This window comes from Rhineura floridana, chromosome 3, assembly GCF_030035675.1.
Source record: "Rhineura floridana isolate rRhiFlo1 chromosome 3, rRhiFlo1.hap2, whole genome shotgun sequence".
Classification (NCBI taxonomy): domain Eukaryota; kingdom Metazoa; phylum Chordata; class Lepidosauria; order Squamata; family Rhineuridae; genus Rhineura; species Rhineura floridana.
In genome coordinates, this window is record NC_084482.1 from 176,082,408 (window position 1) to 176,193,791 (window position 111,384).

General features: G+C 41.9%; 3 protein-coding genes across 8 annotated transcripts; 2 read left to right on the plus strand and 1 right to left on the minus strand.

The window, feature by feature from the left end:
• The first annotated feature begins 20,292 nt into the window (after window positions 1–20,292).
• LMOD3 (leiomodin 3) lies at window positions 20,293–39,322 on the plus strand. The gene is made up of 3 exons (XM_061618653.1): window positions 20,293–20,813; window positions 29,163–30,503; window positions 36,404–39,322. The coding sequence occupies exons 1-3, from the start codon at window positions 20,520–20,522 to the stop codon at window positions 36,428–36,430; spliced, it is 1,662 nt and encodes a 553-aa protein (XP_061474637.1). The 5' UTR covers window positions 20,293–20,519; the 3' UTR covers window positions 36,431–39,322.
• A 2,448-nt stretch (window positions 39,323–41,770) lies between these two features.
• On the minus strand, window positions 41,771–68,889 carry ARL6IP5 (ADP ribosylation factor like GTPase 6 interacting protein 5). The gene is made up of 3 exons (XM_061618661.1): window positions 68,602–68,889; window positions 45,835–46,052; window positions 41,771–43,239 (listed from the first exon to the last, which is right to left on the minus strand). The coding sequence occupies exons 1-3, from the start codon at window positions 68,775–68,777 to the stop codon at window positions 43,067–43,069; spliced, it is 567 nt and encodes a 188-aa protein (XP_061474645.1). The 5' UTR covers window positions 68,778–68,889; the 3' UTR covers window positions 41,771–43,066.
• Window positions 68,890–74,279: 5,390 nt separating this feature from the next.
• On the plus strand, window positions 74,280–101,734 carry UBA3 (ubiquitin like modifier activating enzyme 3). Of its 6 annotated transcripts, none has more exons than XR_009761534.1 (19): window positions 74,280–74,429; window positions 74,569–74,631; window positions 77,768–77,888; window positions 79,163–79,243; window positions 82,071–82,153; window positions 84,678–84,758; window positions 86,199–86,242; window positions 86,457–86,521; window positions 92,865–93,020; window positions 93,102–93,204; window positions 93,531–93,644; window positions 93,877–93,930; window positions 94,754–94,790; window positions 94,863–94,944; window positions 96,007–96,107; window positions 96,248–96,311; window positions 96,396–96,450; window positions 96,981–97,074; window positions 100,561–100,609. XR_009761534.1 is itself a non-coding variant. In XM_061618666.1 (19 exons), the coding sequence occupies exons 4-19, from the start codon at window positions 77,769–77,771 to the stop codon at window positions 100,647–100,649; spliced, it is 1,329 nt and encodes a 442-aa protein (XP_061474650.1). In that variant the 5' UTR covers window positions 74,468–74,486; window positions 74,569–74,631; window positions 74,909–74,967; window position 77,768; the 3' UTR covers window positions 100,650–101,734. The 6 variants fall into 6 exon arrangements, 5 of the variants coding, with proteins under 5 accessions (XP_061474647.1, XP_061474651.1, XP_061474648.1 ...); XM_061618666.1 differs by lacking the exons at window positions 74,280–74,429; window positions 96,981–97,074 and adding exons at window positions 74,468–74,486; window positions 74,909–74,967 and having other exon boundaries at window positions 100,561–101,734; XM_061618663.1 differs by lacking the exon at window positions 96,981–97,074 and having other exon boundaries at window positions 74,282–74,429; window positions 100,561–101,734.
• Window positions 101,735–111,384: the final 9,650 nt, after the last annotated feature.

Consider the following 111,384-nt stretch of genomic DNA (forward strand, 5'->3'; position numbering starts at 1 on the left):
CCAGAAATTCCTTCAGGACCTCCCTCTCAGTCTCTGTAAGAGAGTAAATTCTCCCCGATGGAATGCTGGCTCCTGGCACGAGATCAATCGCACAGTCGTAAGGGCGGTGGGGGGGTAAAGTCTCTGCCTCTTTTTCATCAAATACATCTTTGAATTCCTCATACTTCAAACGAAGGATCACTTGCTCGATTTCTTGCACTGCCCCCGCTAAGGTGTTCTTGATTCCTTCGGGTTGACAGTTCTCCTGACAATACTGAGAGGTGAACCACACCACTGCCTCCTTCCAACTTATTTTGGGTTTGTGCTTGGCTAGCCAGGGCATTCCCAGAATCACCTCAAAGTTCGAGAGATCTGACACGTATAGCGAAATGAACTCTTCATGCCCAGGAATTTGAAGTTTCAATTCTTCCGTGGCTTGTGTCACCCCTCCTGACTTCAGGGGTCTCCCATCGATGGTCTCCACAGATAGGGGAGCGTCCAGCTTCCACCTAGCAATTCCATAACGCTTGGCTAACTTTGCATCAATAAAATTTGTGGAGGCCCCACTGTCAATTAATGCAGTAGAATTAAACACCACTCCTTGGGAAGTTGTAATCCGAACAGGTAGGACCAACACTCCTTTGGAGGGAGGTTGGATCATTGGAGGGCCTTTATACAACGCTGCCCCCAGTCCACCGGCCTGCACGTGGACTGGGTGTTTTAGTTTCCCGACGGCTCTGCTTTCCCCCCTTTCAGTCCACAATCTCTGGCCACATGGCCCGGTTTCGAACAATAGAAGCATAAGCGTTCTCGGCGTCGTCTCACTTTTTCTTCTTCTGACAGTCTTGGCCTAGCCCCTCCCTGTCCCTCGGTTGCATTACCTGCCGTTCCTGGAGTGGAAAGGGCCTTGCTGTGGGATGCCGAGGCTGAATATCTTGGGACCTCCTGTTTCTTTTCTAGGCGCCTTCCTTCCAGCCGGTGATCGATCTGTAGGCACAGACGGATTAGCCCTGGCAGGTCAATGGGGGGGGGTCCTGGCCAGCTCATCTAGGATCTCAGCATTTAGTCCACTCCGGTACATAAACATCAAGGCTGCATCATTATAACCAGTTTCCTGGGACAAAATTTTAAAAGCATTAATGTACTCGGAAACAGTTCCTTTTGCTTGTTTCAGCGCGCCTAGCTGCCGCGCTACTGTTTCAGCTCGTTGCGGGTCTTGAAACATCTCGGTCATTTCTTGTATAAATCCTCTGTATCTTCCTAGGAGGGCATCCTTTCTCACCAGATACGGAGTCACCCATTTTGCAGCTTCTCCCTCCAGGAGGCTGATCACAAAAGCCACTTTAGCCCCATCACCCGGAAATTCTGCATTCCTGACATCCAAGTATAACTCACATTGAGCCACGAAAGTTGCCAACTGATCACTCTGTCCCGCATACTTTGGGGGTAATTCAATGGGAACCTTCACCACAGCGGCTGGAGGGGCTGTCCGCATCCGATCGACCATGGCTTTCAAGGCCTGATTATCTGTTTTCAGCGCCTTGACTGCTGCCAGCAAGGTTTGAACATCCGTCTGCAAATCAGCCACATTAGTCCTCAAAAGTCTCACTTCTTCCGTCTCAGAAGTGGGATTCGTTCCCCCCGCCGCTCCCTTTGACATCTTGTCACGGTCAAGTGGAGAGAGCGTTGAGGGTGATTTAGGTGGCTCTGTCAAGCTGTCAGGCCCTTCAAGGTCTCCGTTGCTAGGCAACGCTATCTCTGGAATTTCCTCTCCCTCTCCAGTCCACTCTAACGAACTGTCCCCCTCCCTTTCCTCCTCAGTGTCTGAATCCTCAGACCCCCAAACTGGCATCCTGACAGTTTTATTAAGAGAAGAAACAAGGGAAAATATTGCAGTATACAGTTATAATTTAACAATGAGCAGTTTTCTAACTATTATCCATTCATTCAGGAACACTGCAGAGACTAAAGAAAAGAGACTAAATGTATGCACATTTTCACATCAAACTCACCCACACAGAAAGAAAAGAAAGAAACCCAGGAGTTGTGTGTACCTTTCCTGGAGAGTTGCTGGGAGTCTAAGGCTGAGAGAGAGACTTTCATATCTAGCCCAATGAGCCAAAGCTTCCCCCCTTGTGTAACCAGCGCTAGGTTTGAAAGATCTCACCCAAATCCTTAGCTCTGCAGCTCTGCAATTGTCCCGAAGATGCTAGGGAGTGTTGATAAGAAAAGCACCTGTTGGAGCCCTCCATAAGAGGAACTGCTGAGGCTGTCTCCCAAGAATCTTTGCAGTTTTTTTCCAAACTCTGGTTCACTGAGGTGAATCAAAGATTAAAAATCCCCAATATTTGATTCCTTACACCATTCTTTTTCAGGAATGTTCAGCTACAAATTGCGGTCCATTGTCACTCAACAGATGTTCAGGAACACGTGTTCTTGCAAAGAGGTCTTGTAATACTTCTATGGTATGCATGGCCATTGTTGAAGTCATTGGAAACACTTCTAGCCACTTGGAACATGCATCCACCACAACAAAAAAGGTTGTGCCTAGAAATGGTCCTGCAAAGTCTATGTGAATTCTCTGCCAGGGCAAAGCAGGCCATTCCCATGGGTGAAGTGGGGCTATTTTTGGCATCCTTTGGGCATGCTGACAACCTGAACAATTAATTGCAAGCTGTTCGATTTGTTGGTCTATTCTTGGCCACCAAACAAAACTACGGGCTAATAACATCATCTTTTCTACTCCTATATGTTCAATATGTAGCTCCTCCAACACTCGAGCTCTTAGCTTGGATAGAATGATGATCCTTAGTCCCCACAGAATACAACTACTGTCAAGTGTAAGTTTCTCACGGCAGTGATAGAACTCCATGAACGGAGACTTCGGCTGCTCATTACAACCATTTTAGGTTGCTGTGTAGACTTGTGACAGTGTAGGGCCTCTCCTAGTTTTCTTTGTATCATCTCTGCTGTGATGGGAAGACTCTCAATCTCCGTGAGAGAAAACATGTCAAAAGAATCTCCATCTGATACATATTTCTCAGATTTTTCATTCTCTAGAGGCGTGGCACAGAGTGGTAAGCGGCAGTAACACAGTCGAAGCTCTGCTCATGGCCCAGAAACAATGCCCATCACTGTATAAGGGCAGCTGCTGTCAGCGGAATCCCTTTTTGTGGATTGAAGATGGACAGTAGTGGCAGGTGGTCAGTGATGAGGGGAAACTCTCACCCATATAGGTACTGATGGAAATGTTTCAGCCCCCAAACCAAACTCAGTGCTTCCCTGTCTATCTGTGCGTAATTTTTCTCTGCAGCTGTGAGCAGTGGCGTACCAAAGGATGGGCGGTGGGAGCGGTCTGCCCCGGGTGCAGGCAATAAGGGGGTGCATTTTATATCCCTCCTCTCTTGCTGTTGCCTGAGCTGAGCAGGGAGGAGTTTGTGCCGCTACTTACTAGCTCCGCTCTGCACGTACACCACTTCCAGTCAGTCAGCCTAAGAGGGGAGGGGGCTGACAGGTGAGTTGGTGGGCTGGCTGGCGCGTGCCTGCTCTGACACGGGCAGGGCAACAAAAGTGAAAGGGAGTCGGGGACACTTCAGCAAAGGCGGGGTGGGGTGGGATACCATGCGCAGTTAGGGACTCTCTTCCCTTCCCTTCAGTTTCTTACAGAGGAGGGCTTGGTGAGCACTGCCGCATGGCCCTTATTTTGAAGGGAAGTTTCTCTGTCTTAGAGAGGTAGGCAGACTTCAGGCAGGATGGACCTGCTTTGTTTCTTACTAGAACCTCGAGGTCCTCCAGCCAGAACTAGTTGAAAAATGTTGTTAGTGGGGGGGAAATTACATGGAGCAGACTATTGTTCAGCACATGCCCAACTCAAGAATTTGTTTTCATTGCCAGAAATGAACTTAAAGCATACCTGATTTCCCCCTCAAGCTTTCCTGACAGAGTAATCTAATTGAAAATAAAAAAGAATGTCAGTTGTTGCTTTTGTTAAACCTTTGGAAGTAAGGAACTCTTGCTGATCAACTGCAAAGCAGCCAAAGATCTACTAATGTATGGAGATCTACCTTCTGCCCAGCCCTTTTTAAAAGAAACAATGCTGATAATTTGAAGATGCAGTGAATATATTTTGTAGTGAATAACACCCCTTGCGCCCCCACAAGTCCAGCATCATACAGCAAATAAAACAAACCTCCCTTAATTACAAAGACTGAAGGCATGGCACATGTGAGTAAACAGTGTGGCAGCCTTGTAGTCTGAGGTTTTCCAGTCACATAATCAGCTATATTTATGGAGCAAACCAATGTACTGTATGGGAATCTGCCAGGTGGCATTGTTATTGTTGTTATATGCCTTCAAGTCGACTACGACGTATGGCGACCCTATGAATCAGCGACCTCCAAGAAAGATCATCTGTTATAAACCAGATCTTGTAAGTTCAGGTCTGTGGCTTCCTTTATGGAATCAATCCACCTCTTGTTTGGTCTTCCTCTTTTTCTACTCCCTTCTGCTATTCCCAGCACTATTGTCTTTTCTAGTGAATCTTCTCATGATGTGTCCAAAGTATGATAACCTCAGTTTCATCATTTTAGAATCTAAAATGGCTAGCATATCTAAAAGAGCAGAAAATGAGACAGGACCATGATGTGGTGCATCATCACTACCACTGCAACGATCAGTGGGGGGAAAGTGTGTGTTCAATGTAGGAAAGGCCAAGCCACTGCAAACAGAAACTGAGCAATAAGAGCAAACAGTCTCTTGTACACTGTGGATTTTTTGAGGGCATATTTACTGAGACCTTTCAAAGGTGCCATTGTAGGTAGTGGTGGGCATATTGGACTAAGCCAGTTGTGTCTTCCCAGAGTATTCCAAGACACTTTGACTGAAATTGGCTTTGGATGGCCAGGGAGAAAAATGGAAATGGACTGCCTTCAAGTTGATCCCAACTTATGGCTACCCTATGAATAGGGTTTTCATGGTAAGCAGTATTCAGAGGGGGTTTACCATTGCCTCCCTCTGAGGCTAGTCCTCCCCAGCTGGCTAGGGTCTGCTCAGCTTGCCACAGCTGCACAAGCCAGCCCCTTCCTTGTCCACAACTGCCAGCTGGGGGGCAACTGGTTCCTTGGGACTATGCAGCTTGCCCATGGCTGCACAGGTGGCCTGAGCCACTCACTGTGGGGCTGATCTTTAGCTGGCCCTTGACACCCAGGAGACACAAGCGGGAATTTGAACTCACAAGCTCTGGACTCCCAGCCAGGCTTTCCTCCCCACTGTGCTATACCAGGGAGAGGCAGAATAATTATTCTACTGTTACTCACAACAAGCTCTTGGGATGGGATGGGTTATAAGTGTAATCAATCAACATCAGAAACAGCAAATCCTCAGCAGGAGACAAATATGTTACTATAGTTGCTTTGGCCCAAGTATTTCTAAACTGTCAGTATGTTTTGAATCTCACTTCACCCTTTTCTTTCCTCAAAATTCCTTAGAAAAGTAGAGCAGTTGGGCAATTTATTCAAACAAGATGGCAATGCCAAGTGGCAGACAGTAGTACAATCCAAGAATTAGCCTAATTTGCAAAATTCAAACTTTTCCCGAAAACCCATATCATGAATATCTTCTAAGTTAAGGAGCACACATAAATACAACTGAATGTAATGAGAGAGCAGAGCACATGCCTTAACTCTCCCATTGAAGTCAGTGGTCCTTAATCTTGTTTGGCTTGGATTATGCCCTAACATAGTCTTACCATACCATACCATATACCATACCATATACCATACCATATACTATGGTATATTTGATAAGAAGTAGGAAAAGAACATTAATGTGGTTAGCTTGTTTTAAATTCTTCCCCTTCTGCCTGACTTTGCTTTTTACAAGCAAGAGCATAGTAAAGGGATGTTATTGGACTCCAGTCCCATCAGCCCCAGTCAGCATGGTCAATGATCAGGGATGAGTCCAATAGCATCTGGAGGGCACTATGTAGGCTATTCCTTGTATAGTATATAACTATTATTTCATGTTTATAATAAACATACATTAAATCTGTACTGGAAAGTGATTTACTAGCGCATTCAGCCCATTTTCGAGTCATATGCTCTTGAATAGGCTATGCAAATCTAGCCTTTGGTAATTGGTTTGCACAGCTGGTTTTAAAAGAGCACAGTGGTCAAGAACAGGGATTAACCAACAATGAATTGTTGGCAATAAATAGAATCTTCCTTTTAAAAAAAATAAAAGATAGTGTGCCACTCCTTCACTTAACTGATGCTGATGCTATTTAAAGTAGTTCCTTGATACCCCAAACAAGAACAAACTGTGCTAAGCAATATACAAACTGACCCCTTAAAACCTTTGCAGTGAAAAGTGTGCTAAATCCCCCTCTAGTGTCAACCTCTTTCATCAATCCACAGTGATTAGTTTCTAAATAAAGAGGTGCTGGGGCTCTTGGTCAACTGAAAGTTATGTCTGCTAACTTGGAACCACAGCTCCTTTATTCCACAGTTGATCCATATCCTATTAACTTCCAGGTTTTACTACTGCAATATGTTATTTACAGGGACAGCCCTACATACATTTTAGAAACTTCGTTTCATTCAAAACATAGAGGTTAGACCACTGACTGTCACAGGTTATGTGGGCTGCATCTCACTAATTTTGAAACAGTCACTGGCTTCCTGTGCATTTCTGAGCACAATTCAGGGTGCTAGTGTTATTAACCTATAAAAAACACACACTAAAGGGCAATACTGCAAAGTAGAAACAAAGCAAGAGACTAATTTAGTTATCGAAGTAATATAAATTATGAGCTTGTGCAAGGCAGCCCCATCTGATCTGAGGCAATTGCATCTCAGCAGCTCCTCCACACTCCATCCCACAATATTCAGAAGGAGCCCCTGACCCTACAATGAGATTTCTTGGGGAAGGGGGGCACAGGGGGCTGCAGGGTGGAGGAACAGACAGGAATGACCCCTGCTGCAAGCCTCCTGCTATTACCAAGAAGCTTGGTTCATCTGAAATTCTGTACATGAGCCAAGACTGTACATATTGGTTTTCCCTTGAGCAGAATGAGTACAGTGTCATTGAGGCTGAGTAAAGACTATGACTGAGTAAGACTATGGTCAAGTCCTACTCATTAAAATGATTCAAATCAGGCCTGATTCAAATTAAGTTCAGTAAATAATAATATTAATCACACCGCATAAAGGAATATTCAGTTTTTAAAGGTAACTTGACCCTAGGTTCCTTAATAAAAATGGGAACAAAAGACAAGCTATGTTGGATCAGACCAAAGGCCTATCTAGCCCAGCATCCTGTTTCCAAAATGAAGAAGAAACATGAAAAGCATTGCTTTTAGAGTGAGTGACAACCATAAATACAGTAACTACAACTTTATAAATGCTGTACAAAGATTTAAAAAATAACACAGTCTTGGAGTCTAAAAGGGCATGATACAACAGGCAAACAGCAGGGGGGGCAGATAAAGAGGGAAAGATAAACAAAATAGGTTCCACACCTTTCAAATTACATGATGACCTGGTGCAATGGCCACTGAGATGCTATAAGCAGCACTTTGGGGGGCAAGTAGCAAGATAGGTGATTTTTGGCAGGAAAACAGCATCATGGTGAAAAGGGTTAAAAGCATTCAATGGTCTTGATCGGCATTAGGGGGGAGGAGAAGTAGCTGCTCTAGCTAAACTAACAGAGTGGTCAATCATAAGCATGTGATCTAATGCACACGCTTACCGTAATATATCGTTTGTCCCTGATGTACCAGGAAAATTGTCACTCATAAATGTGAAGAGTTGTTTCCCTGTGTCTATTTTAGATTGCTAGCCCCTTGGAGCAGGAACCTGTCATGCCTGTTCTTTGTAACGTACAATGCACATAAATGGTGCTATATAAATAATAATAATATATACTGGAAGCTGGTCTGACACAAAGCTGAAATTAGACTTTAAGCTCCTTGGGCAAAGACCTGTGTATTCTGTAAAGTGCCATAAAATTGATAGCACCTTTATAGTTATCAACAAGGTTCCAAAGAGTCTCTTAGGTACGTTGTTGTTGTTGTTATGTGCCTTCAAATCGATTATGACTTATGGCGACCCTATGAATCAGTGACCTCCAAGAGCATCTGTCATGAACCACCCTGTTCAGATCTTGTAAGTTCAGGTCTGTGCAGAGCTTGGAAAAGTTACTTTTTTGAACTACAACTCCCATCAGCCCCAGCCAACTTGGCCACTGGATTGGGCTGACGGGAGTTGTAGTTCAAAAAAGTAACTTTTCCAAGCTCTGGGCTTCCTTTATGGAATCAATCCATCTCTTGTTTGGCCTTCCCCTTTTTCTACTCCCTCCTGTTTTTCCCAGCATTATTGTCTTTTCTAGTGAATCATGTCTTCTCATGATGTGTCCAAAATATGATAACCTCAGTTTCATCATTTTAGCTTCTAGTGAAAGTTCTGGTTTAATTTGTTCTAACCCCCAATTATTTGTCTTTTTCGTGGTCCATGCTTTGCGCAAAGCTCTCCTCCAACACCACATTTCAAATGAGTTGATTTTTCTCTTATCCGCTTTTTTCACTGTCCAACTTTCACATCCATACATAGAGATCGGGAATACCATGGTCTGAATGATCCTGACTTTGGTGTTCAGTGATACATCTTTGCATTTGAGGACCTTTTCTAGTTCTGTCATAGCTGCCCTCCCCAGTCTTAGCCTTCTTCTGATTTCTTGACTATTGTCTCTATTTTGGTTAATGACTGTGCCAAGGTATTGATAATCCTTGACAAGTTCAGTGTCCTCATTGGCAACTTTAAAGTTACATAAATCTTCTGTTGTCATTCCTTTAGTCTTTTTGATGTTCAGCTATAGTCCTGTTTTTGTGCTTTCCTCTTTAACTTTCATCAGCATTCGTTTTAAATCATCACTGGTTTCTGCTGGTAGTATGGTATCGTCTGCATATCTTAAATTATTGATATTTCATCCTCCAGTTTTCACACCTCCTTCATCTTGGTCCAATCCCGCTTTCCGTATGATATGTTCTGCATACAGATTAAACAAATAGGGTGATAAAATACACTCTTGTCTCACACCCTTTTCTATTGGGAACCAATCGGTTTCTCCATATTCTGTCCTTACAATAGCCTCTTGTCCAGAGTATAGGTTGGGCATCAGGACAATCAGATGCTGCGCCCCCCCCCATTTCTTTTAAAGCATTCCATAGTTTTTCATGATCTACACAGTCAAAGGCTTTGCTGTAATCTGTAAAGCACAGGGTGATTTTCTTCTGAAATTCCTTGCTCCGTTCCATTATCTAATGTATGTTTGCGATATGATCATTTTTACAAATCAATCCTGGTTTCCATGGTTATTTTTCTAAATTCTATGCAAGAGACTCTCTAAAATTCTTAAGTTTGGGCATGACCTGTTGAATGACAAGGGGGTGCTTTCAAAATAGAGACTCAGCTGCTGTACACACAGAGCTGCCCTTTGGATCCCAGTTGTCCGTCATCAAAATGAACGAAATATGGCAAATTGACACACCTTGAGAAAAGATAACAAAGAAGCCCTAAACCTATTTGCAAGGATGACAGGTCATGACATCTGGCTGTCAGAATGTGCATTTCATGGCCATCTTGAGAAAAACACTAACTTCCAATCAACATGGTATGTGCAATGTCAGTTGGGGATTCTTTACATTAACATAGTCTGAAGTGAAAGGAAGACTTATTTTTGAATCTGTTATTCCGCTGCATTGTAAACTTATCCAGAATGTTTAACAATAAAAACTGACTTACTTTAAATAAAGATGGAACAGCATAAACAGGGTGCTCTCTCAGAAAAAGAGAGAGAGAGAGAGAATGTGCAGAGGATAAGAAAAATCATCAGAAGATCAGTTCGCACGTATTGAGAAAGTATGGTATCTAAATGAAGAATGATGTCACACTTGTTGAAGAATTTCAGTAAATATTGTAGCTGGGCAATTTATTTTAAAGTTACTCTACATCCTCCTCAGCAGTAAACAAGGACTTGTTTTTTTTTTTTGTCATTAATTTTTATTCAAAGTTTCAAAAAACAAAACAGAACAAAACAAAACAAAACAAAAACAAATTAATAACTAATACAATAAAATAAAATGTTGACTTCCGATTTGTCGCAGATCAGTTATAGATATATAATATATAACAAACCTGTCTCTTAATATATTACAAAATCACTTTCCTCCAGTAGTTATCTTAATTAATCATCAAATCTCATTAACATTACTTTATTCTTTCCGCAAAAAGTCAAAGAGAGGCTTCCACTCCTTGAGAAATATATCCATCGATTTTTCTCCAAATAAACATGTCAATTAATCCATCTCATCAAGTCTGCTAGGTCCAGTAGTTTCAATAGCCATTCTCAGTGTTAATTCCATCTTCCATCTCCATCCTTGCACCCATAATAATCTTGCTGTCATAGTCATAGTAGTCATATAATAAAAGTCTGATAGGAATTTCTTTCATCACAAATATTTCCTTGCCATCAATTCCGAATGTACCACTGAAATGTTGTTGTAAAGCTGCATCTCTGCTCCTCCTTTCCACAGAATGCACCATCACATCTCCCGAGAGTTTTTCCATTGTCACACATCTGGAATTAATTCTGTAAACTTTCTCCATTTCAAGTTCCATCAAATCCTTCCAATCCAGGAATTTTTTTGAACCGTTGATATCTTTATCTCTAATCTCTTCACCAATTCCTTCAAGGACAGCGCTGAATTCCAAACAGTGATATTTGTCTCCAGGATCCATCACAGCCATAAAATCCAAATCTTTTTCCAAGTCTATATTTGATATATCTATTCCAATCTCCAGGGCTTGAACCTTTCCTTTAATTTTTCTTTCATCTTCTTTTATTTGTCCAGCCGTATCTTTGGTCTCATCCACCTCCCCTCTCACAGAATCCTGAATTTCCATCAGCTCCTGTCTCATTTTGCCAAATTCACTTTTCATCTCTTGTCTGCTCTGTCTCAGCTCCTGTCTCACCAGGTTAATCTCATTCATTATTTTCTGAAACATATCTAAATAGAGAATCCCTTCCTGTACATCCAGGGTCTCAGCCACCTTCTTGATTGTCATTCTTAACTATTCCCAAGCAAAGAACAGTTTATTTCTTTTTCCAGTCACAAAGGAGTTAATCCTCCAAGCCTGCTGACATCACCCTCTAGACAGCACAAACCGCCTTATCTCTTATGTGTCCAAAAGTGCAAAACAAATTTAGTTCACAGCATCCAAAAAATTAATGGCATAAAAAGTAAGCAGATTCGTCAAAAAAAAAAAAAGTTGACCAGAAAAAATAGTCTCAAATGTCATAAAATCAGATTTCCTCTTTAGATTAGTTGCCCCTCATCCGTTTATATCTTTAAAATGCTCAATTCCATGCCAGCTTTTTGCAATAAAAAACAAAGATAGGCTATTTCGATTTTCTTCCTCCTTAATTCCGTGTATATGAAAGTTATAACTCACCCAGGGATTCTTTGTTGTCGATCCTTTAACAAATCTCTTTTATTGTAACAATAACAAAGTGATAAGAGTAGATAGAAGAATGCTTGCCTGTTAGAATACGTTTTTCTTTAAAGAAAAAAAAACGTCTTGCTTAATCAGTTTGAGCTTGCTTGAAATTCCTGGCTCCGTCCGACGTTGCTGGCAGGTCCTTCATTCCTAATGAATTCAAGTCCCCCAACAAACACAACGAAGCTTGTGGATAATCTCTTCGTTTCTCCCTTGCCTGGGAGAAAGTTTTTACCAGTCAAAAAAAAAACCTTTTGGCTGGTTTTGAAACTGAAAAAGCTTCCTCTGAGACGAGAGCTCGCCTCAGAGGCAGGCACAAGCTAAGCAATCCTTCCCGGAAGTCAGTAAACAAGGACTTGTTACGTCCTTGTTCCTGTTACGTCTAATGCTAGTTGATCCTGCTAAGTGCAACCTTCCCCAACCTGGTGCCCCTTAGAAATTTTGGACTGCAACTCCCATCAGCCTGAATTCAAAACATCTGGAGGGTATCAAGTTAGGGAAGACTGCTCTAGTGATTCATGGGGGACGGGCACAGACCATGCTACTAGCCTCTTTTATGATGGATTTTTTCCACTGAAAACTCTTGTACGTTTTATTTTTAACTGATATTTTACTTTATTCTGCACAACATTTCTCCTTCTGAAAATATATAGTTTATTGTTGTTATGTGCCTTCAAGTTGATTACGACTTATGGCGACCTATGAATCAGTGACCTCCAACAGTATCTGTCATGAACCACCCTGTTCAGATCTTGTAAGTTCAAGTCTGTGGTTTCCTTGGTGGAATCAATCCTTCTCTTGTTTGGCCTTCCTCTTTTTCTACTCCCTTCTGTTTTTCCCAGCATTATTGTCTTTTCCAGTGAATATGTCTTCTCATTATGTGTCCAAAGTATGATAACCTCAGTTTCATCATTTTAGCTTCTAGTGACAGTCAGGGCTGTGGAGTCGGTATGCCAGACCTTCGACTCCGACTCCCTTATTTTTCTACTGTCCGACTGCGACTCCTTCATAAATGGCAAATGTATATTAACTATTAATAACAAATTTACTGTAGTAAAATGGTAGCACAAGGCATTTCATCACCACCACGTGAATCCAGAGCTTGGAAGAGTTACTTTTTTGAACTACAACTCCCACCAGCCCAATCCCTGGGCTGCATTCTCTGGTATCCCCTTTCTTTGAAATTGGGATATATATTGAACGCTTCCAGTCTGTGGGCCATTGTTTAGTTTTCTTTATTTCTTGACAGATGTTTGTCAAAATTTGGACAGATTCAGTCTCAGTAGCTTGTAGCAACTCTATTGGTATGCCATCTGTTCCTGGTGATTTGTTTCTTCCAAGAATTTTAAGAGCAGCTTTCACCTCACATTCTAAAATTTCTGGTTCTTCATCATATGGCTCCTCCGTGAATGAAACTGTCATCCTGGCATCTCTTTTATAGAGTTCTTCAGTGTATTGCTTCCATCTTCCTTTTATTTCATCTCGGTCAGTCAGTGTGTTCCCCTGTTGATTATTCAACATCCCTAGTCATGGTTTAAATTTCCCTTTCATTTCTCTAATCTTTTGGAATAGGGCTCTTGTTCTTCCCATTTTGCTGTCCTCTTCTATTTCTATGCAATAACTATTGTAATAGTTTTCTTTGTCCCTGCATAGTAGTCATTATATAGTTGCATTTAGGGTTCTGACCGTGTTTCTGTCTCCTTTTGCTTTTGCTTTCCATCTCTCTTATTTTAAGAGTTTCTTCAATCATCCATTGAGATCTTTCTCTCTTTTTAACATGAGGTATTGTCTTTTTGCATTCTCCCCTGATAAGCTTAAAGCCTCAGATCTGTTCCTCATTTGATCTTTATATTCTTCTGGGATGTTATTTAAATTGTATTTTGGCATTATGAATGCTTTGTTGTTGTTCTTTAGCTTTACTCTGATTTTCGATACGATCAGTTCATGATCTGTACCGCAGTCTGCTCCTGGTCTTTTTTTTGCAGAAAGTATGGAACTTCTCCCTCTTCTGCTGTCAATTATATAATCAATTTGATTGCTATATTGACCATCTGGTGATGTCCACGTGCACAGTCCTCTTTTTGGTTGCTCAAAAAATGTGTTTGCAAGAAACAAATTATTGGCTTCACAGAATTCTTTCAGAAGCCTTTCTCCTGCTTCATTTCTGTCTCCTAAGCCCCATTTCCCCACAATTCTTAGTTCTTCTCTGTTCCCCACTTTTGCATTCCAGTCCCCCATGATTATCATCATATCTTGTTTTGGTGTGTGATCAATTCCTATATTTCTGCATAAAATCTTTCCAATTCCTCTTCTTCTGCATTTGCCGTTGGAGCATAGACTTGGATGATGGTTATGTTGATAGGTTTCCCATTTAATCTCATTGATATCACTCGCTCAGACCTTGCATTGTAGCTCCTAATTGCTTTTGCTACATTATTTCTCACTATTAACGCAACCCCGTTTCTTCTTGATTTCTCATTTCCTGCATAAAATATTTTGTAGTTGCCTGAATTAAAATGTCCCATTCCTGTCCATTTTAATTCACTCACACCAAGTATTGTAATGTTGATATGCTCCATTTCTTGCTTGACAATTTCTAACTTTCCCTGGTTCATGCTTCTCACATTACATGTTCCTATGGTGTGCGTCGTATAACTCTGGACTCTCCTTTCGCATCTGTGTGCATCAGCCTCTGGGCTTCCTTTCTGCTTTGACCCAGCTGCATCATTAGTCACAGCGCTACTCGTACTTGTCCTTCCCCAGTAGCTCGTTGAGTGCCTTCTGACCTGGGGGTCTCATCTTCCAGCACTATCTCGTGTTGCATTTTGGATACTCTGTTCATAGGGATTTCATGGTAAGAGGTATTCAGAGGTGGTTTACCATTGCCTTCCTCTGAGCTTGGATGCATCTTAGTCTGGTGTCTCAGCTTTGACCATTCTGCCATGGGTGCCCCTGCTAGGAGTCTAGCATCTTGGTCTAGACTCCTGACAGCTTTGCTCTCAGCTTCTTGAACACTCTCAAACCCCCTCACCATGTTAAGGTATGCATCCTAAAGGGGGAATAAATAGTTTATTTTTTAATAATCAAAGATTTCGTCTAAAAGATGAAGGCAAGGCTCTAAAGAGAAGCTTACACTCATACAATGAATTAGTGCTAGCCCAGTGAACTGTTTTCTTTCTTTTTTATTTTTTCAAGTTCCCTTCTCTTTTTTGTCATTATACCAAGTTCAACAAACAAACCAATTATCAAACAAAAATACATTTGTGTAGTGCTTGTATACAACTTGAGCAATATGAGGATGGTTAACAATTACCGTAAGAACAGTGAGCATGTAAACAGATTTATCCTATGGCTTAGACAAAAGATCCTTCCCAAAGGAAGTGTGCATCTCTGGAATACTCCTGTCTTGCTCTGCGCTGTTTTAATGGCTTGGCCTTTACAAGCTGCTTTTGAAACTGTCCTCCTCAGCTCTGCTGAATAGCAGCTGGAGCAGGGAGAGAATGCTGTTCAAGAAAAACACATCTAGAACCCAGTGGCCTACTAGTAAGGTGCTCTTTATGATTACCACCTTAGCCATGCTCCCACTTTCAGTACCAAGCAAGTTTCCCCCTATCCCAATATTATTTATATACCACTTCACATTTTAATAGAAATTGCTATGTGGTTTACATATCAAAGCAAAAAGGAATCAATGCACAATATAAAATTCCACATTCAAAATAATAATTCCATATTTTAAGCAACTTAATGAAACAAATGTCTAAACAATGTATATAGATAAAACAACAAAGAACTACAAAAACATAAAACACAACATAACTGTATATATTATGAAAATTTAAATTATTACAAAAAGAAACATACAGTCACCAAAATCATTCAGACACATATTCACACTACACAAAACTAACCACTTGCAGAAATAAATAAAGAATAAAAATAATCTAATAGCAGCAGATTAAAAAAAGCCCACTCATTTCCATTCCAATTCTCTCCTGCAGCAATATAGGCATTGTCTCACCTAGAGAAATTGAGCCCTCCCCCATTTACAGGCTCTCACCCTGTGGGAAGTTGGGTGCAGCCACCAGCACACCTGATGATCACCACCTCCCAGAAAGCATCCCAGGAAATCCAACAAAAATAAGTAAACACAATTCTCTTAAACAACAATAATGCACCAAGGGGGATTACGCAACCTTGGCAGTTTTAATTTTTTAAACTTTTGTTTACGAAACTCAAGTCTTAGATGGACCAATGGTCTCACTCCAGATAAGGCAGCTTCCAACATCCCTAGTCTCTGCTCCCCACTAGGCTGTAGCACTGCACTTTCTAATAATTCTGATGTAATTGTTTCTCCCTCTTTCAGAACATGTTGGAAACTGGCTAATCCTTCTCTCTTTCCACCTCCAACAGATTAGAGAAGCAGAAAGAAACAGAGCACTCTGGTCTAACCTTTGGAGAGAAGGAATAGAGAAGTGCCTACTTTGAACTGCAAGGTAAATCAGACAGAAATAACAATGGCTGCATACTAATGTCCAGGGACAGTTAGGGTGGCCATATGTCTTACTTATAAGGGATACTCCTTGTTTTGAAGGGCTATCAGAAGACAGTCCTCTTTTTGAAGGTGTCCTTTGTTAAGGGCTGTCTGGCCCTACTCCAGTTTAAGATAAGGAACCATAACAAGGAACAGCTGGGGCTTGGAAAATGGCTGTCACCAGCACCTGATCACAGGCTCCCCCACTGTGGTGAGATGTATTTTATATCTATTTAAATTACAATAATTATTTCTAAATCAACATAGACGCAAATTTTATGGAAACCCTCTTTTATCCTCTTTTTTTGGTGGTTTGTTTTCTCTTTTTTTTTTGCAATCCATAAACAGCCTCACTAGGACTAGTCGAAAACATTTTGCTCTCTTGCGGTGACGCAGCAAATGGTGCCCACCCTTTTCAAGTCAAATGCATACTGACCAAGGCTGGCCTAGTTATTTTGGCACCTGAGGCAGAAAAGCCCACACATTCCTCTTCCATTCCCTGGCAGTAAAAATACAATAACAATTAAATAAATACATTTCAATTTGCTGCCCTTTCATGACACCCAAAACTAGCTGTCTAATGGTAGGGCTGACTTTACCCATATCTGCTAAAATATTACTAAGGTAAGATTGCATCTGTGGATGTCCATACTCTGTATGGCCGAGTCAATTTCAGCCTTGGCATGGTAGGAAACAGCAAATTGTAACCATTACCTGTAATAAGAGTTTTCTGTATTTCAGTGACTGTCCATGAACTCAGATGACCACTTTTTCTCTTCTGTATCTTATTTACATATCTGAAGGGCACAAATAGGTGTCATTGGACATGTAACGTCTGGCCTCTTCTCCAGATTCCAGTTGAACATTCTTCTCCCCACAACAAACAGGAACTGCCCTAGCAACCATCTGGACCAGCTTAGTTGCGTGGTTCTCCCACAAGGAAAACCTGCCCATTTTTTTTAGTTCAGATCTATGTCACAGAAGCAGCCTTTGATTCAATCTAAAGGTCAAGGTCTTTAGCACAGACAAGGATGAAAACTGTATAGTAGCAGTCCAAAGGTGCACATACATAATATAGCATGGGAAGAATTGGAATTAATTTGGGGAAGCTAACTACACTTTACATGCAAATACTTGGGTCTGAAACCCAACAACCTATTTCCCTTCACCCAGGAAAAGCTACTTTTGGAGGGACAATTTGGAATGAAGAAGAGATATGGGAGACAAACATGCTCTGGTTGACACTTCTCTACTCTAAATTGGAATTTGCAAAGTCACATGTATGGGAGAAGCAGCTGATGTGGCAATTAAGGCATAGAAGTGTTGGATGGAAAGGGAAAGCACACCTCCCCACTATTCTGAATTGTCCCTCCAAAAGCAGGTTTTCCTGGACCTCCCCCTCCCCAGCCACCATCATGGCTCAGATATATGCATTTCCATGTAATGTATTATGTCTTTAATACTATAATCCTAGAAATGAGAAATGTGGCCCATTGTGCCTGCCTGCTGGTTGGCAAAGCTCTGAGCAGTTACGTACAGTCTTGCCTGCCAGTTTGTTTTCCACCTGCATTAATTTGTTTGTAAAGCAAGCCTCAAAGAAAACAGCTGATTCCAATGAAAAATTATAGCACACAACTATCTTTTTAAATATTCTGGTAGAGCTTCGTTTACAGTCCAATAGTAGTCTTGCATTTTTCAGTCCACCATATCAGCAATCTTTTGTTCTTGATTGGCTGGGAAGTGTAAAAGTCATGTGGCATCTTCCCTTTAATAGCCTACATACAACACCATTGATGCCAGAGGAGACTGCCCTGCAATGCAAATGGCAGCTAGGGGAGGCGGGGTTCAAAAGGGCACTGGGAGAGAAAGGGTTGGGCCCCCCTCCCTGTCTTCCATGATCTTGATCCTGTTTAGAGCCCTCATTGCTATTATTTACATTTTTGTAATGAGCATGTTTATTGCATCCAGCTGATTAGTATGGCCCTGTGATGCTGGCACAACTACAATATTCAGAGTGCTCACTATTGCAATGGTTGGAACAAGGGTTGCCAACTCTTGGAATCAAATTTTTTTGTACCTGAGTGGATCTAGCTGAATCATCTGGATCGGGGGACAGAGCTTACAGTTAGTCTGGTAGCGGAGCCAGGGCATGGAGCTCAATAGTTTGTGATGTACCCTTTGACAGAAATGAGTGTGAAAGGTATCTGTTCATGTAATAGGTGCATTAAAAAACAAACCAATAAGGCTGCTTATTGGTCTATTTTGGTTAATTGGCAACCGTAGGTAGAACTACACATTCAACCTTGACCTCTTGTATTCGAAGCACAGCAACTAGTTTTCCTCTGCAAACTGGAGCTTATGTGGAAGGTGCCACTTCTCTGTCCCCACCCCAGACACATGTTTCGATTGCAAGCACCCGTCTGGAAACCAGCTCCGGAGGGGGCAGGAGGAGGGCGATGAGGAAAGTGATGGGAGGGTGAAAACTCAAGTGCCCTCCTACAGTGGGCTCTTTCTCTCTTGCAAATCTAAGTTTACACAGCAGAAGCAATGGAAGGACTGGGAGTTTAGGTATACCATATAGTTCATATCTATGTAGGCCCATGCTGAGTAGAGAATTACATTACCACAGAGACAAAAACATTTCTGTCTAGTGCAATTTTATGTACTTTTTATTTATTATTACATTTATACCCCACCTTTCCTCCAAAGAGCTCAAGGTGGATTAGGGTGCAATCCAACTCGCATTTATGCTGGGTTGTGGTGAGGTGGATATGGCGGACCTCCAGCTGAGCCAGCTGGGTCCACGCTATGCCAGGCTACGCCAACATAAGTCCCTCATCCCGGTTCAGCTGGAGGTCCATCGGGGAAGCCCAGCCTGGCATAAGGGGAGCCAGTGGAAGCCTGTGGAACGCCGGCAAAAGGGGCATTCTGGGGGCATGTTGGAGGAGGGGCAGAAAGGGGAGGATTTATGCAGTATCCAGGTCCTGTTCAGCTCTCTCCCATGTCCCTCCATCACAGCAGCCGGTATGCCAGGAAAAGGAGTGGCAGAAAGAAACATGTATTTCGTTTCCTTCTGCCGTGCACCGCTGACACAGACAACATCCTTCCCACCAAGGGGCCTCCGAGCAGCAGCTGGATGTGGCAGCCCCTTTCGTCAACTTCAGTTCCACTGGCTTCACTCCCGCCAGCCTCCAGCAAGTTGGATTGCTCTGTTGCACAGTTCTCCCACCTCCATTGTAACCTCACAACTACCCTGTGAGGTAGATTAGGTTGAGAGAAGGTGATTGGCTCAAGGTCACCATGGCTGAGAGGAGATTTGAACCCTGGTCTCTCAGGTCTTAGTCCAGCACTCTAACCACTACACCACACTTTTTCAACAAATGGCAGCATATTTGGAAGATATTTCCCTCTGTGGAAATAATTAACAAAGGTCACCTTGTAGTAACTTTGTGTCATCACAATGAATTTGAATATCAGGCATAATTTATTATTCTGATGGACTCAGAATGATTACAAACCAATTAAAACTGTAAGTAGAAAACAAAGATTTGTTAAGAGTATTTTCATACAAAATGCTTATAGTTAGTAAGTATGAATTATACTAAAGGGCAGGTGATATATGGGGGCCATGAGATTCTACAAATAATATTTTCAGTTTCTTTTGCCATTCAATTTTTTCCTTAAAATACCAGCTGTTTTGCGGATTGTTAGATGATGTTTATGTTGTTGTCTGGTCCTTTGATTTGTTAATACAAAATGTTGTTGACTCAACAGAGCACATGCCTAAAGGGCATTTTGCAGTGCTAGGGACAATAAATATAGCAATCTTTGTCAATGCCATTTAAACTGGCCCTCATAAATCAATCACTTCCCAAAGACTGATAAACTACATGCAGAGGATGAAAATGACTGGTGATGAGCAACACAAAGCCTGATCACTACACCTAAGCTAGAACTGGACATGAGGTGTAGAGCTCATGCACAGGCCACCCTGAGTAGCATTCATTTCCCTATACTTAAATATTTTCTATATATCACAAGCCAATAAATCCCATATCCTGAAGGGAATCCTCTAAAAAATTACCATGAAGATGCTGCAGCGCTACACAGCAGCTGTACTGAAATGTCAGAAGGGGCTTACACAGCTGACACAAGCTGCTGAAAACAGAACATGGCAGCACCTCCATAAATTCTCTTCCTCCAGCCAAGCACTGCTTAATATAGATTGACCATATGCTTCAGTCCCTGCTCACTCTTACACAAGCATCTCCTAAGATCGAGTTGTACTACAATTTCGGACAAAACAAAATCCCCACAAAAAACCCATAGGAGCACTGAGGATTTCATACAACTGAAGAAGATACCATACTTTCACCAGCTCTGGTTATTGTTGTTTTTCATTTTCCTTTAGGTATTTCTGTGTTGTTGTTTTTTTAAAAAAATCCATAAAGAACATGTCTGAGTTCAGCCAAAACTCTGACCAAGAAGACGTCTGTTCTGGGGAGATTGACGAAGATGAAATCTTAGCAAACCTGTCCCCTGAAGAACTGAAGGAGCTACAGTGTGAAATGGAGGTCATGGCTCCAGACCCCCAAGTGCCGGTTGGAATGATACAGAGAGATCAGACTGAAAAACCCCCAACAGGAAACTTTGATCACAGATCCCTTGTTGACTACATGTATTGGCAGAAGGCATCAAGACGGATGCATGAAGATGAAAGAGTACCTGTCACTCTCTTACCTTCGGAGGTAAGAAACAGGAAATGGAAATATTCTGCATACATCTGCTATTCCATATTTTAACAGCTGCACTCTCCTGACAATTGGCAAGGCTGAAATCCTGTACAGATTTACTTGGGAGTAAGTCCCATTGAATACAGTGGGGTTTACTTCTGAGTAGACATGTGTAGGATTGCACTGCACTGCATTTGGTTTTTAAAATGTTGGTTTCTTGCACATAATCATATAATGTTAACAGCCATCGTATTGTGTTTAAGATATCTTTATGAATCGTTGTGGGTAAGGTTTACAGTCTCAGTCAGGTTATTCCAGAGGAAACTTCCCATTAAAGTAAAAACCCCAGAATACATATTTCACTTATTCCAGAGTCTATCCTTATCTTAAATTGGTTCCTTGTTATTAAATTTTTTAAAAAAATTTAAAGCAATCTAACAAACTCACATGAGAACAACTATATCACAGCAACATCCAAATAACCATTAGATCAATTAAATTCTGTTACCAAGTAGTCTTATTTTTAATACTTAATACTATGTTTGTATTTGTGGTCAGTTGACTGAAAATACAGATTGAATTGAGCATGCAATTAAATCATGCAAAAAGCATTTTGGGAAATATGTTTTGCAAGCTTTTATAAATGTAGACAGAGAAGACCTTTTGGGGGAACGAGCTGCATAGCAAACAGCCTTCACTCAAAATATCTTGCCATGTGTACCTGTCTAATAGGTAACACCTGGACTATACCTCTGCCTGAGATTGTAAAGGGCTTGTATAAAGGTAGGCACTCCTGAATTGTTGTATTCTAGCCCATTAGGGTTTTACATGTGCTTTAATGGTTGTCATATGACCCACACACAATGGATCACTGAGGCAGCATAGACACACACATGATCGGGTTTGAGGGTGAAGTCCAAGAACAGAAATGGTACTTTTGCACAGTAAGAGCAAGGCATGCTGCTGTGATTTTGCTTCCCCTATGTCTGTGTGGTACAGTTATGTTGTGTACAGGGACCAAACCTTAGACAAACTTTGGAAACTTATGAATATACACTACCCCTCCCAGATATGAACTGGTGAAGCCTTTAGGCTAGAATATGCTGTTTGAAAGGGCTGGATGAGTGCATCAAAAGTTGAATGGTACAAATAGATAATATTCAGCCTCTGAAGAATTAATTGATTAACTAAAGCTATGTGTATCCTGCTTCTCTTATAATTCAAAGCAGCTCACAACAAAAGATGCACCAATAAAACATGAAAGTACAATCAACACACTAATTAAAAATGGAAATTTAAAAACTTCTCTGTATAACCAAAAACAATGCAAGCTGCAAGGGAGACACAGATTGAACAACAGGCTCATACTTCTCTCAGTTACCAAAGATCTGATCAAAAGGATGGGACTTTTAAGCTTCTTAAAAATATATATCACCAAATAGCGCTAGAGAGACATTGTATATGTGCTCATGATACCAGCACAACCATTATCTACAGAGCACTAAGAAATATAAGGATTGCAGGGGAGCGGTGGAAGTAGTGTTTTCCCAGTGACTCAACATTCCAGTCCAGGTGCTCAGGAAATGTGTTTCCTTGCAGCAGAAACATTATTATTATTAACAATAATTAAATTTCTATCCCACTCTTCCTCCCAGAAGGAGCCCAAGCTCTTTCCCCTCCTCTGGATCTCCTGTAATACGTTGGCAACAATTGCGTGTTTTGTTTTCATATTACAATGCTAGAATGCCTCTAGGACTGGTAGAAGGACTGTATTGAGCTTAGTATTGTCCTAAGAGTTATCATGGCAAAGCATGGTTTAATTAAAATGACTTTCATACAAACAGGTATATTATTTATTTATTAATAAGGATAATTTATTAATAAGGAGGAGGAGCCCAGGGTGGCAAACAAGTGACAAAACGCAGGAAACGTCTATAAAATTTATTAAAAACAAAACACCTTTTTAAAAAAAAATCTTTCCATAGAGAGACCTACCAGAGAGTTGTTGGGAGGGTGACAACGAGAGAACAGGCCTTGCTGTGGTAGTCACCTGATTGTGGAATGCTCTTCCCAGGCATAGTCTCCTCGTGCCAACTTTGTTATCTCTCTGGTGCCAGGAGAATACATTTATTCTCCCAGGCATTTTAAGTCGCATTGGGATGCCTTGAGATGTGTACTGTGATATATAAATATAATAAACTAAATTACCCGGATCTTTTATGACTGCTTCAGTAGGTCCAGCAGAGACAGAAAAAGAAAAACTTCAGTAAAACCTGGGTTGAATCTGATACGGATTTTATGTTAGTATTACCAGAAAACTATGGAGTGGAATTTTAACAGTTTAGTATATCTCAGCTTTATTATATTTGCAACTAAATCTTGTGTGCTATGATTGTTCTTAGCTTTTTAAAAACCATATAAAGAACCCCCAGTAGTGGCTAGGAGGGTGGAGTGGGATGGGGTGGTGTTGCTTACCTGGTTTCCCAAAGCAGAGGTTGCCACCAGTAACGAAGGGGGGAGAGGTAGCAGGGAGGTTGGTGCCATGCAGGTGTGGGGGTGGAGCCAATCCAGCACTCCTGCCACTGTGTCTGTACCACAACAACCTCCTCTCCCTCTCGGTTACTAGCAGCAACCTCCATGTTGGGAAGTCAGATAAGCAAAGCTGCCTTACCTTGCTCTGCCCTGTCGGCTGCTGTTTGATAACCCTACACCTTTGTTCTATTATAGTGACCTTGGGGGCTTGTTTCATGTCCACCTCTATGCGAAGACGGAGGAGAAAATGTTATGATTAGAGTAATTCTAAACAAAAGCAATTCTGTGAACTAGGCAATACATTCTCGGAAAAGAGGGCATGTAGTAGAGGAAAATGCTTGTTTTAGCCAAAAGACTAGTACAGAGATGTGTGGAGAAATCTTCTGGGATCTGTGGAGAAATGGGAGAATCAGACTGGCTACAGAATTGGGCCATTGAGCAAGTGGTGTTGTTGTAGGGAAGGGAAGAGAATGTCAGAGTTATTCAGAGATTGTGTTCAGGACATATTGCCAAAGTTACAGATTTGTTGTGTACACACAGCCACTAAATATATCACTGTGTTTAATAGCAATGAGGTTGATGGCACTTTTGAGAGCTCTACCTGACTTAAAATCATGTAATAGTTTCAGCTGCAGAGATATGTTCCCATATTTGAACAACCTTACATAAGAACATAAGAAGAGCCTGTTGGATCAGCCAGTAGCTCATGGACAGAGCAATCCAACTCAGGGGAAGCCACCCTAAGTTGTGCTGGAGCAAAAGAAGCCAACATAAAGTTCTGTCGCATCCATTTGCCATTCAGGAGCTTCTGGCTTGGCTGAACGCTGGCTCAGCCAGGAGCTGTGTGCAAAGACCAGAAAGTAAAAGCTCTCCCAAATACCCCTACTGGAGAGTAAGCCTTCTCCATTGACTTCTATTGCAATTATTTCCTTAGACCAACCTTTTCCCCCAGTGTAACTTTTGCCTGGATTGGGACCAGCAGGAGTGCTCTGAACATGAGTTGGATATGGCCTAAGTCCCCTCACCTTGGCCCCTCCCCCAACACACCCTGACACGCCCCCCTTGGGGCCTTATACCAGCTCAGGTTGCCCTGGTCTTGGCTGAGCTGGCTGGGTCCTGGCTGAGCTGGCTGGGTCCCAGCTGAGCCCTGGCTGAGCTGGGCCAAGGGACTTACACTGACATAGCCCGGCTGAGCCAGGGCTCCAATGGAGATCCACTGCATCCAACTCCCCTCTGCCCAGTGTAAATGCAAGTTGGATTGCGCCCTTAGTCTAGCATCCTGTTCTCACAGTGGCAAACCAGATGCCTTAAACTCTGGGAATGGGGGACAGGTTCAGTTCACGCTCCTCTCATTTGAGGGGATTGTCTACATATTGTAATTTAAAAAAAGATATGCATTATATGTGACTAGGGTGGGGGAAATTTTATTTCAGTTCACATTTAAAGCAGAACCTATCAAATTCACACTTTGTGAAACAATATAGGAACTGCAACACAGCCATCCTTCAGAATTCTCACCCAAATTTTGCGATGCAGTTCTCCAGCCAAACAATGTTTACAAAAATGCATATATTAGGGGAAAGTGTGCATAAAAATGAATATATTAGTGAAAATAACATACAAAAATGCACGATATTAGGAGAAACTGCTTGCAAAAATGTATACATTAGTCAAAACTGCATACAAAATTGTGTTTATTAGGATAAATTTGTACTAAAATGCTGAAGAATTTTCATGAGGATTTGTTTTTAAATTGCAAATTACTGTAGAAGTATGAAGAACTGAATTTAAGATGAGAAACTGAGATAAACTAACAGATCCTTTCATCCCTTCACATGACTGACATGACTGTGCAGATTCCTTACCTGGTGAAAACAGCCATAGAGGAATAGAAATATTTCTGTATACCCTAAAGTTAGCTAGCTGGCTGGCCACCTAGGCAGTAACTCACGCCTGATTTCTGGTTTTCACAATATGCAGAGCTTGGAAGTAACTAGTTACAAGTAACGAATTACTTGTAATTCATTACTTTTTTGAGTAACGAGTGGGTAATTCTTTACATTTTGATTGCAATAGAACTAGGAGTAATTTTATTACTTTTGTGGAGTAATTGTAACGTTTCCAGAATTACTTTTGGGCATTACTTGGGGGGGAGCAGGGGAAGTCTTCTGCTCCTCTGATTTGTGGATGAAAATCATGTGCCTCAAACTGGGCTTCTGTGCAGTGTCACTCTTTCCTCGTGCTTTGTGGATGGGCAGGAGGCGACAAGGGAGGAGGCGGAGAGTGAGACGGGGTGGAGTGGAGAAAACAATTATTTAAAAAAACAGATAGTGGTGGTGAAGAATGGAGTGGAGAGGAAAAGGATCTGGAGGTCAAGAACATGGATAAAGGAGGATAAGGAGGCAGCAGCAGAATGGAGATAAAGAACTGTGGAGATGAAAGATGCCAGTGTGTGTGTGTGTGTGTGTACTGTGTTTGCACTTGGCACACAAAGTGGCCTCCACCACCCTCTCTGACTACTGTGCTGCATTTGCAGTATTTTAACTGTTTTGCATCTCAGGCGAAAATGTTTGCTTGAGTGAGTGTCCCTTAGTTGGTGGCAGGGCAGGGTCCGGGAGGCGGTTAAGTGAGAGAGATTATGCTGTCTGTCTGAGTGGGGGGGAGTTTGCACTTGGTTTGACGTGCAAAGATCTGAGTAGTGGCCTCAGCCTCCCTCCCTACCACCCTTACCAGCGGAGAGACCACCATTGCTATCTTATGAATAAAAATAATTATTCTACTACCTCTGTATGTGTGTATTTATTTTTAATGTTGTTTTAGGCTATTTAGATGTGCAGCAGCCAAGGCCAGCACCTTGTAGGCGGTTTTTTTTAAAGTAACTGAAATGTAATTGTAGTGATTACTTTGAAGGAAAAGTAAAGTAATCAATTACTTTCAAAGCAATTGTAACTGTAACGGTAATTACTACTTTTTTGGGCCATGTAACTGTAATTTATTACTTTTTAAAAGTAATCTTCCAAGCTCTGACAATATGTGCAGCTCAGTGAGGGCTTTTATGGTTTCTGTGCTGAAAAATCAACCCAGCAACCAGGGGAAAAAATCCAATTGCTTTCCACAATTAGTTTCCAACTACTTAGTTAGTCCTTTATGTAGCAGCCACTTAAAAAGGTTTTCCTTATTGTCCAACAAGAAGAAAAATCTAAAGGTCAGGAACAGGACTAGAAGGAGGAACTCTCAAGGAGGAGTTAACAAACACACAGGGCCAGTTCTAAAGGGCGGCCAGGTGGGGCACTGGCCAAGGGCCCCTGGGGCTACAGGGGTCCCTGTGGGACCCCTGCACTTCCCTTCCGCAATCCGCGGCAGGATTGCAGCCGCAGATAGCAGGGCAGGAGCTTAAGAGCCACCCACCATTTCCCTGCTTCACCTACCTTTCTCTCTGCTGTTTTTTGCGGCTACGCACACTGCACTCACAGGTTTGCCATCAATCAAGATGGTGGCCGAGGTTTCCCTAAGGGGCTGAAGCCTCTGCCACCATCTTGGTTGATGGCAGCAATGCATGCGTGTAGCACGCATGTGTGCCATCAACCAAGATGGCGGCAGAGGCTTCAGCCCCTTAAGGAAACCTCGGCTGCCATCTTGATTGATGGTAAACCTGTGTGTGCAGTGCACGCCACTGAAAAAACAGCGCAGAGAAAGGTAAGTAGAGTGGGGGATTGGCGGGCGGCTTGGGATCTCCCGCCCTGTGATCCACAGTACCAATCCTGCCGCGAATTGCAGAAGGGGAGTGCCGGGGCCCAGGGCAGGCTGGTGCCCAAGGGCCCCGGCATGCCTGGGACCGGCCCTGCAAACACACCCTAAAGGATTTGTTTTTTTCTCTGTTCTACCCTAAACTTGTAGCGTGGACAAGCTTGTTTTTCAGTTGGAATTTAAAGCTGAGATAACTAATGCAACATCAAAGCCAAGCTCAAGAGCTCGCCGTCATTACCAAAAGAAGTTCAGTTCATGAAGAATCAGACCACAGGGACAGACCACAGGTGAAAGAGGGCTGTAGCTATAGGCAAAGTCAAGCTTTTGAGTCTGGCATTCCTGGGGATCTCTCACGAAAGGATGAGACAATTCAACAGTTTAAACTTCATTCATGTAAATTAACACACACTCTGGATGGAGAAGGAGCGAAAGAAGGTCACTGCCTCTCCCTTCCCCTGGCCCTCAAGTTCTCTTCACCAATTTGGGGGGTTGGCTGGCGCTATGCACTTCTCCCCCTCAAATGCTCCACCTAGAATGTGGCTGCCCTACCAAAGAAGGAAGACTGGCTACAGGAAGAGATCTCTCCTTCCTTCCTTTGCCTAGAGAATGCCTGGAGAGTGTCCATAGCAGGGTCATTGCTGGCTATGCCACTAGAACTCACGGAGTGGGAGCTTTGTGGTGCTGTCATCTTGTGTGGTGATGCAGGAAGTGTGCTGGGCCTGTGTCCTAGTTGTGAATTCATTGGCTCCCTCTATTTGTGGGCGGCATGTGAGAGTCACCACCTGCACTGTTCCTGATTGGTGGGCCCCGGTGGAGTTTCCTGGGGAAACTGAGGGTACTTCTCCTGGTCTTGCTATTTTTTAAAATTATTATTATTTTCTGGCTGTGAGTTTTCACCCTCGTGGTCTGAGTAAATATTAAATACAGTGGTTGTTTACTGGTGTGGTTGTGGTGCATTTCCCCCACACATTATTGTGTGTATGCATGTATGTATGTATGTATGTATGTATGCATGCATGCATGTATGTATATATATATATATATATATATATATATATATATATATATATATAGGATTGTACTGCTAAACTGAGTGCTGCCTGTCAGATATGGGTCCCTCCTTATCTACAGGCAAAGCAAAATGTATCTCTATGCAATTAAATTGGCCTTAATTGGGAGCAATACTGGGCCAACAAAGTCTAAACAAATCTTGCTTAGAATAGATTGTCAGGGAAAGTGCTTCAATTCAATATCCTGATGATGATAGTAATAACAGTAGTCTCTCTTTGTGTCCAACAAGCTGAACTCTGGCTGTTAATATGGAAAAGGTTAGGCATTGATTTCCACATGCACATACCAAAATCTAACCTAATCTAATTTTATTTTATCTACACTAATCTATTTTTGTGGCCCTGAAACATCAAGGTTTTCCAGCATGTACTGTATGTTCATACTAAAAATATAACATACAAGCAGATATAGTCCTAGATAGGAGGAGGAGGAGGAAGCAAAGCACAGGTTGGAGGTCTCCCACATTCTTGTCTCCCATGAGGGTGAATTTATATCTGCTTATCACTACAAAATCTGATGACGTAAAAAACCCCAGACAGTGCTTGCATATCACCTGAGATTACCTGAAAGACTATACTTTAGGAAGATGGCTCATACTGCCTTGTTACATTCACCACCTCCTCCTTTTTTAAATGAAAGTGTAGTTTATACATATTTAAATGAATAAATACGTTGAACTAAGAGACATATATACACGAAAAGCAATTGTATAATAGATAAAGTCCACTGAACTCAAATATTGTTGGCAGCAGATCTTTTGGACTGTGAAAAGAAAATAATGGCATACTTTAAAGTCTATTTGAAAACCAACTGTTGGTATGCTTTAAGATATGAATGAGAAAACAACCTGTATAGTTGTATTGGAATTTAGAACTGTGTTTTTTCTTTTAAAGTCTTTCATCTACATAGTGGGGAAACAAATTTAAATATTACACCCCCTTTCTTGGTTTTATTTAATAGATGCAGCAAAACTTTTTTAAATTATTTCAGCTCTTAGCATTCTGTTTTCTGTAGAGACTCACTGCAGAGAAGTCCAAAGAAAATTGTGCTGATATTAGCAATGAGAAGCAAATGGTGACAAATAATGCAGAGAAAACAAATGGAGATGTAAGTGACTATAAAGAGAATGAAGAAGAGGAGGAAGAGGAAGAGGAAGAAGAGGAAGTAGAAGAAGATGAGGAAGAGGAAGAGGAAGAGGAAGAGGAAGAACAAAATGGAAAACATAATGAAGATTTGGGAACAAAGAAACCATATGGTGAAGGGGATAGCAGAAGCAAACGTGAAACTATGGAGTCAGACACAGAATCAGATGAAAAACAAGAAAACAGTGAGAGGAAAGTATCAAAATTAAATATTCCAAAAAAATTAGCCATAGATGCCAGTTTTATTAAGTTGAGTGCAAGGCCTTCAGGAAATCAAACCAATTTAGAGGGGAGCCTGGAAAAAGTCCGGAAGAATGACCCAGACATGACAGAACTCAACTTGAACAACATTGAGAACATCCCCAAGGAAATGCTGGTTGACTTTGTCAATGCTATGAAAAAGAATAAGCACATCAAAACATTCAGTTTAGCCAACGTGGGGGCAGATGATAATGTAGCTTTTGCCTTAGCCAACATGCTACGTGAAAACAGGAGCATTACTACACTTAATATTGATTCAAATTTCATCTCAGGTAAAGGAATTGTTGCAATCATGAGGTGTCTGCAGTACAATGAGAAGCTGACTGAGCTCCGTTTTCACAACCAGAGAAGTATGTTGGGCCATCAAGCAGAAATGGAGATCTCCAGGTTACTAAAAGCCAACCCTACACTACTAAAGATAGGATATCATTTTGAACTTCCAGGTCCCAGAATGGTGGTTACCAATCTGCTCAGCAGAAACCTCGATAAACAGAGACAGAAAAGGATAGAGGAGCAAAAGCAGCAACAGTTAAAAAAGCAGAAAGAGTTTATAGCCATGTTAGAGAATGAACTTGGGTTGCCTCCTGGGATGTGGGAACTGCTAGGGGGACCAGTGCCTGCTTCGATGATGCCTCCTCCGATGCAGCCTCCAACGCCACCTGTTCCTAAAGCTCTATCTGTTAGCAGAAAAAATGAACCTGAAAGAAAACCAGACCCTGAAAGCATAAGCAGCAATGATCCTCCCTCCTTCAAAATAGTGAAACTCAAGAGAACCCAGCGCAAACCCACTATAAAAGAATATGTGGAGCCAGCCGAAAAAACCAATCTCAAAGATGTGATCAAGACACTCAAACCTGTTCCGAGAAGACGGCCACCTCCTCTGATGGAAACAACTCCTAGAGATAAGCTACTTAATGATATTCGTCAGAGCAATGTAGCTTATCTGAAACCGGTGAGTATGAACAATGGGATGAAAGAAGGAAGTAGGAAAATATAGCTTTTATTTTATTTAAAATAAAATGATTTGCGGATAGCAGCAATTGTGTGGTGTGGAGACAGTAGCCTGGGTTCTAAGGCTGAAGCTACATGTTACATTAAGTATGTAGCTGGGTACAAGTTTTTTTTAGACAAAAGTGTTACCGCGGACCCCCCAATCCAGTTCAGGACCCTACCAAGGGAGCGGGTAAGGAGCTAGCTCTTTACCCCCACTGTGGTCCCATTCTAGAGTTCCAATCTGAATTGGGAAAAACTTCCCATTCACTTAATTGGGAGCTTTTTCCTACTCAAATTGCAGATGGGGATGATCTGGATTAGGACCACAGAGGGGGGCAAAGGATTAAAGGCCTCCTATCCCTTACTCTGGTGTCCTGATCTGGATCTGGATGTTTGTATACATAGCTAACATGTGTAGTTGGCCCTAATATGGTAAATGAATGGAAGGACATTCATAGAAGGAAAGTTTCCTGTCCTCTCCTTCCCATTTTGGGGGGGCGGGACCCTACTGAACAATGTGAGATATGGGGGGAGGGGAATCACCTCAAATGACCTCTCTTCATAGCTTCCTTTTTATTTTAGGATCCAAGCCATGCAAACTTCATTTGTGCACTCACATTAATATTAAGTAAATATAGATGATGGAATTCTAGATAGCTTTTTCTCACTCCATGTGCAAACTCAGATGCATTTTTATTTACTTACTTATTTATTATTTTATTTATATCCCACCCTTCCTCCTAGCAGGAGCCCAGGGTGGCAAACAAAAGCACTAAAAACACTTTAAAAATAATAAAAGCAGACATTAAAATACATTAAAACAAAACAACTTTAAAAACATTTTAAAAAAAGCTTTGAAGACATTAAAAAAAGGTTAAAAAACATATTGTTTTAAAAAAAGGTTTAAAAGCATATTAAAAAGCAATTCCAACATAGAAGCAGACTGATTTTTATGGGTGGAACATCTACTGTTTTGAAAAGTGTCAGAATTAGACATTACTACAGTTGCGGCCATCTAAAGAAATGTTGGAAGGATACGTAGCATAATAGTAGAATACATGTTTTGCACTAGATTCAGTCTCTGTCATCTTCAGAAGAGAAAGAGATACTGCCAATGAGAGTACAGTAAAAAGTTTAGGCTAGAAGGACTACTGGTCTGACTTAATATAAGGCAACTTCATATATTTGTTCTTCTAAGCTGAGCTTTATAACATGGTGCTGGCTGAAGACCATATAGTATCCAAACCACACACCCCATCAGGGTTGATATGATTTGATTTGAAGGACTAAATTTTAATAGTTTAAATCAGTTTAAATCACTAGTGAGAAAGATTCTATTTAATTATTTTTTGTTGAAATACATTAATGTAACCGTAACACATATTCAGAGATGTAGGCTTCATTAGAAAATAGGCAGACCCGAAGCAATTGTTCTGAATTGTTTTCAGATTGATTTTCATCAAAAAGTGGGGTGATAATTTGGTCATTTTTGTACTCCCATAGGAACCAATGGGAGGGAAACCGGAGAAGGAAAAAAACAAACACTTGAATTTTCAGACAAAAAGCTGCCCCTCCCCAGTTTCTGTCTTGGTTGGAGAGAGCCCAGCATGGCTTTCATATAGTAGTTCCTTCATAACAGCAGCTGGATGTCAGCGAGGTGGTGGTGATAGAGTTGATGTGGCCACATTATGCTAGGGGTGGCCCCACTTTCCAGTTGTCAGGTGGAACCCATCAACACTGCTTGTGCCCTTTAAATGCTGTTATCAGCTTTTTAGAACCATTATTAATAAAGCATTTTAGTCAGTATTAGAACAAACTACCCAGTGCTGGCTTCAGGTTTTTTTGGGTGGGGCTGATGAGAAGAAATGCCCTTAGTGAGCCTCCTTCTTGAGTGAGCCCTCATTGCCATCACAGCTGCCCATTCTCTTGACCTCTCCCTTGGGTCCAATCCACACAGCTATCCATGAAACAGCATGGGAACCCCCAAGCAGGCTTCATGACCTGAAGTAGTGATCTTGGCCTGGGGACTCTCCCTAGGCCATGCCCCCTCATCAGGCAACACCCCCTCTTCTCAGGCCACATCCCTCACCACCCTTCCTCTGCACCCTCCTCCAATGCTTTTGCTTGGCTTGAATTGTGATAATGCCTCTTGCAGGTCGGGCACTGACCGAGGGCCCCTGTTGCCCAGAAGGTCCCCTTCTTAGACTGGCGAGGTACAGCTCCCGCTCTGTAATCCGTGCTGGCATTGGGTCGTAGGGCAAGTCACGTTCAGCGACCTGACACTGCCATGGATTGCAGAGTGGGAGCTCCACCCTCCCAGGCAACACCCCCCATGTAGATGGTGCAGGCTTAAATAGGCTCACCTACTTCCTGTCTTGCTGGCACAACCAAGATGGCAGCAGGGGTGTCTCTAAGTGGTTGACACCCCTGCCACCATCTTGGTGGTGGCTGTTGTGTACGCACAGTGCGCTAGCATGCTGACATGTCAATGTGGAAGGTGGGGTGGGTAGGTGGGCCTATTTAAGCTTGCACTGCCTGCATCGAGAGAGGGTGTTGGGGAGCATGATGACCCAGACCCAGACAGTCTGGTGCCTAAGGGCCTAGTCATGTCTGGTGCCAGCCTTGCTAATATGTAGCCTGCTGTGCAAAGATAAGAATCACATCCGTTGCTGTGCCCACTTTTCCCTAGCATGTCCCCTGCTCCCTCCAGAAGATTTCCCACAAGGGAATGCAGCCCTTGGCCTGAGAAAAGGTTCTCCACTCGTCCCATGGAGAGGCTGCTGTTCCTTCTCCTTGCTCCTGTCACGGCTTGCATGGTTATTGGGAGCAGGTCAACAGGAAACAATAGTACAGAGGAGGAGGAGGAGGAAGGCCAGGAGGTTTCCAGAACTGGCTGTGATTCCCCCACCTGGGTAGGCCTTGGTAGGGGCCCTATAGTGCCAGCCCCTGATCCTGAATCTACCTTTTTGCTACATTTTAATTATTGTGCATCTATGCCCAAAAGTGTAATCCGAACATGTTAATGATGTGGATCTCTGCATGAAGTCTTCCATTCTCCACACTGTGACACACATATAAGTGTGCGATGCATGTGTGTTCACACATAATGAAGCAGATTAAAAGCACCCCGTTTTACCATTTATTTATTTTTATATTTCCTTCTCTAGTCACCAGACTTGAGGAGCATATGTTTGAAATCCTTCTAACCCTGGGTGGGGCACCTCCAGTATCAGTCACTGAGAGCATTGCAAGATGTGGAGATGGGTGCATTTTCCAACAAATCCCTTCCCCATTATGCAGCTGGACAAGCTCATGTGCAATAGATCTCTACCCTCAGGGCATTTTATATGCCTTGGATGTTTTCACTTGGATTAGATCCAGTGGGCTGCACCTGTTAATCACTGAGGTCACCCATGGCAGTGATGTTTAATTATGTCTTCCTCAGTAATTCAGAAATAATTTTCCAAGGTTGAAAGTCAAGCAATATACATTTCAGCTCCTGGCAGTTCCCTTCATTATGTTAAGACACCTGGACTACCGGTAGTTCCTTGTCCAGAAAAATGGCAATGTAAAATCAGTCAGTTTTAATGTTTTCTTCTTTTTGATCTGTTGCAGCATTCCTAATTGTAATTTGAACTAAATTGCTGTTATGAACAAACAATCCAGGCAGGCAAGAACATATTTTTATATATAAAATGTCACTCAACTATTGGCTTTCCTTTTCTTTTTTTATGCATTAGACCAGTGGTTGAATTGTAGCCTTCCAAGCTGTTAGCACTCCTATAAATCTTTAGCCATAGAATACCACACTGGGGAACATTTCCAAACATGTCCCTTTTGTCAATTTGAGGACATTTCTATGAGCATTTTTTATTGCTATTGCTATTGGTGGTGCTGAGTTCAGACCTTATATTCCAGCACATCCAGTTCCCACAAGTCATATACAGGCAGAACACTGGCCCACAGAACAGCAAGTGTGGGATTGTAGATGGGGAAGTATGTAAAGGGTGACTAGATCACCCTAGAAAATGCTGTAGGTTTAGAAAGTAGTATATCTCCATGCATTATACAATTAATGTGCAAGTTATTACCATAAAATGTTACAATGGGCAGCATCTTAGATAGTCATTAAACAATTTAAAGCAAAGTCCTTGCCCCACTCTAGCGTGGAATTGGTGTTGTACTGTGGTCCTAGGGGACTGATCCATGAGCCATAAGAGCCAAAATAGAGTCTCCATGTTCAGACTGATTATAAGATGGAATTGGGAACACACATAGGATGGCTATCTTAATGCCACTCTATATCTTTTATTAAGATCCTCCGTGGCGCAGAGTGGTAAGCGGCGGTAACGCAGCCGAAGCTCTGCTCACGGCCAGAGTTCGATTCCAACGAAAGGAGGAATCTCCGGTAAAAGGGGTCTCCTAACCACAAACCTCTTGCAGTGCTCCTTGGCAAAAAATAAACAGCCAGCATACTCATCCTCTCCAATACCTGTATTGCCTGAGCTTGTAGGTTTTGTCGGGTGGCACCTGTAGCCCAGTAGAATGCTTTTTACCATGCATATCCAAAAAATAATAATGCAGAATTGAAGGTATCGAAATGTGAAGCATTAATAGCAACAAAATTATAAGGCATGACTGTTTTTTCTAAAACCTCCACACATACCTACAGTGGACACCATGCTAATAAATTTATATGAGAAGTAAGTTCTGCTGAAACTGATGGATTGCCTAAATTATGTATTTAGGATCTGAGTGTGAGGAGAATATAATCTCTTGCTTATAGTAGATTAAATTAATGGTCACCATGTGTCTGGTATGTATTAAAGAGAAGTATATTGTTTATACCAAAGGTGGGGAACTGTATCCAAACCGCAAGCCAGCTCCTTATCTCCCCCACCCTGCACAGGCCAAATTTGGTGGGTAAGTGGGCCCACCTACCTGACAGTCACCTGACATTGCAATGAGGTCAGATGACCGGGTTTTGCCTGCACAATTTGAAATTAAATTGTGTGGGTGTAAGCACCGCATGTGTGATACTGAAGCCTCAATAATTAGTTTATCACTGGGTCTTCAAAGCACATCACAGGCTCTTTGCAAACTGATTGTCAGGGCTTCAAAGTGCTGCAACTGATCAGTGCTGCCTGCAAATCCCTTTTTGGCCCAGCCACATCTTTACTGGCCCCACACCATATATATGACATCTGGTGTACGGTATGACTTGGTCAAAATGGTCTGGAGGACCAAATTACAAGGCCTTTAAGGCCTAATTAGGCCTCTGGGCCAAAGGTTTCCTACCACTGGTTTATACATATGCATCAGGGGCATACCTGGAGAACTGTATGCCCAAGAAGCAATATGCATATTCACAGCAGAGGAGTTCTCAGGTTCTCAAAAGTGCACAACATGTAGTAAGCCTGAACTCTGTGTGTTGTGTCAATTAGCACTAGTGATATTGTCCCACTTACCTCCAAAGTACAATGACACACAACTGTCTTATTGCAATGACAGCATTGGCGGGACTAGGAGACACAGGCATATCTTATTTTTATTAGCAGCAAAATGATGGTTGGCGAGTGTCATTTCCCTATATCAGAGCTACTTTCAAAATTATGCCTCAGCTCCCTGCTGAATAACAAGCTGTGTATTGTGCTTAAAACTTTCACCAGAAAAACTCTTAAGGGATGATAAATAATGCCAAGAATGGAGGATTTTTTACTTTCAGATCTGAGTTTGCATTTTCATTTAGTCGGCTTTTTGCAGATACAATTTTATTTCATTTGGAAGAAAAGGAGGAGGAAATATTTTCTCTTCCCCCTCCCCCAACAATTCACATTTCTTATTGTTCACGTTGCACAGGTGCCACTTCCCAAAGAGCTGGAGTAGGATACCCCATTCAACTGAAGGAAACAACTTGGAGAAGAAAAAAAAAAAACACAGACTGTGCAAGTGTTGCTTCAGATTGTTTCAGGGCCTGTTTCCTTCAAATGGAAGACATGGGAACAACGCTTAAAGCATGCTGCCTGTTGAAGTGGTGATTGAAAAGGGTAGAATGGAAACAATATAAATGGTTAATAATTCCCATCCACATTCAAATAATGGGGGCTAGTGCCACCCTATAGTCTGTCAGCTCTCTGGGCTTTCATTTCAAAGGGGGTGGGATGGAGGGATACTTTGCTTCCCCTTATTAATAATTAAGTTATAACTTTTGTGGATTTCTTCAGGAAAATCTTTTTGCAATCATATCACCTTCTGCTTTTAAATTTTACAAAAGCATATGGTGTCCTTTTTGTGAGTTTTTCTTGCTGTGGTTGCAAGGCATGTCCACAGGCTTTAAAACAGGTGCGGTTTGTTTGGCAAGCCACTATTACTTTTATTTTTATTGGATGAAGGATACTGCAACTGAAAAGCTACTTTTGGAAAAGGTTGGCAACCATCCACAACAGAAGCTAAGATAAGAGATGATGACTATGGAAATTCCATGAACAGAGCTTGCTCTAGGTTTTAAGAAACTCTTAGTCAGGACACCCTCAGTGGGCTCTTATTTTCAGAGCCACCGTTGCCAGCTGCTTGTCCTAGTGGAGGGTGAAAGCACTTTGGACAGCTCTTTGAAAGTTCAGACTAAATCATGGAGCAGATTCACTGCCTCACTGGCATTGGAGCCACCAGCCTCCGCCGGCTTGTCCTCATCCCTGCCCATTGCTACCATCCATGCAGCCATCCAGATAGAAAGCTGGAGACTGGCAGCAGCTACTGCTGCCCCTCCTCCTCTACAGTGGTAGAGCCATTTGCATGGTCATCCTCCCTGGACCAAAAGGAGAGGGCAGGTGAGCAAGCAAATGACAATGAAGAGGAGGAGCAGGAGCAGCATGTCTGGGAAACTCTTGACAATGAGTCCTCTGCAGATACCAAACCCTACCTGTGGCCATAAAAATCAGCCTTTGGGTCTCAGCAAGGCTTGTCTTTGGGAAAACCTCATATTGGCTTGACAAGGCTACAGTTTAGGTAATACCAAAAGTATGAAGGATAAGCTTCAACAAGAATAAGCAAGGCCAGAATTAGATTTGCTTGAGAGTGGCCTACACTTGTACCCCAAGGCAATTCAAGCAAGAACTCTGAATTGGCCTTAAGAACATTGGAACCACTCTTGGGCTGCTGTGCTCACAGGCTCCCATTCTTTCTTGAAGAGAATAGCGTCATGGTTTCAAGCTACAGAGGGGCACATTCTGTGATTTTGTTAATTCTTATCAGTGTCTAAAAGCATGGCATGCTAGGTTTTTTTGAGAAAGGCTTTTTCCACACCTGATAGGTCCACACTGTCCTTGCTATGCCCCTGAACTTCTTTTCTTTCCAGAATCCCCACAATCAAGCCCACCCGCTGTAGTTATTACAGTAACAGAACTGGAGCTTCAGATCTCCCCTCAGGCCACTTGTTAACTGACTGCAGGAGGTGGGGCTGAGCAATGCCCTTTGCTAGATGCCTTCCTCTACGTGCTTGGGGCACTGCCCAATTCAGAACAGCAAGTTCTTTACAAGCTGGAAGAGAAAACTAAGCCCAGTCCTTGCAGAAGACTGAACATTAGCCGCTGGAGACAAAGGTGCTAATCCACCCTTGCCCAAATATTTAGCAGTTTCTAAAAGCTGGCCTAGCCAACCACTTAACTGGTCCAATTGTTTTGATTTTTAAAAAAGCTATCCATATGGTATGTGCTGAAGAGCAAAATACAGCATTACAGTGTGTGAGCAAAAGGTCTCTCCCATCTTGTGTATGGGGAAAATATTTTGGAGGGGGTAAAAAACAGGCACACATCAATTTCATTTGCAATCTTTTACTTTTAACATTACTGAATTCCAGTAGCAACGAGGCTACTGCTGTGCTTGCATAATGTAAATTCATCTATTTGCTCTTCAGCTAAGTAGCAGTGTCTGCACATTCATTTATGCCTTATTCACCACTATAGCACTAACATTTCTAAAGCTGCAGTGACATTCCTCCCCACCCCCCTTCAGTCTCCTCTCACTTTGCTATCATGTATGAAACTGTACCTCAAGACTGGGCCACAAAACCACCTTGTGCAGGCCAACTACTTTTTCCTCCTTCATGCTCACAGGCATTAGTGGTTTGGCATGAGCAGGACATCAAAGTATTGCATACCACTGTGAAAGAAGATGGATCATGTAAGCTTGAACATTTTGCTTGTGGCAAAGGAGTACAGGCAGATAAATTGCAAAGAGACTTGTGCTTCAGACTTGTACAAACTTGTATATGTGTGGCATTCATGCCAGGGTAAACTAGGAATCCTGCAGGGCAACAACTCTATCCATTACATTAGGAACACCAAGTCACCACCTAGTAATTTATGCTGCCTCAGGTAAATTATATTTTATCACTATTCACCTGTGGAGCTATATTACTTACAGAGCAATATAGCTGTTGCCTCCTGGGATGATAATCAACATCTGGGACCTGTCCCTCTCCCAGACTTTGTGGTATTCCATTCACCAACTATACCCCCCCCTGGTGTTAAGACTCCAACTTTAATCAGCCCCAAGCACTATGGCCAATCATCAGGGATGATGGGAGTTTTAGTCCAATATCTGGAGAGCCACATATTCCCCAGTTCTGTACTATAGGATGAACATATTTTAAAAGGTACTGTTCATACCTTGATACTCCTATATGAATCACAATCAAATGAAACTCAGTGTGGCTACATATGCTTCGAAACACTCAGTGTAGCTTTGCTATGTATGATCAATCATAAAATGGTTTCACAAGCCTGTTGTCAATGAGCATTGATTTTGATAAGGGTCAGGATATAAACAGAGAAATCAAGACCTGTGATTGCCTAGCTAGTTGCACATATGGTAGATAAGTATGATGTTTTAGAGTGTTTTAGTACTTTTGTTTGCTGTCCTGGACTCCTACTGGAGCCCCACTGAGGTATAAATACACACCGCTACCTACACTGAGCATTCATACTTTAAAGTTGTGTTTCTTTTTAGAATCAAGCTGTTAGTAGACTAAAAGCAGCACTTTCACTCCAGGAATTCTCTGACACTGCTTCTAGGAGATTATTCATTTTGGCCATCAAGCAACACCAGAGGAAGGAAAATTACGGGGAAGCACTGCCAACTCCTGCTCAGTGGGGGAAAAAATGCTGGGTGCAGAACAAAGAGGATATGCAGTAAACCTCAAGAGTTGCAAAACACAGAGGCAACACTAGAAATAATTGCTGTTAAAAGGCCCCTGCATAAACAGTGCAAAAGTGGCCAACTTTAGAGAATTGGGGTTTGTTAATTCTCTCTCTCTGGGTAGTGACTATATTACTCTTGTAGCTATCACTCACTCATATAGCATTTTTAATGTTCAAAGTTTTTATGGTATTCCCACTTTACATAATACAGACCCAAACCCACCATTCCCTAGATCTAGTCAGCACATCCTACACATAAGTAAGATCAGAGTCTTGCTCAAAATGGGTAAATGGTAATTGGAGGATATCTAATAATGTGAATGTACTTTTTACTAACAAATAAACTATGGATATTCAGAGGGGGTTTACCATTGCCTTCCTCTGAAGCTGAGAGGCAGTAACTAGCCCAAGGTCACCCAGTGAGCTTCATGGCTGTGTGGGGATTCAGACCCTGGTCTCCCAGGTCATAGTCCAACACTTAGCCGCTACACCACACTGGCTGTGATAGCCAATACAGGCAGCACGATAAGGAGTTTCTAAACATAACATCTCTGTAAATTTAGGCAAAGGGGTTTCAAGTTTCATGCTGATGAGCACTCTCAATATGAGAATCACTGGGAGGTCAAAAGGATATATGTGCTCCTTATACACTTGCCGTTTTCACCTCTTGCTTGCTGTACCTTGTAAAACAAATGGTGGAGACAGATCTTTGGAGGCAACAAACGGAAAAAGAGAGACGTTACCAGGGTAGATTGGCAAGCCCTTGAGGGTAGTATTTATCACTGTAGTCCTATAATGTCTTATGGATGTATTTTTTTTTTAAGTGTTCATTTTGCTGTGAAACAAACTACATTCTTAGCTTCATCCTAAGACTGGGGTGGGAAGGCAATTCCATGGCAGAAAAACTGCCATTTCCTAAGTCCCGCTGGCTCACATTGGCCAGGGTAAAAAAATTTTCTTGGGGAGGGGGAGTAGCCAGGAAACAGAAAACCAATGCCATTTGGGCTTTTAAAAAATAGCCTTCCATTCACTAATCTAAGGGGACAGAAAATAAGTTAGGTCAGTTCCAAGGCTATTTTATATTTGTGCCCTTTCTGGGTGAGTGTCAGGTGAAGGCAGCTTCAAACCAAGGTCTCCCCTGCTTCATTCCGTTTTGGGCTCTGCTATCCTCTGATCACCACCAGTAGATCTTTCCACTGGCACACCAAGGCAGCCTTTTCTACAGGCCTTTGACTCTGTTGGAGAGGGGTAGGTCCACAGCATCCTATGACCCCCTCTGCTGTCCTTCCAAAATTAAAAGGCACATAAAGCAAAGAGAGACATTTTTTCCAGCGACATGTTAAGAATTCTCAACTCCCAACAAAAAAGGAACTTTTTATATGAAAAATAGCATGTTTTTACACCTTGAGTTTTAAGTAGGATATTGTTTGTTTTACTCAACCACAAAATGACTATTGTAATAGGCTGGGAAGTGGTGCAACTGTCTAAACGTACATTCTTCCACCAGGAAAGGGCACAGTACCTAGCACATGAATTCCTAACTTTTACCCAAGATAAATTGTGCATGTAGTACAAAACATCCAAGCACAACCTCTGTGAATGGATATTCTGCTTTGGAAGTCTATGCAGCGTGTTAATCATTCTGTTGCCAAGCACATCCTGGCAGGGCTCACTTCACAGGGAACAGCAACCCAAGAGCAAGATCCTGGGAAAATGCTGCAGTTAGGTGTGGAATTGACAACAGAATCAATGGAAACTATTGGCAGAAGAGAGAGTGTTTTAATCTTATCTCTCAATCATATATTTCAGACCTATTTCACTTGACCAGCTCAAAAATCCAAAATAAAGTGCGTTTTGCCGTTAGTGATCACTATTTATTTAAAATAATTCACATTGAAAAAACATAATTATAGTGGTAGCTGTGTACTATTTTTAAAAATCAGAATGGTGAAGATTTCAGTTTTTCAAAATTGTAAATGAGGAAGCCATTGACTAAATCAAGCACTGAAAAAAATCAGCACAATTAAAATGAGACTACAAATTAAGACCAGTTTACTTCTCTTTAATCCTAGTATACACAGATAGAGCCATATTTCCAACAAAACACTGATCATTTTACAATTCAGGTATGGAATGAAGCATTACAACTCTCAGTTTAAAACGGAAAGAGCCAAGGGTGGGGAGCTACCATGCTAACACCAGTCCTAAAAATCACATAAAAAGAGATTCTTCTGTGAATATCTGCTCCATAAACAAATGAGTTTGATTGCTGCATATAAATACATCAGAAAAAAGGAAAGTGTATGATATGCAATGTTGGACTAGAATGTTCTTCTTGCATAAAGTTTTCAACAGGCATTCGGGCAGAAATTCACGGTGCTTGAATATGTTTTAAAAGGTTGTCTGACCTATTTTGTCCTCTTCACTATAGGAAATAAAACCTAGACAGCCCCAACCCTGGTTCCAGTAGGAGACATTATCAGCAAAAATTATGGTTCTATTTTCCAGTTTATTTGTTCTATAAAATATATCTATAAGTGTTAACTAAAGACTCTTCAAGAACCCATATTTCTATTAATAGCAGATCAAGCCTGGCAGAGTTAAATACTTACATAATTCTATTCAATATATATTAAAGCATGTGTAACAGTTGGATGTGGTATGCACAGAAAATCATGTTTATCTTGTCATGCAATCTGTCCCACCCCTAAATATTTTAATTCTGCATAGGTGCATTGAAGGAATGTTTGTTTGCTAGATGTTATCAATGCAGACTTGAAATTCTCAAGCAGAATGAAGGTGTCCATTTGTGAACTGGAGAAAGACCAAGATTTGTCAAAACAAAAATGTATGTATTATGTGACTAAACTGAGTTTTCCACTTCTCCATTTGGAAACATAGACTGCTCAGGAGTCACATCAACATGAACTCCAAAATACTGGAAAATGGACTTTAAGCCCTAGTTCATACTAGTTTTGGATCTGTCAACTTGGATAGACAGGTAGTAAATGGGAGTGCTTGCACTGCTTTTGAATACTTTGAAACACACTGAGATTGACTAATAGTTCTAGAGAAGGCATTCCTTCAATTCCTGCCCCCCTCCCCTTGAAAACAAATGCATGCTTTCAACTGCATTTGTATGCCAGACCTCTCAGCATGTCAGAAGGGGTATTATCACTCCCCACCCTGGTCAGGGAAGCTGATTAGCTTGAGTATTTTATTTTGCCACACTTCATCTTTACAGTCTGTGTACTGTTCCACACCCAGACTGAAAAGTGATGCTGGGCAAGCCCAACTAATTTCTCAAAGAACAAGCGACATGTGTTTATTCCTTGGCTTTAGCCAGATAGTCAGCCAGTTTGGTGATGCCTTCTTCCTGTTGTTCAAGAAGGTCCAGCACGATACCCATAGGAGTCTTCTTTAAGCCTATGCCTTCCATCCTGTTCTCCAGCTTGTTCTTTATGTTCCGAAGTCTCAAGGAAGCATGAACAAACATCACTGGGGAAAAGAAAGGTGTATTAATATCCAACAGGTATTCTCTGCTTTGCATCTAATTGAAATAGTTGTTCTATTACTGACAACTCCAAGAGAACATTGCCCATGCACACCATACCTTTAAAGCAGTATCATACCATTTTAAAAAGTCATAGCTTCCCCCCAAAAAACCTGGGAACTGTAGTTTGTTAAGGGTGCTGAGTGTTGTTAGGAGACTCCTGTTTCCCTCACAGAGCTGCAATTCCCAGAGTTCCTTGTGAAGAGGAATTGATGGTTGAATCAGTCCGGAAACTGTAGCTCTGTGTGGGGAATAGGAGGTCTAACAACCCTCAGCACCCTTAACAAATTACAGTTCCCAGGATGCTCTGGGGAAAGCCATGACAATTACTATTAAAGTGGTATAATGGTGTTTTAAATGTAAGGTGCATATGTAGACCATGGTGGCTAAAAGCCAGTGGCTCATCTAGCTTTGCATGCTGTCTGCTGATACTGGCTAGCCATAGTGATTCAGGGAGGCTCCTGATCATAGTACAATGACAAATAAAAATAAAGCCTCTTATCAAATTTACATGGCTGCCCATTATTAAAATTGCCTACATACATTTCCTTTTAGCAGAAACAGAATGAAAACAATTCCCAGCTCAGAACAGAACCACACTAAAGATTGAATGCATAAGGTTTATTTCAACCCAGATTAAAAACAGTGAGGCCTAGGGCTGGCATTAAAACACAAGTGTAAGACTTGGCTGAACAAAGAGCTCTTTAGCTGGTGCCACCGAGACAGCCAATAAGCAAGTCTCTCTGGGGAGGCTATTTCATAATCTGGGCACCAATACTAAGAAGGCCCTTTGTGGCCACTCCAGAGGGGTATTCATTCATTCTTAGTAGCAACACTTGTGTGTGTGACATTACTCTGCATACTAGAAAAGACAAAATCTGGCTGAAAGCAAAACTCTCTCACTTATGTGTACATGCATCATAAATTTAGGACTTCCACTGAAATAACTTCAGATCTCCAAGACACATGCTGTGCGTGTGGTCTTTAGTGAAATCTCAGTATTAGCCCAAATGATACAACTCTGGCTAAAGAGCAATGGCATGGGAGAAAAGTCATTTAGCCAAACAATATAGCTACTGCTAAGTGTGATGGCAGACTAAGTACCCCACCAGACTGGTGTTTTATTGTACGTGTATTCTGCAATGTATTCTTGACACAATAGTAATGCATTAATGATGGATTTATTCTGTGGTGCTTTCCCAATGCTACCACATTATTGCTGTCCAGAGGGTTGCCTACCCAGCAAAACCCAGCCAGAACTCCCGCAGAACATTTGTGGTATGAAAAACTACAGGATTTCAACAGAAAGTTATGGGATATGCACCAATTGGAAACAAAGCAATATGACAGCCCCAAAGCTTTTGCAGATGCAAATTGCATTAGCAGTGGGATCATGCACGACCACCCCAATAGCATCATGAGCACAAATCACCATGAATGCATAATAAATGTCTGGAGGGGCCCAACAGGAAATGGCTAGCAGGCTGCATCATCACCAAAAATGAAATCCCTGAAACCACAGTTATACACATTAGTAAGAACTATATGCTGGCAACACCCTGCTCTATTTCTCTGATCTGAGTCAGATGTGCCAATGCAAGCTCTGCATCTCTGCTCAGATTCAATGACGGGCTGAATGAAGGCCAATGACCTGAAGCTCAATCCTCCCAAGATGGAATGGAGTGGCTGGTTTACGAGTCTGGGAATTGGTCAGTTTGCCTGTTCTGGGCGGGGCTACCTTACAACTGTGACTCCTGCATTGGTAACCTCAGGACTGGATACTGTAGCGTGCTCTATGTAGGGCTGCTCTCAAGTGCCCTATTGTAGGGTAGAAGGGAGGGATAGAAATATTTTAAATAAATAATACTCTATGCGGTTTCTCATCATGTGCATGGGACACACATTACACTGGCTTTCCAAATGCTACCCGGCCAGATTTAAGGTTTTGGTTCTGACCTACAAAGCCCTGAACAACTTAGGACCAGAATACTTGGAGGACCTTTTCCCTAATAGCCCTGCATCATCTCTACTCAACCAATGGGAGCTCTCTTAATGGCGTTGCAGCCCGTGGAAGTTGGGTTGGCAGCAACCAGAGGAAGAGCCTTGTCTGTGGTGGCACTTTCATTATGGAACCACCTCACTTCTGAGCTTAGGCAATCACTGGCATTAACAATGCTACCTATTAAAGAGAGATCTGTGTTCTTGAGCCTGAGCTGGTGCTCAATTCCAGCATATTATTTTATTTTATCTTATTCTAACTCTGGCTGGGATGATCAGCTGTATTTTTATTTCGCATGGCAATTTTAATATTGATTTTGTTTAAGTTGTTGCACACTGTCTCAAGGCCAAGGCAACAGGCTGCACAGAAATATTTTAATAACTAAAATAAGTGTACCAGTTTTTTGGGATGATTGTTGAAAACAAAAAGATTTTCTACCAAGCCTGACATTAAATGTCAAGAACAAAAATGAAAGGCACTTCAAAAGCAAACCGACTTGCATATTTTTACCCTGAGTTTTTGGCATACAAGAAAAACTCACAGAACAGAGGAAATGTAATTCCAAACATGAACACCATGACACCTCCAAAAAAGGATATCAGGAAGTAGCTCAACAAAATAATAGCGATGACAAATGCAGCAGGATAGTGCTTCTTAAACTTGCGAATGAAGTCTTTGTTGTGGGATGCCCACACAAACACTGTGAACACCAGGACCACCACTGCAGCACCAAGGATCATGCTCAGGGGATTCAGAAATCTGCAGACACAAAAAGATATGAATAGCAATTAATATAACAAAGCAACCATACAACCAGTTCAGTAGACCAATTTATTTACTAGGTCAGTTTCTTTTTAAAGCTTTCCCCACTAAGTAAGGTCTTGAGTTTTCAGTTTTTTGTGTAATAAGTGTATTAGCCAAGGATAAAAAAAAAACACCAACATGGTCTCAATCCTATGGTAGTAACTGCACGGCCAATCCTCTGGACCTGGACCTCTCAAAATCTGCTTCCTAGCCTTCACCAAATATTACTCAAGCACTTTATTCCAACATGAAGTCATTTTGAATGTATATTCCCCTATCCACAAGTTATGCTATGAAAAAGCCCATTAGCAACAGCTAAAATATTCATTTGTAAAACACTGTAATTATATAGCCACAAGAGTGGCTGCATACTAATGCCAGCATGGATTTTTCTCATTCTACCATGTTAAACTGAAAATACTGCCCCCATGCCATTCTGCTGCTTCCCATAAGCTCATTTCAAAACAAAACCTTACAAAACGTATAGCCCTGAAGTCGGAAATTTGTGTGGGAGACAATATGTGTATGTTGTAGAATAAAAAGGTGGAGGAAATCTGAAAGATAATGATACAGTTAACAATGTTTTCCTTTTGGAAAGGAAAAGTGTTTTCCCTCTGCCTAGTGCCCACCCCTCTCTACCTTCCTCCATGCTCCTGCCTTTCATCCCTCCCTCCGTCCCTCTCCCTCTTCCTCCTATGATGAGTGGTGACAACATCTGTAATCAGAACTACACCTCCAAAGATGGAGAATTACATTTTTGTATGTTTGGTGTTCTTCTTACTTTGCTTCTGTCCCATGTTACTACTGTTTCTACAGAGAATCTAACCTGGAAAGTTATATTTCACTCATTATTCATCCTAGAAATCTGTGTCATATGTATTTTTATTATTTTCAAAGCCTTTTGATTGGTCAATGTCATATGATGACGAAGACAGCCTTTTGTGTTTCAAATTGGAGGTTATGTTCCATTTCTAATTTGGGTGCATTAACAGTTGAATCTGAAACTGCAGCTTTCATGTAAAATTAGACCGATTACAATATATTGCTACTTAAGCAATGAACCTGTATGTTGGAAAAAACAAACTTGGCCTGCTAAGCTTAAACCACTCCACTTAAGGAAGGGTGGGCATGGTCAATTAAAAACATCGAGCACACCTAGACATTTACTAGAGTACATTTCACCTCACTGTTTTATCTTATGTAAACTGAGACACTCCTCATGTCCACTGGAGAGTGTTATAGAGAACAGTCAGTGCCACTATTCCACAATTATTTTTGGAGTTTTTTTAGTGTAAATTATGCAATGTGTTGCTGTACTTCACATATTCACAGAAACAGAAGCAAAAGAAAGAAAATGATTTACTATAGGAAACTTTACTAAAATTGCAAAGTAAATCAAACATATTTAAAGTGAATATCTGAACTACATCCTGTCTTAATATTGTTGCTTCCTCTCTGCTAAAACAAGATCAGCAGAGCACATGTCTCGTTTCTGTTATTTGGGTTGATTGCAGGTGTTGCCACCACTCACCATATGCTCAGAGACACATGTTATCAAATTCTTCCAAGCTACACAGCAAGTGGATTGGACTGTGAAAGACCAACCCAAATTCTGTTTGCATTTTCACAAATTTGTAGGGCAGTATAATATCTCAGAGAGGTTAGGTCTCCTGCTCCCCTGGTGCATTCACTATAGCTGTCCAATCTCCCTGCTTTTTAAAGTTTGATAGAAATATGTGTTGGCTATAGGAATGTTCGTAAACCGCAAGGGGGTTTTGTGCCTATTAGTGAATAGGAACATAGCACCAATACATCTTTTGTCCATTAAGATAGTGGATGTTATGATGGAACATAACTGCAAAAGGGTTCAAATAGGAAAAGCTATTGAACTATCCTGGGAAAAAGTACTAGTCATACTTATTTTTATACCCTTCCTTTCCTCCAGAGAGCTCAAGAGGGTATACAGAGGATTCTTGGCAATGCCTCATCTGTGGATTGACCAGACCTTCTTAGTTTCAGGAAGGTTGCTGTATTATGCACATTCAAGACCACACCAAACAGCTATGGCTGGAGCTCTGCACATGTCCAGATGCTTCATTCTCAAAGGTTAGGCTCAACAGGGGCAGAAGCAGAAAGAATCCATGTGTTAATGCCGCCCCAATGAATTGCTTTCATTCACTTCCATGGGGGAATGGTAAGGCACTGCATTTCAAGAAACTGTTGCAGCAAGAGGAAGCCCAGCCTTCTGCCTCCAACACAAACTCTCCTTAACTGGCAGAAATCTGGGTGATCATACAGCGTATGTCTGTGGGCAATACAGACAAGCCCTTCTACCACGCCCACCTATTTCACCAGGGCAGACTTGCTAGTTAAAAAAACACAGCCTAACTTTTTTTTAGAAGAGATGTCCCCGATTGTAGGTAACATAACTTTTAAAAATCCTGCTCACCTGCCTTTACCTCCTGCCCATCAAAGCATACAACATTGTATTCCATGGCATTAGTCCCAACCCAACTTTATTCTCATTCAAGATGTAAGCCATAGGCAGATAGGTAGGAGAGTAGGTGGTGATGAAGTAGGGTGAGGGTTCAGTGACATGCATCCCTCCCTGCCTCATCCTTTAACTAGAAGTGATGCAAAACAAGGCTCAGGATGTTAAGAATGGTCTACGAAGTGCAGAGAAGCTACAGATCTGAATGATACATTTCAAATAGTTCCAAAGCAACAGTTCAGCAGATAACAAAATGAAATCAGGAAAGATGCAAAGCAGGATGGGGTAAGAAAGCATGTTATTGCAGTTGAAGATAAACTTGACAAACACCAACCATGCAAGTCTGTGACCCGAGGATGAATCCAACCAGGTTTCCTCCAGCCCTCTAGAATAGATTTGGGTGTGGGTGGATGGGGTTATGGCAAAGGAAAGTTCGTTTTGTGAACAGAAGACATTCTGCTCATGCAATGACTTTGCTGGATACAACCCATAGCAGACACCAATTTATTTAAGAACTGTATAACCTACAACTTTTAAACATGCGAGATCCTGGTCCACTTTATTGAGTGCAGATAAAATTCACTTTGGTGGGACGCTCTCTTCTCTCATGTGCTTATCACAAATATCAATACATCACAATAATTCTGCCCAATTCAAATTTGGTACCAGATTTTCCATTAATTCATTTATTCTGTATTGTTGCAGACTGGATTTTTATGTAGCGATTTACTGCAGCTATTTTTGAAAACAGATTTTTTTTTAAACTGCCTCTAAAGTATTATACAGCCACAAGAGTGGCTGTATACTATAGCCGGCATGGATTTTTCACATTCCACAATGTTAAATGGAAAATACACCCCATGCCGTTCTGATGCTTCCCATAAGCTCATTTCAAAACAAAACCTTACAAAACATAGTTCTGAACTCAGAAACGCTTGCTTAACAACCCTGTCAATTTTCATGGTGATACACAAAACAGTCACAGAGAATATACAGTTCATAGTGTAAAAAGAGAGAGAAAAAACCTGAGCCCTTTTGGACTTTTTTCTGCCAGAGTTCTCATAATCTGTTGAAATTCATTAAAAATCAACCAAGTTCACAGAGTACTTGTAATCCTAATACTGACTTTGCCCCATACCCTGACCCTCATCTACTGCAGTTTAAAAGTTAAAAAAATGCCTTGTTGATCTTTAATTAATTTAGGAAATTTTGGCTGGAAGCCTATTATAATGCGGGGCATGCTCAGTAAGGACCAACTGTCAGTGTTCTAAAAGCCTCACAGCTGCTGGGCTTGGCTAATCAGAGGGCCACACCCATACCAGACTTGATTTCACTTGAGACAGTCATGGCTTCCCTCAAAGAATCCTGGGAAGCGTAGTTTGTGAAGGGTGCTGAGAGGAGACTGCTATTCCCCTGAGAGAATGGTTAACAGTCAGCCACTCTGACTGAAGGTCTGTGAGAGGAACAGGGCATCTCCTAGCAACTCTCAGCACCCTTCACTAAGTACACTTCCCAGGATTCTTTGAGAGAAGCCATGATTGGCTTTGAGCCATGGCTTTGAGAGAAGCCATGATAAATTCTTTTAAACTGTTTTTAAAAGATGTGTTTTTAAATTTGTATATTTGTTTTTAATGTTTTTAGTTATTGTAAAGCACCCAGAGAGCTTCGGCTACGGGGCGGTATATAAATACACTAAATAAATAGATAAATAATGATTGTCCAAAGTGTAATAGAGGCCTGGTGTGGATGTGGCCAGGGACAGCTTTGTTTTAAATTTGGGTGGGAGGTAGGGTTGCCAGGTTCAGGGCCTGAGACTGATCCTGTATCTTTAGGAGAAGAGAAAGTCAGCGAAGTGCTGGTGTTCTTCCAACTCTGTAATGGGAAAAACCACAAGGTAGAATTCTCCCTTCCCCCTGCCCAATTTTGAAAGATACAGAAGACATCTTGGTTGCCAGGCCTAGCCTGGTCAGTTTTACCTATCCTAATCATGACTGCATAGGAGTATATCCGATTCAACTCAATAATCATACAAATGATCAGACCTAACTTTTCCCTCCTTCCCCTTTCATTTCTCCTCCCCTGCCCACTCCATCCCTCCACCCACCCACCCCGGTCAGTTTTACCTATCCTAAGCATGATTGCATGGGAGTAAATCCCACTGAACTCAATAAACATGCAAATGACCACATCTGTCCTTCTCCCCTCCCCCTCCTGCCTGCTCCCATCCCAGTCCTCCCCTCTGCCTGATTGCCGTGTGTATGTGTGTGTGTGTGTGTGTGTGTGTATGTAAACATCCCACTTAACTCAATAAGCATGCAAATGATGAATCCATTCTTAGCAAACTTGCGCAGGATCCCATTTCTTACCTCCCAGATTAAAAAGCAAGGAAATTCACTAATACGCAAAAAACCTTGCGGTTTAAGAATGTACCTATAGCCCACAGATATTTCTACCAAACTTTAAAAAACAGGGAAATTGGGCAGCTATAGTGAATGCACCAGGGGAGCAGGAGACCTGAACTCCTCTCTGAGATATTATACTGCCCTACAAAGTTGTCAAAATGCAAACACAATTTGGGTTGGTCTTTCACAGTCCAATCCACTTGCTGTGTAGCTTGGAAGAATTTGGTAACATGTGCCTCTGAGCATATGGTGAGTGGTGGCAACACCTGTAATCAACCCAAATAATAGAAAGAAGATATGTCCTGTGCTGATCTTGTTTTAGCCGGGAGGAAGCAACATTATTAAGACAGTTGATATAGTTGAGATGGTCACTTTAAATATGTCTGATTTACTTTGCAATTTTAATGAAGTTTCCTATAGGAAATCATTTTATTTTGCTTTTGTTTCTATGAATATGTGAAGTACAGCAACACTTTGCAAAATTTATACTAAAAAACCTCCAAACATAATTGTGGAATAATGGCACTGACTTCTGCAAAATAGTCTCCAGTGGACCTCAGAAGTATCTCAATTTGCACAAGGTAAGACAGTGGAAGGTGAAATATATTCTAGCAAAATTCTATTTTTTTTATCATTAATTTTATTCAAATTTTCAAACACAAAACAAAACAAAAAAGAAACAAATTAAACAATAAAATAAAATGTTGACTTCCGATTTGTCGCAGATCAGTTATAGGTCTATGATATATAGCAAACCTGTCTCTTAATATATTACAAAATCACTTTCCTCCAGTAGTTATCTTAATTAATCATCAAATCTCATTAACATCACTTTATTCTTTCCGCAAAAAGTCAAAGAGAGGTTTCCACTCCTTGAGAAATATATCCATTGATTTTTCTCCAAATAAACATGTCAATTAATCCATCTCATCAAGTCTGCTAGGTCCAGTAATTTCAATAGCCATTTTTCCATTATCAGTGTTAATTCCATCTTCCAACTTCCATCCTTGCACCCATAATAATCTTGCTGTCATAGTCATAGTCATATAGTAAGAGTCTGATGGGAATTTCCTTCATCACAAATATTTCCTTGCCATCAATTCTGAATGTGTTGCTGAAATATTGTTGTAAAGTCATATCTCTCTTCCTCTTTTTTACGAAATGCACTAGCACATCTCTTGAGAGTTTTTCCATTGTCACATATCTGGAATTAATTCTATAAATTTTCTCTATTTCAAGTTCCATCAAATCATTCCAGTCCAGAAATTCCATCGAAACATTGATAGCTTTATCTCTGATATCTTCATCAATTTCTCCAGGGACAACGCCGAATTCCAAACAGTAATTTTTATCTCCAGGACCCACAAACTCCAAATATTTTTCCAGTTCCACACTTGATATGTCTGTTCCAATCTCCAGGACTTGCATCCTCCCTTTAATTTTTGCCATAAAGTCCAAATCTTTTTCCAATTCCACATTTGATATATCTGATCCAATCTCCAGAATTTGCTCCTTCCCTTTAATTTCTTTTTCTTCTTCTATTGCTTGTCCATCTGCTTCTTTTCTCATATAATCCTTTATTTCTTTCAGCTCCTGTTTCACTTTACCAAATTCAGTTGCCATCTCTTGTCTACTCTGTCCCAGTTCTTGTTTCGTTATCTTAATCTCGTCCATTATCTTCTGAAACATGTCCAGAGGGGAAAACCCTTCCAGGTGTACATCCAGGGTCTCTGCCACTTCTTTGATTGTCATTCTTAAAGCCGAAAAAAACCCTTCAAATTTCCAATATAGCCACAATTCCCAAGCAAAGAGTAATTTGCTTCTTTTTCCAGCAATAAGGGAGTTAATATTCCAGGCCTGTTGACATCTGGCCAGCACAGTTCTTATCTCCTGCACGTCCAAGAATGCAAAACAAATTTGGTTCACAGCACCGAACAATTAGTAACATACACAAACAGCAGATTCGTCTAAAGAAAGTAGTCCAAGAAGAAGTAGTCCCAGACATATATCAATCAAATAATCATCTAAATCAGATTTTCTCTTCGGGTAAATTGCCCCTCATCCGTTTTAATCTTTATAGTTTCCAAATTCAGGCCAGCTTTTTGCCATAAAAAATAAGATAAGCTTTTTAAATTTTCTTTCCTCCTCCTTAATTCCTTGTATAAAAGAGAGAAGTGTAACTCACCCAGGTATCTTGATTTCTGATTCTTAAACAAATCTTTTACTGTAGTAATTTAAGCCAAATGATAAGATTAGACAGAAGAAAGCTCGCCCGTTGTGGATCGTTTAAAAGAAAAAAGTCTCACTTTTTTTCAGCCCAGCTTGCTGGAAGTCCTAACTCCGTCCTCGGCTGCTAGGTATGCCTTCTTTTCCCAGGGAATTCCTGATCAATTCCAGCCACCGACAGCCCAACGAAGTTTTTGTGGATAATCTCTTCGGTTCACCCTTGCCTGGGAGAACATTTATACCAGTCAAAGTTCCCTTTTGACTGATTTTAAACTGAAAAAAGCTTCCTCTGAGACAGAGCTCATCTCAGAGGCAGCCACAGGCGGAGCAATCCTTCCGGGAAGTCCGAAATATATTCTAGCAAAATTCTAGATGTGCTCTATGTTTTTAATTGATCATGAACACCTTGCCTTAAATAAAGTGGTTTAAACATAGCAGGCTGAAAACATGCATCCTCTTTTTTCCAACAGCTAGAGTCATTGCTGAAGTAGCAACATATTGTGATCAGTCTGATTTTACATCAAACTGCAGTTTCAGATTCAACTGTTAATGCACCCAAAATAGAAACAGAACATAACCTCCAATATAAAACACAAAAGGCTGTCTTCACCATCACATGACAATGACCAATAAAAAGGCTTTGAAATTAATAAAAATACATTTGACAGAGATTTCTAGGATGAATACGGAGGGGGAAAATTTTCTGGTTTAGATTCTCTGTAGAAACATTAGTAACACAGGAAAGAAGCGAAGTAAGAAGAACACCAACAAACATACAAAAATATAATTCTCCATCTTTGGAGATGGCAGGTGTTGCCACCACTCACCATATGCTCAGAGGCACATGTTACCAAATTCTTCCAAGCTACACAGCAAGTGGATTGGACTGTGAAAGACCAACCCAAAATTGTGTTTGCATTTTGACAACTTTGTAGGGCAGTACAATATCTCAGAGAGGTCAGGTCTCCTGCTCCCCTGGTACATTCACTATAGCTGCCCAATTTCCCTGCTTTTTAAAGTTTGGTAGAAATATCTATAGGTACATTCTTAAACCGCAAGGTTTTTTGCGTATTAGTGAATCAATATTAAATACGATAATTTTACTGGCATTTCCTTTCATTTATCAATATTTCCCTTCAAAATATAGATATTAATATTGTTTGGAAGGGAAAAAACAGATTGGTAAAAGCCGCTGATAGTGGAGAAAGAATGACAAATTGATACCAACCTTTAGGTCGATGGAATGCTTTTGAACCAGCACTGGCCAATGGATTACATCCTTAGTCACAAGGTAACACTAAGGCACACAGAGCGGGGGGCTCACAGTATGTCATCTGTACATATACTCTGCTATGAATATGCTTGAACTTGGGCTGCCATCAGAGACTGGGGGCAGGGGGAAAGTACCCAGCCCTCCCCAAACACCTAAATTGTGAATGGATTGGCCTCTCAAATGGTCTGTTTCATAGGACTGCATTGCTTATTACATATATGGTTTAATTCATTTCTATCAACACCCACTTAACATGTGCTCATTGTCACTTTTTAGAAATGAAGATGATACAATTGTTCAACATAAAGTAGAAATACATAATGTTCCAATTCGATTACATAAAGGCATTAGAAAGAAGGATATGGGATAAACAAAAGGAAACATCAAGGAAAAGGAAAAAAAAGGTAAACAATATACGAGATCATTAAAAAAAGAAATGGAGATGATACAATTGGAATCACAGAGCAAAACTGCCATCTTCTTCCTTTCTTGCAGCTTCAGGTTCAGTTGACCACCTGCTCCTGCTGCTCAAATGAACTCATGCCTGGCAAACGAAAAACAAGCCAAATCTGCTTGCTGTTTGCAGTCCCCGAGTCATTTCTGGTCAGCCACAGGCTATATTTAGATCAAAACTTTCTGCATGTTCTGCCTGGAAAAAGTGAGCAGTAACTAAAGGCAGAAATCATTGCAAAGGGTGTCTCTCAGCAATTGGGTTTTGTACCAGTATTTTGAGAGCAATTGAATTTTTATAGAATTAGTCTGGTATATTGCATTTAATAACACAACTTATTCCTACTGTGGTGGATTTTCCTAGGGTTCAAGTTGCAGGAGGACTCAGTAACAAAGCCCAAACACTACAGCACAGTTCACAAACTAGCTCAGGCCAGGCCTATCCAACCTGTGATTGACTGCACTGAAAACAGCACACAAGCCACATGGCAGTTCACCAGGGACCTGAAAAAAACTTGTGCTTGCTACCTCTCTTGGTAGGAATATGACCAGGAAAAACAAATGGAGAAGGGCCATCATTCAGAGACAGAGCATCTGCCTTGCATGCAGAAGGTCCCAGATTCAATCGCCAACATCTCCAAGTAGGCTGACAGAGGCTCCCTGCCTGAAACCCTGGAGAGCTGCTGCCAGTCAGTACAGTAGGGCCCCGCTTTACGGCGCTTCGCTTTACGGCACTTCGCTAATGTGGCGGTCTCAATTAGAAGCAATTAGACTAAAGCCCTACTCATACAGCGCTTGTTCTGCTTTTACGGTGGTTTTTGGGCGTTGTGTGCCATTCTATTCAATGAGTTCCGCTTTTCAGCGGTTTTTGCTTTTCGGCGGAGGTCCGGAACATAACCTGCTGTATTAGTGGGGCTCTACTGTATAGACAATACTGAGGTAGATGGACCAAGGGTCTGACTATGTATATTGGAAAGTTATTAGTTCTCTGTGCATTTGGACACCTCTATATCATAACCAAATTTTCATGATGGTTCCTGAGGTCAAGGAGCAGGTTTTCATCTATATGTGGATACAATTGGGCACCATTTTGAATCAAGGTGACTGAATCTTTGAAAACTGCACTGATTTTAACTAAGGATTTAAAAACTGGAGGGGCTTTTTGTTTCTCAGAATTCCCTAGCGATGGCAGGTGTGAGGCAGCTAGTGTTTTATACAGCTTAAACTGGATTGCGGACCTGGTTCCCACATTATAACATGGCCTGGTGTAGTTGTAGACAAGCGATTCAACTCTCTGCTGAGCCACATGGGGAAGCAAGTCACTACCTCTCAGCCTAATTAAAATTACTTGTGGGAAAGGTTAAGATACACTAAACAACAATTCATCTAGCACCCTTGCTAGTAGGTTTGGCAGAAGGCACTCAAGTATATTTTATGATGCTAACAATTTGTTCACAATGATCTAGTACTCAAAGATCTGGTTTCCAAATTAGGCTTAATGGACCTGAGAACTGTAAAAACTCTGGTGAAAATGAAACCACACGCATGGGCATTTAGAATTGATGTCCTAGAAGGCAAGTGCCCAAGATATTATACTGAATTTATTAGAAGTTCGTTACCTAGAAGATTCTACAACAAACATCAGGTTCTGTTGTAGAACTGAACTGTGCCATTTGAGCAAGATAAAGCAACCTAAGAGAGTCAATTTTTATTAACCGACTTAGGTTGGATCCAGATATAGTCATATAAGTTAAATCCAATAGATTTCAGTGTTTCTACTCCAAGCCCAAAATATGTCTGGATCCAGGCCAAGAGAATTTGTTGTTAATGGCCATGAATACTGTCTCCTAGATGTGAGAGATGTACGCATCCAAAGAGAAGACAAGGCGAGAAAAACTGGTAACTGGAACTGCTAGTCTCTCCGCCTACTAGAATCCTTATCTAGACAAAATATTTAGGTCTCTAGTCTGTAACCCTGAGGAAGCTTGTTAAACTGTTTAAAGCAGAACTAGGTGCCTGGGATTGCTCCCAAACTGTTATGCATCCAGTGTGAAACCTACTTCGCCATCATTCTATTTGTCTGTAGTGCTGTAGTTCTATTTCTGTCATGGAGTGCATGAAAACCAAGAGATGCAGATATAGTAAGTCTCTACTGTAAATATGGCTGTATATATTGTTTAAGCTGCTCAAATATACTAGTTAGATACTAAACAAGTTGCTTCAGTCATTTCATGAGCTTGTTAAACATATCCTTTGGCCAATCTGCCTCCAGTACCAGAATATAGTTGGCAGGAGCATTATCAGATGTTTTACTGAGGTCCATTCACTATATTGCTGCCACTCTGTCAACAACCTGATGATCAGATACTAAGGATGTAGTATCCTTTGTAAGCCATCTAAAAAAAAATCAGTATACGCATATTTAAGACATGTACAGTTTACTACAATCCTGGATCAGAACCAGCTCTAAGCGATTCAGAATTTGTTAGCCTAGTCCAACAGCTTTTTTGCTCCTGTGTTTCCATCAAGTTGCAATACATTGAGATGGCAACTGGAACACAGTCAAAAGGGGTATTTTAAAAGTTAATTTTGTCCATCATAGTAATGAGAACATGGCGACTGCATCAATCATGAAATAACAGAAATAAATCTTCACTCTCTAAGTTATGGATAGGCCAATGTGGTGCCCTAGAGATTTTGTTGGACTGTAACTCCCATCAACCCCAGCCAGCATGGCCAGTTGTTAGGGATGATGAGAGTTGTAGACTAGCAACATCTGGAGGGCACCACATTGGCTATCCCTGGTGTATGCATTTGCAAAATGTAGGCAGCAAGGAAAGGCATCTATAGACACAGGCTTTAAATTATACTGCCTTTAAGAAACTGTTGAGCCGTAAAGATATTTATGCCTGCCTACTTCCTAGACTCAAACTGAAGCCCAGCCCACTCTCCATCTTCACAACCTCTGAATGGGACAGGCTAATCCCAATGAAGTTCCTGCCTCCAACACTCAGCTTCCTGAGGCCCGATTCAGAAAGCAGGAACCATCATTTTCCTTTTTCTGCTTGACTACTGCAGCTGAGCCCGTGGAACAGATATCTAGGAAACTATTTTAATCCCACAAATTTAACTCCACAAATCCCATTACTATTTTAATCCCACAAATCCCATTTGAGGAAGAAAAAGATGGTGCATTTATCCTGAGCTGCTTTTGTATTCTACTCATGGAATTGCCTTAAGACACATTATAAGCTTGCAGCGTCCCTTCAAAAGCGTGATCCTGCAAGCATCATACTTTACTTCTGAATCTGCTCTAAGGGCAATCTTATGCATGTTTATTCAGCAATAACTCCCATATCATTCAATGGGGCTTACTCTCTGGTAAATATACAAAGAAGTGCAGACCAACTCAAACTCTGGAAAGAAACAGAAGTCAAGAGCAGCCACCAAACCTATTTCTATGGAATCAACAATAGCAGCCACAAGGAAACTGCTGCCCAAGAAAGATGCATACATATATATTTTTTAATTCATTCTGAATTCAATGTAATGCCCTAGGAAGGTCTCCAACAGCAGGTGGTCAATGCTAATACCATCTCAGTTAAGGTGATAAGACAAGTAATCCATCATGTCTGAAATGTGTTCTGAAGTCCTCCAAGCTAGAGTCATTGAATACCACAGATGGTATCAGGTGCTGAGTTAGTTATAGGATACAATCTAAATATAGCTCTTATTAGAGAGATTTATTGAACGTACCAGATATCATCAGTAGATGTGCAAGACATTATGTAGCATGGTAGTACTGTGGTTATTTGAGATTGAGGTTACTCAGACAACGTACAAAAACAAACTTGGGAAGAAGGTGCTATTAGTTGTTATTGCCAAGGAATAGGTTTTGCAAGTGGCAGGAATAACCAGGAAGTGTAAAGGACCCAATATAAATAGACTGCTAATTGGATGCCTTATGGTCTCACTGAGAGACAGAGGAAACAACTTGTTCCTGTTGGGAAGATGGGATCAAAGAGAAAGAAGGGATCTACAGATAAACAATCCATGTACTCCTCCATGCAGCTTCAATTTTCTAAAACAACGGAAGTGGAACAGAATACTGTGGATATCTTATTTTCATACCCAAATGAGTCTTGGTTGGATTAACTGGAAGCAGGGAGTCATTACATCAATTCAAGTAGGCAGACTAAGCAAAGTTACAGATGCTGGCATTAAGCAGAAGCCTAAAAGCTGGATGCTTGTAAAGCAACTGTAGAAGTTATCAGTAAATGGGGTTATGAAGCAAAAGCAAAGTCATAACTGAATAGGCTTAGTAACAAGGGTTTAGCTAACCTACCACCACCAGGTAAACATTGGGTACTGCATGCTTGATTCTCTGATCATTGCTGTTTGTAGCAACATCAAGGAGGAGACTTCCAAAGCATTAACACCGTAGTAAGTTTGTATCTGACCACTTGGTGCCAATGCTTCAAATACGTTGATTTTAAAAGTCTGGTAAGGTTCATTCAGGGAAGTTGTAAGAACACAGGCCACCTGGTCCTGGGGTCAGGAAGTCAAGCAAATTGTCTCCTGAATTATGAAGGCACCTTCACTGAAGAACTAGACCTGACAGATCATCATATTTCTGTGATCTGTTCTATAGCACTATCATCAGGTCTTGAAGAATTATGAGTTTGGAAACAATTGTCTCTTTGCAGGCAGACAGTAAGAAAATAATCCTAGTTAGTTAACTAATGCCTGGGATAGAGGGGCTATAAAGCAGCAGAGTACATTACCAATGGCTGGCTGTAGAGTCCGCCAATTAGAAGTTACAGTGATGAAAATGTGAAGCGGACACCAGAGAGGGGGAGAGAGAGTGTGTAGGCAATGAAGAACAATAGACCACAGACATGTCATAAGAAAGCTAATTCAGCCACTTTCTTGTGCTGGGCTAAAGATAATGGGATCTCCCTGCTTTTTGCACATGGCTATTGTGGGTGGAAGTTCACTGAACACAAAGATTTAGAACAAATCTGACAATAAAGGGCATTGTATAGCAATGAATATAAGCAAGATGGGATCTGTAAGAGAAGAACTGCTTGTAACATGGCTACTTAAGCTACTGAAACATTCCCAGAAGCAAAAACAAGACTTGTCACAACAACTAACTGGAGTTTTATTTTTCACTGCCATTCCTTCAGTGGTGTACTATAATAGACAACATTTCAGTTTTAGGCACCAATTTTAAAAACACCCTGGGCTTGCTAAAACTTTACATTAAATATGGAAATACCTTAAAAACTTATTTAGTTGAACTGTAATTATTTCCCACCAGCTGTCCTGAAATAAATGCTGTCCAGATTGTACAACTAAGCCATCCTTTTCAGGGAAAGGACAAAATTTGTATCAAGAGGGGAAGATGCCTCGGCCCATATAGATGAAATTGCCTTCAGAGGTCTCCTAACCTTTGGGGTATGCAGGGAAAACTGGAAATCTATCACAGGCATCACAAAATATTATTATTATTAATTCATTATTTCATTTATGGATCGCTTCCCAGGAGGCATTCCAAACAGATTTGCAATATAAATACAAAAGACTCATTTCGTATAAGACAGACTGATGATCAACAAGCATATAGATAGAGGTGATCCAGTGGACATAGTGTACTTAGACTTTCAAAAAGCGTTTGACAAGGTACCTCACCAAAGGCTTCTGAGGAAGCTTAGCAGTCATGGAATAAGAGGAGAGGTCCTCTTGTGGATAAGGAATTGGTTAAGAAGCAGAAAGCAGAGAGTAGGAATAAACGGACAGTTCTCCCAATGGAGGGCTGTAGAAAGTGGAGTCCCTCAAGGATCGGTATTGGAACCTGTGCTTTTCAACTTGTTCATTAATGACCTAGAATTAGGAGTGAGCAGTGAAGTGGCCAAGTTTGCTGACGACACTAAATTGTTCAGGGTTGTTAAAACAAAAAGGGATTGCGAAGAGCTCCAAAAAGACCTCTCCAAACTGAGTGAATGGGTGGAAAAATGGCAAATGCAATTCAATATAAAGTGTAAAATTATGCATATTGGAGCAAACAATCTGAATTTCACATATACGCTCATGGGGTCTGAACTGGCGGTGACTGACCAGGAGAGAGACCTCGGGGTTGTAGTGGACAGCACGATGAAAATGTCGACCCAGTGTGCGGCAGCTGTGAAAAAGGCAAATTCCATGCTAGCGATAATTAGGAAAGGTATTGAAAATAAAACAGCCGATATCATAATGCCGTTGTATAAATCTATGGTGCGGCCGCATTTGGAATACTGTGTACAGTTCTGGTCGCCTCATCTCAAAAAGGATATTATAGAGTTGGAAAAGGTTCAGAAGAGGGCAACCAGAATGATCAAGGGGATGGAGCGACTCCCTTACGAGGAAAGGTTGCAGCATTTGGGGCTTTTTAGTTTAGAGAAAAGGCGGGTCAGAGGAGACATGATAGAAGTGTATAAAATTATGCATGGCATTGAGAAAGTGGATAGAGAAAAGTTCTTCTCCCTCTCTCATAATACTAGAACTCGTGGACATTCAAAGAAGCTGAATGTTGGAAGATTCAGGACAGACAAAAGGAAGTACTTCTTTACTCAGCGCATAGTTAAACTATGGAATTTGCTCCCACAAGATGCAGTAATGGCCACCAGCTTGGACGGCTTTAAAAGAAGATGAGACAAATTCATGGAGGACAGGGCTATCAATGGCTACTAGCCATGATGGCTGTGCTCTGCCACCCTAGTCAGAGGCAGCATGCTTCTGAAAACCAGTTGCCAGAAGCCTCAGGAGGGGAGAGTGTTCTTGCACTCGGGTCCTACTTGTGGGCTTCCCCCAGGCACCTGGTTGGCCACAGTGAGAACAGGATGCTGGACTAGATGGGCCACTGGCCTGATCCAGCAGGCTCTTCTTATGTTCTTATGATCCTCAAAGAGACGAAACGCACCCGACACAAATACATCCAACGAAAACAAACCAGCAAAAAACAATCTCCCCAAATATATAAGCAACCAAATAAAAAGCCCAAACAAACAAAGGCAACATCCTCCCCCCCAAAATCCAGGAAAACAGCCCCAACCACTCCCCCATCCCTCAAATTTACACAGGCAGCATCAGAGTTCCTTTTATTTTTTGAAGATTGTTGGAGAGACGCTGTAAGGCCAGGCATGGACCTCCACTTGCCCACCTACCTTTCTTTCCATATGCAGCCAAGCAGCACTCTGGAGAATGGATGGAAAGAAGGTGGGGCAGCTGGAGGTCTGAGCGTTTGAGAGCAGTCCTGCTGGATCAGGCCAAAGGCCCATATAGTCCAGCAGCCAGTTTTCACAGTGGCCAAGCAAATGCCTCTGGGAAGCCCGCCAGCAGGACCCAAGCCCAACTGCACTATCCCCACTAGTGTATCCCAGCATACTGCCTTCAACAGTGAAGGCAGGACATAGCCTAATCCTCCATGAATTCGTTTAATCCTCTTTTAAACCTATCCAAGTTGATGACCATCATTATTTTATTTCTAGCAAGCCTAGTCACTGCCCAAGCATTAAAAAAAGTTCTCCCCCAAAAACTGTGATTAAAAAATTAAAAATGGAAAGTGGCAGAGCTCCTCAACAGGTACCAAACGGATGTCCATGGATCCCCCCAGGAGGAGGATATAGTTGCTGTTTAGAAATCTGTAGTAGGCGAAAAGATGTGCAATTTGAAGAAAAACCAGAGTCTAAAACTCTGCAGCACTTTTACAGGCAATAGCTAAAGCTAAGTACAGTATTGTTGCGCGCCTCCCCAATCTCTGAGCAGTGAGATCTGAAGGGTCCCTGAGCTCATCCAGGGTTTGGTTTCCTTTGGGAAGAAGGTCAGCGGAGACTTTATGAAATATGGTTTATTTATTTACACACATTTCAACCTGAGCTTAGGATGGAGGGGTTCAAGGCATCAGCAGTCCAGTATCCAGCTTTTCCATCAGTGTTACAGCAGGCATCCTATAACCATGATGAAGAGAGCCAGCCTCTCTGCCTGCCTCCAGTTCCCAGCCATTCTTTCTCATGACTCACAACACAAGCTCTCCTAGCAGCCAGGAAGGGAGGGGGGGGGAGAAGGCTCTCTTGAAGAGTTTCAATGACAAAAGGGTCTTCCTGGCCCATTCACCAGTTGCTGGGCAACTGATAGACCCATTATCCTACCTGGCCACTCTATTAGCTTAACAAGAGAGACTCATCTGACCAGCAGAACCAGTTCCTCGTTCCAAGGCACAGGATTCCAAATCAGAGGCTGGAAAGGGGACCCACAGGGATCATCCATTCCAACCCCCCAACTCACTATAGTATTTTTACACAAAGTAGCACTGTGGTGATTTCCATTTTATTGCTCCTACTGGCATCACAACCTTTTGTAAGTATTTACATTGGTGAACAAACTGATTTAGTTCTGCATAGTTAATGTAAATCTTGTATGATATTTAGTATCATGTTCAAACATTATGCTCTCTCATTCTGAATAAAATAGAACACACCATAATCATGCAGTCCAATTCTCATAATATATTTAGAATTTTTTCTCTATTCTTGCGCATGCTGTCCCATGTTAACCTAAGCATGTTTTTTCACTGCATTCTCCCAATCATATTTAGCAAGTTTCATAGACTTAACCCAGGTTATTCTATAAGCACTCATTTTAACAAGCTTCCAGCTGCTCCAGTTTTGTTCACACAATTTCGATTCCACCAACTGTAATTTTAGTTTCTTTCAACAGTTTTGCTATACACCACATAACTTATATTTTAAGAACATTAGCAGCTTGTGCGTCACTTCTATTTCACAGAGTTCTCTATCAATTAGCTCATAAGGCAAGTCATTACTGTTGGCAATTTGAGCTTAAAAGAAACTGGATGATCTTGTCAACTTGGGAGTGTTTGCTGGAGCACACCAGCTAAACATTTCTTTGTAAATAATTCAAATACACTACAGCTTTTCTATCCCATTTCAGAGTTGGGCACACAAAAGCTGCCTGCTAAACTGTGGTGATGTCACTGAAACAGGCGGCCAGTAGAGCTATGATACTGGTGATTATATAATGCAGAGGTTGGGACCCCTTGGCTTCCCCATTTGGACTGCAAGGCTGTTCTGGGGAAGTCACACACACCCACACTATACCTGACATCGTACATGATGTCACGTGTGGGGCAGGTAAGGGCTGAAGAAATAATTGGGAACATAAAGTGGGCTCCCGGTTGTTCCTTTGCTAGAGCCAGTGCAGGGATTTGCAAGCTGTTTCACATGATTCCTTTCACTCTTTGAAATCAGAGACTTAAGGAGCAGTGTGGGGAGGACAAAGCAGTTACCACTAAATGGAAGCCACCTCCCCTTCATAACCAAGGCACGAAGCTGCTGCCATAGGGTTTTCCAACAGCTCTGTGCTGCACTTTGAAGTCTCAACAACCAGGGCTTCAAAGTGCAGCATCACCTGACTTCACTATGACATCAGTTGATCGACTGGTGGCATCCCTGCCCACCTGCCAAGGGGTAGGAAGATAACCATCTCGCCCATTAGCCGGGAAAGATTCCCCACTGCAGATATAGCACCATCAGTATGCCCACCACTGTTATATTACATAGCTGCCCAAGGAGCTAGCCATTTAAAATATGACACTTGAGAAACAGAGAGAGGGAGAGGAAACAGAGGAAGAATATGCAATAGTTTCAGTTACACATGCTTAGGCTTAGCCACAGACTTAAAACTTCATGGAAAAGGTGAGTTGTTATGAGGCATTTTAAAGAAGAGAGGTAGCACCACACCATTGTTTTGGGAGGCAGTTGCAAGCATTAGGCACAGCACGAGTAGAGTGAGGAAGCAGGAGACTTTCAGCCGGTTGAGAGTGGTGGAGCGAAGGTCACAGGCAGGAGTGGTTTCAGGATATAAGAGGAGAGACAAGAATATGAGGGCTTTGAAGAGAAGGACAAGAAGCTTGTGCTGCATCCAGCAGTAGACAGGAAGTCAATGTGCCGGTTTAAAGAAGAGGCATCATGTGAGTGACTTTGGCAGTGGGGGGGTGCACAAGCCACCAAACTTGGCAAGACGCTGAATTTGGGAGATCAAAGTAGTAGTCAAAAGATAAAGCCAAGGCTATAACTTACAAGAGCTGAACAGGGAGGTTTACAACAGATGCTATTAGAGATTGCTGATTCATAGGGTCACCATAAGTCGTAATCAACTTGAAGGCACATAACAACATGCCTGTTCAACAGGGTGGATGGTAACATTGTAAATGGATAATGAGTGTGCATGAGGAGAGGGAAATTTGATCTCAGGCATATTGAGTTGGAGATGACAAAGCATTCAAGTAGAAATATCAGAGAGACAGCTAGTGGTCGAAAATCCTTTGCTTTAATTACACTAAAGAAAAGGAAAGTTATTTATTTATTTATTTATTAAATTTATATCCCACCCTTCCTCCCAGAAGGAGCCCAGGGTGGCAACTAAATGCTAAAAGCACTTTAAAAGTTAGTTGCCTGCAACACAGGTGGCTCTTCCTCACACCAGGACAGATACAGTTGAATGAGGAACAGAAGGACCCAGAAAGAGCCTTAGAACATGCTACCACAGAAATGGAGATGCTAGTCCAGCAATTATAAAATAAGCAGTTCTTATCACTCCATGAACCTTGCATCCAATTATCACAAAGTGATTTAGTAACATAGCTTGTGACAAGCTTTATTTTAAAACATTTGCATCCAAGTGAATCTCAGTGGAACATTCTTCCAAACAAGCATGTTTTTGCATTAAAGTTAAATGCACCTGTTTTGAAGGGGAAAGGTTTTATTTCTGCTTGTCTCCTAGGCAGAGATCCACTGGCCCACAATACCAGCACAAGCCTAACGGCCTCTCTCCACCCACCCCCAACTGCCACAGGTAATGACCACAGGTGTGAGGTTGCCTGGACCGGCCACCTCCGGTGCGATCTACAAGAATGGCTCTGGCACTTCCACCAATAATGGGCAGATACTGGCCTACCACCTTCCCTGCCCAGTGGGCAGGTACTGCCTGTATGTAACATCTCTCAGTGCCTCTTGAGAACCCCAGCAGCAAGATAACTCAAATCTTCAGCCTCAAGGGATGGTTTGCTACTTGTGCTGCAGCAGGATGAGGGTCAAACTACTAGAGAAAGCAGAGGCCTTATAATGATTTCATCATGGACAGAAAGCCATAAAAATGGAATGGAATGGAAGAAAGACATTAAACTTGCATTAAGAGACCAGAGTCAGGAAAATAAGTTTACTGCTCAACACCATGTTCCAAACACCTGGCCATGCCATTCAGCTTTCAAGCAGAATGATTTCCTTCTGTTCCATAGCATCTTCCTATAAAAAGCACACCGGCTACCTCTAGGGAATTATCTTAGTGATAAGAAAGTCCTGTTTGTTTCCGACTATCTGACAGAAGCATCAAGGAACAAATGTTTGCTTTGTCTCACTGTTAGTTTGAATCAGAAAATTCCAGTCTGTAAAGGGATTTGCCAAGTGTAACTAACAAAAATTTATAAATCCAACCTAGCTTCAACACCAAACCAAATGGCAGATGCTTGCCTTTTTTTTGTTCTTCCATCTTTTAGGATTCAAATGACACTGAACAAATTTTTCCTGTGCAGTTTTATTCAGATTTGTGTAACGTTCCCAGCTCCTTCTCAAAAAGGAGATGTTTTGAGTAACATATGTACAGTTTCTTCACTTAGAAAGAAACACTCTTAGCTGTAAGCTCCTACAGTGATGCTCTAAAGCAGCGTTCCACAAACTGGTGCCCACCAGATTGGAAACTACTCCTATCATTCCTATTGGCCATGCTGGTTGGGGTGAATGGCAGCTGTAGTGCAAAACATCTGGAGGGCACTATGTTGGGGAAGGCTACTCTAGCCTCCCTAGCATGGGGAAAAGTAAACCTTGTTTGAATGAGATTCTACCAATGAGAACAGAATTAAGACAAAGCAAATGAGTCCAATCCCCATTTCTTCAATTCATTCAAAACCCTGTACAGACTGAATATTTGGTTAATTTCACCTTTACTGTGACAGGAATAAACTCTTCCTTTAAGTGAAAATCTGCCCCCCTTAAGGAGAGTTTGAGGATGATGAGTAAAGAAGCAAAAATCACTCTCAGCAAGTTTTGCTTTCTAACACACAAATCATGCGGCCCAAGGAATGCTCAGTTTACCGAAGAATTGGGATTCTAGCCCTCATGCGTGTGCAGCAAAGGCCAAATTGATGAATCACTAAACTCCCAGATTAGGATCATTTTCAGCTAATGATTTCAGAGTCTGACATGTGAGTGAGGGGCTGACTCGTGACTAGTTTCAAATGTCAAAGTCATAATAATTATTTGGAAGTATGGGAAGTCTCCTCTTTCCATTCAAGTCTTCCAAAGATGCCAGGAACAAGCTAGTTTCTAAGGATGAAATGCCACGTGAGATAGTCCAAGAAGCATGACTCATGTAAAGTAACAGCAGCTGGAGTTTTGAATACCGTACCAACTCCCATCAGTTTAGGACTGAAATGCTGTCTCCAAGGAGTCAGGGAAACTTTTCTTTTTGGCCAGAAATGATTTTAACACAGAGAGAGGGTTTGAGGACTAGGAAAACACTTGAAGATTTTTTTCACTGTTTTTTATATTATGGGGATAGGTGTGAGGAATAGAAAAAAATCACTGTGCAAAAGATTTTTAAGTAGCAGACAAACCAGAACTAGGGTAAAAAGTATCCTGCATTTAATTAGTTTATCCCCCTTTGACCATCCCATCTGACCCCAAAAAGAAGCCAAACAGAACATTGAAAGTATTTTCAAACAGATTTAAGAATAGCTACAACGTATTAATTTTTAATGAGCAAAGAGTTATTTACATACAACACTAACATTAAGGTTATAATATTATAACTGTATTCAAGAAATAGAAGAGAACTGCGCAGAAAGACCTAGATTTTTTTAATGCAGAAACATAGCAAGGAAAGGCCTTAATATTTTAAAACCCCAATGAAGCTCATGAGCCAAATCCAAAATAAGCTTAGATTCTACTTTTGAAAACCGCATTCAGCAAAGAAGACAGAGATAGCTATATTTTTAAGGAAAGGAAGCTACATTTTAACAAGTCACACTGAAGACTAGCTCATCCAGCATGGTCTATACAGTCCATTTAAGATATTCACTGCAGCTTTACATTAGTTGCTATCTTACTACAACAACTAAGCTATCTCCATCTTAAAACCAGAGACTGAAGCAATGCATATCCGGTATGTTTCTTTATTAGCCTCGCTACTTCTGCCAGAAGCTTAAAGTAGTAGGAATGTGGTGAAGAGGAAACAAGGACGTAAATACAATCCCATGCGTGCCTACTCAGAATTAAGGCCCAATAAATTCAATAAGAATTTAATCATAGGTGTGTATAAGACAGCAGTTTTAAGACGGACGCAGTCTGCACGCAGTAGCTACCTCATAAAAGAAACAGAACAGAAACGAAAATCATCACATTTCTGGGAGAACTGTTCTTCCAAGCTACATACTCAGGAAGCCAAGGTCAATTTACCACTCTATTCAAGGCGTCTGTCAGCATCAGGCAAATAGGCGCTCCCCTTTGCAATGCACTCCATCTTTGAAAAGCACGCGCACCCGCTTACCCCACTATGGAGATGACGATCGCAGCCACCACCAAGTAATTGGTCTGGTAATAGAGCAAATTGCTGACCACCCTGTTGTTCCATTTGGAAATGTCTTTGAAATCCGGCACAGCAAAGCGGTCGTGGCCCGGAATGAAATCGTCCCAAGATCTCAGCGGTGCTACTTGCACGTCCATAATGCCTCTCCCATCCGGAATCCTGCAGCAACGGCAGGACGTCAGCAGGGCAGGGTTACAGAGCGACGAGGCAACCAGCTGATCGGGGGTTGCATTTATGGTTGCCTGCAAACTTAGCAGAAAAGTAGAGTTGTGGAAGGGCGACTTATATTTTCTCAGCTACAAGCACCCCTCCCCGTTTTTTTTTTTTTTTTATTCTCTCTTTGGAGACAACTGAGTAGAATCTAACAAAGATTACAACGTTTGCAAATTAAGTCGCAACATTTACCAAAAAAAATCGTTACAATAATTCCTTTTAAAAGCCGAGGCCAACAGATTTCTTACTGAACACAACTGTGAGCCTCTGCAAACAATATATATAATATCACAAGGTTGCTGTTTCAGAACGCAATCTTGTGCAGGTCTAATTGTAATTTTCAGAATCATAGAATAGTAGAGTTGGAAGAGGCCTATAAAGACCGAGTCCAACCTCCTGTTCAGTGTAGTAAATTTCTGCTTGAGCTTGCTTTCCCCTCTCCCAATCCTCATATGTCTTGTATTTTTAGATTGTAAGACTGAGGGTAGGGATAGTACTCTTTTTTGTAAAGCTATCTGAGAGCTTTTTTGGCTAAAGGGTGGGGTGTGGATGTGTTAAACAAATAAATAAAATAGATGTTGATTGAGTTCAATGTGAATAACTCCTAGAAAAAGGTGTACAGGACTGCAGTCTCAAATGAGCTTTATTCATAGGTTTTCGGTTTGCAATCCTATACCTACTTACCTGGGACTGACTTCTGAACAGACCTGCTTAGGACTGCACTTTCCAGCAGCAATAATTATTCACTGGAAGCAAGCCCCGTTTAACTCAATGGGACTTTGTTTTCTTTAGAAATGAGGTCAAGGCATATGTGGACATGTGAAACGGGCATAATTTACTTAAAATAAAGACACAGAAAAGGCAAAAGGAAAAGCCAGATGTTCATGGTTTTTCCATACAGTCAACAAGGAGGGGGAGGCCTGTGGCTCAGTGGCAGAGTACATGCCTTCCAGGCAAAGGGCCCCAGGTTCAGTCCCCCACATCTCCAGGTAGGGCTGCGATCGGGAATGTTCCCATGTCAGAAATCCTAGGGAGCTGCTGCCAGCAGTCAGCGTAGACCAGTGGTGGGAACCCTGGAAGGCTGGCCTGCTAGACTGTTTTCTGCTAACCAGTGCTACCTTTCTCAAACCTGCTATCATATGTCACATTTGGAGTGAGAGAAACCTCAAACCACAGCTAAAGGAAAAGGAACTGGGAAGGGAGTCTAAGTGTTTTTAAAAAGCCATTGATTAAAATCAGTACCACATTGTCCCTGTTAACAGTGTTTCGGTTATATTTCTTTCTTGTTAAAACTTTCATTGATGCCATTAACCCACATCAATTGCCGAACTTCATTTTTGTCATATCTCTGACATTACCAAAATCTGCTGTTTCTCTTGAGCATCTGCTGCTAAAATTGTCCACCTACCTATCTAGCTACTATGGAATACATTTATGACAGCTAAATAAGAAAGTAAGTTTGAGGTAAATATGTATTTAGAATTCAGTATTTCAAAAGTTCTATAGTAAGACTCATTCCCTTGATTTATATACTTATTGCCCAAGGATGTCCTCATGCGCTTGCCCCCCCCAAATTTTAAATATAATTGTGGGTGGAGTGGGTTGCCAATGATATGTAGTAACAATTCATAAACCTTCCCCCCACCCTGAAATATTTCTGCAGACATTCTTGTTATTGCCATACTTATTGAGTGAAAGTTTTGTTCACTTGCCTTAGACAAAAGAAGTGTACATATTTTCCTTTTACAGAGTGTTGTATAAAACCACATTGTTTCTTTTGGTTGTATAATTATATACCCCACCCACTAACAGTAAGTATCTAACAGCCTAATCCTATTCATGTTTTCTCAAAGTACATGTCCCACCCAGTCCAATAGACTTTTCTCCAGCTTAAGTATGCACAGGCATCCAGTGTAACTTTGTTACTATTAATATGTAGAACATATTAGACTTGTACTTAACACCTTTTTTCTGATAAATTGTTTCTCAAAATATTGGAAGGGTCTACTGAATTTAGAAATTCTGACAAAGTTTATAGTTAGAAAACAAAATATTTAATAAAATAAAATAAATTTTCAATAAGTGTTTCCATGTAGAATGCCATTTAAATAAACAACTGTGTATCCAGGTTTGTATCTTTCGAAGAAAAGATTGCAGCAAACCATCAGAAACTATATAAAAGGGCTTGCCCGTACCAAATTTTGGGTTCACTTTATATTAAGCATTTGCACACACTATTCCATTGTGAAGTGACCTTTCACAAGTGAACCTATAAAAATGCCAGTTTAGCAGAGTTCCCATTGTGTTAGATTTTTTCTCTCTTGGTCCTGTTGTCAGAATTTGAAGGTGCAAAAACAGAAATGTTCCAGCCAGAATGCTTTGCCAGGTGCATGAGGTATTAGCATAAACATGTGCTGAAGGGCTGCAGTCTCTTGCACATTTTCCTGCTCATAAGCCAATGAAACTCAGTGGGACTTACTTTCAAGTAAACATATGACTGAGCTGCAAAGCATCACCAGTACTGGCTTCAGGATTTGGGGAGCCCAGTGAGCACCTTCCTTGAGTGATACCACCTTCTCCTTGCTCCTATTACAACTGCCCATTCATTTGCCCTCTCCCTTTGAGCCCACTTGAACTCCCTGAGAGCCAGTGTGGTGTAGTGGCTAGAGTGTCAGACTGGGACCTGGGAGACCAGGGTTCAAATCTCTGCTTGGCCATGAAGCTCTCTGGGTGACTTTTGGCCAGTCATTGTCTCTCGGTCTAACTTACCTCACAGGGTTGTTGTGAGGATAGAATTGGGAGGGTGAGAACCATGTTTGTACCCCACCTTGAGCTCCTTGGAGGCAAGGAGGGATATACATGTAATAATAAATAAATGTTGCCCAGCCATCCAGGTGAGGAAGGCAAGGTGAGCAGAGTCTGCTGCTCTTTCTCTTCACTCCTGTCATTGCTCACTCACTTAGAGAGATCAGGTGAACAGGCAGTGACAGCAAGGAGGAGTAAAAAAGCAGGGGTAGGAGACATCAGGATTGGCAGTGGCCCCTGTCAGACCTCTGCTCTGGGTCTGGTCTCGTAACGGATCTCTCTCACTGGCCCCAGCACAGGACTCTCACAATCCCACTACTAGGCCCCACCACCTGACACTCTGTAACACAATACCGCCCTGAGACTGTGCCTTAGTCTCCGCCACAGCTACATAGTGTCTGGGTACACTTAAAGGCCACAACCCTCCTGTATTTTTCTGCCTTTAAAGATTACAATCTTTGGATACCTAACTGTTCCCAGCTTTGGTATTTGCTCTGCCCATCCTTCTGGTCTGTAATATCCCAGCCAAGGATCAAGCGTGATTTAAACCAAAACTATTTATTTAATAACATAAGGAATAAACAAGATTACTTTAAGTTCAGTCAACATGCGTGTGGTTACATATAATAGTTTTCTCTTTATATCTCTTAGACCTAAAACCTGCCTCACTACCCACCTAAACACGAATCCACTCCTCCAGAACCAACTAACCCCTCTCCAACTGTCATTCTCTTATTTATACCTTCAACCACCCAGATGCTCAGCCAATAACAACGCAGCATTCCTCATCATTCCAACACATGTACTCACCCCTCTCACTCACTCTACTTACCACATTTACCCTACAAAACTGACACCTACCATAATTACTGTACAACATTTACAGGGGCATCACAGCCCTCCTGCAGGCATGTGGGCCGTGGCAGGTGCCCAACAATGATCCCTGACACCAGCCCTGGGCACCTTCCTTGATGGGCGTGACTACATTTGTGGTGTAATATGTGTTGCCACATGGGGAGCCACCCTAGGCTCCTTCTGGGAGGAAAGGCAGGATATACATTTAACAATAAATAAAAATAAACATGAGACTTGCAGAGATGGCAACACAGAGACTAGAATTCATTTGGCATAAGCATGTGTTGACCTCAGACAGCCCAGAGCAGAATCTGACTCTTTCCCTCTCACCGAGGGCCTGGAGTCAGGTGCCACACCACTTCACAGCCAGTGCTGCACTGATGATGATGCTCCTCCTCATGGAAGCCAGGCTGAAGCACACACACACACAAAAAAATCTCTAGAGTCTAGATAGGTAAGGCAGCATTACCTATTATTCCAAAGGACTTGAAGCATTACATGTTCCAGAGAACGGGCACTTTGGCACTTAGTTGTTAGGCACTTTAAAAAAAAAAGTTTCATCTTGGGAGAAAACAACTCTGCACATATTCAAAGGCACTCAACTTGAGATGTCAGAATGTCCGAAAACGAGAACTGAGCAACCCTACCTTTTCATCTGGAATATGAAATACTTGGGACCAGGAGAAGAGATCCGTATGGAAACCGAATGAGCCTTTCAATTCCAATTACAGGTTGAGGCTACAATCCTAACCTCACTTCCGCAGAAGTAACCACCACTTCAATGACAACTTCTAAATAGGCATGGTCAGGATTGCCCTATCAGGTCAGGAAGGAACTGGGTACGGAAAATCTCACCCGATTTCGCGTCATTTGCGGGAGAGAGGAACAACTGTCAGGGAGCAGCGCTGCACAGTGTGCATTGGGTGGGGAATGGTCTTTTTTGGCGAAAAGGTGCTGTGTGGTTGCTATGGGGATAGGGCAGGAACCTGGTGCAGCAACCAGGTAGCAGCTGTATGCATTCTGCGCATGCGTGTACATCTGCCCACCTTCGGAGCAGACCCCAGTCTCCATCGGCTCTCTACAGTCACTCGCCTTCTACCTGATGGACCCTTTCGCGGCAGAGTCGGGAACACCGCCGGAGCAGAGCGTCGCCGAATCGAACTACACCAAAGACTCTCGCATCAGATTCCACTGGTCCGTCAAAGCGTCTGGTGGACTCTAATCCACATAAACGCATAGATCTTTAAGGTGCCGCGAGAGTCTTTGTTGTTTTTGGTGTAACAGACTGAAGCTGCAATCCTCGTCCTATTGAATTCAGTAGGACTTACTTCCTGGTGAAGAGACATAGTTGGGATCACTCTGTTGTAACATCTATTTATTTATTTATAAAAATATTTATGTACCGGTATTCATTTAAAAAACATCAAAGCGGTTTTCAACAGTCATATAGATATATACACATGCAGTAAAACCATGAAAAAATTAAAATCACAAATCATTGACAATTGTTTGGTAGGGATAAAATGGTAGGGAAATATGAAACTCTAAAGACACTTCCAGTTTCAAGTTAAACGTGTAACGAATGGGGGAAAAGATGCCAGGGCAGCTTGGAAATTTGCGTAACGTTCCTTGAAAGATGTTGAAGGCCGACACATTTTATTACGACATAGGGGGGTTGACCACCATATGGTGACGGCCAAATAGAAACCAGAAGAGAAGGCTGCGTCTCTTCCACATCTCTACGTCCGCCGTAGAGAAGCCGCGACTGTCCGGGTCGCGGGTCTTTTAGCGACCCTCTATGGTCGAGGCCGGAAGTGGCCCGGCGCAGAGCTTCCTGTCGTGGTGCATTGTGGGAAGGGTGACACGAGTAGGAGAGGGGAAAGGAAAGGAGCGGCTATGGCGGATGGCGAGGAGCCGTAAGTAGCCGCTTGCCTTTACTTCACAATACCCTCAGCGCCATCGCTGTATGGAAGGTACTCGTGGGGGTGGCGGGAGCGCGAGCTTGAGACTGACTCGGTCGGTGACTGACCCTTCTTTTATTCTCTCTCTTTATAGGGAGAAGAAAAGAAGGAGGCTAGAGGAGCGGCGGCTAGCGGGAGAGAGGCAGAGAGAGATGGGGTCAGTGCTGGTTAGGGAACTAGGGGGCGCTGGGAAGAAAGGAAGGGGCAGAGAATGGGAGATGAGGCGAGGGAGGGGGAGGTAAGGTAAGGGGGTGGTTCCTGGTGATGATGGCGAAGAATTGTGGGTCAGGTGAGGAGGAGGAGGAGGAGGAGGAGAGAGTGGTGACCTTACAAGTGGGCCTGGGGTACACTGAGTGGGAGCAGGGGCCATGGAATGCTTCATACTAACGGGTACATGAGATTTATCAAAAGTACCTGTTTCTGGTTCTCCACAGACCTAGTTCTCCCTCCCTGTGGTAATCCACTGCCTGGACTATACCGCTTCAGACTTCAGGTGAGGGCTCATGTGACTTTATGTTGCTTGACACAAAAAATACTGTCTCTGCCTATAGAAACATAAGCTAGAATCTTTTCCCCTGCTTGTTTTCTATATGCAGGCAGTAACATTCAGTCAAGTGAACCCACATCTGAGCAGTGAAATGAGGTCTATGAAGACAGAGTATGTTCATTGTTATTGGGGTGTTATTGGTGAAATAACTCCTGCAAAGACAATGGTAAAATAATAATGGTAACTCCTGCAAAGACAAATTCACTTGTACACTGGAACTTGCAACTTGCACTGCATGCGTTTTGGTGTGACAACTCATAAAGCATTTTTGCAAGTCTTTAGGTTTCTTTTAAGAGCTTGGATCAGAGGTAGTGCATGCTCCGATTGGAAGTGACTGACCTGTTTAGCCACTGTTGAGCCACTTGGGTAATAATGCCTTGTTTGAGTGTATGTTAATGAGGCATCCTTTGTAAAAACCAAGAGCTGTACAGATCAAGATATGACAGTAAGGAGTGTGAATAGGAAGTGATGCCATGGAATTATTTAAAATGTGCTGAGTTTCAGAGGCTTGTATCCTATGTTGCATGATGGGAATTTTTCCCTTCTTGCTGCAGCCCCAGATAACACAACCCATAATATTTGGTAGGTCTCCTGATCCTCCAGAGAGGCATTCTGGGAGATGGGAGACTGCAGGAGACAAGGGAAAGACCCGTTGTGTGAGGTTTCCTTCTGCTACAGTAATGTTGGATACAACCCATAGCCAATGTGATGTTGTCTGGATCTTTTGAATAATTTCCATCAGCCATCGCCATTATTATTAAATGTATTACCTGCACTTCACCAGAAGGTCCCAGGGTGGGTCACAACAATATAAAATACAATATTAAAAACATTTTAAAACAACACTTTTCAACAAAGCATGACCAATGGGCAGGGATGTATGGCAGTTCACAAGATCTGGAAAATATCAGATTGGCTGTGCCTTCCATAGGCTATAATTTAACCCATGTTTACTTGGTGGTAAGGCCAATTGCTCTTAATTGCTAGAAAAAATTACACAGGATCAGGATGTAAATTTATTTGCATTGCTGAGGAATACTAGCTATTTAAAATCATGATACCATAAACAATATTGTAAACTGACATTTAAAAAATTTCAGTAGTTTTGTGCAAATTTTGGGATGTGTGACTTTTCACTTTGAAATGTATGGCTTTTCAGACTATAGGAAATCATAATTTATTTTATTTGCCTCATACTCTGCCCTTAAACAGGTTCCCATGAGAGCTTGTAGGAAGTTAAAACTGCAATAAAGCTAAGGGTGCAGTCCACCTCCCTTTTTACACCAGGCTGGGGGGGAATTGGATTGGGTGGTAGTCTCCCTTTGCCCAGCCCTCCTGGCTTCTGACCTTTCCACCACTGAAAGAGCAGGCATGTATAAGTGCCACTAGTGGGATCCCTGCCTCAAAACAATGAGGGAAATTGGTTAAGTCTCTCCAGGATCTGTAGGATATTGAGTCAGTGGTTCTGCTGCCATTTGATGGAGCTACTATGCTAGCTTCAGGCTAGCACAGTGATTTGCCTGTCAATCCCCCTTCTGTCCTAGCTGGCATGCATGGGCAGATCTGCTGATGCAGCAGTGGCCCCACTATGTCATTAAGCCCTTCTTGGTAGCAGCTGCAGTTTGGATTACATGCACCAAAATATTAAAACATCACAACATAAGAGATCATTATAAATGCAAAGTCATATTTTGTAGGATACATATAAACCTTTAAATGATAGAATTTGGGCATTTTAAAGGGACTTGGGAATCTGTAGAATTTGAAAGTTAAATTGTACACAAAATAGAAATTCAAACTGAATATGTGATATATTGATATCAAACGAAACACACATATTTACTAGCCAATAGTAAGTGATGAGGCATGAGGCTCTGACATTCAGAGAAGGAAATGACTTTCATGCCACTTGCCCTTTTGAGTTTTTTTACAGTGAGTTTTCTGTTAACTGCACAATGTAAAGATGTGCCTGTAACAAGTTGTTTTTACTCCTTAAATTAGGGGTGGGGCTCTTGTAGCGCCCCAGATGTTGTAGACTCCATCAACCCCAACTAGCATTGCCACTGGTCAGGGATGATGCAAACTATAGTCCAACAATATCTGGAAGACCATAGGTTAGCCACCTCTGCCTTAAACCTACTGCATATTCTGTAAATCAAGGCAAAAATGACTGGCTGGTTTGAAGCTTTGTACTGGTAACCTTTTCCTTATTTTAAGACACTATCATTGACATACTGTTGGTCAAAGTAAAACAAATCTGAACATTCAGTCTATGCTTATATGAGAGAGGGCATCTACTATGTATATTCTTTCCATTCCTAATATTCATAACTAATCACATATAGTAACTTATGTTTAAGAATACATTTCTGTTTGTCTATCGTAAATAGTTACATTCTTAATGGGTTGTATCCAGACCTAGTAATCCTTGAAAGTCGATCTATTGAAACAGTGGGGGCTTAGCTTATGACTATTTTAATGGGTGCTTTGTTTTATATTGTTTTAACCGGTGGACTGTAAGCATGACTAACTCTTGATCCAGCCCAGTATCTGGTAGCCAAATTAATCCCAAAATACTTTACATCTTTGCTGTGAACAAAATAAAGTTGAAAACACCTTGCTCATTGTGTGTGTATAACAGTACAAGAGGAAAGTCTAAGCTTGTATAGATACTGTTTGTGTGTGTGTGTGTGTGTGTGTGTTTTTCCACTGGTTTTTTGCAGCTGAATTTCTATGTTCTGTGCAGAATGGCTGTTGATGGTGGGTGTGGGGACAATGGAGACTGGGAAGGTCGCTGGAACCATGTAAAGAAGTTCCTCGAGCGATCTGGACCATTCACACACCCTGATTTCGAGCCAGGCACTCAAGTGAGAAACAGTTATTTTAAAATACAAATGTTTGTAGTATTGTGTTGCAAGCTGTTGTGAACTCTTCTCTTTGCATTTCATTAATAAAATATGAGCAAATAAACTGCAAACTTGAAACTAACCAACTAATTTTCTGCATGGCTGATGTGGTCTTGCATAAATTATAATTTAGATGATAAAAGTCATAGAGTGTCTTAGGGCATTTGATTCTTTGATATGTACAAGAAGAAATTATGACAATTGGCTACAGTGGGCAACATAAAGTGTTGCACAAGCAGACTTCCCTCCTCTCCTCTCTTATGAAGCCCCCTTTCCCCCATCTGCTCCAAAGAGTCCCCCAACCTTTTGGAGCAAACAAGGGGCTGGAGGAGGGTGGGGGAGAGGAAAGCCCTGTCATGCAAATAGAAGTCAATTTTGTGGACAAACACTGTTGGATTTCACCCAATGAGAGCGATTTGGAATAAAATTTGGTGAGATAATGATGAACTAATTTGTTTTGGGTTTTTCATATTTACTTAATTTGTTTTAGATTTGTCATCTTTACTGTAAATGTTTATAACTGAGTTCTTAAAAATGTGTAAGCTAGGCCTGATGGAGTTGTAGTGCTACCCTAGTTTTGGAGATGGCAAGCAGCCATGGTGCACTCCCCCCCCCCCCCGGCCTTGCATGCTAGTTCTCCCCACTTGGTCTCTACCCAGGTTCGTCATTGTCGCTTTTAGTCCTGGTTAAAACTAACCTAATACTCCTTCATTCTTCTTTCAATCCTATGCATGCTTATGTGGGAATGAGCAGTGGGATATGCATATGTTTATTAATTTATACCGCTTAATTACAGTCGTCTAAACAATGTGCACAGGACTCAATACACTGACTAAAAAGGTTGGCACACACATTGATTAGATGTTGTCTCTGCAGATGCAACAGGCCAGCTGCGGGCAGTGTGTTTCCGTAGTCAGATTATGACTGCAAAAAGAAGACACTGGCAGAAATGTGTATCGATATATACTTATAACATGTCATTCAGTGTCGTACCCATTGATGTCTGTGTTCCTGTGTACACTTTGATTTGATTTAAAACAAATAACACATGTATATACAAATTTCAAATAACTACTTGCCAATGATGGCTTATCTATACTAACCAAATGAAACTCAAAAGGCATAAGGCGAATTCTGTTGATTTTCACAATTTTAAAATATTGTAGTGCAGTACAATATGTTCTGTGAATTTAGTGTTCTGTTTTCAACAAACTGTTTGTCTTGGTTCTTTACAGCCCCTTGACTTTCTCTTAAACACGTGTAAAGTACTAGTTATTGGAGCAGGAGGATTAGGATGTGAACTCCTGAAAAATCTGGTAACAATTTCATTTTTATTTCTTGAGAGCCTGCACTGTTCACTGAGAAGATATTCATTTTGCCTGGCTTTTTGCTGTGCACACTGAAATGAGTTTTGTGATTAGTTTGATATTTCAGCCTTGTATAAAAGCATGTTAATTATCTGTTTCAGTAACTAGATCATGGCAAGTTTGCACAGATAAATTAAAAAACAAACAAAATCATACTGAATAAAATACATGGTTAACAGCAGTCTGTTCAATAACTATGCAGATCTATAGAAACATAAAAATCAAGTGATCATCTGAGAGGTACTCCCAATGTATTTGGAATGTTGCTTGCTTTTACAAAACGGTCTTCAGTTTGTCTGTAATTTGAGTTTGATAAAGAAAAAATCCTGTCCAAAAACAGTCAACAAATTATTCTTACTAATAAGACACCAGGCAATAATGTGGAAATTTGTATGCAATTTTTCTCACCAAGGCAGATATTTGATTGAATGTCTCCATTAGTTTGTGCGCACAAGGATGTAGAGGGTGCCTTAGCTATGGCTAATGTCAGAGCCAACTTTCAAAACCTATCCATAATCTTACAGGATGACATCTAGTTGTGGCCTTCCACTTGGGCAGTGGACTTCTGCTTGCATAAATGCAGTTTACCCTTTCTCTGAGCATCCTCCAAAGCATATGGGGGATGCAGAGGGAAGAAAGGGCAATTCCTTCAAGTGTAGCATTGGATCTCATCCTTAAGCTTTAATCATAGGAAGAACTGTAAATAAATTACTGCTAGGTCTTTTTGTTTGCATATATTTGACTAGTTGCATTATGAAAAAGGCCACATGACTGAGATGAAATGGGGGACAAGTGGAAACCATAGTAATTTTAGAGGGTTTACTTTTAGAAGCTGTACGAGCACAAATTTAGCTGATAATGGCAATTCAAAATCTGGATACTTGCCCAATAATTCATAAAGATGTTATGTACTTTAGAGCAGTACTGCATATTTCTGCTTCTACTCTAAATTGGATTGTAGGTAATTGGGGAAGGGAATAATATATCTTACACTTAATTTAACATGTTCCATGTAATACTTGTGCATGAACTTTAAAGACTCTTAAAGCGCGGAATATAATCTTCTTGAACTCCCAAATGAGCAAGTTCAACATTGCATGAGGAGTCTTCTGCTCAGGCACTGCGACTGCCCCTTCCTCTCCATTCCCCCCAAATCTACTCTGGAGGGTCCCCCAGCCCTCTGGAGCAGATTTTGGGGCTGCTGAGAGGTGGGGAGGGAGGGGAAGTTCTGTTGTGCAAGAGGAAGTCTCTTCTGCTCACATCTGGACACTGTTGAATACAACCCTATGAGTTGAGATTAACAAACAGAATACTTGTCTCATTGTAAGAGAAAAATAAGTAAATGTCTGCAATGTTGATTGGCTTTAAAGCTAGTGGACTACAGTTTAATTCCCATGTTATGTGAGAGAACTTCCTAAGAGGCATAATTACTTTCTCAGAGATTCTTGGCTTCTTCCATGACATCATCTTGCATAATTTTTGTTGTTGTTGGCGAGTCTGTCTTTTTTTGTTTAGTTCAGTGGGGTCTCTGCCCCTTAATTTGTTAACCATCTTTGCTCAGGGCCAGTGAAGAGTGTAATCTTGCTTGCTCGTCATTGCTGCCCTTAGGAAACATGAAACACATACTTTTCTCTTACAATGTTTTGTCTTGAAGCTTTTTTCCTTGCCTAGATTTGATATTATACATTATCAGTGGGGATGAGCAGGTATTCCCCCCATTCTGCTTGATTATTTTTCTGTGGGTAGGCTCTGTTATGTGTTCCACTGTCTATCTGTCTTCTGGTTTAACTTGCAACATTTGTAAAATTATTTTTGAGGTTGGAACATGCTCAGCTTGATGCAGCTTTCAGTTGACATCTCTATCCCCCATAGTTTACTGATATATCTACGTGCATTGATGAAAATACTGCACAAAAATAGGAATGTTACAAAAATGTTAAATCAAGCAAACTCATCTTTTTTCTTAGTATGATATGATCAGTGCACTCATGGTAATTTTTAAAGAAAAAATAAAGATGCAAGCTGAAAAACTGCTTGAGCACTGCTCTGTGAAGAAAGTTTGGAAGAATAATAGATTGCTAAGAGATCACTTATACTCTGTGAATGGAGCTGGCTTGTAATCCCAACATCCAAGACCAAATTTGAACAGGGAGGATGTCATAAGCATCTCTAATCATTTTACAAATGAGATATGTGGGTATTGATAATTTTTTCAGTAATTCATTTAAAATGACTTATGCCATTCAGTGTACTGGAAGGATTTAGGCAGTATCTGCAGCTTTTCTCTCACTCCTCTTCCAGTGCATGCGAAGGCATGATCCGGCTTGTGCGTGGAAAGCCATTGCTTATGGCTTACCATGACATGGAAATGCAGCCACTGTGACACTAAGCAAATTTTAATGTCTGTTTTGGGAAAGCTAAAAAGCTCAGCTAGAGGTGTTTGAGCTTTGTTGTGGGTGTTTCCTTCTATGTGCCTTATAGAAAAAGGTTAGGCAAGTCATGTCCCATAGCACCATATCTAGTCTGCCAAGATGTTTTCCTAGAAAGCATAACTCACAATTATGCAATGGTGGCAATTGGGCTATTGAATTTGTTTTTCCTTCTACAACAAATGTATCATCCTGTGTTGGATCTATATGCTACCTAAAGTGTGGGAAATCATGCAAACCTTTCAAGTATGTGCAGTTTTCAGAAGCAGTAAATATATCCAAATGTTTCTTATAGTGAAAAGATTCTGTTTTGTCTTTTTGTAACCTTGATATCCTTATCTCTACAGGCACTGTCTGGTTTTAGACAGATCCATGTCATTGATATGGACACCATTGATGTGTCTAACCTGAATAGGCAATTTTTATTTCGGTAAGTCATTTGTTTTCTTTTTGACACAAACTACAAAATGTAGCTCTCATCTTCAAACAGCCTCCATTCATGTCAAGTTTAGTGGATTACATACTTTGTAAGAAACATGTATGCTGCAACATTCTTAATAGTAAATTAGCAGTTTGCAATTCACATTTACCCCACTAGGTTTACAAAGAAAGTTTGCTTGCCCTAGTGCTAAATGTCCACTGCTATTGCTTTCTTGATTCTCTCCCTGCCTCTTCCCTCTGATCTACCACTACAGCATGCCTTTCCCTGAACAGAAAAAGCATTTCAACCTTGTCGATGCTTTCAAACACAAGAGATGGCCAGGGAAACTCTGTAGGGCTGTGTATGTCAGGATGTCCCATCCGTCAAATAATGGCGTCTCAAATGGAGGTTGTGAGGAAAACACGCTGCTGATTATATGGCATTTTTACAAATAGAGGCCATGATCCAAAGTGCCCCTTCTGCACACAACTCTTGCGTATGTGTACTTAATTTTTTTCTAACACCAGTTACTTGTTCTGCGTAAGAAGCCACTTCTGATATCCCCAGACCAATGGATGGTTATACCTTTGAAAACTGGGAACTCAGAAATGCCATTGTCTGCAAGGATCTCGCAGGGTAGTCCTCTGAATCAAGCCTAAGAGAGCAATGTCAATAATAATAATAATAATAATTTAATTTATATGTCGCCTATCTGGCCGATGGCCACTCTAGGCAACGTACAATTTAGTTGCAATAAATGCATCACAATAAAATACACATAACAGTAAAACTATGAATAAAGAACAATAACAGTTCAGAGTAATAGGCGATTAGTCCTAAAAAATTAACCCTCCCCGGAAGTCCCAAAGGCCTGTCTGAAGAGCCAGGTCTTCAAGGCTTTGCGGAATACATTCAGGGAAGGGGCATGCCGAAGATCATATGGGAGGGAGTTCCAGAGAGTGGGGGCTGCCACTGAAAATGCCCTCTCCCTAGTCCCCACCAACCTAGCTGTTTTAGTTGGTGGGACTGAGAGAAGGCCCTGAGTGGCTGATCTTGTTGGGCGGCATGGTTGGTGGCGCTGGAGGCGCTCCATCAGGTAAACTGGGCCGAAGCCGTGTAGGGATTTAAAGGTTAATACCAACACCTTGAATTGACCCCGGAAAATAACTGGAAGCCAGTGTAGATCGAACAACACTGGGGTGATATGTTCCCGGCGGTGACAATTTGTGAGTAGTCGAGCCGCAGCATTTTGTATAAGTTGTAGTTTCCGGACCGTTTTCAAGGGTAACCCCACGTAGAGCGCATTACAGTAGTCTAAACGAGAGGTGACCAGGGCATGTACTACCAGTGGTTGCTGATGAACAGGGAGGTAGGGTTGCAGCCTACGAATGAGGTGTAATTGATACCAAGCTGCCCGGCTCACTGCCGAAATCTGAGCCTCCATGGACAGCTTGAAATCAAGTACAACCCCAAGGCTGCGGACCTGGTCCTTTAGGGGCAATCTCACCCCATTGAACATCAGGTCAACATCTCCCAACCTTCCCTTGTCTCCCACAAGCAGCACCTCAGTCTTACCGGGATTCAACTTCAACCTGTTCCTTCCCATCCATCCACTCACGGATTCCAGGCACTTGGACATGGTCTCCACAGCCAACTCTGGCGAAGATTTAAACGAGAGATAGAGCTGAGTGTCATCTGCATATTGGTGACACTGCAGCCCAAATCTCCTAATGATTGCCCCCAGCGGCTTCATATAGATATTAAATAGCATGGGAGAGAGGATAGAGCCCTGTGGCATACCACAATTGAGAGGCCAAGGGTCTGAAACCTCCTCCCCCAATGCTACCTGTTGATGCCTATCGGAGAGAAAGGAATGGAACCACCGTAATACAGTGCCTCCTATTCCCAATCCCTCCAGGCGATGTAGAAGGATACTGTGGTCAACAGTATCAAAAGCCGCTGAGAGATCGAGGAGGACAAGAAAGGTGAATTCTCCCCTATCTAATGCCCTCCTCATATCATCAACCAGAGCGACCAAGGCTGTTTCAGTTCCATGTCCAGTCCTGAAACCCGATTGGTATGGATCCAAATAATTCGTTTCATCCAAGTGTGTCGACAACTGATTAGCCACCACTCGCTCAATGACCTTGCCCAAGAATGGTAAATTCGAAATTGGGCGAAAGTTATGTTTATTGATTGCATTTATGTGTCTATAAAGAGTTACTATAGAGAATTATTCATATTGTTCATTAAGTGTACTGCTTTGTTGTGACTTAACGGTTTAAAACAAAGATGATACACATAATATTACATTTCACTGAAGTGGGTATTAGGGAGGTATGCATGTAAATGGTGGCTCTAATGGAAGGTTAGAGCAATTCAGTGGCTTTAAATTGTCAATAATACTAGCGTTTCCTGCATAAGACTAGCTTTGCAAAAGAGCTGGTAGTTAATCTCCCATGGGTCTGTGTATGTAATGCAAAATGCTTGTGTCTGACAGATTTTGTTTTCTAACAAATGTTGTTGTTTGCAGACCTAAAGATGTTGGACGGCCTAAAGCAGAAGTTGCTGCTAAATTTCTAAACAGTCGAATTCCTAATTGTGCTGTGGTACCGTATCCTTTTATGAAGAAATGACAGCTTTAATTTATTGTCATGTTCACAGTCACCTGGATTCTTCCTTTGTGTGTGTGTGTCTTGCCTTAGTCCATGATCCTTGAATGAAATAGTCTGACAGGTTACTTCAGATAAATCAAAAGCATCTACTGTTTTCACAGTTGGGTAGCGGTTTCCCTTCCTTACTTTACCATCAAAACCATTTTGCAGCATTAGCTGAAGAGCAGTGAGTTTTCCCACAACCTGCAAGATGAATTTGCCTAGTGAAGATTTTACTTTCTGACTTAAATTGACATGCTATTCTTCTGGGGTTCCTGTGTGGATTGCTTTTTATTTATTGGCTGGTAATTTCAACTTCAACATGGCATACACACAAAAATTAAACTTTGTGCACATCCATTCTACGTGTACTTGGATAGTATCATTGAAATGACAAAGAGGACAATGAAACTGAAGACCCCAATTGCCTTGGTAGCAAATCCTTCTAATAGGATTTCTGGGGACTTAGTGTTACTAAAAGCCCACTTTGCTTGTTCACAGATATGATAGAAGGACCCCCAGGTGTCCAATTCCTTTTCAGTTCACATCAGTGCTTTTCGGATTTAAATTTGGGTTGTCACTTTGTCAGGACCTTTTTGTCATTCTGTGATTCTGAGTTATAATCATGATAGTAAGAAAATTTAGTACCTTGGAACCCTTTGCTAATGTGATGCATAAAACTTGCTGCACTTTTAATGTCAGTTAGTTAATATTCAAAAAATTGATCCTTTTTGCTTATTAACCCACGTCACCTACATTTGTGTGTAGACAACTGTACAAGAGAGATGCACAAGGTATTTTTTTTTAGTTCTTTAGTGTTGGGTGATACAATTTTTCATTTCTCAAAGGACAAGTTCTTCCAGCTGATTTTAGGCTATATCTATTCAGGCTTGGATGCAGTCAATATACAGTCTGTGCTGGTTCAGACCCTTTGAGGGATGGGGGAAAGTTCCAAAAGAACAGAAGAATTGCCTGCTGGATCAGACCAAAAGCCTGACTAGTCCAACATCCTGTTTCCCACATTCATCAACCAGGTGGCTGTAGAAAATGCACTGGCATGACATGAGGGCAATAGTCATCTTCCAATGATGCTGGAACAATGGGGGAACAGCTGGACTGGTGCATTCCAGAAAAACTGCTGCTGTTATGAGTCCAGTTTAGAAGTACCTTCTCAAGCTATTCTAAAGGGGACAATTTTGAGGGTGTTAGGAGCCATTTAAGGCATTCTGGTTTGAGGATTTGATCTTTTCCTAGATCTTTAGACTGTGACATTTTACTAAGTATATATCCTGTCCTTCCTCCCAAAGGAGCCCAAGGAAGCATGCCAAATTAGGCAAGGGAATTTGTGTTCTGATCAGATAATTGCCTTAAGAGAATTCCTTTACTGTATATCTTCTCAGACATTACAAAAAGATTCAGGATCTAGATGACACTTTCTATAGACGTAAGTGACTTAATGTGCTATTGTGGAAATAATAGATCACATTTTCTTCAGATTAGTAGAACAATATTTTTCCTTTAAAGGGTAGAGAAAATACCAGAACTCTCAACTTGTAAACTGCAGTTCCTGTATAAAGCAATGGAAAAATATGCTGACAGTGTTGGAAGGCAAGGGAAGTATTAGGTGTACATAACAATGTTTATGTTTTTTTTTCCAGAATTTCATATAATTGTATGTGGTTTGGACTCAATAATTGCAAGAAGATGGATAAATGGCATGCTGGTAAATACTTTTGGCATATTACGAAGTAACTCAGTTGTTTCAAAACATAGGCACTAGAATTCTCCTTTATTATTAAGTAATGTGCTGCTAGAACCCTGCCTGAATGTTGCTCAGAGCATGAGTGACTTGTTCTATTTATTTATTTAGAGTCCTTGTATACTCAGAAAGGCTCCCAAAATGGCTTACATACAATAAATTAAAACAGAACAGTCCCTGCCCACAGGCTTACGATCTTAAAAAAACAAAACAAAAACACAACACACAAGGGGAAAGGGAGAGGGAGGGAAGAGGAAAACTGCAAACACAGGTACCAGTTCTTAAATAGTAATTCTCTTTGAGTAGTTTTGAGGCTAGGGAGAGGATTGGAAGGAGATATGTGGATGTGGACAAACCTCCAATTCTCTTTAGGCCTGTTGCATTTCCTGTGTGTCAGGATGGGTGAAGGGGAGGAAATCTTAAGCCTTTGGGAATGCTCCCCAGCATGGGACACTGGGTTGTACCCATGATGTGGAATATCTTTGTCTCACAAATTTTCAAAGCAGTTTTCTTTTGTGAGTGAAATGATGGACAAGCATTTGACCACATCTAAATTTAATTCTTGGTTCTATAATTGCACTAAGCTCTTTAGGAATTTTGCACTGAAGACATCTGAGATGCAGTTCATATTGCATGTTTCGAAGAGACATCTTTGTAAAACGAAGCAAGAAAATAAAGCAAGTAACACCCCTTCCCGCATTGTGACCCAAAACATGAAGGTGTAAAACCTATGTTAACTTTATATTCAGGTTTCACTGTTAGTTAACATTTGCAGAACTGATCAGGACTTGTGACCTTGCCACTACCTGTTCTTTTTGCTTTAGTGCCCGTATTAATTTTTGCATGGTACAGTAGGTGATTGCTTTTTAAGGAGTCACATTTCCATCTGGTTGTTAATCCCACCTGAGACTTAAAAAAATGCTACTTGTTCTCTGTAGTGACCTGTGTGTGAGGACAGTAAACAAGCAGTGCCCTCAGCAGCGGAGTAGAAAGAGGCCAGCCAAGAACACGAGCTTTTTGCTGTGCAGTATTCACTTCTGGTTCAGCAGCTACAAGAAGAGTACATGGATTTTTGAAAGGGACAAAGCAGTCCAAACCTGTACCATACATGCTAGAGCTGTGCTAAGCTACATACAGACAAACTTAATAGCTGTGGGGCTTATTCTGATGGTCATTATTTAATGGAAAACTTTAGTGCTGAAAACTAGGCACCCAGCACACTATATGACTCTTACTGAGGCAGAAACTCAGGGAGGTGAGGTTTTTCCTCTGTTGCTTTTAGAATTAGTCTATGATCATTTTTATTGCGGTGGTCTTTTTACTCTTTTTTTGTATCTTTTATTTTTAACTTTCTGTATATTTTACACTACAAAAAAATACACTCCAATATGTCACCTTAAGACTTAAATGAAAGAAACAATACTAATATAGATATTTTACTTATTTATTTATTTAAAATATTTCTATTATGCATACACATACATACATGTATATATGTGCATACACATATAAAGAGTGAGAATAGAAGAACTTAAAAGATAAAAATAAAAGATAAAAAACTTTAAACAGTGTCAGGCTGACCCGTCAGTCCCAACCAAAGGCTCTCCGGAACAAAATAGTTTTTACAAGTTTCCGGAAGACCATCGGGGAGGGAGCAAAGCGGGCTTCTTGGGGCGGGGAATTCCAAAGTCTGGGAGCCACAATTGAAAAGGCTCTCTCCCTCGTGCCTGTCAGCCTAACTTCTTTCATTCCAGGCACGCAGAGGAGACCAGAAGCAGATGATCTTAAATCCAGGGTAGGAACACATGGACATAAACAGTCCCTTAAGTACACTGGTCCAAGACTGTTTAGGGCTTTAAAGGTCAAAACCAGCACTTTGAATTGGGCTCAGAAACAAATTGGGAGCCAGTGGAGTCGATAAAGCACAGGAGTGATATGCTCCCTGCGCCGTGCTCCAGTTAACATTCTGGCTGCTGCATTCTGGACCAACTGCAGTTTCCAAATAGTTTTCAAGGCAGCCCCACGTAGAGTGCATTACAGTAATCAAGCCTCGATGTCACCAATGCATGTGTCACCATGGCCAAGTCAGCAGCTTCCAGGAACGGACACAGCTGGTAGACCATTTTGAGATAGCCAAAAGCACCCCTGGCTACTGCAGCCACCTGATATTCCAGCAGCAGGGCAGGATCCAGAAGAACTCCAAAACTGCAGACCTGCTCTTTCAAGGGGAGTGCAACCCCATCCAGAACAGGTTGCAACCCTATCCCTGGGGCAGTTTTCACTTTGGCCAGCAACACTTCTGTCTTGTCTGGATTAAGTTTCAGTTTGTTTGCCCACATCCAGCCCTTCACAGCCTCCAGGCACTGGTTTAGGATGAGCAATCCCACCCTGCCATCAGATGGAAGCGAGAGATAGAATTGAGTGTCATCAGCATATTGATGACATTGCACTCCAAATCTCCGGAAGACCTCTCCCAGTGATTTCATATAAATGTTAAAGAGCATGGGAGACAGAATGGAACCCTGCGGTACCCTGTAGGCCAATGGCCAGGGGGTCGAGCAGTAGTCTCTCAGCACCACTTTCTGGGTCCTGTCCATCAGGTAGGACCAGAGCCACTGTAAAACAGTACCTGCTAGACCCATCCCAGTGAGACGGCTCAGAAGGATACCATGATCGATGGTATCAAAGGCCACCGAGAGGTCCAGCAGCACCAACAGGAATGCACTCCCCCTGTCCGATGCCCGGCGTAGGTTATCAAGCAGGGCGACCAGGGCAGTCTCTGTCCCATGACCAGGCCTGAAGCCTGATTGAATAGGGTCTAGATAATCCAATTTGTCCAGGAAAACTTGGGGTTGAGTCGCCGCCACCCTCTCAATCACCTTGCCAAGAAAGGGGAGATTAGAGACTGTCTGGAAGTTATTAAGATCCACAGGATCTAGTGAAGGCTTTTTTAACAAAGGTCTAATGACAGCCTCCTTCAACAGTGTTGGCATAGAGCCTTCCCTTAGGGAGGTGTTAATCAGATATGTCAACCAACCAGCCACTCCCAATCTGGTGAATTTAATTAGCCAGGATGGGCAAGGATCAAGTGAGCAGGTAGCGGCCCTCATTTCTCCCAGAATCCTGTCCACATCCTCAGGCTTTACAAGCTGAAAAGTATCCATGGAAAAATGACCAGAGGGAGCAACGGGGACATCTGGCACAACTGTAATTAACAAGGAGTTCAGGTCTATCCGAATGCCAGCAATTTTATCTGCGAAGTGCCTCGCAAACATTTCACAGCGAGCAACTGATGGTTCAGAGACTGCTGTCGGGCCAGAGCCCAAAAGACCCCGGGCCACCCGAAAAAACATTGCTGGACAGCACTGAGCAGACGCAATGGTGGCAGAGAAGTAAGATTTTTTCGTCACCATCGCCACCACATGGTAGACTTGAAAATGAGCTCTAACCAGGGTTTGGTCAAAGACAGATTGAGTTTTTCTCCATCATCACTCTAGCCGTCGTCCCTGCTGTTTCATCAGGCCCAAGGTTTGAGTAAACCAAGGTGTGTTACGGGCCTTCCCTGGTGGGAGAGGGCGCTTTGGAGTGATAGTGTCCACCGCCCGGGTCACCTTCCTATTCCAGAGGTTGACCAGGGCTTCAGCAGTAGTGCAAGCCATGTTGGGAACATCCCCCAGAGCATTCAGGAAACCATCAGGATCCATAAGTCTCCAGGGTGGACCATCTTAATCGGCCCATCACCCTTGCGGAGGTTATCAGGGGCACAAAGTCAAAACCTAATCAGGTGGTGATCTGACCACGACAACAGAGTCACCAATAACCCTTCCACCCTCAGATCACCAGCTTCCTGTCCCAAACAAAAAAGATTGAGCGTGCGTCCTGCCACATGAGTTGGTCCAGAAGATATTAAGGACAGCCCCATGGTTGTCATGGCAGCCATGAAGTCCTGAGCTGGACCTATGAGACTAACTTCAGCATGTGTGTTGAAATCACCCAGGACTATCAGCCTGGGAAACTGCAACACCAGCGCCGAGACCAGCTCAGGGAGGGAGACTGTTGGGCAGTGGGGTGGACAGTACACCAACAGAGTCCCAACTCTGTCACCCTGAGCCAACGCCAGGCACACACAGCTATAACGTCCCCTACCCAGAATTACCTCAGTGCCAAACTCCCGACTACTTCGGCCCCAATGCATGTTAAAAGAAGCCTGACACTGAAAAACTAAATCAGCAAAGGCGATCTGATTATTAGTATAATCCCAAAAATGGGAGTCTGGAGCTTCATTTAACAATTCAGCGATATTGCACAAAAGAGATGATAACTTATTTAGTTGAATGCATTTTTGTCATCCTGAATTAGTTTGTATCTTTCCCTGGATAGAGTTCCAAGAGATAGTCAAATCCTTCATAGCGAAGGATGACTGTCCTATATCTACAGATTCCTTATAGAATAAACCTTGTTGAATCAAGTTAGCTGAGGGAGCACTCAAATGTCCTAATAGCTTATAATTTTTTTGTATGCCCTTCCTTGGATCATCTGACTCTTCTTCTAAGGGTATAATTACTTCCATCGATGGACTCAGTCTACTGACATTTGTGATGACTGGTCTTGGGATAGTTGTTGGGAGAACTGCAGAAACAGATGTCCTCTCTGAGGAACCAATTTCCTCTTGTTCTAAATATCTCATACTCAGCTAGGCATTGGGCTTTGGTGACACAGAATTTTCAGTGAGTATTATAAGCTAGATCCTTCTTAGGGGATCTTCAATTAATCTTAGTTATTAATGGATAAATTTCTACACTAACTTGGTAAGTTGGGGGACAATTCTGCGCCACAGACAAAAGTTGTCCTAATTCTCAACTCTCTTTGAACTGTTTCCCAGATGGGAGCATACGAAAGACTCTGGATCCACATAATACCCTAATTTAGTTGTAGATCCATATTGATCTGATTGAATACATGCCCGTTGATCTGTGCCTTCTACGCTCTTTGGCTTATTGTTGAGATGAATAGAATCAGGAGTCAGTAGATTTACATTATCACCCTTAATATTTGTAGATCCATTACACTTGAGCTGGAGGTTTACTAAATGAGTCTTGTTAGAGTCTTGTTATAGTTTCATTTTGTGCTTGCAAAGGTAAGATGGAGAAGGAATCTAATAAAATCTCTTCGATGTCAAAAAACTCTTTATTCATAACAGGAGATTGTCTTTGAGCTTCTGGCGAGAGATTTAAAAGATTGTCACCAACATATATATCTGGGAGTTTATGATTAGTGTGGGATTCCAGAGCAGTATCAAATTCAATTAGATTTTTTGAGTAGTTAGTCAACTCTTCCAAGGAGCATTTTGATCTTGGCATCTTACAGGTGACTAAGGCCAAAGGAGGAGCTATATTCTCAAAATAATCAGTCATGTTTACATTTCACAGTTAATAAGTGTTTGAACTAAATTACTAGTTCCCCAATAAGGGTCTAGCATTCTGTAGCATAATGACGCCAAGGTCTTTAGGGTTCACCACAATCAGTTTGGATTTGGAAAAGCGTTGGGTGAATGATTCTGTTTTACTTTGTTCTGTAATCATGGACTTCTAGATTTGCATTGCTTGTTCTAGGAGTCCTGTGTATGTGGTGTTTTCCAACTCTTATAATTTGTTTCTAGTTAACAATGTACATTTTGACAAACAGAAATGAAACATTAATGAGTACTTTCTTAAAAAAAAAGTTGTATAGCATTCTTACATGTAGACTTTTTTCTATCTTTCTGGAAATAACCAGTTATGTTGGTTACTAGCATATCCCAAGTGTCTTGGGGCAAATTGATTTTGCTTCTGCAGTGTATGTACTTGCAATACGTTGCTCAGCCACAAGAGACTTGTGTGCTATTTTGAACTTCATATTGGATGTAGTAAATAAAAGGGGGAAAACTTGAAATGTAAAGCATGGCTCTCTGCAGCTGTAGCTTTTTAATAAAGGCTTGCTGCTTATGAAGGTCTCATATTTCAGTTGTGGTGACTGAAAATGTCATGGCTTGAGGGAGGACTCTGTGCATTCAAGCTTCTGAAATGTGCACATAAATGAGTAGGATAGAAATCATTTTGTGTTAATTTTGGAAGATGAGGTGCTTTAATGAGGACTACCACAACCTTCTGTAGAACAAAAAATCCACCACAGTTAATGCTGCAATTATTTCAGACAACTTAAGTTCAGCATGTCATGCTGAATTATATACCGAGGAATGTTCAGTTTAGGAATGGGGCAGGGAGAGGGTTAGAAGAAAGGATCCTGATACTCTACTTTTTCATCCTAGATTTCTCTTTTAAACTATGAAGATGGGGTGTTGGATCCAAGTTCAATTATACCTTTGATTGATGGAGGAACTGAAGGCTTTAAAGGAAATGCTCGTGTGATTATTCCTGGCATGACAGCTTGTATTGAATGTACACTTGAACTTTATCCACCACAGGTATCTAAAAATAACTAATATCTTGTTGATAGGTCTCTGCTTGCAAAATCAATGTTGAATCACCTTATTTATTCTTGCCAGGTAAATTTTCCTATGTGCACAATTGCTTCAATGCCTCGGTTACCAGAACATTGCATTGAATATGTCAGGATACTGCAGTGGCCCAAGGAACAGCCTTTTGGAGGTAATCAATCTTCAAACCTTATTCAAAATGAAAGCTGAATAACATAAAAATCCCAGTTTATTTTATTTCACTTGACTTGCATAATATGACTTAAAAGTCATGACAGAGTTCTTTTTCCTTCTGGCTCTTACTTTTCTGATTCTTATTTATACATTTTTTGTTTGCAGAAATCAGTTTTAATTATATACCTAGCCCTTTGTAAATTTCAGATGTTAGTCCTCTCTTACTGAGACCCCAAGCAAGTGCATGATTTCGGAACCAAGATAAGTGGCAGTTATGTAGAGGTATTTAAGTTTAAGCAACATGAATTATACATTTTCTTGCAGAAGGTGTCCCTCTAGATGGAGACGATCCTGAGCACATACAGTGGATTTTTGAACAGTCTTTAGAAAGGGCATCACAATTTAATATTAAAGGTCTGACCTACAGACTCACACAAGGTAAGATACAACAAGTGCTGTTTCTTTATCTGGTACTTCCTGTTCGATGGAAAACTGGGTTTCCCCTATTCTGTGTTGGTTTTAGGTAGTGGCCATAGCTACTACAAAATACTGTAGATATTCTCATTTGAATTAAATCTGTATAGCATGCTGTCTTTTAATGTGCAAAATGCGTTATTGCTGTTAAAAGCAAAAATAACAAAGGTTTGTGATGATTCTTCTTTCAATGCAGGAGTTGTAAAGCGGATCATTCCAGCTGTAGCTTCTACAAATGCTGTCATTGCAGGTACGGAAATGCCCAAGAGTAAATATATTGTTTGTGATTACAGTAGGGCCCCACTTTTCGGAGTTCCGCTAATACAGCAGCACCAGCAGGCCGATCAGCTGTAGCGCGGGGAGGTCCAGCCTCTGCGCTACAGCTGACAGCGATCAGCTGTAGTGCGCAAGCTCCCCACGCTACAGCTGATCATGCGCTACAGCTGATTGCTGTCAGCTGGAGCGCAGCAGCTGGAGCTCCCCATGCTACAGCTGATCAGCTGGAGCATGGGGAGCTCGCACACTGGAGCATGGTGGCTGGAATACAGTAGGGCCCCACTTTCCGGCGGTTTCCACTTTTCGGCGGGGGCCTGGAACGTAACCTGCCGTATGAATGCAGCCCTACTGTACATAATAATAGTATTACAGATCCCACCTGAAGTATGTATAAGATTGTAGCCTAAGGAAAAATGAAAAATCAGTTGAAATCAGGCTGTTAGCAGGGAATTTGGCAAAGCTGTCCAATGAACTTTAAGGAATATGTTGAAGAAATATTGAGGAGGGATTTATAGGCAAATCAGATTCTAGAAACAAAGATTATAAGTCTGGCTACATTTAATTTCATATAGTAATTCTGGTAACGTGCCATCCTGTTTCAGATAAAAATCAACATTTCTCGCTTACAAAAAATTGACTGTCCTTTTAGCTTCCAGGAGTCTTTAAATACATAAAATAGCTTATTGATTTTTCCATGTTTAATAAGTGTGATTATTGTTCTGTAGTTTTCCGTCTCCGATCTTCAAATAATTTTAGTTTAGCTGAATTTTAATTTTAGTTTATTTATCTTTCTCTAGCTATATGTGCCACTGAAGTCTTTAAAATAGCCACAAGGTAACTTGTTTTCTAATTAAATACTTTTAATAAACCTGTTGCTTATAAAGGCTAACAGATTTTTCATTACAGTGCATACATGCCTCTGAACAACTATTTGGTGTTCAATGATGTGGATGGACTGTATACATATACATTTGAAGCTGAAAAGAAGGTTAGTATTGTCACATAAAATTTTCTTAGCTCATTCTTTGTTCTGGTCCTTAATTATTTAATGTATCCAACCAAGCATGGCATGTGTGGAACAACTTCCATAACATATGTGAACTTCCATAATCCCCTTGCACCACCCCCAAACAGATGGTTGGGGGTAGCCCCAGAACAGATTTGGGGAGCATCCAAGATGGAGGAGAGGGAAGTTCCATTGCACTGAAGGAAGTTGTTCCGAACATGTAATGATTTTTTGATATAAAGAAGGATTCTAAGGTGGAAAATTTGATTTGTCCTTTGGACAGTTTTGAATGCTTTTAATTATTTTTATTCCTTTTATTTTGCATTTTTGTATGCTTTTTATTCTATTCCCTGAGGGAAGAACATAAAGCAGGACATATATTTTTGTGATAAAAAAGCTAGTTTGTTTATCATTTGGATACCCCCTCCATTCCTGTTATCGCTTTTGAAGATCTGACTTCCCTGCTATTGGTAGCAATAGTAACAGAAGTCCGTCTTTGTCTATTGTTGAATAAAGACTTCACACATCTCATGTCAAACAATCACTATTAATACATTTATTGGTCCAGATCTAACACTCTAGCAAGGATTCTTGATTTATTCCAAGAATGCTAACAGGTTTGTTTGTTTTAAAAATAGGATGTCATTGCTTTCCTCTTAAGAAAATATTAACAACTTTTTTTGAGCATGACCCTTGAACTCTGTGGGCAGATATTCCTTCCCTTGAAGGGGGGAATTTAATTCCAGGGTAAGCCACCATTGAGCTACTTGGTATTTCATGTTCCATGGCATAACTTAGTAATGCCGCAGAAAAGTTTTTAATATAAAACTGAACAAAATGCAGGTTGGACCTTAGATTTTTGTATTCATCTGAAGAGAATTGCACTTAGCACTGGAGGTCGATGCCTGCTGACTTCAGATAAAGTGGATAATTTTTCATTTGCGGATAATTTGTATACTTTAGACGGGATTTGGGTAACTTGAATTAAATGACACTGATTTATTTACCTTTACCATTTTGACTACTTCATTTACTGCTTTGTAGGAGAATTGTCTGGCTTGCAGCCAGCTCCCACAAAACATAGAATTTTCTCAGTCAGCTAAACTTCAGGAAGTCTTGGATTATTTGACAAACAGTGCTTCATTGTAAGTATGGAATGAATCTAGTGTGATCTATATCTTTACTTATTTGAACCCTGATCCTGAGAACACTTACATTCTCAGCAGATTGATGCGTGTTTCTAAATTCTTGATTAATTTTCTCACTGGTTGTTCCTTCTGCACAGACAAATGAAATCGCCCGCGATAACAGCCACAGTTTATGGAAGAAATAAAACCCTTTATTTACAGGTGACTTAATACATACATAGAATTATAGCATGTGTATACATTTAAGCAGAAATAATTATGTATGTTTATGTCCCCTTCCTCCAGTCAGTAGCTTCAATCGAAGAACGAACAAGACCAAATCTTTCAAAGACGCTAAAAGGTAATATAAGCATTCAGAATGGTGTTTGGGGGATATACACCTGATTAAAAAAAAGGACTTTGTACATGGTCTGATGCATTGATCCATTTTATAGGACTTGTAAGGAAACATTAATAGTTCTGCAAAAGTTGCTATAACAGACAGGGCTAGGTTCTGACCTTTTCCGTCATTGGCCAATCCTGAAATTGGAATGTTAAGAAGGGGGGAGAGTGTAAAAAGGTTGTATTGTCAGTTAAGCAGGGGAGTTGAGATTGGAGTTGTAATGTAGCTAGATGAGAGTTAAGTGGAGATGAGTTGGGGGTTTTGAAGAGAGAGAGAGAGAGTTTGTTGGGTGCTCGTTGAGAGTAGATTAATATAGAAACATTGAGAAGCAGAGTGCAGGGAAAGGTGAAGAATTGTAATATGATAACTATCATGCTTATGCGCCAGCAATACATGCTTGTCTTAAATAAGTCCTTGGTTTAAAATAAACATTTTCCTCTTTGTTTTACATTACTGTCTGGATCTCTTGAATGCTGTGGGAATACAAGGTATTTTATTCCTAGAACCCATCTGGTACTGGTCACACATTTAGAGAAATAATGAGACACACTTGCCTTGCTTGTTTTACTGCTCCTGTTTTAGGTCAGTCACCTCATGGGCTGTCACTTACTTTACAAAGGGTTACAAAAGGCTTGTAAAGTGGGACATCCAGCTCCGGTGAGGGGAGAATATAAATAGGGGAGTGCACCCAGTTGTACTCACTTGGATCAATCAGTGGGGTGACAGATGTCGCAGCCAGATCGCCCTCACATCCACTCACTTGGGGCTTGGGAAAAGGGCTGTCACAGCTGCTTCCATGCACAATTAAGTTTCAGGGGACTTCTGTGACTTCACAGAAACATGCAATGTGCAGGGTTGCCATATATAGTGGAATCCTGGTTATGCGTCAGATTGGGCAATATCCAACACTGCATCAGTGCATGTGATGAGACTTCCCCTTCCTCTCTTTCCTCCTGTACTCTCTCCCAATCTGTTATGGAGTGTCCCCCAATTCTCTGGAGCAGATTTTGGGGCATGCAGGGGAACTGTGGTGGATGAGAAGAAGGGAAAGTCTGTTGTATGAATGAGCTGAGTTGTATGAATGACTGAATGTCACCCCAAATCCTAAATTAATTAGGTGGGAAATCAAACACAAAAAACTGCTATCATACTATTAGGATGTGCACATGCAAAATGAAGGAGGAGCTGATAAAAAAGCTGATTTGACTGGTCTATGTTCTGTGTCTCTACCTAAACTTATACTGTATCACCTGTATGGGACATCACTGATCTTAGAAGGTAGTGAGATTCTTCTTGAATGGCCTCGTGTCATCTAATGTTACAGTGATTGCTACTTAACTTTAGCTGCATCATGCCAAGTCAATTAAACACCATCATTTTTTTCAGTGAAAGAGATAGGAAACATATTAATCTCAAATAGAAATTAATGGGACTTAACATCCTTCAGCTGATGTTTGTAATGAAGTAAGGGATGAATACATGTCTGTTAACTGGCAGAGGCTTTGTTTCTTTAGGGTCAGGAATGAACGGCATAGGCAATAAATAACAGAATAATGGGGGGGGAGAAGCAAATAAAGCATAAATTTGTATAAACAAATAGAAAATAATGTTGATATATATATTGCAAGTTATCTTTAAGCTCATCATCACTGTGTATTGGGGAAAGGTGGCAGAGGCACACAGGGCTGCATTTCAGCACTGTGGAAACAGAAGTCTGTTCACACAGCAGGGCTTCACCTTCTTCTCCTGTGTGCTCCCCTAGTCTATTATGAAGAGTCCCTCAGCCCAAAGGGGCAGATTTTGAGGGTGTGAAGGAGAGGACAAGATCATGTTGCAAAAGCCAAAGCCTGTTTTGCTTGCCCAACAGCAGAGTGGGACACAAATCATAACGCTCATAGACCTCATACTTGCTTAAATTGCTGGTACCTGTCAAGCTCCTGAGTTGCAATAGTGTATGTTATGGCAAGGAGGTAATATCCTGAAATATTGTACTTGGGTACATACTGTACTTGGACTTTTAAAAATCTTTTTGACAAGACTCCTGAGTAAGCTTAGTCGCCATGGAATAAGAGGAGAGATCCTCATGTGGATCAGGAACTGGCTAGAAAACAGAAAGCAGAGAGTAGGAATAAAGGGACAGTTCTCCCAATGGAGAAATGTAGAAAGTGGAGTCCCACAAGGAGCCATATTGGGACAAGTATTACCCTGTTTATAAACAGTCTAGAGTTAGGGGTGAGTAGAGTTGAGGGTGACCAGATTTGTTGATAATACTAAATTGTTTAGGGTTGTTAAAACAAAAAGGGATTGCAAAGAGCTCTAAAAGGACCTCTGCCAACTGAGTGAATGGGCAGTGAAATGGCAAATGCAATTCGATGTAAACGAGTGTAAAGTTGTGCATATTGGGCAAAAAAATCTTAATTTCACATATTCGCTCCTGGGGTCTGAACTAGCAGTGACTGACCAAGAATGAGACCTTGGAGTTGTAGTCGATAGCTTGATGAAGATGTCAACCCAGTGTGCAGCAGCTGTGAAAAGACAAATTTCATGCTAGGGATAATTAGGAAAAGCATTGAAAATCAAACTGCTGCTATCTTAATGCCATTGTGCAAATCTATGGTGTGGCTGCATTTGGAATATTATGTAGAATTCTGGTTGCTTCTTCACCTCAGAAAGGATATTGTAGAGCTGGAAAAGGTTCAGAAAAGGGGTAACCAGAACGATCAAAGGGATGAAGTAACTCCCTTGTGAGGAAAGGTAGCAGCATTTGGGGCTTTTTAGTTTATAGGAAAGGCAAATAAGAACTGAAGTGATAGAAGCGCATAAAATTATGCATGACATGGAGAAAGTGGATCGAGAAACGTTTTTCTCCCTCATAACACTAGAACTCATGGACATCCAATGAAACTGAATGTTCGAAGATACAGAATGGACAAAAGAAAGTACTTCACACAGCACGTAGTTAAACTATGGAATTTGCTCCCACAAGAGGCAGTGATGGCCACCAACTTGGTTGGCTTTAAAAGAGGATAAAACAAATGCATGGACTATAAATAGTCTTATCAGTGGCTACTAGTCATGATGCCTATGCTTTGCCTCCATAGTTGGAGGCAGCATGCTACCAAATACCAGTTGCTGGAAACTGTAGGAGTGCTCTTTTGCTTGGGTCCTACCTGCAGGCTTCCCATGTACCTCTGGTTGGCCACTGTGAGAATAGGTTGCTGGACTAGATGGGCCACTGGACTGATCCGTCAGGCTTATGTTCTTATTAATCTTAGATTTTTGTGCCTGCATATTTGCCATTGGTACCACAGTAATCTTTCCAGAATGCCAGCATAACTTCATGTATTGGCACACACATCTTTTGTACTTATGCATTACTATAGCAGTGGGGAAACTCCAGCCTGTTCATCTAATTAGTCCTACAAGGCATCTCCATTTGGTCTGCCAGACCATTTTGGCGAAACTACACTCATGTGCCCTACATGTGACATTGTATATGTACAGGTAAAGACAGGACTTTATAAGTGCCACTGATCATCAGTACTTGCAGAGTGCTGTGCCTTTGCATGCACAACTTGATTTCAAACCACACAGCCTGAGGAGAACTGATCACCTGATGTCATCTTGACCTTAGGTGATAGGTGGGTGGCACTGAGTACCTGTCAATGTTGGCCTGTAGGGGCAGGTAAGGTTCTGGCCCCACCCTTATACTAGTGTTGCAGTTTTGCATGTTGCAGTTTTGTAATTATCCTTGATGTCAATGTGGATGACTTCCTCTTTGGGCAGTCATAATTCCTGGGGCTGCAGTTAATCACCTGGAGATTTAATCACGGACTGAATTTTGCTCCTCCTCTGCTTAACCAATTGATAGCAGTGACAAAAAGCAAAGGTTTTGAGACTTGCAGAAAACTGCTCTTATTACTGCTTTTTCACATATTGGTGAAAGCATACTATTTCACATTGAATTGAGTGAATTTTGAGTGAATTGCTTGTGTGGTTAGTTGCACGTTTTTCATACATGTGTAGAAGTGACTGAAATGCTGTAGTCATAACATTTTCTTGTTACAGAGCTGGGACTGGTTGATGGTCAAGAACTTGCGGTTGCAGACATCACTACGCCACAGACTGTACTCTTCAAACTTCATTTTACTACTTGATATAAGTGCAAGTGTTGTAAACATGCACTGAAAAAAGTTTGCACACCTTATAAGACTACTGCTGTGCACTAGAGGAAAAGAAGATGAATTACCCAGATCTGAAACCTGTTAAAACAAGCATTGATGGAAGTTAGTTTATCCAAGATAAATTGCTCTTATTTTAGAACTGTCTTTGCAAACCAATATTTGGTTGATATTATCTGTATTAAAAGTTCATTAATGTACAGGAATCCGATGTACAGCAATAACTTTTTCAGTTTGTAATCACACTAAAACAAATACTCCTTCCTGCATGTCATGATGGTCAGTGAATTAGTTCTTGAAGCACCTATGAACTCTGAATGTACACAATAAGAGATTTTAAATGACATTTTAGCATCTGTGTACAATTCTTAGATTCAGACATTGGGCTTGCTAAACCAAAGTTTAGTGTTGTGAGAATGAGCCTGGGTGAGCCTCTTTTCTCCAGTGCAGCCCCAAGGGAACAGTTCAGAAGCTTTTGCTTCTGTTTTAGATTAATCATGGCTTACTGTAGTGTCTGGACCTGGACAAATTGTGTTAATCTTAAATGTAGTTAGTGGAGATAAACCAAATTCAAACCATAGCTTATGCAGCAAGCTTGTTTTCACAAACCATAATTCAGATTAAATACTGTTTAGGGGTCAGACGTAATGCAGAAGTGTAATTAATCTAAGATGCAAGCTCAAGCCTCTGATCTCTCAGCCATCCCGGAGGAGGGAGAAGGCATACAAGCCTGATCCTTGCTGCAGTTTATCTTCTCATGCTAAGCCATGGTTTCATGTTACATGTGAACTGGACATACAAGATAGAAGAATAAAATATACAGCCCACTTCTTTAATATGTCTTTAACGAGCTGTTTGTTAGATATTAAGGATTGCCAAAAGTTGCTACATTTTTTCAAATACGGAAACATTGTACTTACACTGCAACCTGTTGATGAAAATTAAATACTTCATTTGTATATTTGCAAGTATTAGCAGCTGCTATACATGGTGTTGCCTACTGATATTCAGGGTTGGTGTTTCACTGTTAGGATATTTATTAATAAAAATTATAAAAATTATCTTAGTCTGTTAATGAACAACGGTGCCTGTTAGAATGTGAGCACAACTATAAAATTTAATCTTTTTTAAATAACTCTCAGTCTTCTCTAAATGAAGAATGAAGTTGAAGAAACAAGAAACGTTTAGTAACATAACATGCACTCAGATTTACCTAGGACTAAGCCCTATTGAATTTAATGGGGTTTGCTTCTAAGTAAAGAATTGTATAGAATTGCAAACCAGTCTTTCTTTTTCAGATGTATTTTTTAACTAATTCTTCAAGGCCAACCCTGCCCCCCTTCAGAACACTGTAACATGGGGAAAATTGGGTTGCAAGTCAGACTATTCACTCTTTTATGTCTTCTATCTGGAAGAGTTCAGAGAGCAAATCTCATGAAGACATTATTTGATTAAATGTATAAAGGATATATTTTTTAATTAGGGTGGATTGCCAGAAAGACCCAAATGTCAACAGCTCCTTCTGGCTTGCGTCCTGTGGAACTCTTTCCTCATGAACACCATTTTGGCTGGGGGTGGTTCTGATATTATGGACCTACTTCATTTTTGTACTGCAGCAGGCACACGTGCCCACATAGGTCTTCCCTGGCTCCCCTCCCACTGCTAAAATTATGTTTGAAACAAACATTACATTGTAACCAACATAATAGTGTGTATGTGACGTCCGAGACAGTTTCTCTGGGATGCAAATCTGCCCATAGGCCCCAAAAGATGGAGATCCTATTGTATGGCTCCATGTGGAAGCAATATCATGTTAAGCTTATGCTGCTGGTGGGATGGTCTGGGCTGAGAGACACAGTGCAGGTGCAGATATAAGAGGTAAGCTTAGCTTGCAATCCTATCCCCCCCCCCCGTCTGGATGTAAGCTCATTAAATTAAATAACTTCTGAGTAGACATGGTTAGGATTGGGCTGTTATAGGAAGCATCTATCTGTAGGCTCTTTAATGTCTCAGTAGTTGTACTTTTCCTGGCCAAAAATTCAATTTAACTTGTACTAATCAATGGACTTTATGGGATTATCAAGACTGAAACCACTAACGGGTTACTAGCCAATTTGCTGTTTCCTTTCAAGGGAATTAGTTCAAATCAGGCTCCATGGAAATGTTCATAAAGAGCTGACAATCTCATATGCAATCTTGAAACTGACTTGGTTTTTTGAAGCGCATCCAAAAGATGAAGCTGAAGTTGGTTCCTAGTTCCCAGTTCCTTATTTGCTTGAAAGTTCAAAACACTAAAAAAGTTGACAGCTACAGCAACTCCAGCCTATAGTTAACATGTCTCTGAACCCCAAAATATATGTTGTGGTACCCCGTATCATGTATCTCCGTGATCTGAAGACTGTCCCTGACAAGAATAACAATACATTTATTGCATCGAAATTATCAGGCTTCTGGAATGCTGATAAATGCTTAATGATGTCATAAAATCATAACAAATAAGTAACTGGGGGTGCCCACCCCACAGTCTGTTCTGGGCCAGGACAAATCATACATCCCAGGAAAGGGGAGGGTGTCCTCTGTGAGATGCCTGTCATTCCCGTCTGGCCCAGAGCTGCTGCACTCAACCAAAATAGACAAAAATGTGTAACAAAATAAGTAACTGGGGCTGTGCACCCCACAATCTGCTCTGGGCCAGGACAAATCACACACCTCATGAAGGGGGAGGGTGACCTCCGTGAGATCCCAGTGCTTCCTGGCCCAGAGCTTCTGCTGGGTGCAGGGCACAGATAAATGCATCAATGCCGAACCAAAATAGACCTAGCTGGGAGGCCAGAGTCTGTGAGTTCAAATCCCCGGTCGTGTCTCCTGGGTGTCAAGGGCCAGCTAAAGATCACCCCCACGGAGTGGCTCAGGGGTTACATGCCCTGCCACCAGTGCAGCTGTGGGCAAGCTGCATAGTCCCAAAGAACCCAGTTGCCCCTCCAGCTGGCAGTTGAGGACAAGGAAGAAGCTGGCTTGTGCAGCTGTGGCAAGCTGAGCAGGCCCTCACCAGCTGGGGAGGACTAGCCTCAGAGGGAGGCAATGGTAAACCCCCTCTGAGTACCGCTTACCATGAAAACCCTATTTGTACGGTAGCCATAAGTTGGGATCGACCTGAAGGCAGTCCATTTCCATTTTCACAGAAAGAAATAATTGAGGGTGCCCACCCCAAAATGTTCTGGGTCAAGATAACTCATGGATCCCATGAAACGGGAGGGTGTCCTCTATCACATGCCAGTGCTTCCTGCCTGGCCTAGAGCTTCTTGAACACAGGGCACAGATAAGGGCATCAATGCATAACTGAAAGAGAGGGAAAATGTAGAAAAAAATTAACTGGGGGTGCCAAACTCAAAATCTGCTCTGGGCCAGGACAAATCATACACCCCAGGAAAGGGGAGGATGTTCTCTACGAGATGCCTGTGCTTCCCGCCTGGCCCAGAGCTTCTGCTGGGTGCGGGGCATGGATAAGGGCATCTATGAACAACCAAAATAGACAAAAATGTGTAGACAAAAGAAGTAACTGAAGGTACTCCCCCCAAAAATGTGCTCTGGGCCAGGATAAATCATACACCCCAGGAAAGGGGACGATTCTACAAGATGCCAATGCTTCTCAACTGGCCCAGAGCTTCTGCTGGATGCAGGACACGGATAAGGGCATCTGCACAACACCAATAGAAAAAAGCATGCAGAAAAAAAGTATCTGGGTGTGTTCACCACAAAATTTTCTCTGGGCCAAGACAAATCAAACACCCCAGAAAATGATAGGGTGTTCTCTATGATACTCCAGTGCTTACGGCCAGTGTTTATGAACTATGTGGAATTTTTTAATGTTTAATTTTTGTATTGGTCTTCCCTGTTACTTACCTTGTTATAGCTCAATTATTACTTTTAAAAGCCATTGATGTTGGTGACTCATGGCAGGGTCAACAAATTTCTTGAAGAATACGTAATTTAACAGATGATGCTCTAAAGTATGCATGGATGGCATCTCATAGAACACACTCTTCCAGATGCATGGAAGTATTATTTGTGGTGCCCCAAATCTTTTAGGATTGGCACCCGTTTCTTATTTTCTTTCCTCTGCGTGTTTGCTATTTTTCTAATACATATCATTCATTCATTGGCGATCACCCGTGGCTGAGTAAGATTGTCTTCCAAGATAAGGTCTTTAACGGTCGGTCCGTAAGTGACTGTGGAGGCCAATTCTGGATCCACACAGCCTCCCACAGTGACATATATGCCCTTATCTGTACCATACATACAAAAGAAGCTGTGAACTGGCTGGGAATTCTTTCCTGCATGCATGGATGTATGACTTGTAGTTCCCAAAGCATGTTTTGGGGTTGGAACCCGCAGTTCCTTATGTATGTTCTACACTGCATGTTGTGCATAAATGTACATATCCATTTTGTGTTTTCACAAAAAAATCCATGCCAGGCATCTCGTTGAGGACACTCTCCCCTTTTCTCAGGTGAATGATGTTTCATGGCCCACAGGAGATTTTGGAGTGGTCACCCCAAATTACATATTTTTCTCTACTTGCTCTTCATTTAGTTCTGCATACATGCCCTTATGAGTGCCCTGCGCCCAGTAGAAGCTCTGGGCCAGACGGGAATCACTGGCATCTCATAGAGGACACCCTCCCTTTTCCTCGGGTGGATGATTTGTCCTGGACCAGAACAGATTTAGGGGTGGACTCCCAGTTACTTTCCACCTCCCCCGCATCTTTGTGTTTGTTTTGCATTGATGGCCTTATCCATGCCCTGCACCCAGCAGAAGCTCTGGGCCAGGTGGGATGCACTGGCATCTCATAAAGGACACCTTCCCCTTTCCTGGGGTATATAATTTGTCCTGACCCAGAGCAGAATGTGGGGTGGGCACTGTGACGTCCTTCCCTGGCACCACCTGTGTCGCTCTCACTTGTGGCTACCAGCAGTCAGGATCGTCGTGTTTATTTTTACCTCTCTAGCACTCTTTACCACTCTAGCACAGTTCTCAAAAGATCCCCCTGCTACTACTCTGTGTATCCAATATATGAATGAATGAATGAAACTTTATTTTTACCCCGCCCTTTTTCCAAACTGGAACTCAGGGCGGCTTACAAATAAAACTACATGTAGTTAAAAACATAGAAAAACATACAATTAAAATACAATTAAACAATGCACAACCTTAAAACCTTAAAAGGCACTTAAAAATCTAAAAACAATTTAAAATAATACAAATAATAATATAAAACAATAAAACAAGCCTTGTAAAGCCCAATCCTAAACACCTTCTATCCCAAAAGCCTGTCGGAATAAAAAAGTCTTTACTTGCCGACAGAAGGATGGCAAGGAGGGGGCCATTAGTGCCTCCCTGGGAAGGGAGTTCCAGAACCTAGGAGCAGCCACTGAGAAGGCCCTAACTCGCGTCCCCACCAATCGCACTTGCGAGGGTGTTGGGACTGAGAGAAGGGCCTCTCCTGAAGATCTCAGGGCCCAGGCAGGCTCATACAGAGAGATACGGTCTGACAAATAGCCTGGACCTGGGCCGTATAGGGCTTTAAAGGTCAAAACCAGCACTTTGAATTGTGACCAGAAACAAACTGGCAGCCAGTGGAGCTGTTGTAACAAGGGAGTTGTATGGTCCCTGTAACCAGCTCGTTAACACTCTGGCTGCAGGTCTTTGTACCAGTTTAAGTTTCCGAACAGTTTTCAAAGGCAGCCCCACGTACAGCGCATTACAGTAGTCTAAACGGGATGTAACTAAGGCATGCATCACCATAGTCAAATCAGGCATTTCCAGGAATGGGCACAGCTGGCGCACCAGTCTTAAATGGGCGAAGGCATTCCTGGCAACGGCCGAGACCTGGGCATCCAAGTTCAGAGCTGAGTCCAGGAGCAGACCCAAACTGCGAACCTGTGTCTTCAGGGGGAGTGTAACCCCATCCAGCACAGGTTGAATCCCTATTCCCTGATCTGCCCTTCGACTGACCAGGAGCACCTCTGTCTTGTCTGGATTTAGTTTCAATTTGTTCGCCCTCATCTAGTCCATCACTGATGCCAGGCACTGGTTCAGGACCAGGACAGCTTCCTTGGCTTTAGGTGGAAAGGAGAAATAGAGTTGAGTGTCATCCGCATACTGATGGCACCGAACCCCAAACCCCCGGACAACCTCTCCCAGCGGTTTCATATAGATGTTGAATAACCGAGTCTTCCGCCAACGTCGCTCAAGTCCCCGTTTTATTCGTTTCATTGCCACCAGTTCCCTGGTAAACCAGGGAGCTGGTTTGGCTCCACTCCGTAAGAGGGGACGCTCAGGAGCAATCGTGTCCACCGCCCTGGTCATTTCCCCATTCCAGAGGTCAACCAGGGCTTCAACAGAATCACCTGCCACGGTGACAGGAAAATCCCCAAGAGCCATCAGAAAACCATCCGGATCCATCAGCCTCCTGGGGCAGACCATCCTAATCGGTCCCCCACCCCTGCAGAGGTTCTGAGTCCCAGTAAGTCTAAACCCAACCAGGTAGTGATCTGTCCATGACAACGGAACTATAGAAAGTTCCTCCACACCAAGATCACCATCATCCAATCCAACACAGAAAACAAGGTCCAAAGTGTGACCAGCGACATGAGTGGGGCCAGATAATACTTGGGACAGACCCATGGTTGCCATGGAGGCCATGAAATCCTGAGCCACTCCCGACAGAGCAGTCTTGGCATGAATGTTGAAGTCACCCAATACCACAAGCCGAGGGGACTCCAACACCAACCCCGAGACTACCCCAGTTAGCTCAGGAAGGGAGACTGTTGAGCAGCGGGGTGGGCGGTACACCAACAGAATCCCTATTCTGTCCTGGCCACCCAACTTCAAATATACACATTTGAACCCCGAAGACTGTGGGAGAGGGCACCTGGTCAGGGGGATGGCATCACGATAGACTACTGCAACTCCACCTCCCCGTCCCCCCGGTCTCGCCTGCTGCTGCACAGAGAAACCTGGTGGGCAAAGCTGGGAGAGATTAACCCCCCCAGCTTCATCCAACCAGGTCTCCGTGATACAAGCCAGGTCGGCATGCTCATCCAGGATCAAATCCTAAATGGCCATCGTTTTGCCATTCACTGACCTGGCATTCACAAGCAGCATTTTCAACCCGGGGGAGCTGCCACCTCGGCTATCCAGACTATTTGAATGGGGAGACAATTTGGGGGCAACCAACACCCTGTTGCACTTCCATCTCCCCCGATGACATAATTGCCTCCCCACTCCATATCTCCCTCTGCCCTCCACAACATTAATGGCAGCCCCTTGGTTCCCCAGGTCTGTAACGCAAAAAACATCTATCATCCATGATATGATTCTGGATGAGTGTGCAGACCTGGTGTGTATTACGGAAACCTGGTTGGACGAGGCCTCAGCACCCATTCTTGGGGCCATGTGTCCACCAGGTTTCCATTATGCGCAGCAACCGAGAGTCGGAAGGCGGGGAGGTGGTGTGGCAGTCATCTACCGGGAGTCTCTGGTCTTCACCAGGCCTCCGCTCCCAAGGACCAAGTTTGTTGACTGCATGTACTGGAGGTTGGGCCCAAAGGGCAGTTTAGGGATCCTGCTTGTGTACCGCCCGCCCCGCTGCACGGCAGACTCCCTGACCGAGCTGCTTGAGGTGGTCTCGGATGTACGAACGCTGTCCCCAGAATTGTTAGTATTGGGAGACTTCAACGTGCATGCCGAGACCACTCTCATTGGAGCCCCTCGGGATTTCCTAGAAACCATGGCTTCTTAGGAACTGTGCCTTAGTAATACTGAGCCCACACATGTAGCCGGTCATGCTCTCGACCTTGTATTTGTCCTGGGAGTGGAGGGGAGTGGTCTGAAGTTGGGGGCTATTTCTTCCACCCCCATGTCATGGTCAGACCACTATCTGGTGAACTTTGTTCTCTCAATGCCACACACCCTCCGCAGGGGCAAAGGACCTATTAAAATGGTCCGCCCCAGGCGCCTGATGGATCCTGATGGATTCCTGACTGCCCTTGGGGAATGGGAACCTGCTGAAGGTCGCCTGGTCGAAACACTGGTGACGGAATGGAATGAGGGAATCACCAGTGCATTAGACCAGGTGGCTCTGAAACGTCCTCTCCCCCTGAATAGAACTCAGACAGCACCGTGGTACACACCATGGTTGCGTAGTCTGAGACAGGAGGTGAGACGACTAGAACGCCGGTGGCGGAAATCCCGTTCTGAAGATGTCCGAACACAGGTTAGAGCAGCAATAGCTGCCTACCAGGTGGCAACAAAGGCAACAAAGAAGGATTTCTTTGCTGCCTCTATTGCATCCGCAGAGTGCTGTCCCAGGAAGCTGTTCCAGGTGGTCCGAAGCCTGGTCGGTCCAGTCGCTCAGGAACCCCTGGAACATTCTAAGGCTTCCTGTGACAAATTGGCAAAGCACTTTGTGGATAAAGTCGAACATCTAAAGAACTCGATTCCGTACGCCGTGGATGCGGTAGATGATCCTGAGTTGGCCAGCTGCAATCCGGTTTCATGGGATCTGTTTCGGCCTCTTCCTTCTGAGGATGTGGACAAGGTACTTTCAACTGTAAAGCCTACCACCTGTCTGACTGATCCTGGCCCATCATGGTTCCTTGTGAACTGTAAAGAAAGATTGGGCGAAGGGATTAGGGCGGTGGTAAATGCATCCTTGAAGGAGGGTGTAATGCCACCGGCCCTCAAGGAGGCAATTGTAAGACCTATCTTGAAAAAGTCCTCCTTGGATCCCCAAGTTTTGAACAACTTTTGCCCTATTTCGAATTTACCATTCTTGGGCAAGATCATTGAGCGAGTGGTGGCAAATCAGCTGTCAGCACACTTGGAGGAAGCGGATTATTTGGATCCATACCAATCGGGTTTCAGGACTGGACATGGTACTGAAACAGCCTTGATCGCTTTGGTTGATGATATGAGGAGGGCTATGGATAGGGGAGAATTCACCTTCCTTGTCCTCCTGGATCTCTCAGCGGCTTTTGATACCGTTGACCACGGTATCCTGTTAGATCGCCTGGGAGGGTTGGGAATAGGAGGCACTGTTTTACAGTGGTTCCGTTCCTTTCTCTCTGACAGGCATCAACAGGTAGCATTGGGGGATGAGATTTCAGACCCTTGGCCTCTCACTTGTGGAGTGCCACAGGGTTCTATTCTCTCTCCCATGCTATTTAACATCTATTTAAAACCGCTGGGTGGTATCATCAGGAGATTTGGGCTGCGGTGTCACCAATATGCTGATGACACGCAGCTCTATCTCTTGTTTAAATCTTCACCGGAGTTGGCTGTAGAGACCTTGTCCAAGTGCCTGGAATCCGTGAGTGGATGGATGGGAAGAAACAGGTTGAAGCTCAATCCTGATAAAACCGAGGTACTGCTTGTGGATGACAGGGGAAAGTTGGGTATTGTTGACCTGGAACTCAATGGGGTAAGATTGCCCCTGAAGGATCAGGTCCGCAGCCTCGGGGTTATTCTTGACTCCAAGCTGTCCATGGAGGCTCAGATTTCGGCAGTGAGCTAGGCAGCTTGGTATCAGTTACACCTGATACGGAGGCTGCAACCCTACCTCCCTGCTCATCAGCTCCCACTGGTAGTGCATGCACTGGTCACCTCTCGACTGGACTACTGCAATGCGCTCTACGTGGGGCTATCCTTGAAAACGACCCAGAAACTACAGCTGGTACAAAATGCGGCGGCCCGTTTACTTACAAATAGCCGCCGCCGTGATCACATTACGCCGGTGTTAGTTCATCTACACTGGCTTCCAGTTGTTTTCCGGGCCCAATTCAAGGTGTTGGTATTAACCTTTAAAGCCCTATACGGTCTCGGCCCAGTTTACCTGAAGGAGCACCTCCAGTACCACCAACTTAGCCGCCTGACTAGATCAGCCACGCAGGGCCTTCTCTCAGTACCACCAACGAAAACAGCTAGGTTGGTGGGAACTAGGGAGAGGGCATTTTCAGTGGCGGCCCCCACTCTCTGGAACTCCCTCCCGTTCGATCTTCGACATGCCCCTTCCCTGGATGCATTCCGCCGAGCATTAAAAACCTGGCTCTTTGGACAGGCCTTCGGGACCTCCGGGGTGGGCTAAGCTTTTATCACTATTACTGAATGCCCGTTGTTTACATACTGTTTTATGCTGTAATTTATCCTTTATTGTCGACTGTATTGTATTGCTATGTATTTTAAATCGTATTTTAAATTGTATTTTACTGGAATTTAATTGTGTACGTCGCCTAGAGTGGCCTTGGCCAGATAGGTGACACAAAAATTAAATTATTATTATTATTATTATTATTATTCCCCTACCCACTTATGTTGAAAGCACATCCTTCCTATATAGCAGGCAAGCTATACTCTTAAAACCAACACACTACACCAACAGGCAGGTGTCAAACACATAAAAAAAAAAAACCCTTCCCACCGCACTAACTTCCAAAATAATAATAATAAAATAAAATAAAATAAAAAAAATAAAAACAAACCCTCCCCTCGTACACCTCCAAGATAGCTCCCCCAAAGGCAACCCTCCTTTAATGTTGCCCCATTAAGAGACGAACAGTCATCGGATAGATAGATGGTAAAGGGGCAAAGCAACAGAGTCAGGCCTCGGTCCTAGTCCTGCCAGGAGCAGGAAAACCTGATAAAAAGCCGA

Coding starts and splice junctions, on each gene's coding strand:
- LMOD3 (XM_061618653.1), top strand. CDS start 20,520: ATGTCTGAGTTCAGCCAAAACTCTGACCAAGAAGACGTCTGTTCTGGG. Junction 20,814..29,162: donor TCACTCTCTTACCTTCGGAG/GTAAGAAACAGG, acceptor TGTTTTCTGTAG/AGACTCACTGCAGAGAAGTC. Junction 30,504..36,403: donor ATGTAGCTTATCTGAAACCG/GTGAGTATGAAC, acceptor CACGTTGCACAG/GTGCCACTTCCCAAAGAGCT.
- ARL6IP5 (XM_061618661.1), bottom strand. CDS start 68,777: ATGGACGTGCAAGTAGCACCGCTGAGATCTTGGGACGATTTCATTCCG. Junction 46,053..68,601: donor ATCGTCATCTCCATAGTGGG/GTAAGCGGGTGC, acceptor TTGTGTCTGCAG/ATTTCTGAATCCCCTGAGCA. Junction 43,240..45,834: donor AATTACATTTCCTCTGTTCT/GTGAGTTTTTCT, acceptor TCTTTTCCCCAG/TGATGTTTGTTCATGCTTCC.
- UBA3 (XM_061618663.1), top strand. CDS start 74,410: ATGGCGGATGGCGAGGAGCC. Junction 86,243..86,456: donor AGATGACACTTTCTATAGAC/GTAAGTGACTTA, acceptor TTTTTTTTCCAG/AATTTCATATAATTGTATGT. Junction 94,945..96,006: donor CATTTGAAGCTGAAAAGAAG/GTTAGTATTGTC, acceptor ACTGCTTTGTAG/GAGAATTGTCTGGCTTGCAG.